General features: G+C 37.6%; 1 protein-coding gene and 2 pseudogenes across 2 annotated transcripts; all 3 read left to right on the top strand.

Annotated features, from left to right (window-relative positions):
• Positions 1–27,530: 27,530 nt before the first annotated feature.
• LOC111149736 lies at positions 27,531–33,885 on the top strand (annotated as a pseudogene).
• Positions 33,886–73,600: 39,715 nt separating this feature from the next.
• On the top strand, positions 73,601–74,593 carry LOC111149714 (annotated as a pseudogene).
• Positions 74,594–78,143: 3,550 nt separating this feature from the next.
• On the top strand, positions 78,144–105,406 carry LOC111151951 (NMD3 ribosome export adaptor). 2 transcript variants are annotated; one of them, XM_022510196.1, is made up of 16 exons: positions 78,144–78,242; positions 78,779–78,835; positions 79,779–79,913; positions 82,327–82,423; positions 85,711–85,791; positions 86,437–86,565; positions 86,844–86,934; positions 92,564–92,642; positions 93,328–93,424; positions 95,625–95,742; positions 97,083–97,228; positions 99,735–99,847; positions 100,641–100,713; positions 102,386–102,492; positions 103,488–103,558; positions 103,997–105,406. In XM_022510196.1, exons 2-16 carry the CDS (start codon positions 78,792–78,794, stop codon positions 104,128–104,130), a joined length of 1,515 nt encoding a protein of 504 aa, XP_022365904.1. In that variant the 5' UTR covers positions 78,144–78,242; positions 78,779–78,791; the 3' UTR covers positions 104,131–105,406. The 2 variants fall into 2 exon arrangements, with proteins under 2 accessions (XP_022365904.1, XP_022365912.1); XM_022510204.1 differs by lacking the exon at positions 78,144–78,242 and having other exon boundaries at positions 78,561–78,835.
• Positions 105,407–144,179: the final 38,773 nt, after the last annotated feature.

The raw sequence follows: 144,179 nt of genomic DNA, 5'->3' as shown, positions 1-144,179 counted from the left end.
TTGTTTCATCTGCCTTCTACCCTCCCCATTAATGACTCATTTTATCTGTTATGCTGGCATTCTTTTCTTCTGTTGAACATATCAAATTCACCCAAAGGATACAAAAATATTGTTTCAAAGGGGCACATGCACCCTGATGTTTATAGCAGCATTATCAACAATAACCAAATTATGGAAAGAGCCCAAATGTCCATCGCCTAATGTATGGATAAAGACGATGTACACACACACACACACACACACACACACACACACGCTGGACTATTATTTGACCATCAGAAAGAATGAAATCTTGCCATTTGCAACAATATTGATGGAGTTAGGCTGTATTACACCCAATGAAGTAAGTCAGTCAGAGAAAGACAAATATGATATGATTTTGCTCATACGTGGAATTTAAGAAAAAGAAAAAAAAACAGGTGAACTTAGGGAAAGGGGGGAAAAGAGAGAGAGAGAGAGAGGGAAGCAAACCATAAAAGACTCTTAACTACAGAGGATAAACTGAAGGTTGATGGAGGAAGGTGGGTGGGAGATGAGCTAACTGGGTGATGGGTATTACGGAGAGCACTTTTGATGAGCTCTGGGTGTTTTATATAGGTGATGAATCATTAAATTCTACACCTGAAACCAATTTTACCATATATGTTAACTAACTAGAATTTAAATAAAAACTTCAAATAAACAAACAAGCCCCCCCCTCCCCACACACACCTAGTTCATCCTACCTCTGGACATTTGCACTTTCTCTTCCTTCTGCTTAGAATGTTTTTCTCCCAGATTTTTGCATGGCTCAGTTCTTTGAGCTCAAATGACCTCTCTCATCAGAGAGGCATATGAAACAATTATGTGGCTTCTAAGCTGCACTTAAAAAAAATTAGCATTTTAACATCTCTGAACCTGAAATGCATTTAACAATTGCTAGTGTCTTATGACTGGGATTATCCAGGCAGCAGGCATGGCTTAGTTGTCATTGCTCATGTGGACAAATGCAAATTTGGATGTTATTCGTGGTGGGCCTACTGGACATTGACCTCATCTTCACAATGTAGTCAACAATCAGGGACACTAGACACCTACATATCTAAGAGAGAAACTCAAATGATATTCTAAAGATCAGGAAGATTTTTTTTCTAAAGATTTTATGTTTTAGGTTCACAGCAAAATTGAAAGGGAAGTACAGAGACTTCCCATAGACTCCCTACCCCCACAGGTGCACAGCCTTTCCCATTACCAGTATCCCTTACCATCACAGTATATTTGCAGGAAGATTCTTTCTGTTTCAAAATGGTGAAGCAATGCCAACTTTCCTCACCAAAAATGAGAAAATACAATTCATTCTCTGGAGGGCTTCTCCTATGATAGAAGCCTACCTCAGGTATAACTGTGTAATTGCATTTTTATACAATGTAAATTCATGTATATATTTTAAACTTCAAATTTGCTTTAAAAATTATGTACCATAGATATTTATGAGTAATATGCATCTTTCCCAAGAAGACTTTATCAAGAGTATGACAGAAAAATTGAGATATTTATCTTCAAAATATTTGCTCTCCAAAGGCTGAGAGGATTTATTATTCTGTTCAACTTAAAAATGAAAAACTAGTAAAACAATAAATATAAAAAAAAAACCTCAGTGACAGCTGACAGTAAATATTTTCTATGATCTGCAACTTGTGTTCTTCTGAAAATGAATCTTTCGGGGACACAAGATATTTTACTATTCACTAACCAAAACTTTCAAAGAGCTCATCTTTTTCAAGTGGAGCCTGTAGCTTAGTTTGTAAAGTATTTACTTCTGAAATATGTATTTTATTTGGTCTGTTTTGCTTTTATTAAGTTCAGTAGCTAACCTCTCCATGTCCATTTAAACAAAATATTTCAGAAGCTCATACTACTACCACATTTTCAGTTTATTGGAGAATCTAAATTTCCTTCTGAAAAAAGTAACAGAACAGTGCTCAGTAAACATATCCCTTTTAAAACTCAGAATTGAGTTTGGGTTTTTGTTTTGTTGTTTTTATTGCTTCTAACCTCCCAGGCAACAATTGTATGTCTCGCAGTCTTGATTTTGTTTCAGAAAATAATATTGAAGATGGAGTAGAAAAGATCTCCTAGTTCTTATTCATTCTTCTAGTTTTTTAACCAGTTTTCTTACTCCTGACTCTTTATAAGCAAATGTCATGTGTAAAATATTTATGCCTAATGTTGATGAGAATAGAAGTATGGATTTCATACCTGCTTTATATATTTGGGTCCATATTTTCCAATAACTGACTCTTCTTTCTCATCCTTAGGCTTTATCCATGCCGAGAGTTGATCACAGTGGGGACACCCCTGTTCTCACAACTTGCCTCCCCTCTCTTGACCCTTTTCACATACTCAGAGCACCTGAATCAAAGCTGGGCCAATCAGAGTCCCTCTGAGGGCATTTGGAATGTAGACTAGAAATTCTAAGCTTATTTTGCCTCATTTTTGGAACAGAGGAGATAGAAACTCAGATATCAATGGGTACTTTCCACCTTGTGAACCAGGATGTAGGCCAAGCCAGTGTGTAGTAAGAGAGAAGGAAAAAAGAAGATACAGAGATTGAAGCAGAGTTGAAGGGAGAGTGGGGTTGGTCCATCTTCCTGGCCTGACTCTGTCCTACCCTTGAGACATTTGAATCAGCTCTGCTTTTTATGATAACTTATCTTTTAAAAATTTCAGCTGGCTAGAAATGGTTCCATAACTTAAAAGTGAAATCTTAACCAGTACGTTGCTTTCTACATGAAACTTTGGGGAATTTCTCTTATTTTCTTAATTATTCTTATTAGAGAGCTGTTGTAATAGCCACAAAAGGACTTTCCTCAGAAAATTTTTCTTCCTTTTTTTTTTTTTAAAGATTTTATTTATTTATTTGACAGACAGGGATCACAAGTAGTCAGAGAGGCAGGCAGAGAGAGAGGGAGGAAGCAGGCTCCCCACTGAGCAGAGAGCCCGATGCGCGGCTCGATCCCAGGACCCTCAGATTGTGACCTGAGCCGAAGGCAGAGGCTTTAACCCACTGAACCACCTAGGCGCCCCTCTTCCTTTTTTTAAATTTTAGATTTACATGTTTAATCTTTCTTCTTTCCTTGATGAAATCCATATTACATGTCTCTCTGTAGGGGGGAATGCAAAGGTCTGCCAAAAAATCTGAAAAGGCTGAAACGACATGGTCCGTATATATTCTCTAAATGTAGCTCCATTCAGGGACAAATCTCCTGAAAGAGGAGAAACATCTGGGGATAGAATCCAAATATAGCAGGACACAGCAAAGGCCAAAGAGAAAGAATATCCAACTTAATAGTGGGATGGAGGTAAGAAGGAACAGTCAAATTTCAGAATATAAGCTTGCCATATTCTTGCCAGTTTTTCATTAGAAAAACATTGAGGGGTGCCTGGGTGGTTCAGTCAGTTAGGTGTCTGCTTTTGGCTCAGGTCATAGTCCTGGTCCTGGGATCAAGTTCTGCTTTGGGCTCCCTGCTTAGCTGGGAGCCTGCTTCTCCCTCTCCTTTTACTGCTCCCCCCTGCTCATGTGCTTGCTCTTTCTTTCTTATAAATAAGTAAATGAAAAACAAAACAAAACAAAACACTGAAACAAGAGAACTCTAGAATTATAATGTTTAATATAAACTTATTAAGGTTTAGATAGAAAGTTTCACTCTAAAGAGTTATCCAAAACAACATTATTTTTTAAAAGCCTACAAAAACTATCACAAAAATTGAGAAACAGAAAAGATGGAGATTAAATTCCATCAAAGTTCAGGAAAAAGAGAATAATATACCGATAGATGATGAAAACTTGCCCAAAAGACATTCTCATAAAGCAGATTAAAAATGAAAATCTAATAATACAAAGAAAATAATATAACAAATGAAAGAACAGATTTTATTTGAAGTGATAGAACTCAGAAAAGAATTAAAATTATTAAGAAATGAACAAAATGAAAAGGAAACCTACTGAATGGGAGAGGATTTTGCAAATGACATATCCAATATGGGGTTAATACCCAAACTATATAAAGAACTGATACAACATCATTAACATAAAAAAAATCTGGTTAAAAAATGGGCAGAGGGGGGCGCCTGGGTGGCTCAGTGGGTTAAGCCGCTGCCTTCAGCTCGGGTCGTGATCTCAGAGTCCTGGGATCGAGCCCCGCATCGGGCTCTCTGCTCGGCAGGGAGCCTGCTTCCTCCTCTCTCTCTGCCTGCCTCTCTCCCTCTGCCTGCCTCTCTCCCTACTTGTGATCTCTCTGTCAAATAAATAAATAAATAAAAATCTTTAAAAAAAAAAAAAAAAATGGGCAGAGGGCCTGAAGAGTCACTTTTCCAAAGAAGACATAGAGAGGGTGAACAGACACATGAAATAATGCCATCACTAGTCATCAGGAAAATGCAATTCAAACCACAATGAGATATTACCTCACACCAGTCAGAATGGCTAATATAAAAGACAAGGACTAGCAAGTATTGGCAAGGATATGGAGGAAAAGGAACCCTTGTGCACCGTTGGTGGGAATGTAAATTGGTGCAGCCACTGTAGAAAACAGCGTGGAATTTCCTCAAAGTGTTAAAAAGAAATACCACATAGCCAAGTAATTTTACTGCTGGGTATTTACTGAAAGAAAACAAAACACTAATTCAAAAGAATATAGGCACTGTTATGTTTATTGATACATCATTTACAATAGCCAGATACAAAAGATTTGGAAACAACGTAAGTGTCCAGATGTGGTATGTTTATACAATGGAATATTATCCAGCCATAAAAAAGAATGAAATCTTTCCATTTGCAACAACATGGATGGACCTAGAGTATATTATTCTAAGAGAAACTAGTCACACAGAGAAAGACAACTACCACATGATTTCACTTACTTGTGAAATCTAAAAAACAAATGAAAAAGCAAAAAACAAAACAGAAACATGTGAGCCAGGTGGTGGGTATTATGGAGGGCACATATTGCATGGAGCACTGGGTGTGGTGCATAAACAATAAATTCTGTTATGCTGAAAAGAAATAAAAAACAAACAAACAAAACAAAAAAACCAGAAACAGATATAGAGAACAAACTGGTGATTGCTGTAGGGAGAGAGGGAGAACAAAATAGGTGAAGGGTATTAAGAGGGACAAACTTCCAGTTATAAAATAAATAAGGAATGAAAAGTATAGCATAGGCAATATAGTCAATAATACTGAAATAACTGTGTGGTGACAAATGGTTAACTACCCTTAATGTGGTGAGCATTACATAATATATAGACTTGTCTAATCACTGAGTTGTACACCTGAAACTAATAGAACGTTATATGTCAGTTAAGCATCTGCCTTCAGCTCATGATCCCAGGATCATGGAATGGAATCAAACCTTGCTTTGGGCTCCCTGTTCAGTGGCAAGCCTGATTCTCCTTCTGCCTGCTGCTCTCTCTGCTTGTGCTCTCTCTCTCTCTCTGTCAAATAAATAAATAGAATCTTAAAAATAAATAAATAAAATTACTCAGTGTAATAAAAAAAATGAATTCTGCCATTAAGGTGACTTAGGTCTAACAAATTATGTTTTGGGTGACTTTTTTTTTTAAGATTTTATTTATTTATTTGAGAGAGAGAGAGAGAAAGAGAGAGCATGAGAGGAGAGAGGTCAGTGGGAGAAGCAGACTCCCTGCGGAGCAGGGAGCCCGATGCGGGACTTGATCCCGGGACTCCAGGATCATGACCTGAGCCGAAGGCAGTTGCTTAACCAACTGAGCCACCCAGGTGCCCAGTTTTGGGTGACTTTTAGTCCAAAATTTCAAATTCCTGAGAAGTTATGATTGATTCAGCTTAGGTTGGATATCAATCCCAGAATCGGCAGTTATACGTATTGTAGATATGATTAATGAATCGTCAACCTTGTATATCAAGGGAAGTTTCCAAAGAAACATAAAGTATTGTGAGCTGAACAGTACTTTGAAAACTGTCTTCTGCACTATGCCCACCAACCCATTTCATACACCTGAAGCTTTCCTCTCTCTGCATGGTACAGTTCTCCCCCACACAATTGCATCCATCCCTTTCCAGTAGAAGATGATACAAACTTGTGTCCCTTTATTCATCTAGAGGAAACACCATAGGAAACATACACCTGTAAGCCAAAGATTTCCTAGAGCATTTTTACTCCAGTTCTGTCAAAATATCCTTATATATTCTACAGCTCATGTTGGCTGGAAAAATTTGTCTATTGTTAAACATTTATTCAGACTGGTGAAAAGAATCATTTTCATTAACTTTAACAAGACTATTGCTTACTCTAGGGGCACCTGGGTGGCTCAGTTGTCTGACTTCAGCTCAGGTCATAATCCCATGCCCCGCCCCGCTCTGGGCTCTGTGCTCAGAGGGGGGTCTGCTTGTCCCTCTCCCTTTACCCCTCACCCCCTACTCATTCATGCATGCACTTGCACTCTTTCTCAAGTCAGTAAATAAAATCTTAAAAAAAAAAAAAGTACTGTTTACTCTAAATCCGTATTTATTTTTGCTTGAAGTTCACTGCTGGTTGTCACTCATTAACCAATTCTCTGCTTATTTATTTATTCCTAAAAGGTACTAGTTAGATATATATTAACAGGAATATATTTATAATTTTAGAAGTAATGCATTCACTGAAATGCTTTCTTTAGATCTGCTTTATAAGTAACCCAACACTTTTCTTTTATTTTGTTAATTTGCACAAAACAGATTAAACTGTGCTCCTAGAAACTGCAATTAGGATAAGTGTTAGCCAAATAGAGTCAGGATGTAATGTCCCAAATTAAATATTTTATTCAACTAAGATTAATTCCTTTTTTTCAAATGATGATTTGCTGTTCTAATTCTGTCAAATACATGATTACCAACTATCATTTTCAGACATTAATTGCAATTGCATTTGGGATGTTTGGCTGGCTCAGTTGGTGGAACATGCAACTCTTGATCTCAAGGTCAGGAGTTCAAGCCCCATGTTAGAGGTGGAGATTAGTTAAAAAAAGGGGGGGGGGAATGAAATTGCTTGCACTGTCTCTCTCTGTATATATAGGAATAGCACTTCTCAGAAATTAAATCTGTAAAGATTTAAAAATTGGAATATAATTGAGGCTGTACCCTGTTTCATTCTACTAATGAGTATTTTTCGTAGATAAATCCATAACTGTATAGTTTATGAGCTCTGTCTAATTCAGTAAGAGATGAATATCTAATAAATCTCGTATTTTTATATCGATTATTTTTCATCAAAATGTTTTTGTGTGTATGTTGTTTTGATCATTTGTATTTACATAATAATTGTAAGGTTGATTCAATGTAGGAGACTTTTTTTTTAACCTTAGATTCTCTGTTTTTAGATCCTCTGTTCCAGAAAATCTAAAAACATTAATTTCAGTGTATGTGTGTATTTTTGTGACACAGAGTAGGAAAGAATGATCAATATAAGACCAAGCATAAAAATATAATACATGAAGATTAAATTTTGTGAGGGGAGTAGAAGACAGATGTGAATTCAAGGAGAAAAAAACACAATGTAGAACTTTTCACTCTTCAAAAAGAACTTGTTCAAAACTGATGGCTACCAGAGAAGTGGGGGAGGGGGAGAGGTGAAATAGGTGAAGGGGATTAAGAGTGTGGTTATCCTCATGAGCACTGAGAAGTGTACAGAATTGTTGAATCACCATATTGTACACTTGAAGCTAATATAATACTGTATGTTAGCTACACTCGAATTAAAAAGAGAAATTATTCATATATGTTTTTTAATGGATGCTAGTAGCTTTCAAATTGCTATACTGTAAGGTTTCTATTGAACTTATTTAAAAGAATGATGTATCTTATTTTTTTAAAAATTTAAATGTATATAATATGTCACAAATTATAACCACTTAAACTTATGCTGAAAAACTTTAGGTTACTTAAAATCATGCAACAATGTTTTTAAAATATTCATTTGAAGAATTATGGCAAAGAAGTTTGAAGGCTACTGCTATAAACAGCAACAGGGAAAAAGAGGAAAGAGATTAAAGACTCTGTTTAAATTATGCTAATACTTAACAAGAATAAGGGGAAGGGGCAATTAGTCAATCCTCTGGCACCACTTTTGGATGCCAAGCAGAAGTCTGAAGTCTGAAGAAGAAGTGAAAGCTATTACCTTCCCTTTAGAGGCAAGACCAGAAGTTGAGTCCATCACTTCTTCTATCTACTAACCCTTAGTTCATAGCCATAGATAGTTGCAAGGGAGTCTGGACAATGTAATCATTATTCTGATGGCCAGCTGCCCAATCAAGAAAATACAGTACAGGCCTTGTCCTCATTTTCATAAGTGGTCATGCAGCTTTAGCTTGATGTTAATGATTTCCCTCCTTTATCCATTCTACTGTTCTGGTCTTCATGGCCAGAGTACATGATAAGAACAGCAGAAGCATTATACTACTGCTTTGCATTTTTTTGCCATTAAATAAATTTTTGTTTAGAGGGAATATTGACTAAGAAAGCATGTTAGTATGGGATATTCAATAAGTGGATAGATGTTAGTACTGGCAGAGGAATGATGGATAGAGGATGCCTATCCAAATGCACATTTAAGCATTTATTCTTGTTATAGTCTACATGATGAAAGGGGCCAAATAAAATCAACCTGACAACAATTAACTAGCTGTCAGGACCCTAGAGGAATGGCATCATCCTGGTGCTAAGGTTTGCTACCCTGCTAGAAAATTAGGTAGTCAACAGCGGCAGGGTTGGCCTCTGTGAGGGAGGATCCCTTATTGAGTTCATGCATATGCTATCCCTGCAAAATCTATTGGTATTAGATAATTATCTCATAGACAAATAGTTCTAGTCTAATAGATAATTGAAGACACATTCAGCAGATTGAGGAAAAAGGATAACTGACATCCACAGAAACAGTACTCCTATTACATATGGTCCTTAAGAGCCTTTTTCTACCCCCATGGTCTCACGTGATAAGTTAAATGGGATATGTATTAGTTAGTGATCTGTTTGCTTTCTAGTAAGATCCAAACTAACAGTGACTTAAGTAAGATAGAAGTTTAAGTCTCCCATAATAGTTTAAACACCAAGAGTCTGGGGTTGCTATGGTATTGGAGATCCAGGTTCATTCTAATTTCTCTGTCATCTCTAGAATATTGCTTGCATGCTTATGGTGTTTCATAGTCATCATTACAGTCACATGTCAGGCAGAAGTCTGAAGTCTGAAGAAGGGAGAGTGAAAACTAACTCTCTTCCCTTTAGAGGCAAGATCTAGAAGTCCCTTCTTCTACCCACTAAACCCTAGATCATAGCTGTAGATAGCTACAAGGCAGGCTGGAAAATTCAGTTCCTTAGTTATTTCAAGGTCTTACTCATCACATGCAGTCATGACTACTCTATTGGACAGCATAGACATAAAAAATTTGCATCCCTTTAGAAAGTAACATTGAATAGTGTTGCCTTGGGTCAATCTGCAGTTTATAGGAAGTATGAAAGCTAGAAGAACAAATTAAATGATGCCATTAGGAAACAACCAGCCAAACTCTAAATTCTAGAGCATTGTATAAGATAAATGGCCCAGTTTTTTAGATTAAATGATATTTTAAAAGGGTTTTAAGAAAGATATCATTCAAATGTGATTAGTAATCTTGAATCTTGATTGGAACAACTAATTATAAAAAAGACAATTTCGAGGTAAGAAAATATGAGTATATATTGTATATTAGATGCTATTAAGGAAATATTGCTTATTTTTAAAGATATAACAATGGCATAGTGGTTATGTTAAAAAATCTTTTTTCAGTTACAAAGGCATACTAAAATGTGTGGAATTTGTTTTAAAAATATTTAAGCAAAAAACAAAATAATGGAGAGGAATAGGTGAAATGAGATTGGAAACATTTTAATAATTGCTAGTTATATGACAAGTACATGAGAATTCATAATAAATTGTATTCATAATATAAACTAGAAAAAGAAATAAAGGTGACAGCTACTAATATGTCCAAGCTGACTATTGCTATACAGGAACAAAGACTTGAATTGCCAAATCTCTACATTTTTCAAAGAAGTGAAAACTCTAGACTTTTTAAAAATAAAATCTCTTGATTTCATAAAACAACAACAATGTGGCCAAACAAAATACATCAGTGGGCTGGAATTTGTCCTTGGCCATCTATTTCTTCTCTAAGAAGAACTTGTTCTGTTAATGAGTGGTTTCCCCAAAATTTAGAGTGTGTTCAAGCTTTTGAATAACTCCTGGAAACCAGTGGTTAACGGTTCCATGTCTGGGGACTCAGAGTTGAGTGACACATTGCTTCTATCCAAATGGAGCTCCGAGTCTTGTCAGGGGGAGGGCATGTAGCCAAAGGCTTAGATCACAACATAGGTGTATGTGGAGAAGAACAGGTAGAGATGCAGTATTAGTCCTGCCATGGTGTTATGAGCTGAATTCTGTCCCCCCACCCCAACACACACACAAATTCATATTTTGAAGTCCTAAAGCCTAGTACCTCAGAATGTAACTTTATTTGGAGATAGGAACTTTAAAGAGTTAATTAAGTTGAAATCGGGTCATTAGGGTGGGTTCTAATCCAATATGACTGATGTCCTTATCAGAATAGATGAATAAGAGAGCCAGGGAAAATGGCAGAGTAGGAGGATCCTGAATTCACATCCTCCCACAGACACCCCGAGGCAACTATGTATAACAAAGCAACTCACTCTAAAAATGACCTAAAGACTGACAGAACAGACTATTCATGGCTAAAGACAGAAGACTATATCAAGAAGGGTGGGAGAGGCAGAGATACTGTTGCCAACCAAACCCCTGGTGTGGCAACCCACAAGTGAGAAGAATATCACAGGCAGAGAGGAGTGAGGAGGTCAAGTCCCACACTGGGCACCCTCGGCCCTAGGTACCTGCAATACGAAGATGAGCTCCCAGAATGTCTGGCTTTGGAAATCAGGAGGGCTTAACTCTGGAAGAACTAGATGGCTAAAACTCTGCTCATAGAAAGCCAGTGCCCTGTATCACTTGGTCTGAGACCTAACACAGAAGCAGCAACTTAAAAAGCACCTGGGTTATATGGGAAAGATTTTTTGAATAATTTTAGGACATATGCCAGAGGGGCAGGATCTGCAGAAGCTTTCTCTGGGACTGGAAGGGCTAGTTGGTACCATTTCTCTTGCCTTCCTTCAGCTTCTAATCAAACACCTGTGGGAGGCAGTTATGACATTCTCCATTTACCTTGCTAACACAGTTTGCCCCACCCCTTTGAAGTTGCTCCACCCAACCTGCCTGCATGGCAGGTGTCCAAAGTAGCTCCTACATTGCCACTCCTAGCAAGCAACTTCAGCTGAGACTGGCATCCTTCCAGAGTGACTGTCACCCACCACACCCAGTGGGCAGCCCCAGTAGAGACTTGCACCTGCCCAGAGTGACTCTTGCCTAGGAAGAGGGGAGCTAACCTCACCGACCTGTGTTTCTGCAGCAGCCAAAACAAGGCCTTTCACCCAGCAGTGTAGGGTTAGGGGGCAAGACTTGGCTATGGGTGTGCACAAGTCAGTCCTAGACAGTTATTGCTAATAGCCAGGCTAGGAGCAGCCCCACCCACGAGTGTGCCCATAGCACTTATAACCCAGCCACAATAGGAGGGCTCATGCAGCCCACACAGGGGACACTACAGGAGCACCAGGTTCTGGTGACCAGGGGGGATTGCACTACTGGGCACCACAAGACTTTTACACAGACCACTATTTTCAAGACCAGAAGATGTAGCTGACCTACCTAATCTATTAAAAACAAACAAAGAGGCAAAATGAAGAGATGGAGGAATATGTTCCAAACGATGGAACAAGACAAAACCCCAGAAAAAGAGCTCAATGAAATAATGTAATCTACCTGGTAAAGTATCTAATGGCCACAAAGATACTCAACAGACTTGAGAGAAGAGTGAATAAACTCAATGAGAACTTCAACAAAGAAATAAAAAATATATTAAAAAAACAGTTGAAGGGGTGCCTGGGTGGCTCAGTGGGTTAAAGCCTCTGCCTTCACCTCAGGTCATGATCCCAGGGTCCTGGGATCGAGCCCCACATCGGGCTCTCTGTTCAGCGGGGAACATGCCTACTCCTCTCTCTCTCTGCCTGCCTCTCTGCTTACTTGTGATCTCTGTCTGTCAAGTAAATAAATAAAATCTTAGAAAAAAAAACAGTTGAAGAAAACAGTAAGTAAGATGAAAAACACACTAGAGTGAATAATAGATTAGAGGATGCAGAACAGATCAGCAATCTGACAGACAAGGTAGTTGAAAGCAAACAACTCCAAACAGCAAAAAGAAGAAGAAGAAGAAGAAGAAGAAGAAGAAGAAGAAGAAGAATTAGTAGTAGTAGTAGTAGTAGTAGTAGTAGTAGTAGTAGTAGTAGTTGTTGTTGTAGTGAAAGGTGGGGATAGTAGGATGGAACAACACCAAGCATGCTAACATTTGGATTACAGAGGTCCCAGAAGGAGAAGACAGAGAGAAGGGGTAGAAAATTTATTTGAAGAAATAATAGCTGAAAACTTTCTAACCTGGGGGCAGAAATAGACATCCAGGTAGTAAGGGCAGTAGATCAATCACTTATAATGTTAATATGAAGGTCAGAAGACAGACAGAATAAAATCAATTATATCTACCAAAATAACTGAAGAGATACATAAAATACAGATGTAAAATATGACATCAAAGGCATAAAATGTAGAGGAGGGGAAATGTAGTATATTTAGAATGAGTTTGAACTTAAGCAGCTATCAACTTAATATAGACTGGTATATACATAAAATGTTACATATATATGTTATATGTGTAACCAAAATGCAAAAACCTATAATAGACAGACTAACACACACACACACGTACACACACACACACACACACACACACACACACACACATGAAATAAAAAGAAAGGAATCCCAGCATAACACTAAAGAAAGTCATTAGACTTCAAGGGAAGAGAGTAAGAGAAGGAACAGGGAACTACAAAAGAAATCAGAAAACAATTAACACAATGGCAATAAGTACATATGTATCAATAATTAGCTTAAATATAAATGGACTAAATACTGCAAAGAAATAGGGTGAATGTAGTGTATTAAAATACAAGACTCATCTATATGTTTCTTACAAGAGACTCACTTTAGACCTAAAGATACATAGAGACTAAAAGTGAAGGGATAGAAAAAGATATTCCATGCAAACGGAAACAAAACAAAACAAAAACAAAAACTGTGGTAGGAATATTTATATCACACAAAATAGACTAAGCAAAGACTGTAACAAGAAACAAAGAAAGGCACTACATAATGATAAAGGGAATGATCTAAGAAGAGTATATAAGAATTGTAAATATCTATGTCCTCAGCGTAGGATCAACTAAATATGTAAAGCAAATACTAACAGACATAAAGGGAGAAAATGAGAGTAGTGCAATAATAGTAGGGAACTTTAACAACCCACTTGCATTAATGGATACATCATTTAGACAGAAAATCAACAAGGAAACAGTGGCTTTGAACAACACATTAGACCAGATGGAATTAATAAATAATGCTGAACATTTCATTCAAACAGCGTAATATACATTCTTTTCAAGGCACACAGAACATTTTCCATGTTAGGCTACATGAACATTAGGCTATAGAACAAGTCTCAATAAATTGAAGAAGGCTGAAATTATATTAAGCATCCTTCCAACCACAATATATCATGAAACCAGAAATCAATTACAAGAAAAAAAAAAACAGGAAAAAATACAAATACATGGAGGCTAAACAGAATGCTACTCAACAATGGGTCAACAAGGAAACCAAAAAAATAAAAAAAATACATGGAGTCAAATGAAAATGGAAACACAAGAGTTCGATATCTTTGGGACATAGCAAAAACAGTTTTAAGAAGGTAGTTTATAGTAATACAGACCTACCTCAAGAAACAAGAAAAGTCTCAAACAATCTAACCTTACACCTAAAGGATCTGGAAAAAGAATAACAAACAAAGCCCAAAATAGACAGAAGGAAGGAAATAATAAAAATCAGAACATGGGGCACCTGGGTGGCTCAATTGGTTGAGCAACTGCCTTTGGCTCAGGTCATGATCCTGCAATCCCGGGATCGAGTCCCACATCGGGCTCCCTGCTTGGCAGGGAGTCTGCTTCTCCCTCTGACCTCTCTCCTCTCTCTCTCTCTCCCAAATAAATAGATAAAATCTTTAAAAAAAAAATCAGAACAGAAATTTTTAATATGAGACTAAAAAAAAAATAGAAAAGATAAATGAAACTAAGAGTTAGTTCTTTAAAAAAATAAAATTGGTAATCTTTTAACCAGACTCATCAAGAAACAAAGAAAAAGCAAGGACTCAGATAAATAAAATAAAAAATGAAAAAGAAGGGGCACCTCAGTGGTTCAGTCAGTTGAGCATCTGACTCTTGGTTTCGGCTCAGGTCATGATCTCAGGGTCATTAGATTGAGCCCTGCATGTGGCTTCACGCTCAGGGCAGAGTCTGCTTGAGATTCTCTCCCTCTCTCTCCCCCTCTACTCTTCCCCTCGCTTGTGCTCTCTCAAATAAATGAATAAAATCATCTAAAAAATAAAAATAAATTAAAAAAATAAAAAATAAATGAAAGAAAAGAAGTTACAACTGACACCATAGACATACAAAGGATTATGAGACTGTTACAAAAACTTACATGCCAACAAATTGGACAACCTAGAGGAAATTGAGAAATTTTTAGAAACATACAATCTTCTGAGACTTAATCAGGAAGTAATAGAACAGACTGATTACTAGTAATGAAACTGAATCGATAATTTAAAAAAAAACTCTCCTAACAAAATAATCTGAGACCAGATGCCTCCACAATTGAATTCTGCTAAACATTTTTCTTCAGTTTTATTTTTTATTTAAATTCAATTAATTAACATATAATGTATTATTGGTTTCAGAGGTAGAGGTGAGTGGTTCATTACATCAATTACCCTCCTTGATTTCCATCATCCAGTTACACCATCCCCCACCCCCCCCAGCAAACCTGTTTGTTTCCTATGATTAAGAGTTTCTTACATTCTGTCTCCCTCTCTGATTTTGTCTTTTATTTTTTTCCTCTCTTCCCCTATGATCCTCTGTTTTCTTTCTTAAATTCCACTTATGAGTGAGATCATATGATTATTGTCTTTCTCTGATTGACTTGTTTCACTTAGCTTAATACCCTCTAATTCCATCCACATCATTGCAAATGACAAGATTTCACTTTTTTGATAGCTGAGTAGTATTCCATTATATATATATACCACATCTTTATCCATTCATCTGTTGGAGGACATCTGGGTTCTTTCCATAGTTTGGCTATTGTGGATGTTGTTACTATAAACATTGGGGTACAGATGCACCTTCAGACTACTACATTTGTATATTTGTGGTAAATCCCTAATAGTATAATTGCTGGGTCATAGGTTAGCTCTATTTTCAACTTTTTGAGGAACCTCCATACTGTTTTCCAGAGTGGCTGCACCAGCTTGCATTCCCACCAATAGTGTAAGAAGGTTCCCCTTGTCTTCATCCTTACCAACATATGTCATTTCCTGAGTGGTTAATTTTAGCCATTCTGACTGATGTGAGGTGATATCTCATTGTGGTTTTTGATTTTTATTTCCCTGATGACAAGTTGTGTTGAGCATTTTTTCATGTGTCTGTTGGCCATTAGTATGTCTTCTTTTGAGAAGTGTCGGTTCATGTGTTCTGCCCATTTCTTGACTGGATTTTTTGGTTCTTTGGTGTTTAGTTTGATAAGTTATTCATAGATTTCAGATACTGGCCCTTTACCTGACAAGGCATTTACAAATATCTTCTCCCATTCTGTCAGTTGTCTTTTAATTTTGTTGACTGTTTCCTTTGGTGTGCAAAAGCTTTTTATCTTGATGACGTCTCAATAGTTCATTTTTGTCTTTGTTTCACTTGTTTTTGGAGATATGTCTAGCAAGAAGTTTTTGTGGCTGAGGTCACAGAGGTTGCAGCCTGTGTTCTCCTCTACAATTTTGATGTATTTCTGTCTCACATTTAGGTCTTTCATCCATTTTGAGTCTATTTTTGTGAATGGTTTAAGGAAATGGTCCAGTTTTATTCTTCTGTATGTGGCTGTCCAGTTTTTCCAGTACCGTTTGTTGAAGAGACTATCCTTTTTCCATTGGATATTCTCTTCTGTTTTGTCGAAGATTAGTTGACCATAGAGTTGAGGTTCTCTATTCTGCCCCATTGATCTGTGTATCTGTTTTTGTGCCAGTACCATACTGTCTTGATGATTACAGCTTTGTAATAGAGCTTGAAGTCCAGGATTGTGATGCCACCAGCTTTGGTTTTCTTTTATCTACTGAACATTTTAAATAATAGTTAATTTAAAAAAAAAGATTTTGTTAATTTATTTTACACAGAGAGACACAGTGAGAGAGGGAACACAAGCAGAGGGAGTAAGAGAGGGAGAAGTAGATTTCCCACTGAGCAGGGAGGGAGCCTGATATGGGGCTCGATCCCAGGACCCTGAGATCATAACATGAGCTGAAGGCAGAAACTTGACTGAGCCACCCAGACACCCTGAGAAGTGTCAATTTATATCCTTCTCAAACTATTCTAAAAAAAAAAAAAAAAAGAGGAAGGAATGTTTATAAACTCATTCTATGAGCCCACTATTACCCTGATAACAAAACCAGACAAAGACACTACAAAAATATATAATTTTTTTATCCCTGATGGACAGAGATGCAAAAATCTTCGACAAAATATTGGCAAACTGAATTCAACAATACCTTAAGAGGATCATTCACCACGATTGAGTAGGATTTAGTCCAGGGTGCAAGGATGGTTCAATATCTACAAATCAATCAACATGATACACTGCATGAATAAAATGAAGGATAAAAATCATACAATCATCTTAATAGATGCAGAAAAAGCATTTAATAAGATTCAATATCATTCATGATAAAAAGCTCTCAACAAAGTAGGTAAATGTACCTCAACATAATAAAGTTCGTATATGGCAAACTCAGAGCTAACATCATACCTCACTGTGAAAAGCTGAAAGATTTTCCTCTAAGATCAGGAACAAGACAAGGATGGCCACTCTCACCACTTTTATTCAACATAGTACTGTAAATCATAGCCACAGCAATCAGACCAAAAAAAGAAGTAAATTATCCACATTGGTAAGAAAAAAGTAAAGCTATCACTATTAGCAGATGATATGAAAACCCTAAAGACTCCACCAAAAAACTACTGGAACTAGTTAATGAATTCAGAAAAATGGCAGGATACAAAATCAATATACAGAAGTCTATGCATTTATATGCCCTAATTACAAAGTAGTAGAAAGAGAAATTAAGAAACCAATCCCATTTACAATTGCATCAAAAAGAATAAAATACTTAGTAATAAATTTAAACAAGAAAGTGAAAGAACTGTACTCTGAAAACTGTAGGACATTGATGAACAAAATTGAAGAGGACATAAATAAATGGAAATATATATCATCTTGGTAGAATTAATATTGTTGGGGGAGCCTGGATGGCTCAATCTGTTAAGCATTCAACTTTTGATTTCAGTTCAGTTCATGGTCTTAGAATCATGAGATCAAGCCCTACATCAGGCTCTGTGCTGGACATGGAGCCTGCTTATGATTCTCTCTCTCCCTCTCCTTTTGTCCTTCCCTCACCTCTCCAAAACAAAACAAAACCCCAAACTCAAATAGATTAAAGCCCTAGACCTGAAACCATAAAACTCCTAAATGAGAACATAGGCAGTAAAAACTTGGACATTGGTGTTCACAATATTTTTCTGGATATGTCTCCTTAGGCAAGGGAAACAAAAGCAAAAATAAACAGTTGGGACTACATCAAACTGAAGAGCTTTTGCACAATGAAGGAAACAATAAGAATAAAAGGAAAAGACAACATACTGAATAGGAGAAGATACCTGAAAAGGGTTTAATATCCAAAATATATGAAGAACTCATAATACCCAACACAGAACCCCCCAAACACACACACACACACACACACACACACATACACAAAACATAAAACTTACAAATAATCCAATTAAAGAAAAGGCAGAGACTGCTCAATTTGGCAGCACATGTACTAAAATGGAAACAATACAGAGAAGATTAGCATGCCCCTGTGCAAGGATGCCAAGCAAATTCACGAAACATTCCATATTTTTTAAAACATGGGCAATAAAAAATATTACAAAAGAAAGAAAGGAAGGGAGGAAGGAAGGAAGGAAATGGTCAGAGAACCTAAATAGACATTTTTCCAAAGACATACAGATAGCCAATGGATACATAAAAAGAGGTTCGACACCACTAATCATCAGGGAAATGCAAATCAAAACCATAATGAGAAAACAAAACAAAACCATAATGAGTTATCATTTTACTCCTGTCAGAGTGGCTGCTATGAAAACCAACAAGAAATAACAAGCATTGGTGAGAATGTGGGGAAAAAGGAACCCTCATGTACTGTTGGTGGGAATATAAATTGGTGCAGCCACATTGGAAAATATCATGAAGTTTCCTCAAAAAATTAAAAAGAAAAATAACATACAACCCAGTAATTCTACTTCTGGGTATTTACCAATGAAAACAAAAATACTAATTCAGAAAGATATATGCATCCCTATATTTATTACAGCATGATTTAACATAGCTAAGATTTGGATTTTAAACAAAGAAATGACATCATCGGATTCACAGTTTTTGGAGAAACTCTAAAGAAGAAAGAAACCATCAATAGATGTATGGATAAAGAAGAAGTGGTATATACACGCAATGGAATATTATCAGCCTTTAAGGAATGAAATCTTGCTATTTGCAACATGGATGGACCTAGAATATATTATACTGAGTGAAATAAGTCCGACAGGGGCGCCTGGGTGGTTCAGTGGGTTAAAGCCTCTGCCTTCGGCTCAGGTCATGGTCCCAGGGTCCTGGGATAGAGCTCCACATCAGGCTCTCTGCTCAGTGGGGAGCCTGCTCCCTCCTCTCTCTGTGCCTGCCTCTCTCTGCCTACTTGTGATCTCTGTCAAATAAATAAATAAAAAATCTTAAAAAAAAAAAAAAGAAAGAAGTCAGACCAAGAAAGACAGATTCTATATGATTGCACTCGTATGTGGAATCTAAAAAATAAACAGAAAGCAGAGACAGACACATAAATACAGAGAACAAACTTGCGGTTTCCAGATGGGAGAGGGTGGTGGATGGGCAAAATAGTTGAAGGTGATTAAGAGGTACAAAGTTCCAGTTATAAAACAAGTTATAGGGATGGAAAGCACAACAGTATATAGTCAATAATATTGTAATAATGTTGGATGGTGACAGATGGTAACTACATTTTTCATGGTGACCATTTTGTAATGTGTATAATTATCAAATCACTATGTTGTATGCTTGAAATATAATCATAATAGTATATGTCAGTTACGGTTCAATTAAAAACAAAGAAGCTGGTCATCCAAATGACTTGTTTAAACAAATTTTTTGAGAAGGAGAGGAGACTAGGATACAGACACACATACACACATGACCATGTGAAGACATAGCCAGTAGACACCATCTGCAAGCCAAGGAGAGAAGCCTTGGAATTGAAGAGTCAATATCTTGTTCTTAGGTTTCTAGTCTCCAGCCTTGTGAGAAAATAAATCTCTGATGTTGAAACCACCCTGTCTTTCATATTTTGTTATGGCAGCCCTTGCAAAATAATGCACATGGGAAGTCTTAATTTTGCTCAGAAAAGTCTGTGAAGGTTTCATAAGGAAATTGCTACCTGGGGTGCCTGCGTGGCTCAGTTGGTTGAATATCTGACTCTTCATTTCAGCCCAGATCGTGATCTCAGATTCATGAGATTGAGCCGTGCATCGGGCACACACTCAAGCGTGGAGTCTGAGATCTTCTCCATCTGCACTTCCTCCCTGCCCTCCGCCCCCCGTTCCCTGCTTGTGCAAACACATTCTCTCTCTCTCTTTCTTTAAAATAAATAAAATAAATCTTTAAAAAAAAACAGAAAATAAATTGCTACCCATATATTTGCAATAAAAGTCCTGATTTCTCCCTGTCATGATGATATTCTTAGGTTCAAGGCATATTCTCTGCATCTCTCTAGGCAAGGTCCAATGACTTTAATTGCTTTCTATACATTTATGCCTTTTAAATCTATTAATCCTCATGTTTTCTCTATACCTGGCCACTCTCCTGGCCACTAGACATGTTCACCTAGATGTCTCATAAACTCTAAATGAAAATATCTTCCTTTTCTACACACCACTCAAACACACACCTTCTCTTGTGCTCTCATTTACTATCCATCCATTGTGAAGCGGAGACTCTGGGACTCAATGAGACTCCCTTTACCTCCACTTACAATTTGTCACTAGTTCTAGTTCACCCATCTCCTGATGATCCTGTCTTCCTTTACTGTCTAGAGACCTACCTCGGTACAGGCCTTTACCATTTCCTCTATTATTATTTGTTGGTCTTTTTGGTTTCTTTCTTCTCCAGAGTTTCTCCAAAAACTATGAATCTGATGATGTCATTTCTTTGTTTAAAATCCTCTGATGGTGTCTCACCACCCATAGCATAAAATGAAAAATCCTAGGCCTGTCAGACGAAGGACTTTCACCACAAGTAAGTGATGACTCCACAGATGAATGCCTACTTTCCTTAGTTTCATCTTCTCTCTTCCCCACGTGTACACAAGATTACCACACCCAGGACTAGCAGTTCTTCAGATAAACCATTATTTTGCAATTCCTTTGCATATTCATGCTCTCTTTTTTCTTCCCTGTTAACCCCGGGGAGCTTCTGGACAATGTTAAAGACTCTGCGCAGATATCACCCCCTTTTACGGAGCCTTTCCCACCTGCACCATCCTAGGCATTCTGTTTTTGAAGACAGTCAATGGACACCATTCAGTACAGGCAACAAATAAATGTCTACAAACAGGTCTAACATTGCTTGAAAGCCACTGGAAGCACCTCTGGAAAGGATGTCGATTCTACCAGGGTGACTGCTTACAGATGAACTGGCAGGCAGTGCTCTTGCTTTGCTACAAAAGCAAAAGCAGGACATCCTGCTGATCTGAAATTTTTCACATGGTCTTTGAATATTTTGGTGCCTCTCCATCCAGTATAACACCTTCAGGCACATAACTAATCTATATACAAGTAACTGGGCCCAGATCACTGGAACACCATCATGAGACAGTCCCAGGCCAGGTCCTGACAGTATCTACTGATACTGAGCATCATCCCAAAATGTGCTGCCTGCCCTGCCCTGCCCTGCCCTGCCCTGCTCCACTCTGGAGCAGTCCCTGTCATTGATCCAGAAAATCATATGTTCCTGAGATATCACAGCTACCTTCTTTCTGCCCACAGCCCCCCTTTTGGTGCTCTGACTCTGGAAGGCGCTATGTCACACCCTCCATGTCACTGCCATTTGTTTACATCCTCGACTTGTAGACACACCAGCAAAGATTCTAGAACAGAGCATTTCTAAGACGACACCTTTGAAACAGATTAATCACTGTAGAAGTATAAGGCCAACACCAGGCAAAGCCCATGTTTGGCTCCATAGGAGAGAAGAAAGTCTTTGGAAGGAAGATCTTGTTATTTGATGCATTATTGGTTTCCTGCATAATCATTTCCTTCTTGTTCTTTTATGATAGTTTGCAAAAACATTTTTAAAGATGGTGACTGTCACAGCAATGCTAAGTTGTACATAAAAATACAGAAATTGAAACCAGTCACAAGTCTTTATGTTTAAATACACATAAACCTAAATTGGGTTAAACAATAAAGAGAAGTAGATGGTTTCTGAATGGTAACAGAAAATTCTGGAAGTAGGACTAACTTCAAGTGAGGCTTGATCAGTCTTCTGGACTATGTGATTAAGAACTGACTGAGTCTGTGAGGGAGAACACTGTCCTAAATGAACTGAGAACAGATCATAGTGCCACCAGCAGTAGACTTTGGCGATAGACAGCTGCAGGATGCGCCAAGGTACCTCTCTGACTGGGAGTCCGTCCAGGAAGTGGTAGAGACCAGATACTGCATCTTAAACCATGGAGAATATAGAGGACACTGTTTTTCCCAGGACACACCTTGTCTCCATTTCTTGCCTATGACCTCGTGTAGCTGCACACCTCACTGGTAGACCCAGAGCCTGCCTTGGAGAGAATCTGGGGAAATGTGTGAAGTTCTGAAAAACAGCATTTATTCTGAGATCATGACCTGAGCTGAAATTGAATGTCGAGCACTTAACCACTAAGTCACCCAGGCGCCCCTCAACTGATCTTTTAATGCCTGTCATATTCTTTTAAAAAAGAGGAAAAAAATTTAAAAATACACACACACACATATATATATCTGGTGAGATGTACATAAAAAAAAGTCAGAATAGTTTTAATTCTTATCCTTTATAGATGTTTTCCCTGAATATATCTTCATTTATAATGAATCAAGCTGAAATATTGGTCCAAAGCACTTATAAGCTCTAAAAGTAAAGTGTCACATATGTTTAGAATGCAGATCTTATCCTTCTGACCAGTTTTGATGCAGTTAGACCAAATGAGGAAGCAAGAGTTAGCTGGTAAATGTGGGCAGTGTCTGTTCCCACCTCACACCACCCTGGATTGTTCTACCCTGGATTTGGCACCTTATGAGTGAGTGGTCTGGGTATCTACTCTGCTTTGGTTGTGCGAACATGGCCAGTTCTGTGCTATAAACTTCCAGATGAACAAGCTTATAGGAAGTGTTTGAGAAGATTCAAGAACACTGGAGCAGTGTTATTTTGTTTTTTTCTTTGTCATTTTAATGTACATGTGATCTACCCAAATTTCTTTCCATTAATGAATTTCATAAGGAGACTTTATATATACATATGATATATATCATATGTATATATACAGTTCTAAACTGTATATATTTCCAATGTGAGTAACATTTCTTAATATCTTACTCAGCAACATGTCCTTCAGTCTGCACTAGCATCAGATTTCTTGGCTGACTCCTTTTCTCCTGCCAGAGGTGAAGCCAAGTGGAAAAAACAGCCAACATTTTCCATTTCTTTGGCCCAAGCGACCACAATCCTGCATTTTGCTCTGCTCTGCCTAAGTAGCCACACAAATGAACATATAAAAAAATAATATCGAATGAGGTAAGTGTAGGAACATATAAAACACCGCCTTTCCTTTTATTCGATGAGGCAATCAAGGTATTCTCTAAATATTTCTCATTGTGGTAAAAAGCACCCATGATTGTATAGACATTGTTTTATACTTCTGGTTATATACATGTATTTAACTGCACACACAAAAGGTAACAGTTACAAGGCAAAATAACATATGAAATCGATTCTTAAAATTTGTTTTAGTAACATAGCCTCTGAGTTGTATGCAAGCTGAATTTCATCTTTAAAGTATTTCTTGTTTTAGCACTGACTAGTATATAATTTATTCCAATTTAGGAAGGGGTCTGAGAATAGAAATGTTTAAATAATGGTTAAATTTTGCCATGGGTCAATTCTGAAGTAGAATGCAGGGTCCAATTACAATGTAGGCTGTACTTTGGCCCTCTTATTAAGGTCAGCAAAGCCAGGATTCTATACGTCTTAATTGTATCTCCTATGACTAATTCAGTCCATAGGATTATACTTATGAATATTTTATACGTAGCTTCCAGTAATAGTGCTCATTCTATCAATCAATATCAAATTAACCTCAAGATTACTGAAATCTGGAATAAAATATAAAATATTGAATCATCCATTTTTAACAGCATAGGTTATAAATGTGTATTGCTCTGGAGAAATGACTCTTGATTTTTTTTTTTTAAAGATTTTATTTTTATTTATTAGAGAGAGAGAGAGAGAGAGAGAGCGAGCATGAGCACAGGCAGACAGAGTGGTAGGCAGAAGCAGAAGGAGAAGCAAACTCCCCGCTGAGCAAGGAGCCCGATGTGGGACTCCATCCCAGGACGCTGGGATCATGACCTGAGCCGAAGGCAGCCGCTCAACCAACTGAGCCACCCAGGCGTCCCGACTCTTGATTTTTTAATGCAAAATTTATGAGACAGTTTGGAACAGTGGAGAAAGTTCTGCATTCTTCCCTCCACGTTGGAGGATCTGCTCAGTGGAAACAACTATAGACGCCATCATGTATAGGACATTGGTCTACCTGTGTCTCGTATTCCTGAAGCTGTCCAGTGTCAATTCAACTTGAGGAAATTCTATTTAATGTAATGTTGTCTAACACTTCAATTTAATAAACATTTCATGATCAAAGTAAATGTTAGGTTGTGTTAAGAAACCATCCCTTAGTTGTAAGGAAAGCAGTTCTAATTCAGGTCTGTTTACGTGAAGGGTATGGGTGCAGGGAAGTCTCATAGAGCCAGTGCTAACAGGACGGGTGGACTCACTGGCACTAGCGAGCTGCCAGACATTTTCCTTCCATTTCCCTGACTTACACACACTTTTCTGTCTTCTGTTTCCTTTTTTTTATTTTTCCCACTGCATGGCATTTTGCCCCTGCCATATTTCTGCTTCATTCTGCCTTCTGTCAGCCTCCTGTCTGCTTATTGACCAGCTTATACATGACCCATAGGAGCTACCCCCAGCTAATAGTTTCAAGCTCTATGTCTACATGACCTTCCACCTAAAGTCTGTGTATGACTTTGTATGTGTTCAGTTTCCAAATTCAGAAGGAGAGAATCTGATTGTCATAGTCCAAGTATCCATTTTGCTCCAATTCACTGTTGCCAAAGGAAGAAGACTTCAAAGGCCGTGTGGTGTTAGTGATGCCCCTTTTATGCTTTTATACCACACAGGTAAATTACCCAAGAAGAAACAGGAGTGAGGAGGATGAATGAAATACAAGTTCTGGTCCCTGGGTTTCAGTCTTACAGAAGAGGCCAAAACACAGGTCGGTTTAGCACAAGTTAGATTGTTAAGAGAAGTACAGAAAGCTCCTGGAGGATGCAGGAGGGTGTAGGAAAACTTCTATGGTTGGTGAACACTCCGTATATCAGGAATACCTTGAACAGTGATTGAGAGGAGTGTGGAATGAAGCCCAAGTCGATGTGGGGTTATGGAGGTAAGCATGACTTGAGAGGCCACTGGTGTTTATCTTCTGCAAGAGGAAATCATGAAAGATTTTTGATCAAAGCGCTCCTGGGTGGCTCAGTGGGTTAAGCTTCTGCCTTCGGCTCGGGTCATGATCTCAGGGTCCTGGGATCGAGCCCCAAATTGGGCTCTCTGCTTAGTGGGGAGCCTGCTTCCCCCCCACCGCCCCACCTGCCTCTCTGCCTACTTGTGATCTCTGTCTGCCAAATGAATAAATAAAATCTTAAAAAAAAAAAGATTTTTGATCAGGAGAGTCACATGATTAAATCTGTGCTTCGTGAAAATGTTTTAGAACATGGTAGCTAGATAAATTGGAGGTAATGTAGGGCCTGGAACTCCTGTCCTCCAGGAAGTAGGCAGCTCCATAAATCTGCATGAGGTGTACTAATGGTCTGAATTAGGAGAAAAGCCATAGAAGAAAATGCTCATGAACAAACATTATATTTAACAAGATGATGTAACTTTCCCGTGGAATGTATAAATAATAACTGGAGTTTGGAGTGATGGCAAGATGTTGAATATTCCTAGTAAAATCTGGCATGATTTCTATGTAGTTAATTTTTCCTCCATTATTATTTTTATTGAAGTATAACTAGCATGCAGTATTATATTAGTTTCAGGTGCACAATATAATGATTCAACAATTCTATGTGTTACTCAGCACTCGCCACAGTAAATGTAGTCACCATCTGTCACCAAACAATGTTATTACAATCTAATTGACTATATTTCCTATGCTATACTTTTCATCTCTGTGATTATTTTGTAACTGGATGTTTGTACCTCTTAATCCCTTTCACCTATTTCACCCATCTCCTCACCCACCTCCCCTCTGGCAGCCATCAGTTCTCTGTACTTAAGGATCTGTTTCTTGGTTTCTTCTATGCTGTTTTTTCATTTGTTTCTTAACTTCCACATATGAGTGAATCATATGGTATTTGTCTTTCTCTGTCTGACTTATTTCACTTAGTATTATACTCTCTAGTTCCATCCATGTTGCTGTAAATGGCAAGATTTCTCTTTTACGGCTGAGTAGTATTCTATTGTGTATATATATCATATCTTCTTTATTTATCTACTGATGGACACTTAGGTTGCTTATCTTGGCTATTATAAATCATGCTGCAACAAACATAAGGATGCATATATCTCTTTGCATTAGTGTTTTCATTTTCTTTGGGTAAATACCCAGTAGTGGAATTACTGGATCGTACGGTGTGTCTATTTTTAATTTTTTGAGGAACCTCCATACTGTTTTCCACTGTGGCTGTACCGGTTTGCACTCCCATCCACAGTGCATGAAGGTTCCTTTTTCTCCACATCATGCCAATACTTGTTATTTCTTGTCCGTTTGATACTAGCCACTCTGACAGGTGTAAGGTGATATCTCATTATGGTTTCAATTTGCATTTCCCTGATAATTAGTGATGTGGAGCTTCTTTTCATGTATCTGTTGGCCATCTGTACATCTTTGGAAAAATGTTTATTCAGATCTTCCGCCCATTTTTTAGTCGGATTATTTCTGGGGTTTTTGGTGTGTGCTGACTTTTGATTTCTTTCTTTCTTCTTAAAGATGTATTTATTTATTTATTTATTTATTTGACACAGAGAGAGAGAGCACAGGCAGGGAAAGCGGCAGGCAGAGGGTGAAGCGGGCTCCCCGCTGAGCAAGGAGCCTGATTCAGGACTCCATCCCAGCACTCTGGGATCATGACCTGAGCCGAAGGCAGGCACTTAACTGACTGAGCCACCCAGGAATCCCTGATTTCTTTATATATTTTGAGTATTAACCTCTTATCACCCATATCATTTGCAAATATCTTCTCCCATTCGTTAAGTTGCCTTTTCATTTTGTTGATGCTTTTTTTCACTGTGCAAAAGCTTTTTATTTTGGTGCAATGCCAACTGTTTATTCGTGCTTTTGTTTCCCTTGTCTGAGGAGGCATACTTAAGAAAATTGTTTCCACAGCTGATATCAGAGACATTTCTGCCTATGTTCTCTTCTAGGAATTTTATGGTTTCAGGTCTCACATTTAGGTCTTCAATCCATTTTAAGTTTATTTTTGTGTATAGTGTAAGGAAGTAGTCCAGTTTCTTCCTTTCTTCCTCCCTTCCTTCCTTCCTTTCTTCCTTCCCTCTTTCCTTCCTTTCTTTTTCTTTCCTTCCTTCTTTCTCACCTTTCTTTTGCATGTAGCCATCTAATTTTTCCAGTGATGCAGGCAGGCCAGGTCTGAGGACCATTTTTGGGGAGGGGGGCAGTCCCATGGGACCAGCCAAGAGGGTCCTTGGCTTAACGGAGGATGGAAATCAAACATGAGCCAGAAGAAAGCGAAAGCAGAGTTTATTAAAGATGTAGAGAGAGCAGATAGAGATGAACCGTCTGGGAGACTCAGAAAGGAATGGAACATGAGTCCCATCTTTGTTTGGGGTCTGGGAGTTTTTACTGAAGATGGTGGTCTGGTGGACATGTCCTCTCAGGTATCCAGGAACCAGTTAGAACGAAGATAGGGCCCAGGTGTTATTCCTTGGAGCCAGGGAGCCTTGGCATCAAGATGCCCATGGTCTGGAATACGCACATGGCAGCTTCTTCCAGTCATTCTCACCTGGTCCTTCCTCAAATGTTATCTATTCTAGAGAAATCATTAACTCCTTGTCCCTCACAGGGAAGACACAAGCTATTTGTATTATAAGTCATGTGGAGAGTGGGTGAGGGTGCAGACCATAGCAAAACGGAAGCCAGAAAAGAAGTAAAGGAAAAAGAACCACCCTTTTTCTCATGAGGTCCCTTTGGTTTCCCTGTCTCACCAGCAGCATTTGTTGAAGAGACCATCTTTTCCCCACTGTATAGAAAGCTTTCTGTCAGCACCAGAGGACTGCTGGCCCACAGGCCAGTGGTTCAGATGGAGTCCTCTGCTTTGTCTGAGCCTGATGTGATGAGGTGCCCTGGCTGGTGTCTCAGTGGGGGACAAGGAGCAGCACAATTAGTGAGAGTGTTGGTGGCAGGTGCTGTGAAACCACCAGCAGGTGACAGACAAATCTTAAGTCCTGGATTAAAATGCTGATATGGAAAGAGAGCCCATAGGCTACAGGTTAGAGAGCTCCATAAAGCAGGCAGGTCCCTGTTCTCTGGAAGATAGTAAAGACAGAGAAATCAGCTTAGAGAATGCTGGGAAAAGATTATGATATCGAAAAAGCCACGATTGCAAATCTGAAAGGCATCTGGTATGAATGTTATCTCCTAGGATGATCAGTCAGTGGCCATCAGTCCAGTCCTCCGTCATGTAATATGTTCTTAGTGAACACTTAACAAACGTAAAACACGCTACAGGCACGAAGGGGCCTACAAAGCCAGTGGGACAGAAGGGCTGACATTTTTGGGGAGGCTTTTGCAAAGCCACTTAATTTAATTTAATTTAACTTTAATTTAATTTAATTTTTACTTCTAGACCTGTAAAAGTTTTATTGCAATCATGGGACCTTTTCCCTGTCCATCTCCTTACTTACTTTGTGCTATTCTCTAGAATTCATTACTTTTCGCCAAACACACAAGGGTCAGAGGGAACTACTTCCCTCCAGAAGTCAAGAGTCGAGATAAGGAACTTGCCTTGTCCCCACATCCTCTGAATTTCCCCTAGCCCAGGCTTCTGACTCATCCTTCATACCCTCAATGCCTCTTAATCCTGTTAGCTCTGGGCTCTGAGGCTCACCCTGAGCTGCTCCTGTTCCTCCTCAGGTAGCTGCTTCCTCCCACCAGAGCACGCAATCTATTTCCAGAGTTTCACCCTCCGCAACCTCCCCTTCCAACGTGTGGGTCGCACTCTTTCTCAAAAAGACAATAGTTTTTAAAAATACAAAAAACCTGTCACCTCTTCTCCCTCCAATTTTAGCATATGTGCTGCTGATTGAGCACCCCTGTCATCTACGCTCAAACACGGAATTTTGGAAAACAAAGTGCAGAGAAGAGAACATATTGCACTATTTACTCGTTTAGACCTCACTTGCTTTGTATCTCTTTATTTGTTTATGCAAATCAGAAAAACGTTTGCATTCATTCTTCTCTGTAATAGTTGGTTTCCAGTTTACAAAGTAGAAAGTCGTTTGAAATTACAGTTAGGTAAAACATGTACACAGAAGGATAAGGAATGGGAGGACAAAAATCTCTTAAATTTAAAAATCGTCATAGGGCACCTGGCTGGTTCGGTTGGAGGAGCCTGTGACTCTTGACCTCGGGGTTGCGAGTTCGAGTCCTACATTTGCTGTAGTGATTACTTAAAATAAATAAATAAGACTTTAAAAATGTTCATTTAAAAAAATACAATAAAAAATAGTTGTAGACTAATTGAGGGTAAGTTTTTGTTGTTTCCATGCTTTGATCTAATATTACTATTTGGATTTACAAATAAATGTTTTTTTTAAGTATTTTGAGTATGAAGTGATGAAATGCAATTATGAATTTTTTTTTCACTTGGACTGCTGCATGGTTCTCTCCAGCTAGCTTCCCAACTGCCTGAGTGTGAATGAATGCCATAATAACAATCAAACCAGTGTTTAACCTAAACGAAGCATTTTCCATGTTCCAGCTTTTAGATTACTCTAAATGTTGCATTTTGAACACAGTGCATTATGTTGCATAAGAAATTCATTATAACAGTTTTGATCATTTTAACAATTCATCTTTTTAATGAAAGTATATACAATCACATACAATTATACTAGAAATATTTTCCACATATTTAGATATTTTAAATCAGATGATTTTCTCTATCTGGAATGCCCTTCCTCCACTCATTGTCTTCATAAATTCTTTATAAATTAACAATCCACACATACCCTCCATAACTAGATTCTTACCATAACAATGGAAATAGTCTAGGAGAATATAGATAAACTATCTTTTCTCCCTTAATGTTAAATGATTCTGTTATGTTTGGGGTATTGATGTGCCCACTGACAAGCTATGTTTTGTAGGTTTCCTGCAGCTGTGTGGTCATAGGGCCCAGTCAATGAGATACAAGCTAACTGGACATGACTTCAGGGAGAGCTGGTTTTTTCCCTGAGAGACATAAAGTCATCTGGCATACATTTTTTTTCTCTTTATCTTCTTCATGACTGGAATTTGGAGTTAATGCCTAAAGGCACAACAACAATCTTGTGACTGTGAATATGGGAGACACACTTGAAAGATGGTAGGACCAAACCGGGAAAGAGCCTAGAGCCAGGATTTCATAACCGAAGTAAACTGCCTTTTTGTTTAGGTTAATGTTCCTGTTCTAGGCAGCTACATATCACATACTTCCAGACCCCAATTCCAGGCCAATTCCAGAGATACTGTGTATTTTTTGAGACCCATTGATATGCATACCACATTAAATTTTTATTCCAGTTTTTTTTTTCCAAAAATGGGATAATACTACACATATTATTCTGAACCCACTTTTTTGACTTAAGAATATGGTCTAGATATCTTTCCATGTCAATACAAAAGGAGTTATCCTTGTAAAAAATATTTAAAGAGAAGACAGGGTGTCTGGCTCACTCAGTCAATAAAGCATGGAACTCTTGATCTCAAGGTAGTGAATTCAAACCTCACACTGGGTGTCAAATTTATTTAAAAATAAAATCTTGAGGCGCCTGTATGGCTCAGTGGGTTAAGTATCCGACGTGATTTTGGCTCAGAACTGATCTCAGGGTTGTGAGATCAAGCCTCACAAAAGGCTCTGTGCTGAGGGTAGAGCCTGCTTAAGAGTCTCTCTCTTTCCCTTTCTATTCTGCCCCTCCCCTGCTTGGGTGCACGTAGTCTCTCTCTCTCTCTTTCTCTAAAAAAGAAAAAGAAAAAGAAATAAAATCTTAAAATTTTTTTTCTTTTTTTCTTTTAAAGGTGACATTTGTTTATTCAAGCAATAGGGAAAAAATTTAAGTAAAAAGCAGCAAATGTCCCTAAATCTGACTATTTTGAAATCGCTGGTATCATTATTATTGGTGAGTATTCTTATCAGCTCTCTCTGAAAATATTGGGAGTCATTCTCTTCCACTACCACCTCCATGTACATGTGTATATACATTCATACACATGCATATGCATACAAATACACACAAATATAGACACAAATACACATACACACAGGAACACACACAAACACACAGGACACACAATCACAAAGACATGCAAATACACACACCTACTCACATGGGAGAGTGAGAGAGGGAAACTTACAAAATCAGAAGCTATTAAAAAATGTTGAATTTGGGAGCACCTGGATGGCTCAGTCAGCCAAGTGTCTGCCTTCAGCCCAGGTCATGATCCCAGGGTCCTGGGATGGAGCCCCACATGGGGATCCCTGCTCAATGGGAAGTCTGCTTCTCACTCTCCCTCTAACCCTTCCCCCAGTCATGCTCTTGCTCAAGCTCTCTCTCTCTAATGAATAATAAAAAATCTTTTTAAAAGAATAATAAAAAATCTTTTTAATAATAAAAAATGTTTAACTTTGGTTGAATTAAACAGAGGACCTAGTAGAATACCTTTAAAAGTTATGACTATAATTGTTATAGAAAGCCGGACAGAAATATCCAAAATTTAAACCAGTTATCATTTTAATACCCATAAGAGTTATAGAATGAATAATAAAAAGAGTTGAGACTGAAATATGTCATATTAATACTTTCTTTTGCTAAGGAATCTGTATTTAGCCTTACAGGTTGTAATATTAACAAGAATTATACTTACTAGATTAACATAGGCATGTGATTCCAATTTAAAATGTAGAATTGAGTAATTAATTTAGATTAATGAATTTAGGTAGAAATTTTACTGTTTATATACAGTATTAGAACATTTAGTGGACCTTAAGTTTCACCATATTTTAAAATTTAATTTAGTTCATAAGAATGATTTAATTACTTGCAAAGTTTTGTCATTTAGACAATTGAAGGACTTAAAAGAAAGTCAATATATTAAATTTATACACCCCGCTTAAAACATTTGAAAGAGTTTAATTAGCTACATTTGAAAATGTAACCAAACATTAATTGAAGGCATTAAAAGTAACAGTTTAAATTTGCTAGACTTATAATGGAATAATGAGATTCGTAAACTGAAGTTAAATGCTTAAGGAAGAATGAAATTAGAATCTGTAAATTAATAAATTGATTATTCAACTTTAAAACCAAAGTAACTTCTAAGTTACCTTTTCTGTGACTATAAGAGAATTAACATTTATGTAAGAAGGAAAAATAAGTGAAATGAAAGAGAATTGTCAACTTTGGATAAACATTTCTTCACCATTTAGACATATTGTGTCTCCTATTTTCTAAGATTAAGACAAAAAATTATTAAAACCATTAAGGATTTGTAGTCATTATATTTTTATTGTTCTTTAAAATTATGTATTGATTTTAGCATTGAAAATGTTTCTGCTATGAAAGATAATAGGATTAACTCTGGGTGATGGGGAAAACAACCATCCCAGTGTGTGTGGGACTGAGGGGTGTACTGGAACTCGGGACTATCTGTGCTAAACCCAATAACCTTGGTCACCCTAGTGGAAGGCATTGGAGCATAGGTGTTAAGACTGTAGATTCTAACACCTACATTCGAAACTTGGCTTTTCAGCTTATTTTCTATTTATCATGAGCAAATGGCTTCTTTTTGTGCCTTTATTTTCTCATCTCTAAAATGGTGATAAACACCTTTTCCCACTACAGGGAGGGAATCAACAGGGCTTGGTTCTGTGCTCCTATTGTAACCGAAAGAGAAACTTTCACAGTGTCCAGAGCCCCGAAATCCTGCAAATGAAAGAAGATGTCCTCAAATTGCTTGCAGCAGGAACCCATTTAGGTGGCACCAACCTTGGCTTCCAAATGGAACAGTATATCTACAAAAGGAAAAGTATGGCGTCTACTCATAAAGCTGAAGAGAACCTGGGAGAAGCTTCTGACAGCAGCTCATGCCATTGTTACCATCAAAAACCCGGCTCATGTCAGTGTCATATCATCCAGGAATAGTGGTCCATGGGCTCTGCTCCCACTGGAGCCACTCTGATTGTGGCCGCCTCATTCCTGGAACCTTCGCTAACCAGGTCCAGGCAGCCTGCAGGGGGGTTGTGTCTCCTGGTGGTTGCGGATCCCAGGGCCGAGCCCCAGCTTCTCACAGAGATGTCTAAGGTAACCTGCCAGCCATCGCTCTGTGTGACCCAGACCCTCCTCTCTGCTGAGTGGACGTGGCCATCCCACACAACAGCAGGGGAGCTGACATAGTGGGTCGGAGGCGGTGGACGGTGGCCTGGGAAGTTCTGTGCATACGTGGCCGAGGCTTCCCTGAACCCCCTCATGGGAGGCCACCCCTGAGCTCTCCTTCTACAGAGAGCCCGAAGAGACTGAAAATGAAGAGCAGACCGTTGCCGCAAAGGCTGTGACCAAGGAGGAATTTCCTGGTGAATGCGCTGCTCCAGGTCCTGAGTTCACTGCTACTCAGTCTGAAGTTGCGGGCTTGTTCAAAGGCATGCCTGTGTCCTCTGTGCCCATTCCGCAGTTCCCTATGAAGAGTGGAGCGCCCAGTCCGCCACTGAAGACTAGTCTGCCATGCCCACTGCTCTCACCACTGAATGAGGAGGAACAACCACTCAGAGGGCTCAAGCTGTTCTTCCACAAAAGGCTAACAAAATGGAAATAAGGTTGAAGGAAAATAAGCAGTTTCAGTAAACAAACAATGGATATCTATCCCAAAGGGTTATTGTGAAAATTAAATGAGTTACTATATGGAAAGCATCTGTAGTAATTACCTACAGTAACACCTAGAGTGTGGTAAGCACTAAATATGTACTAACTGCTATTGCGAGCTCCCCACAGGAGCATCAATTGTTGGACGAGTCTTGTTTGTTCTTCATTTTATTTTGGTTTCCTAAATTGTTTTAATTTCTTTGCCCATCTCCTCTGCATCCACTGTGATCTTTCTTTCATGTCCTCTAGCAGACAATGGCAGTTGCCTGCCTGATACAAGTTTCTCTCTTCTTCCTCAGTAACAGAATTCCATTTTAGTTTTGATGGCAGTAGATACAGCTTAAATATTTGATTTACTGGGCTTTCTTGAAGTGAGGGGTGGATGGGTGACATAGGGCACAGTTCTGGCCAAGGAGATACTGTGTAAGTCTACCATGTGGGATAGTTAGGCAGGCTCTCTGAAAGGAGTCTGACTAAGCTGGTGCATGTCTTTTGTCTTTTTCCTCCTCATTATTTCTTTGTAGAATATAGATGCACGGTGGAAGGAGAAGAGCCCTCTTGGTATGAAAGCTATACCCTACAGTTGCTAGAGCCGAAAGCTAGCTGGATCTTTGATAGCTCCTTTGAAGAATCAAAAAAAGAAAAAAAAAATCACACCATGATTTGTTTAAACATTCTTTAGTTTCCTGTTACACACAAGTGAAAATAACTCCTACTGTTACAAACCATTCATTTAATTTTTGAGCAATGTAAAAATTGTGGAGTACTTTAATAGTTTTCATGTCATTTTGAGTTGGGGTCATGCTAATACCGTTTTCTGAGATTTGGTCCAATTTTGATGCATGTGCTACTGAAAAGACCAGGATACTGTTTCTTTTTGATGATGAAAGAAAGTTTAAGAGAAAAGTCAAGTCACCAAGATCAAGCAAATCTTATCATCTTCAATGATAATTACATCAGCTGGTGGGGCGAACCACAGAAGGGAAGAGAGACTCTGGCAACGGGCTGTTCTCCACTGAGAAATGGGCATTATCTTTTGTCTCTTTCGTCCAGGCATTCAGATTACCATTTTCAAAGTTTTAAGAATGAGATGTGTCTAAAAATTATTGTGTGTCTTCTACAGTTATCCACTGTCTACTGTATAGTAAATGCATAGTGAGATAATAAATTTGATAACAGGTAATTAAAGCCAGAAAGCATAAAATAGTTCAGCTCCAGAAAAAAGGACTATGACCAACGTTTGTCTGAGATTGAGAACAACTCTGTACCTGTTGTTGTTATTACTGAATTAGCGTTGCCTGGCAACTTGGCCCAGCTGTTAATTAAGCACTTAGGCAGCCACAGTCATTAACTCTTTCAGGTCCTCAGGACACTGCTTAGTTATTGCTTCAATTTACTGTACTAAGCTTACTAATAGGCAATGCCTTAAAACATTGAGAATATCTAGCTCATAATATGTTTCATCTTCTTTATGGTTAGATGGAAAAAGCAATTCTAATTTCATTCCTCGTTCATTTTAATTTGGGTTAGCAGATGTTCTATGTCTACTGCAGTCAACTATTTAATTTGCAATATAGAAGAGCCTGTAATAGCAATTTATCAGGGTTTGTGTGTGTGTGTGTGTGTGTGCGTGTTGTTATAGTGTGGTTTTCATTTCCTCCATAATGTGGCTATAAAAATGGGATACATTTTATTTTCTTAATTCACATAGAATATCAATATCCCAAGAGCAAAATTGTGTTCATAAAATTCAAGCAATATTTTAAAATTAGCTTGGTTTGAAGAAGGGATGGGGGAAATAGAGAAAAAAAAGTAAAGCAAGGAAAAGAAGGAAATCAAAGGGAGCAGTGAAGCTCTCATCTACCAGGGAGGTGGATGCATTTGGAGAACAGGTTTGCGGTGGGTGGGGGGCACTCTTCGTTGTGGTGTAATGTTACATTTTGAAAACTTTTCTTACTTGTCTTTTTTTCATGGGTGTGTGTCTCAAGGAGGATGTTTGCACAAGCCACCATCTGAACAAATGGAAGGGAATGTTCATATCCATATTTTAGTTTGGCAACGATAGGTTTTCCCAAGTCTTTTTTTTTTTTTTTAAAGATTTTATTTATTTATTTGACAAACAGAGATCATAAGTAGGCAGAGAGGCAGGCTGAGAGAGGGGGAAGCAGGCTCCCCACTGAGCAGAGAGCCTGATGCAGGGCTCCATCCCAGGACCCTGAGACCATGACCTGAGCCAAAGGCAGAGGCTTAACCCACTGAGCTACCCAGGCGCCCCAGGTTTTCCCAAGTCTTATTTAGAGTTAGCCAAACAGTAAATGTTCGTTGTTTTAAGCTTCTAAGTTTGGGGGTAATTTTTTATGTGGTCATAGATGACAAATACAATCTATATCAGAAGATTGTCTTGATGAGTAAATGAGAGCAAGTGAATAATATAGATGATCCTCATTAAGTTGGTCTGTCAGAACTTTGGTCAGGAATTTGTTTCTTTCAAATAGATTGTACCTATTCTCTTGACAAGGTCAATTTTTTGACATTCTGATAACCTTCTGTTCTTGTTTGAAATTTCTCCAAATTCTTTTACCACTCTTAAATTAGAGGGTACAGACATTTCTACTTTCACTTCCCTTGGAGATGTATAATTGGCAAAAATAGCAAATTCCTGAATCTTACAATAAAAATAAATTACATTTAAAAAGTATTCAACTGTTCTCTAAAAACCTGTATAGATTTTTTTTTTTAATTAGTTTTTGACTGGTATGCTGGAAAGTCACTTTGGCAAAGTATACATATTCTCTGTAGGGGTTTGATTTTTTTTTTTTTTAAAGATTTTTATTAATTTATTTGACAGAAAGAGATCACAGGTAGGCAGAGAGGAAGGCAGAGAGAGAGGGGGAAGCAGGTTCCCTGCTGAGCAGAGAGCCCGATGAGGGGCTTGATGTGGGGCTCATTGTGGGGCTGGATCCCAGGACCCTGAGATCATGACCTGAGTCGAAGGCAGAGGCTTAACCCATTGAGCCACCCAGGCGCCCCTGTAGGGGTTTGATTAAAGAGTGGTGACTCTATAATCTCCTATATTTGGTACTGTTTCTCAGAGACTACTGGGCTTTATCAATAACAACCTCATCTTTACATCCACTGGTGAAGAATGTTTACAAGACAGTATTTTAATTGCTGAAGGCCTAAATCTCAAACTTAATTCCTGTAGGGGCTGAGCAGGTCAGGAAAATGAATGGGGTGAACCAAATGGGGAGCTCAGGTCCTCCAGGAACTGCAAATACTTAGCTCACCTTAGTGTTCTCATGCAGAAATCTGAATGCTGGGTTGCCAGTTTCTTCTAGTTTCAAGAGAAGATGGAAATATGGGTTCGAATTTATGTGTTTTAAAAATTTTTTTCAGAGAAAACTCTCCATATTTTAAAATATGGTTTCATTTATCTTAGACATGTGCAAATTGAATAAAATATATCTGTGAACTACAGTCATTTCCTGAATACCAAAGGATGAGAGAGAAGCTGAGTGTATAGACTGCAAAGTTATTATTTTGTGAACAAAACCTGTACGTACTAGAAGAAAGTCTCTGAAGCTTGTGTTTTGCATATTCCGGATGTTGGATAAATGAGGCGTGATTTCTATGAAGAGGCCAGCTCTGACACTGCATCATCAGACAAATATAGTGTTTAGTCTTCTCATCAAGCATTCTCATTTATATAGACAAACTAGTTTAAATTTCCAAAAAGACATTTCCCCCACACCTATAAGCATTTTCTGTGGATTCACAGTGGCCTATGTTACAACATTGCCGTTGAACCAGCTACAAAAACAATAAAGGGAAGCCAGTGTAGAAAAGGTCACCTGTCAGTTGGTTAGCACTGATTCGTCATCATAAGGGCCAGGAAAGCCGGGGTTCTATCTCCATCACCTCAGGTACGTCAGCAACCTGCAGGATCCAAAATACATGTGCTCTGCTTTTGACCTTTACTCTTTTCACCTTCACAATGTTTGTTACTTTTTTCTGCATGACAGCTCATGTAAAATGTGAATCTATTGTCATAATCTCAGGAATATCATTAATGCATAATTACATGGCAGGAGCTACCTTTTGAAGGGTTGGAAAATGAGAGAAGATGACATCTTTAGTCTCTTCCAGGGTGGTTCCCATTCTGCTATTTCTATGGTGTGTATTGTTCTTCGTATAGCTACTATTTTGGACCTCTTGATTTCTGGCTATTGAAAAGAATAATACAGAACACTTTGTTTTTCTGATAGAACTGTTGGGTAAGATTTATTGCATCCTAAATTTCGATCTGGAAACTAAACTTTCCCAATTAAATCGCAAAGAGAATGGCTCCATTAATGGTAGACATTACTCATTGTATAAAGTTTCTTTTAAGAACTTATTAAGTGGTTATACTTTCCCAGACTGCTATTAATGATAAAATGTTGAGCAAGACCCTAAATTAGTGAAGTCAATACAAGTGGAAGAGAATTGATCACTAACAATGTTTACTTTTATATATAAGAAAAATCAATAGTTTTATCTGTTTTACATGTAGTAGACGATGGACATTTTTTATTAGCCTATCAGTAAAAATGAACACATTTAATATTAACAATTCTTTAAAGAATGGGGATATTTTGTAAAAAGCAAAATTAACCAATTCCTATGCAGATTTTGATCCTCTTTATATTATGTATTCAATAAGGTTGAATACCTAAAAATTATGAGTCATTGTCTTATTTCTTTTGTCTTCTGAGAGACAATTATGAAGTAAGTGTGAATAACTTCTCCTAGTCCAGTTCTCCTGCATGCAACACCTATAAACCCGGAAAAATAAACAACTACCTAGAGACATTGGAGACTTAAAGAAGGTCAAAAATGGGTCAACAGTAGGAAGAGGAAAATTGCACTGGGTGAGTTTCTCCATTTTCAAAGACTTTTATTTTGAGGACAAGACCTAGGAGGGGTACCTAAAACCTCTGTGCACAGAAATCCACAATTTTATTGGCTTGGAGAACGAGAAGACAGAATTCAGAGGGACCACAACAGCAGGAGAATAAAGGGGAACATTCTGCAAAGGAGAGAGCCTGAGAGGGGAATCTCAAATTCTGCATATGAGCTCTGCCCAAATTTCTGGTTGGGCCCTAAACCATGCATATATGGGGAAGTCTCTTAGCAGCCCAGTAATGCTAAAATAACTGAATAATCATTTCAAATGTACACCCACTGTAGGGAAGAGAAAGTTTGAAGTTTGGTTCCACCCAAGTAAGCTGTCCACTAAAATAACAGAAATCAGTACTTTATAGAGGAATGGGAACAGAATGGGGTTACATGCTCCTGTCCTAAGTGCAGCAGACTTAGGCAGCGATAATTTGCCATTTTCAGTTTTTTTTAATAGGAAAAGACTTGCTAGAAAGGATGAAGAGGGTTGAAAAGCAGGTAGATAACCTAGAGGGTCTATACATTGACAAAATTGATAAAGCCTAGTTAGAGCAACAGAAGCAATTCAGTTCTATTGGATTGGAATAGGAAACTTTTTTATTATTTTTTACTTTTTATCTCATTTTTAAAGATTTATTTATTTTAGAAAGAGAGAGAACACACACGAGCAGGGGGAGGGACAGAGGGAGTGAGAGAGGAAGAGAATCCCAAGGAGACTACCTGCTGAGCACAGAGTCCCACAGGGCTCAATCTCTTGACCCTGAGAACATGACCTGAGCTGAAATCAAAAGTCAGTTGCTTAATTGAATGAGCCACTCAGGTGTCCTGGAAACCTTTTTTTTTTCTTTTTGAACAGGAGAAAGGCATACAAATCTATTTAATGTAAGTTTTATGTGCCATGGAAGCCTTCATAAGGAAATAAAGACCAAAAGAAAAAGTTAGACCCTTGTACTTTTGTGTTCGGTTTGTTGTGATAGCCTGAGGAACTAATACAATTCATCTGCATAATTACCTCTTTTCTCTTCAGTATTATAATTGATATCTGAGTCCAGGACTTTCCCACATTTTCACTGTACAGATTTTCTGCAGATCATGGAGATAAGGTAATGTCTGGACCATGTGCTCCTGAATCTCAGGGTTTTGACTCTGTTACCCGTTTGGTTAAACCCACAGGCTTTGTTGCTTTCCTTAACTGCAATTCTATTTTGAAGGAAGATAAATAGCTCTCCTAAAAGTCAGCATGAGGCTTTTGACAGATTGGTGGTCAACATCTTGCCGGGAGTCCTTCATGAAGCATGGATGAGTCACACCAGCCTCCCCTCGCCTTGAAAATTCTATGATCTATTCCCAAACTCTGATAATTTCTCTCATCTTTTGACAGCACTTCCTGGCACGTGACAGGCAGTTATTCTGCACTTGTATTAGTGACGATAAGAAAGACAGCTTTATCTATATGTGGTCATTCCTCAGTGGCTATTACTTACTTTACATGATTTATACTTTTTATAGCTCTATTGCTATGCTCTTTGGATACATGATTTTTGAAGACAATTTAAGAGCATTAGGAGTGCAAACTTAGGTTAAAATTGAGCCTTGAATACAGTTATCAGTCCCATTTATTATTCAGCTAGGCATTGACAACATATTTTTTAACTCCTCTGGTCATACAAAACCAAAAATCTTTGCTAATTTCATATAAAAGTAGTATCTCATCACTTGATGGCAAATAAAAGATAGATCTCAATTCTTAGATAAGACATGATTAAAATAGATATCTGAGAACAAAGAAATACAAAAATCAAAGAAAAATAATAATTTAAAACTAAACCAGGGTATAGACATTTTTGCTTTCTGATGGGGGGTATGGAGGTGAAGGATTGTGTTGGGGAGGAAGGAATTTTCCACTGTTAGGGTTAGGGTTTCTAACCCTTGTTCTACCAAGGGGCACCTGCCTTACTCTGTTGGTGGAACATATGACTTTTGATCTCGGGGTTGTGAGTTTGAGTCCCACATTGGGTGTGGAGATTACTTAAAATAAAATCTTTATAGGGGCGCCTGGGTGGCTCAGTGGGTTAAAGCCTCTGCTTTCGGCTCAGGTCATGATCCCAGGGTCCTGGGATCGAGCCGAATCGGGCTCTCTGCTCAGCAGGGAGCCTGCTTCTTCCTCTCTCTCTGCCTGCCTCTCTGCCTACTTGTGATCTCTGTCTGTCAAATAAATAAAATCTTTAAAAAAAAAAATCTTTATAAAAAAATTCTTCTAAGTGGACTAAGAATTAAATAAACACGAGACAGATTAATAGGAGAAAATCAAATTTCATTGTGTACATGAGGGGAATCCACATAGTTATGAAATTTCAGAGACAGGCAAAATGAGGTATACATGTCATTCTGAACTATGGAGAAGGGGGTAGGAATCTGGGGTTTCAAAGGGAAAGAATGCAATTCACTGGAAGATGAAAAAGCGTAAATGGTAAACAAATGTTTCCGGGGCCATGAAAAAATAATAGGACATCAGGATTTTAACAAGCACACTTTGCTAAACTCCTCTATAATCCCTAATTTATATTATAGCATAGTTATCTGTGGTGATGCCTCTCTTCCTGGAGCATATAAATATATATATATATATATATATATATTAAATATAATGTATATAATATATACACAATATATAATATTATATGATATATAATAAATAGATAAATATTTATTTATTTTTATATATATAAAATGTTTTTAAAAATATAGTCCTCTATATTTTAGATATAGATTAGATATATCTATATCTATAGGTAGTCCTCTATGTATTCTTTCCAGGCAGTTGAAAGGGAGGTCAGAGTTTCTTTTTGAGACTTTTGGGCCTTAATTGTTTTCAATTCAAAATAATCTACATCCAAGGTGTCCTGTCTTGGGACAAACTGCCCTTGGCCCCAATAATAGCATAATTCCTATTAGCAGTTTAACAGTGTATCTTTGCTGCTCTCTTCCTTCAAATACTGGTGAGAAGGGAAGAAGGGAAAAGACTGAAATTGTAAAGCCTCTGTCCATTTTTCTCTGCAGACAAAATGTGGGATCTGGGGTCAATGCTCACTGTTGTTAAAGCATTTAGGAGTAGAAATGTCTTTGACTTTCGAGAGCCTAATTAGTGGTTGGGAAACAAAATTGCTCTGCATAATAATACAAGGGAAATTGAGTTTACTGGGGAAATCTAGGGGAGGAAGGTGTCTAAAGGGGACAAACAGGAAGTGTGGAAAGGGAATATGAAAACATGGCAGGAGGCCAGACCCTTTGGAAATGGAGATGCTCTGGGCAAAATTCCAGGCATTGGTGTGGCCCACAGAATTTAACAAGGACATCTAAATGTCCACTTTCTGTTGTTTGCCAGGTGCCAGTATCTTGTAGTCTCATCCTTCATATTCATCATTCCAGAACTCTCAAAAGCTGCTGCACATGTGTGAGAGTAAATAAAAATGATTTTTCTCTGCTCGTAGAGGGAAAGTAAAAATGTTCCCTGTTCCTTCTTCCTTCCTTTTTTAGAAACAAAACAGTCCTTGATTCCCTACTCTAACGTTTGGGAAGGTAGGTAAATCTCTCCAGGGCTAGATAAGCCCCATCTCCTGTTTCCCTATGCAAAGATGTCTCCAAAGTTTGGGCTTCGTAGACCTTTAAAAGTTCCACACATAGGGCGCCTTGGTGGCTCAGTGGGTTAAAGCCTCTGCCTTTGGCTGGGGTCGTGATCCCAGGGTCCTGGGATGGGGCCCCGAGTTGGCGGGGGGGAGGGGGGGTGTCTCTGCTCAGTGGGAAGCCAGCTTCCTTCTCTCTCTCTCTGTCTGCCTCTCTGCCTACTTGTGATCTCTGTCTGTCAAATAAAGAAATAAATAAATAACGTTCCACACACAACTCTGGAGTTAACCTAGCAGACTATCTTAAGTAACTATTTGTCTCTCAAGTAGGTAAGAGGGTTTAATTATTCTTTCTTCTGCTTAAGGTGGGGGAAAGAGGTTGGGGTTTCCATGCCTTCACCAAGCACGACCCTCTCTCCAATCTCCACATGTTCACCAACCTGGAAACTCTCCAAACCCCAACCTTTTGGGTTTTAATGGAGGCTTTATTAGACAGGCATGATTAATTGAATCATCAGCTATTGGTGACTGATTCAACTTCCAGTCCCTGTCCCCTTTTCCCTCCCTAGAGGAGGTAGTTGGGGTAGGACCTCCGAATCTGTAATCATATCATTGGCTCCACAGGCCACAGGCCCCTATTTTAAGTACTTCCTGAAAGTTACCTCATTAACATAACAAAGATACCTAGATCACTCTTCACACTTACAAAATTCCAAGGGTTTGGGGAGCTGGCCAGGAACAGTGGACAGAAACCAAATGTATATGAGAAATATATAAATATCTTATAATAAATATTTAAATGACCAAATAAATATTTCTTATAAATTACAGTATCACAAGTGCTAAATCAATTTTCTTTCTTTTGTGCATTGATGTGGAGGGGTCTCTCTTTGTCATAAGACTTTATTTCCTTAAAACATGAAAATGTCTTATTTTATGCTTTAAAAGGAAATTTTAAAAAAGGAAATGTCACTTATATTGGGGACCATGCTCAGAGGAGATATGGCACCCATACACAAATAATTTATCAAAAGTAAAAGTTTGGAGCCAAAGAAGACAAGGAGAAAAATAGTAACCCCTCCTCCACACCCACTCCCACCCCAACACAGACACAGTATATTTTTACCTGAGTTGACATTTGGGACAAACACATAACCTAATGTTTGACCTAATTGGGATGATCCTGCATGGATTGTTTTGATTTCTACTTTTTTTTTTTTTTTTTTTAAGTAAGTTCTACACCCAACGTGGGGCTCAAACTCACGACCCCAAGATCAAGAGTTCCATGCTCCACTGATGGATCCAGCAGGCACCCCTGTAGTCTTTTTTAAAAAGGAGCATTTGTGCAACATCTTCCATGTTATGGAACATTTCTTTAAACATCAGCTATGTGATAATATCAAATGGATACATAAAAATTTATTTAATAAATTTACTCTTTTTTGTTATAGATAACATTTCATCGAGTAGCTCTGTTTTTTGTTTATTTTGTGTTTTCTTCATATTTCTGTTTGGATATAATTTCAAACTTCCAGAAATTTGCAAGAATGGTACAAAGAATACCCAGATAGCCTTCACCTAAACTCACTTATTAACATCTTGTCTCATTTGCTCTATCATTTGCTTTATGTTGGGGGGAAAACTTTTTCTCTACCAATTTAGGTCAGATGGGGTGGTGGGGACCTGTGAATTAACTGACAATAGCCAGATTCACAGGAGAAAAGACAAGATTTACTTACATAGAGGTCGGAGCTCTCAGAATAGTTTATCTAGCAGCTTAGTAGGGGGGAAAAGAGTGTGGGTAGTTAAGAGCCACAATGGGAATGTATGCAAGATTCCTGATGTAATAGGCCATCTCCTTCCTGGCTGGAAACTCCCCTGGCAGGCAATTTATGGCAGCTTGATTCTCAATCACTGGTGCTAAGCGTCTGTTTACTCACAAACAGGAAAATTCCTCAAAGGGAGGAGGTTAATGACAGCTGGATATTCTGGGTCCTCTGCTTTAGTTGGGTAAGGAAATTTCAGATAAGATTTGTTTGGGCACCTTTTGTAGCTCAAATGTTTCTCATTTAAAATAATCCTTATGACTTTGTAGTGGACTATTAGTATCTTCATCTCGCTCCGTGTATATGGATGTCCAGTACACACACACACACACGTTTGTTTATTTATTTTTATATTTACACTTATAGAAAGGAAGAAAAATATGCCACTCTAAAATATGTTTCTTTGGCATATTCATTATTTTAAGCTGGTTATTGATTTTTTAAAAGATTTTATTAATTTATTTGAGAGAGAGACAAAGAGTGCACTCAAGCAGAGGGAAGGGCAGAGGGAAAGGAAGAGAGAGAATCTCAAGCAGACTCCCTGTTGAGTTTGAAGATCCGTGTGGGGCTCAACCCCAGGACCCTGAGATCATGACCTGAGCTGAAATCAAGAGTTGGACGCTTAACCCACTGAGCAACCTAGGTGCCCCTAAGTTGGTTATTTTTGACGCTTAACCCATTGAGCCACCTAGGTGCCCCTAAGTTGGTTATTTTTAAGGAACTGCAGACACAAGAAACTCTGGAAACCCAGGGGAAGTAATCTTTTCTTAAGAGACAGGTACATTGGGACGCCTGGGTGGCTCAGTGGGTTAAGCCGCTGCCTTCAGCTCAGGTCATGATCCTAGGGTCCTGGGATCGAGTCCCGTATCGGGCTCCTTGCTCAGCAGGGAGCCTGCCTCTCTCTCCGCCTCTGCCTGCCTCTCTGCCTGCTTGTGTGCTTTCTCTCTCTCTCTTTCTGACAAATAAATAAATAAAATCTTTAAAAAAAAAAAAAGAGACAGGTACATTGATAAGAAAAATCTCCTTTTGTAAAGGAGTCTTCCTGGCTATATCAGGAAAAGGAGGAAACTGTATGGTTTCTTAACCTCCACAAACTGTTACCAAATGAGAAGGTCTGCAGTTAATTCTGCATTACAACCTTACTCTTATTTACTGTGCTTTTCCTGGTAACCTCCCACAACCAACTCCCTATCCCCAACATTTTTTGTCTTTAGCTGAGGATGGTGTTTACAGTGATGACTTTGGCCATTTGGGGGAGTTACTCAGTTTTCCTGGGCCTCTCCCATGTATACAGAAGGTATACATGTTATTGAATTTTACTTGTTTTTGTCCTGTTGATCTGTCTTACATCAACTTAATTATTAGTCCAGCCAAAGAACCCAACAAGAGGAAGGGAAAGCTTTTCCACGCCTGCAGATGGCGACCATGAAGGACAAACTTCACTGACTTGACTTTGCTTGCTCTGAGTTGCCCCAGCTGAGTTCCTGGGATCTTTGACAGGAACCCTTAGAAGGTAGGAATTCTTACCACGTCCGGCTCCCAGCTCTCCACCTGCAGAGTCTGATGAAAGCAAGAGTGGGGAGGGAACATTTCCTTTTCTGAATATAGATTAGCACAAAAAGTATTTGTGAAACCAGTTTCTTTGATTTAGTGACTCTGTTAAAGAATTGATTGTGGGTGACTGGTGAAAGAATTCACCCAACGCAGAACAAAGGAGATCGAAGTTAATTGATACACTGCAAGGGAGCAGTGGGCTGGACAGCAAAGGAGAGACTGTCTGCCAGGAGACAGTGATGGGGGGCAGCAATTAAAGGGGGAAGTGAGGAGGTATGGGAACATTCGGAATTTTCCTCATTTGGTGACTGTACCCGGTTGTAAGTAGCCTATCGGTCAGCTAGGACATACAGATATTTTGAGGTAGGTTGACTAATTAATGAGCCTGTTTGCATTCAGCCTGGTGGTCACTGCGGGCCCTTTTACCTCACTCAGGTTTGTATTACTCAAGCCTATTTCCTTAAAGTGGCCTCTACATTGGTAATGAATACTCTTGTTTTTTTATTGATCCTTTCCATCCCAGGGATAGTCACTATTTTTTTGTCTCTCTCTGTTGTGTCATTTGTTATCTTATTCTGTGTCCTGAGAGTGTGGCTGTGGCTTTGGGGCCACTGAGAGTATTCTGTCTGGTCTCTCAGCCCAAAAGTGAACCCTACTGGGGTGTATTTTGGTGGCCAGTTGAATAGACAGGAATTCTGAGACACAAAGTCACAAGCAGCGTTCTCTTTGTCCAAACGTGCTAGCTCTCAGCTGAGTTCGTGATAGGACATCCTGGTCCATAAGGGGCTTTTGTCATCTCAACCTCTGTTGTCTTTTTAGTGCTGGGAAAAAGTCCCATTATAGTAGCATCTGTCTGCTATTATAGATTAGTGAGTCTGTGTCTGGAGGGATCTCATGCTTTTGTGGGAAATGGGAAATACTACTTTCACCATAACATTCTTAGCATCTGTAAAAATGAAGGCCTTTGCAGTCTTAGATTGTCTTTGGGAGCAAGCTTTCTGGGATCTTGTGAGGTCCACATTTTTTTTTTTTTTTTGTGCACTCTTGTGGAATGACTTTTTCATTTTAGTTAAGCCATGACAGTCTTATTGGTTGGAGGTGCTATTAAGAATAATAGTCCCTACTTATCAAGGGCCAGATGATGCATCCGTTGAATTAAGCAAACTTCTATATTCGAAATTTTTAAAAAAGAGAGCTCTGTTTCTAAATAATAGCTTATTGATACCTATGAAAGGACCAAATTAAAAAGTGGACACAAAGGTATAATAGGCTTAAAGGCTTCCTTCACAAGATGAAGGAACAGAAATTAGACTTAAGACAAAAATTAATATTCACATCCAATGTAAATTCTCTTCCCCCAAACCTGACTCCATCTGCCTGTTTTAACTTCCCCTTCCTTACAAGATTTTTAAGGAGCACTCTGGCCTAATCTCTAGGCCCAAAGTATAGAGGTTACTCATGTAAATGCTGAAAACCAGAAAGTAAAGTTAGCAGAAGCATCTAGGACAGGCAGTAGGACTAACTTTGCTATTTCCTACCGCTTGTACTTTCCAGGGCTCTGAAATCAGCCAGCTTCAGACCTTCCTATGCAATCTCTTTTGTGGGGCTATCCTAAACCCCTGAACAGCTACATATCTTTGAAATTATAAAGCCCTTCTCCCTCCACTTTCAGAATATCTTTCCAAATTTAGAGAGGATTTAGAAAGATTAGTGTCCATTCACAACCCACCTCACAGAGGAAACAGATGGTCAAAATTCCTCCTAGAGCCTCCTGAAAATGAACAGCTGAAAGGTAGCGTTCAGGGGCTGATAAAAGCCAAGGTTGAATTATATACACAGAAAGAAGGCTCTTGTTAAAACACTTTATACAGACTTTTACAAAAGCATAATTTTTCTTAGTAACATATAATGTATTATTGGCCCCAGGGGTACATGTCTATGAATCATCAGGCTTACACAATTCACAGCACTCACCATAGCACATGCCCTCCCCAGTGTCCATCACACAGCCACCCTCTCCCTACTCCCTACTCTCCCCTCCAGCAACCCTCAGTTTGTTCCCTGACATTAAGAGTCTCTTATGGTTTGTTTTCCTCCCCAGTCCCATCTTGTTTCATATTTTCCCTCCTTAACCCCCACAAACCCTCACCCTGCCTCTCAAATTCCTCATATCAGAGAGATCATATGATAATTGTTTTGATTCCCAGCTTAGTTGGAAATGTCCCTGATGTAAAGAAGCAAGTTTACCTGGAAAGATCGGTCAGTCCCTTGATATCCAGGCTGTAATCCTGTTTTTTAGGAGTATTGGAAACAACTGTTTTTGTCTTGCAGCTCTATCCAAAACCAGAAATGTGACTCTTAGAAGCTCTTTACCAATTCCCAGACCTCTTGTATTCATCTCAAAACACTTGCAGATACTGGGACATTGGAAATGGAATTTTCCTGCACTTCAAAAAAAGAAGGAATTATATAAATTACCCTAGACCTCCCATAATATGCAAATGTGCCCCCAAAATTCCACCTCCAGAGAAAACTTGGATGCTTTCTCTGTGCCTTGGGTGATGTAGATTTTCTACACTCTTCTCTAGGACCAGACAGCCACTCTTTGAAATGCAAACTTTAGGGAGAGATTTCTCATTAGTAGGGTTAAAAAAAAGAAAAAGAGAGAGAGATAGTATTTAGAAATTGGGCAAATGAAAAATCTTCTCCACAAATATTGGTTAACTGTGAGATCTATGTTTGTGTCTGTCTGTACATTTATGAGCATCTATAAATATCTGTTGTACATGTGTGGTATTTTCTACCTCCAGATGGTATTGCCAAAATTAATTTGTGAATGACCTTTATTTATTTGGCTTAGACAGGGGTGCCTGGGTGGCCCAGTCTGTTAAACGTCCAACTCTTGGTTTTGGCTTGGGTCAGATCACACGGCACTGAGATTGAGCCCAGAGACGGGCTCTGCACTCAGACTGGAGTCTGCTTAAGATTCTCTTTCCCTCTCCCTCGTCCCTCATGCTGATGATCTCTCTCTCTCTCTTGCTCAAATAAATAAATAAATATTTTTAAAAAATAAACAGTTGGTTTAAACAAACTAGTGCTTATATATTTAATATTCATAGAAATTCTGAAAAAAATGTAACTCAGTAAAGAAACTAACCCAATTGATTTTCAAGTTCACCTGGTCTAGGATAATTTTTGGTAAATAAAAGCTACTTGAAATGTATTGGTTTAATTAAAATAGACATGTTTTCAGAGTTACCAACATTAAGTGCGATGCAGATAGACAACTACATGGGTTTACTGATCAAATTCATACTATCCCTGTTACAAAATTTGTCAGTGACATGAATTTTCATAACTAATCTGAACATAATTATTAAGAACATGTGAATTAAATAGATATAAATAAGATTAAGGTTTATGAATGAACTTTTCAGTAATATTTTTGTCTACCAAAATAGTTTCCCCAGATCTTTCTGGCAACTTAAAACCTTGGAGTTTTATGTTAAATTAGATGATGGAAATTCATGAAATAGATCATTTCCAACTAAGATAAAATACTGAAACATTAATTACTGAGCTTAAGTTTATCTACCTTATCTTCTTATTACAGAGAAACTAAAGATGTTTATTTTGGGTTTGTTAGTAAACATGCCTTGTGCCACACTGAAAGATTGTACTATTAAAAGGGGGTACATGCTTCTAGGAAGTATCAAACGTATTCATAAATTTGCCCATCTAAAGAATGCTGGTATAACCGGCAATTTATAATTTCTTATTTCTTAGTTTTTACTAGAAATTAAAACTTCTAAGGGTTGAGAATTCTAGTATATGTAATTAAAACTGCTAGAAATAAAGAGGGACACATTTCTATATGCAAAGATAATAAGATGTGTACTTTTAGTAAGAAAAAGTATGAGGAATGGAGTTGAATTTTTGTTGAAGGAAAAGAAAGTACTTTTGTCCTAAAGCAAACTGATTATCTCTGAATGGGAAAGAGAACTAGGGACAAACTAGAACAGACATAGAAAGCTGTGGGCTTACAAAAAAGGAATCTTGGAAAAGGAATTTTATGTGTGATCAAGAAGGATAAGACTAAATTAATTTGATATAAGGGCTTTAAAAATAAGCTTTAATATCAACAATATACTTATAATAAAACTGGAACTTAGATTATTGGTTTGCTCCTGATAAGAGATTGTAAAGGGTCTTTCCTTACCTTTTGGATATGGCCTAGAACGAAGAATTTATATTTTATCAAAATGATTTCCTGTGTTCTATGTTGTTTTCATCTGGTTTTTTATTACATTGAAGTAAACCTAGTCTTCTCAATATTAAAAGAGCTAAGTTTTTCTCAGAACTATGTAATCTTCTATCTTCGCCTTTGAAGTTTTTAATTGTCACTTAGTTAAGCAGATAACTAAGTATTTCACAGGGACCTATGATGCTATTTAGTCAATTGTCCAAACATTTTGTTATTTTTGACCAAGTTTCCAAAATCAAATTCTTTCAGAAAAAAGTTAAGTTTTTAATTTTAATTCCAGTATAGTTAACACAAAGTGTTATTAAGTTTCAGGTGTACAATATAGTGATTCAACAATTCTGTACATTACTTGGCGCTTATCATGATAAGTGCACTCTTACTCCCCTTCACCTATTTCACACACCCCCACCCCCACCACTGACCTCCTCTCTGGTAACCACCTATAGTTAAGAGTCTGTTTCTTGTTTTGTCTCTCTTTTCCTTTTCCTTTGCTTATTTTTTGTTTCTTAAATTCTACGTTTGAGTGAAATCATATGGTATTTGTCTTTCTCTGTCTGACTTGGCTTAGCATTATACTCCCTAGCTCCATCCATGTTGCAAATGGTAATATTTCATTTTTTATCGCTGAATAATATTCCATTGCATATGTGTGTGTGTGTGTGTAATATAAGGCCTCTTTTTCATCCATTCCTCTATTGATGGACACTTGGGCTACTTTCATAATTTGGCAATTGTAAATAATGCTGTAATAAACATAGGGGTGCATATACCTTTTCAAATTAGTGTTTTTGTATTCTTTCAGTAAATACCCAGTAGTGTAATTACTAGATAGTGGGGTAGTTCTATTTTAAATTGTTTGAGGAATCTCCGTACTCTTTTCCACAATGGCTGCACCAGATTGCATTCCCTCCAACAGAGCACAAGTGTTCCTTTTCCCCCACATCCTTGCCAAGATTTATTGTTTCTTTAAAATCAAATTCTTAATGAGGTTATTTTTTTGACCCAGAAAAAATTTTGGGATATTTAAGAAGGTTCCAAGAAGATCTTAAAAGATTTGTTAAACTAATTAGGCTTATTTGGTATATTAAATTACACAGTAAGCATTGTCAAATAAGTGATGTTCAACCTTCTTAGATTATATTTGTGAAGATATATGTTATTAAATATAAGTATTCTAGAAAATGTATGAATTTTTTAAAAGTTTCTTTATCTTGGTATAATGTTAGCACTTGTAATTCTAGTTATTATCTTGAAGTATGTGCCACAGAAATAACCAAATTCCCTTGTCAATCGTGCCACAGTGAACTCTGATCTTTAATCATGGGCATTTTTAAGTCTTTTGTCATTTATAGATATTTATTGTTTTACTCTGATAATTTAACAAGTGTGTTTTATCTTCAGAGATTCATGGAAATGACTTTTGACAAATAGAGGGTTCTGATAACCTGAAGTTCACAAAACTGAATTGGGTAAGGATTTCTGGAAGTAGGGGAAAGACTGGATTCAAGCAAAAAAAGAATAACATGGGACTGAATGAACTGAGGAGGATTATAACTTTTATGATTTTTTTGTTTGAAACATTGCTTTTGTTAAACTTTTAAAAGATTTATTTATTTATTTTAGAAAGAGAATGGGGGAGGGGCAGAGGGAGAGGGAGGGAGAATCTTAAGCAAGCTCCATGCTGAGTGTGGAGCCTGGCGTGGGTCTCTGTCTCACAACCCCCAGATCAAGAGTTAGATGCTTAACCATCTGAGCCATCCAGGAGCCCCAGAAATATTACTGATTTTTAAAAATGTTTTGTTTTTCCAGATTTAAGGAAATCTTTTCTCTTAAGCTAATTTTAACTTACATCAATGTGAGAAAATATACCTTTGTGAACAAATTGAAACATTTATATTTTTCTTCCTACCCAATCCCTCCAGAATTCAGAAACTCTCAGTGAGCATTCTTGTATTTTCACGATAATATATTCATTTGCATAAGTTCAATAATAATCTGTTCTCCTTTTAATGGGACACAATTATAAACATTGGTTATATTACCAAGGCTTTGATTAGAATGTCATATTCGAGAGAGACATTCATAGACTCAGACATGAAAAAACAGCTTTAAGAAAATAAGGTTGATTTTATGGAGCTAATAAAGCCCCTTAGAAAAAACAGCCTGGTACCTTGTTTACAGTGTTTCCAGCAGCCTCACCAGGTGAGTAAGGGAGGTCACTTGCTGGCAGATGCAGAAACCTCAGGATATTTTGGGAACCTTGAGAAAGGGAGTTTACCCAAATCTGTAGGTATTGCAGGTGAATCTGATGGCAAATCTTTGGCTTGACTTTCTGGCCTGGAGAGACTTTTAAAAGTTCAATATGAAACTCCTTAAGAAAGGTTCCAACAGAGGAGATTTAAAAAGAGTCCCTATGGTCAAACACTATTCTTGCCACACTTATGTAAATAATCAGGCCAAGTTTATTGAAACTAGATTTATTTTGCAAAAAAATTAGTCCCAATTTGGCTCTCTTTGGTGGACGTGAGGGTGACTTTAGAGAGAAAAAGTATTTTTCAGTATCATACCTTTGTGGATATTAGATGCTGATTGTCTTTGAGGGTTTGTTGTTTGCCTACAAACTGGACTAGATCCTAAATTCTTCTGGTTTCCTCAAATATCTGGCTATGACTCCACAAATTAATGTTTCCAGTTTTCTTGCATCCTTTTGATTTGGAATCATTGAGAACTAAAGCTGCTTTTTCTCCTGAAGTCCTACAAACTGAAGCTAGACAATTTTGATATAAACTTCAAAAAACTGCTAAAATGCCTAATGTTTAGACAATGTTCATACCTGTTGCCATGTGGGCCACTCAGGAAAATCACCAGCGCCATTCAAACTGCAAACCAAGAAAATCATTCAGATTGCCACTGCCTGCCCTCACTTTATCTGAAGATGTTTTGATCTTGACATTTAGAAATCTTGACTGGCTCCCACCTAGGCTCAGAAACTAGTTTATAATCTACTATAATAATTAACTTTTGTTTTTCTTTTATTTCCATAAAAATACCTCTTATTAATTAACTGATTGTTTATACAATTCTGGCCTGAATTTGGGAGTCCACTTGCAAGATCGCCTCCTGAAATGAGACACAGATGTTAACCTGAACTGACATATTCTCAAGACAGAGACTGGTTCAATGAGATATAGAGCAGTCTATCAATTTAGCTTTTGGATTTTGAAACTTTTTTAAAGTTTCAAAGATGAAACTGAAGGGGGACAAAATATACCAACCCAAATATGCCTCTATGGCACACTGATTGATTATCTTAAGCTGGTTATTTTTAAGAAACTGCCAACACAAGAGAAGCTCTGAACACCCAGTGGAGGTTACCTTCTTCTAAGAGATTTTTATATTTACAAGGGAAATTTCCTTCCTAAGGGTGTCTCCCTCTCTGTACCAAGAAGAGGAGGATATCTATATCTAGAAACTCTTATCAGTGCAGAAGGCATGGACTTACATCTACATTACAACCTTACTCTTGTTTACTGTGCTTTTCCTGGTAACCTCCCATAACCGACTCCCCACCCCCAACACTTTCTTTTGCCTTTAGCTGAGGATGGTGTTTAAAGTGATGCCTTTGGCCATTTAGGGGAGTTACTCAGCTTTTCTGGGTCTCTCCCATGTATACAGAAGGTATACATGTTATTAAACCTTTGTCTTTATTTTCTTCTATTAATCTTACATCAATTTGTTAGACCAGCCAAAGAACCTAGAAAGGGAGAAGGTAAAATTTTCTGCCCCTACAATCTATCTGTTCATCTATCTATCTAGATATATGGAAACACAGATTTAAACTCAGAGAATATGTATCTTTTTGTGAACCATTTCTTCCTACTGTATTTAACCCTAATACTCCAGTTTGTTTGAACTGTTAAAAGATAACGAGGCATATCTATAATATTTTTAAGTTTATTTGAGCAAAAATTGATTAGAATCAAGCAGCGCCACACTGGAAGTGGTTAGGGATGCTCCACTGAGAGAAGCAGCAAAAGATCTTCGTAGAGAAAGTGTGGAAGTGAAGTAAGGAAGTTATTTGATTGGCTATAACTTAGGTTTATTTAAGTTTAAATCTTAGATTTAAAATTGCCTTCCTTGGAAAAACCTAGCTGGCTGGGTGTGATTGGTTGTCTTTTGGTTTTGATTTCTTAAGGTTGAAGTATTTACAGTCTCGGGTTTTGGTTCGCTTGTGTAGAATGCTAAGGTATTAAAACCACCTCAATCAATGGCCTCCTTATTTACTCAATATAAGATTACTAAGAACAGTTAGATCTGTTACATAACCACAGTGCAGTTATCCACTTTAGAATATTTAACACTGATATAATTATATTTCCTAATCTACCATCCACAGTAGATGAGAAAATTATTGGGTCGATTTTGTTGATTGACCCAATAATGTATTTTATAGCAATTTTTTCCCCTTCAGCACAGGATTCAGTCTAGGATCAGGTATTATATTTAGTTGTCATATCTTTTTAGTCTCTATTTTTTTAAGATCTCTCCCATGTGTATATGAAGTACACATGTTAATATACATCTGTTTATTTTTCTTGTGTTAATCTATCTTTTATTATAGAGGGATCTTAGCCAAAAACCCTGAAAGGTAAAGGGAAAATTGTTTCCCTCTCTACAGGAAAAGAAACCATAAGACACTGCAAATCCTCTCCTTTTCATCAAAAATTTCCCTCTTGGGGCACCTGGGTAGTACAGGCAGTTAAGCGGTCGACTCTTGGCTTTAACCAGGTTATGATCTCAGGTCATGAGATCAAGCCCCACATCAGGCTCCACACTCAATGTGGGATCAGCTTGGGAATCTCTCTTCCTTTCCCTCTGCTGTTCCTGTTCATGTTCTCTCTCTCACTAAAATAAATAAATAAATCTTAAAAAAAAATTTCCCTCTAGATTTAGCATTTATTAATGACCTGTACCTGCACCAGTCTTTACTGTTTTGGTTGAAAATGAAGATTTTCCCATTCAAGCCTTCTTTTCATATTAATAAGTCAGCACTTTCTCACACCTGCAGTGCATAAAATTGTGCTTCTCTCACCCACCCTCATTAACATTTACTGTTTTTTGCCTAACTTTGTAGGTTAGAAAGTACATCATAATTTTTGTGTTTCTAGATAATTAATAAGGTAATTTTAACTTTGTTCATTAAATTATCTATTCATATTATATTTACTTTTATCAAGAGCTTTGTGTTTTATATATCTGCATGAGGTATATATATTTTAATGCTGTTAATCCATTCTCATATTTGTGACAGTTATTTTTGTATACTTTGTTATTTGCATTTCAATTTTGTTTATACTTTTACCATATATCTAAATATTTTTTATATTGGGGCACCTGGATGGCTCAGTCAATTAAACATCCCATTCTTGATTTTGGCTCGGGTCGTGATCTCAGGGTCATGAGATCCAGCCCTGCATCTGACTCTGCTCTGGGTGTGGAACCTGCTTGGGATTCTCTCTTTCCTTCTCCCTCTGCCCCCTCCCCCCAACTTATGGGTTCCCGCTATAATAAATAAATAAATAAATAAATAAATAAATATTTTTGGTATTGAGTCAAATGTATCCATGTTTTCCTTTATGATTTTTTCCTTTATATAATAATTAGAAAGTCTATTTCATATAGTACATAATAAATTACATAAGCAATTTTTTAGTGTTGATTATATTCATGCTGCTTATATTGAAATGGACTTTGTGTGTCTGTGTGTGTGGAAAAGAAGAGATAAAGAATTATAGTGATTTGTTCCAAAGATAATTTCATAATAGTAACAATTATTAATATTGAAACTGTTAGTGAAAAAGATTGTATGTGTGTTCATAAGAACTCTTTTAACACCAGGATCATTCACAACTTTTTCCTTAAGGTCAGGTGTAGTTAAAAGGTATGTGGAATTTAAGAAACAAACCAGAGGATCCTAGGGGAAGGGAGGGAATAATAAAATAAGATGAAGTCAGAGGAGACAAACCATAAGAGACTCTTAACTATAGGACACAAACTGAGGGTTGCTTGAGGGGAGGTGACTGGGGGGATGGGCATTAAAGATGGCACACGATGTGATGTAATGAACACTGGGCGTTCTATGCAACTGATGAATAACTGAACTTCACATCTGAATCTAATGATATACTATATGTTAACTAACTGAATTTAAGTAAAGTAAGTTTTTTAAAATGGTAATAAGACAACATGAAGCCAAAGATTAGTTGCTGTTATTTATTTTTACAAAAAACCAAATGGGGTAAAGATGCCCTCTAGTGGAAGGTTAGGCCCTCTCTACAATCAAACTGAAAGCATAAAAAAATCTGCTATCCATCATTTTATGAAATGCTCTACACATGTAGTTGAGATGTGGGGTTTTGGCTTTCTTTTTGAACAAAAGAATCAGTAACAGAATTAAGAAATTAGTTCTCTTACATAAGAAATTGTATTCCCATTCATATGTTCTTCCTGGATGGATTTTATTTATCTTAATTACTTCTACAGTGCATTATCCTATAAACAGGAAAAACCAAACTGCCACAGTGTTTTCTTTTTTGAAAAAAGAATTGGTCATTCTTTTTTGACAAGTATATCTACTCTTATAAGTTTATACAAATAAATATTGACCGATTCAGTGGATAATCTGAATTTGCTTTAATTTTATGAAAGAAATTGTTTTAATATTATGAAAGTAAATAGTTTGTAAAGTTATTGAAAGAGCTAATGATAAATATTAGAATAGGAAGATGTTGACAGAAATGCTTATTATATGACTTGCAGTGTTGATGTGGTTGAAAAAGAGGTAAGAGGATAAAGGAACTGGGTGTGTAGACTTAATTTTGTGGTCTTAAAAAAAAACAATTGGATATCCATCTGGACAAAAAAAAAAAAAAAGAGCATCTTAACTTCCCTCTCACACCATCGAGAAAAATGGATTCCAAGTGGACTGCAGATCTAAATGTGAAAAATAGAATAGTAAAGCTAATAGAAGAAAACATAGTTCATCTTCAGCATAGCAAATATTTCTCAGACTGTACACAAATAGCACTAACTATGAAGGAAAATGTTGATAATTGTACTAAATGAAAATTAAGAACTTCTTTAAGTGAAAACCACTACTAAAGGGAGTGAAAAGGCAAATCACACTGGGAGATGACATTTGCTTTACATGAATTCAATAAAGGGGGAATATGTAAGGAATTCTTATAAATCAACAAGAAAAAGAACATAGTAGAAAAATGACAACAACTTAATAGGGACTTTTCAAAAAAATTCTAGTAACTAATAAACTTATGAAAAATGTGTTCAACTTCCTTAGTCATCAGAGAAAGTAAACTTAAATCACAGTGTGATAGATAGCACCATAACCAGAAAGAACTGTGCTGGTAAATGTGGGACAATGGGCTTTCTGAAGGGGGAAAAAAAAGTGTGGTGTGTATATCACAAACTGACAAATAATTTAAAAAAATTCAACATAATAGGTATTCTGTATGCTAAATTCCATATAGTCAACTGATTTTTATTGAACACTTTTATTGATTTTTGCTGAACTCTAGTATCCATATCTGTTTGTAATTCAACCATGCTTTGATAATTTTTTAGCTATTCACAACATATCAGCTACAAATATGACACTTTTGAGTTTAACATGCATTACTAACATTTCCCCATCACTTTCTTATGTCTATATAAATCAACAGTATAATAAATCAAGCCTTGATAAGTAGCATTTCTCAGTTTCTATGGTGTGAACACTCCACCGTAGTCAATTTCATATTACCCACAAAAAACTGCTGAAGACATGCATAGTGGTGCACCATTATATAGGATTTCCACCATGCAAACACAATTGATGTAAATAACCTTAATAGCATTGATGATAGTCAGATGTAGTAAAATAGGAAATAATGAAATCTGAATACTTATTACCTTTGTTTTAATATAACTTACTTAAATTTATATATAATTTAATTTTTAATAATGCTTGTGTTTAACAATGCTTGTGTTTAATAATGCTTGTGTTTAACAACAAAATTATTGAAAATTTAACCACTGGCTAACTGGTTATGAGCCAACTCTAGCATACTCTTCAACCTACCAGAAGAAAAAAGACAGTCAATACCAAGGGAGGCCCTATGACCTGATAATTCAATTCCTAGATATACAACAGGAATGCACACAAATATTCACCAAAGATACGTACAAGAATGTTCACAGCAGCACTGTTCATAATAGCCCTCAGCTAAAAGCAACTCCAAGTCTATCAATAATAGGATAAATAAATCACATTGTATTCCATGAGAATAAACCAACTATTTTTACATGTACCAATATGGATGAATCTCAAAAATGTAAAGTTGAGTGAAAGAAGCCAGACCTAAGGTATAGATACTGTATGTTTACATTTATATAAAGCTTAGAAATAGGCACAATTGATCTACAATTGATCTAACACAAGTAGAGTGAATACCTCTTTGGGTTAGGGTTCAAGGAGGGCACCTAGTGTCCTGGTTATGTTCTTTTTCTTAACCTAATCTTTTTTTTTTTTTTTTTTTTTTTTTTTTTAAGTAATCTCTACCCTTGAACTCACAGTCCCAAGATCAAAAAGCCCTTGTTCTATTAACTGAGCCAGCCAAGCACCCCATGTTCTTTTTCTTATCGGGAATTGTTTATACAGATGTGTCCAGTTTGTGAACATTCATCAAACTATAGAACTTGAGACCTGTGTGCTTTTCCATGGTTGTTGAATTTTAGTAAAGTGTTTACTTTAAAACACTTTTATTTTATTTTTTAAAAGATTTTATTTACTTAATACAGAGAGAGAGAACAAGCAGGGGGAACAGCAGGCAGAGGGAGAGTGAGAAGCAGGCTCCCCACTGAGCAGGGAGTCCGATGTGGGGCTCAATCCTAGGACCCTGGGATCATGACCTGAGCTGAAGGCAGATGCTTAACCGACTGATCCACCCATGTGTCCACTTTAAAACATTTTTAAATGTGATCTCTCAATTTCAAAAAAATACAATTGACCTAATTGGTAATTCCAAGGTAAAAGTAAATTGGTTGATTTAATTATATCTGAAGGAGCAGGGGAGTAGAAACCAAAAGGTTAGGTTAGGTAATGGAGTCCCATTATCTAACCATGAGACCATGTGAAAGGGATTTTATTCCTTTTGTGATTCATCCTTTCTGCTACAAAATAGTAGTATTGGTGAATTACGCAAACCAGAACATGATTGAAAGAAAAAGCTTATCAAATATCTGTATTAACCTTAAAAATATCTAAATACTTTATGAAGCTAAATTATGGCAAAGAGTGCTATATCCAAAAAAGTCTATGTTTTTCCTAAAAATATAGCTTTAATGATAAGAGTGAAGTAGCTATTTAAAAAGTTTTCAAAGACATAATAACCTTATACATCTTTCCCTTTGGCCTGGATCCAGAGAGGGAAAACAGCTGCAGGCCAATAAAATGAAAAGGAGAGGAGTGTCTCTTGGTGAAAGATATGGGTAAATGGTTAAATGAATATTGGAAATGGAGTGAAGTTTCCACCAGCTGTAAACACAGGGGAAGGCAAGCAGCAGCTTTCTGCTGAGTGGAAGTTAATTTAACAGCGTATGTTGCAGATAAAAATATTTTACAGAGATTATTCATTCCTATAGGTTTATACCTACATTTTCAAATTAGTATCACATTACTTTTGAAGGGTTTCTCCTCCCATAGATAGCATATCAAAATATTATATAAAATAAGACATTTGATTCTGTTGTTACCCCAAGACCTGCTAGAAGTTTTACTGCTACAGCACATTTGACATTTCATAAATTTTTATGCCCACTTTGACCTAGACTTGCCTTTTTGTGGGATTTACCTAACACTTGACTAAAATTGCCATTTCAGACCTAGTCTTGCGCACATGGTGCTGAAGCAGTCTGGGACGTGGTCTTGCTTGGGAACCTTGGGTTAAGAATATGTGATATGTATAAAAGAGTATTTGTGGTAGGTGGACGTGATGGAAAGAGATCCTGTCTTAAAGATTCCTGTGAGCCTTACATTTTGGTCCAGGGTGAGCACCACTGAGCACCCGTTTGGCAATAATCGTACACATCTCCTCCGAAAAGATCTTGGGATTTTAATCAACAATCAAAGACCTTGGAATTCTTTCAGACATTTGGCTCTGCACACATAACCAAGTTCATGTGAACAAGAGGCTCAGATCAATGAACAACCAGATGTAGACATCATCTGGGTAAGTCAAACAAGGTTTATGTATTTAGAAGGCAGCATGAAGTCGAAGCAGGTATGGTATACGGTGGAGAGGTTGGCTCTCATTTCCTATGAACAGACAGAAGTGCCTTCAGAAAGGCCACACCAATGGACACACAGTTGAGGATGGTCAGTTTGAGCGAATGAAGTTCACATTCTACCTTTCAAAGCTCAACTGTCATTTCAGACCTAGTCTTGCACACACGGTGCTGAAGCAGTGTGGGACGTGGTCTTGCTTGGGAACCTGCTGGAGACAACTGTACCGTGGCCAGGGATATCTCACTTATCCCAGAGTCCTATGGCACAAACAAGGCTTGCAGGTGTAGAGTACCTGGTACTTGTGCTCCTAGATAAACTTTGCATTCATTACTCTAACCTCTCCAAACTAAAACAGCTTGGGTCAGATAGAATCCTGATTTCCATGCTGGGGAGCAGAGCAAGAATCCATTACCCTGATGGACTGGGCATCATATTAATGCACCATTGGACCAGCCCTAGGGGCCTAGTCTACAAGTCCTGACTTACTTAGGTTGACAAGGAATCGTAAGACTGAAGGAGGAAAAAGAAGACTACAAAATATCTGCCCCAGCCACAGACTGTTGCATTATGTAGTCACTAGCTGTTATAAAACAGCTTTTCTACATCATTATTTTCCACGTGGTTTTATTTAACTTTGTTCATTTGTTTTTGCCTTCTAAACCTCTTCATTGAGCTATGAGGAAAATTCTATCTGGTCATCCTTTCATCAGGTGAAATAACCATTTGGACATGTACTTCCTTTCAACCCAGTCAACCCAGTTTGATTTATTTATTTTTAAAGATTTTATTTATTAATTTGTCAGAGAGAGAGAGAGCAAGCACAAGCAGGGGTAGTGACAGGCAGAGGGAGAAGCAGGCTCCCCCCTGTGCAAGGAACCTGATGCAGGATTTGATCCCAGAACTCCAGGATCATGACCTAAGCCAACTGAGCCACCCAAGAGTGCCTCAAGCCTGTTTTAAATGATAGGATATGAAGTTGCAGTATCTCCATGCAATCCCAGCAATTCGGATTCATCATTGGATTCATCCATAATGTTTAAATTGGGGAAGAATGCTAGATGTTACTCATCTCTGCCTAAAGCTTAGCCTACCTCAACTACTTTTCTGTGCTGAAACTCTTATTTATCTTGGATCATTCTGCTAAGTCAGAGAGGTGATTAGAATCCGGAGCCAGGTTCAAACCCTGCCTTTACCACCTTCTAGCTTTGTAATCTTTGTTAGGTCCCATAGACCTTGAGCTTTGCTTTCCTCTTCAGTAAGGTGGGATTAAATCTACCTCATGGATTTGTGATGACAGTTAAGATAATGTTTGCAATCTTGACTTGAACAGTGCTTGACACATAGTCTATGTTCAGTAAATATAAACGGAGTCTAAATCTGACAGTTTGGTCTTTTGGAATATATAGTGTATGCCAAAATTCTTTATCATCTGCAATTTTTACTGCCAAGGTTGGGTTTTACTGAAAACTTCTACATTTCAGCAATAAATTAATTGCCAGGATTTTAGAGGATGAGTTTGTTATGTTCTGAACAAAAATAAAAATGCTTGCAGCTAAAAGCATTTCCTTGTTTGTGAAACTAGGCTTGTGACTACATGCCAAGCAACTCAAAAATACATATTATATTCTGGGCCACCACTTACTTTCTTGGAAGCTTCTTGAGAAAGTTAATGAATGTATCCAAGAGTTTGTTGAACTCAAGTAAATTTTCACTGAGGTGTTGGCCTGCTCACTTTGTTAGATGGATTAAAGGTTATGGGAGAGGGGCATAGTTGACTGTGTGGCTGATGGACTAGGAAACAGTGAGCCTGCACGATAATGCAGGCAAGGAAAATCACTCCACATAGGGATTAAGATTTTGATTGGTTTCTCAAGGCACTTGCAGACTCTATTCAAGAACTAATTCTGAATTTATAGGAATAGTGGAGGAGTGCAGCCATGACCATTTAGGGCTTTCTATTTTACATTTATAAATATTAATTGAACACATTACCACTGTTCTAAAAATGGACTAATAAATATTTACCAAGATTAGCTGGTTATTAGACTTCTTAACTTAGTGCTTCCAACTGTGTTAATTTTGGCAATGAATGTGCAAATTACTAAGCTCGTTTAAGGATTCTAAACTTGGAAGGGACAGAGATGGGGAAATAGATGTTTGAAAATTAGCAAGAAAGGGACAGGACGGTTGCGGGCCATGGCTCAACTCTCCACATCTAGTTCCGCCCAGTCTCCATGAGGTCATGTAATCAAGGTTCATCTGATTTCGGGCACCAGCCCTGATCTTCTGAGCTAACTGAGGCAAGGAAGCAGGGACTTCGGGAAGTTGTACAGGTGTCACCTAGTTGAGTGCCCAGGGGAGCGGGGACCACAATGCTAGCAGCAATAGATAAGAGAATGATGTCTGTGTGGGCTTGACTGGGCGAGCTGGCTCTGCTGTGTGACGTTGTGTGGTGTTCCTGGCTGCATGGCCCAAGTCTGGTCCTTCACCTTCCTTTGTCTTCTGGGGCCTACCAAGCATGTGTTCACAAATTCCTTTCTGCCAAATAAGCCAGAGTCAGTGTCTCTTGTTTGTAACTAGGAATTTTATGCAATGGAGCAATTAATTCAATTTTTTTTTAAAAGCTATGTTAGGTTGTTGAAATTTTCATGGATTGGATTTGGTGTGGCCAGCTTAAGACTCCTCTGATAAATTATAAGCTCCTTTATAAATGAAGTGGAAAAATAGAAAATATGAAGAGAATCCATACAAGTTAGGTTTCTTCATTTTTTTCTCCTTATTGTCAAAGTAATACATCATTCGAATATTTTAAAACAGTGTTTTTGACAGAGGAATAATTATCTAATAATTATTTTAACACTCTGTTATAGGTTCAAAGAAAATGCAAGGGTCGAGGTGGAATGGCTAATGCAAAGGGTGCACACGACTAGCGTGCTGGATCTCGTGGTACACTATGGTGCTCGTGAGAAGCTGGCTAGAGAGTGCATGTTTCCTAATACCTGGACAAATAGTGTAGCCTGGTGAGAAAGACAAAGGAGACTTTTCCCTTTCTTTCTTCTAAAACTCATGCCAATCAGTAAATGTTTATTTTAAGCAAAACTTTGTCCTAGCAATCTGGAAAAACTCAAAGAGTTATAAGTCACCTGAATGCCCTTGAAGGAAACACATTTATTCATTCATTTTTCAAATGTTTATTACATGCTACTATATTAGATACAATGGATACAAAGGTATACAAGGTGCAGCCCTTATCCCCTGAGGCTTACGGTTTATAAGTACTATGGCTCCCATGACTAGACACCTGTGTGGCTTGACGATACACAGGAGCTTATTAGATATTTATTTACTTAATAGGTTATTTGTTTTTGGCTAACATTTTTTAGACATGTACAACCAATTACCATAGCCTATTTTTTTAAAATTGATATTCATTGCTCCATCTCGAGTTTGCAGATTTACGCAGTATATAATCAGCAAATTACGAATAAATTCAGATTATACATGTATGTTCCCAAAGGTGACATGTATAAATACATTAACTACAAGCATGGATCTAAAATTATGATTAACCTCATGGGGAACCTGGGTGGCTCAGTTGGTTAAGTCTCTGATTCTTGATTTCAGCTCAGGTCATGGCCTCAGGGTTGTGAGGGTGAGACGGGAATGGGGAGGGAGGCTCTCCTTCTCTCTCTGCTCCTCTCCCCACCCACTGCCCCTGCTCACACACATGCATGTTCTCTCTCTCTCTGAAAAAATAAGATTATGACTAACCTCTTTTTAAAATGCAGAAATTTAAAATTATACTTTCTTTTTAAATGAAGACATTATATACTTCAAAAATCAAATTTGGCTTATATCAGGGATGGATGACAGCTACAGGATTGTACTCTTCAATGCCAATTACCTAATTTTTTTTTGTAATAGCAATGACATTAAAAGGAAATTACCCCCGCATTTTAATTGCCAATCTAGCATTGAAGAAAGTTTTGCAAAAAGGTAATGCAACCTTTGAAAGGCTTCAAACTCTAAATTAAAATCTGCTAAGCTCAGATTAAAATGGGAATGTTGCAGATGAAAAAGAAAGATACAGTTGGTTTATTGGATAAAATCAAAAGTTGTTGACATTTCTTTGAATTTGATCTACTAAATTCCGTTTCTCTAAATATTTCTTTCTATTAGTTTTTCTTACTGGTACAAGTTATCTCAAATAGCTTACAAAGTTCTTCTTGGCAAAGCACTTCTATTTGCTGTAGAACAAAAACTGTTCTGTGTTGACTTAACAGTGTAAGTATTTTTGCTATAAAATTGTATCATGGCAGACATCTAATGATTTTTCCACTAAAACAAAATAGTATGGTATTTTTATTCTATCAGCATTGCATTTAAAAAAATGTTAATGTTAAACACAAAGAATTGTTATCTTATTTGGCCATGAGATACTGAGTTGGAAAAACCTACAGTTCTTTTGTGTTTCCCCTTTCCTCTCACACTACTGCCACACTCATAACACTTCTGATACTTCTGGTCATCAAATCTGTGGAGGGTCCCCCATACCAAGCAATTCTTCAGGACACCTGCTGGGTATCCTACAATTTAACTCAATTCTGACACTATCTACCTGGAGGCAATGTCAGAAGATAGTGTCAGATCCCACAGGTTAAAGGCTCAGTCCCACAAGACTGTTTTCACCCCACTTCAGACGTCAATCTTGAGTAGTAGGTCCTCAGCTTAACCACAATTTCTGTCTGACGTGGCTACAAATCAGTGGTTCCCACCACCCACTCCCTGGATTAATAGAACCAAGCAGCTCACAGAACTCAGGGAAATGCTTACTTAAGTTACCAATTTATTAAAGGATATGATTGAGGATACAGGTAAATATCCATATAAAAAGACACATAGGGTGAAGTCTGGCAGGGTTCTGAGCACAGGAGTTTCTGTCCTCATGATATTGGGGTGATTCGCCCTCCCAGTATGTGGATATGTTGACCTACCTGGAAGCTCTCTGAAACCACAACTGCTGGGACTTTATAGAGGCTTCCCTCACATAGGCAGATAAATTATTGACTCCATTTCCAGCCCTCCTCCCCTCTGGAGGATGCGGGTCAGTGAAGCCAAAGAATTCAAGCTTCTAATAATGACTTAGTCTTTCTGATAACCACCCCCATCCAGGAACCAAAGAGAATCCCACCCAGAATCACCTCAATAGGACAAAAATGCTCCTAGTGCTCTTATCATTTAGGAATTTACGAGAGTTTTAGGAGTCCTGTGTCGGGGACTGTGGATGAAGACCAAATATTTCTTCTTACACATCTGAGTGCTACAGATATAATTTAGATCTTGTATTAAGAGCGAAAGCCTAGAAAGAGAATGCAGAATTTGAAGTTTAAAGGTCGAAGAGCCACAAAAGGTGAAATAATCAAGTGTTTTAACAACTTGGAAAAAGATTGAAAGCACTTAAGTATCTTAAGATCTGAGTCAAAATCTGGGCTTTTCCGCTAGCTGGGTATCATACCTTGCTAAGTAACCTCCTTGAGCTTCAGCTCCTCCACTTGTCAGATGGGGATCACTACCCACTTCTCAGAATTGTGAAAATTAAATAGTGAGTGTAAGGTGTCTGGCGTGTCACATGGTAATTTAATAAATATCTGTTCTGTATCTTCCTCTTCTCTAAGAGTTTCAGATCTAGCTGGGACTATAAGCTGTACACCCAGGAGGGGATAAAGAAAAATCTAAGAGTTAAGCGACAACTCACATACACGGAGGTGGCTGGAGAAGATGATCTTTAATGTCCCTTCCAGCTCTAAACATCGATTATTCTATGACAGCTGTATGAGAGGTGTCATGGGGCAATGCATGACAAATCGGCAATTGGAAAGTGCAGACAGTAAGTGCTGTGAGGTCGAAGATGGGAGCATCTGCCCTGGGCTGGAATGGTTTTGGAAGACCATTAAAAAATTCTGAGCCGTCTGAGCTACAACAAAAGCCCAATTCAATTAGGAGAGCAACTGGCTAGAATCTGATTATAATACAAATGCAGGCCTAGCTGAGGAGAATAAGAAACATGAAATACTGTAGAGAAAGAAGAAAGGAAAATGCAGGGTCAGCAATTTGGTTTCTGAAACACACACAGAATATTAAGTAGCTATCATGTTTTTCATCCTTATAATAGTCTTTTAAGGTTGGCAAAGTATATCAGCCCTGTTGAGAATCTCCCAAGAGTGAGGAATTTGTTTGAAATGCGTTTGGTTACAAATAATAAAAAATCTGCCCAGCGTTGGTTAAAAAAAAAAAACCACACACACTTTTTTTTTTTCTTAAATAGAAAGAACTCTAAAGGTGAATAGCCCAAGGTTGGAGCCACCTCATAATGACACAGTCAAGACACAGATTCTTTCTAGCTCTCTGCCTCAGCATCCTTAACGTGATTGTATATACCCTTAGTTGCCTTCTGGTCGGGTAAGGCATCACATTTGCATTCCCGACAGGAAGCAGACAGAAAGGCAAAAGAGCAAAGAGGGAGGGCAAAAGGGCATATCCATTGAGCCTGTGTCTCTTTATTAAGAAAGCTGAAGTTCTCCTGGAAAATTGCCCAATAGACTTCCCCTTCTAACCTGCTGGCCGAAATTGTACCTCATGGTTGTTCTGAGTGGTAAGGATACTGGGGAGATGGGGTTTGTCAGGCAGACAACAGTGTAGACAAAAGTACTGAAGCCTTAGGGAAAAAATGACCACCAAAGATAAAAGCAGGGTGCTGTTTTACTTAAACAGAAAACAGTTTTACTTAAACAGAAAATTTTACCCTATTTTTTAAATAAATCAGACGTTTTAAAACTTTGTAATAATTATAGATTCACATGCATGTGTAAGACAACACAGAGAGATCACCTGGACCCTTTAATCTGTCCCCGCAAAGGGTTACATCTGGCAAAACTGAAAGTACATTATCACAACTAGGATATTGACTTGGATATAATCAAAATATAAATCATTTCCATCACCACAAGGATCCTTCATGTTGTCCTTTTACAGCTGCACCTACTTCCCTCCTGCCCTTTCCTTCATTCTTAATTTCTAGCAACCACTCAACTGTTCTCCAGCTCTCTAATTTTGTCATTTCAAGAATATTACATAAATGGAATCATATGGCATGTAACCTTTTGGAAATGGCTTTTTCACTCAGCATAATTCTCTGGAGACTCTGGAGATTCAGGTTGTTGTTTTGTACAATAGTTTATTTCTGATTATTGCTGAATGGTATTTCATGGAGTGGATGTAACACAGTTTATTCACTTGTTGAAAAATATCTGGGTTGTTTTGGCTATTGCAAAAAGAAATAAAAGCTGCTATCTACATTGGTGTATAGGTCTTTACGTAAACATAAGTTTTGATTTCATCAGGATAACTGCCTAGGAGTACAATAACTAGATGTTTGGTAGTTGCATTTTTAATGCAAAAAAGTTGGTTAAGAAACTTCTAGGTTGTTTCCTAGAGTGGCTATACCATTTTGCATTCTCACCAGCCATGTGTGAGTAATCAGGGTCTTTGCATCCTTGCCAACATATGGTATTATCACTATTTTTTATTTTAGCTATTCTGATAGATGGGTAGTAATATCTCATTGTGTTTTTAATTTGCTTACTCCTGATGTTAAACATCTTCATATCTGCTTGTTTGACTACTGGATATCCTCCTCAGTGAAATGTCTCTTCATGGTTTTTCGTTTTGTTTTGTTTTTTGCCCATTTTCTAATTGGATTGTTTTTTCACTTATAAATTTTGAGAGTTCTTTATTTTATTTTATTATTTTTAAAGGTCTTTTTTTTAAAAGATTTTATTTATTTATTTGACAGACAGAGATCACAAGTAGGCAGAGAGGCAGGCAGAGAGAGGGAGGAGGAAGCAGGCTCCCCGCCGAGCAGAGAACCTGATGTGAGCAGAGAACCTGATGTGAGGCTCGATCCCAGGACCCTGGGATCATGACCTGAGCTGAAGGCAGAGGCTTCAACCCACTGAGCCACCCAGGCATCCCTAAAGTTTATTTTTTATAAACCACATCCAATGTGGGGCTCAAACCCATGACCCTGAGATCAAGAATTGCTGTCTTCCAACTGAGCCAACCAGGAGCTCTAAGAGTTCTTTATATGTTGAAGATCCTGGTCTTTGGTTGGATATGCTTTGAACATATTTTCTCCTTACTACGTTGAGTCTTTGAGTTCATGAAAAGAGTATGTCTCTTCACTGATTTAGATCTTTGTTTTCTTTCTTTAGCATTTTGTACTTCTCAGCATACAAGTTTTGTGTACATTTTGTTAGATTTACCTATGTTTTCGTTTTTCATTTTTTTTTAGCAATTGTAAACAGTATTTTATTTTTAATTTTGGTGTCACATTTTCATTGTTAATATATATAAATACAGCTTTTTTTATTGTTTAACACTGTACAATACACTCATTAGTTTTTGATGTAGTGTTCCACAATTCATTGTTTGCATATAACCCCCAGTGCTCATTGCAATACATGACCACCTTAATACCCATCACAGGGCTAACCCATCCCCCCACACCCTTCCCCTCTGAAACCCTCAGTTTGTTTTCCGGAGTCCATCGTCTCTCATGGTTTGTCTAACCCTCTGATTTCCCCAAATATAGCTGCTTTTTTAAAAAGATTTTTTTTAAAGATTTATTTATCTATTTTTGAGAGAGAGAGAAAGCACACATGTGTGTGCACACACATGTACTCACAAGTGTTAGTGGGGGGGGAGTGGTAGGGGGAGAGGGAGAGAGAATCCTCAAGCAGATTCCTTGCTGAATGTGGACCCCGAGATCATGATCTAAGCCAAAACCAAGAGTTGGACGCTTAACTGATTGAGCCACCCAGGACCCTCAGATACAGTTGATTTTTAATGTTTACCTGTGACCTGATGAACTCACTTCCTAGTTCTAGGAGGGATTTTTCCGTTTTGTTTTTTGTTTTCTAGATTCCTTGGGATTTTTCTATTTACGCAATCATGTCATTTGCATTTAAGGGCACTTTTATTTCTTTCTTTCCGGTATGTTTACTTATTTCCTTTTCTTGCCTTATTGCACTAAACAGACCTTTCAGCACTATATTGTACAGGAGTGGAAAGTGTGAACATGCTTGCCTTTTTTCCAGTCTTAGGGGAGGAAGCATTCAATCTTTTACCATTGAGTATAAAGTTACCTATTGGGTTTTTGTTGGTACTCTTTATCAAGTTGAACAAGTTCTGCTCTATTTTTATTTTACTAAGAATTTTTACCCTGAATGGTTGTTGAATTTTATTAAATGCTTCTTCTGCATCAGTTGATATGTTCATGTGATTTTATTTTTTTAGCGTGTCAATATGGTGGATTACATTGACTTTCTAGTATTGAACCAGGCTTGTATCCATGGAATGAAGTCCACTTAGTCATGGTGTATAATTCTTTGTATGTATTGCTGAATTCTACTTGCTAATATTTTGTTAAAGATTTTTGCGTCTATATTTATGAGGGTATTGTTCTGTAGTTTTAGTTTTCTTTTCCTTCCTTCCTTCCTTCTTACTTTCCTTCCTTTCTTTTTTTGTATTGTCTTTGTATGGTTTTGGTATAAAGGTAATAAAATTTCAAAAAAAAACTTTCAGAAAATGAATTGGAAAATGTCACCTTCTATTTTCTGAAAGAGATTTTGTAGAATTAATACTAGTTCTTTTTTAAACATCTAGTAGAATTCTCTAGTGAATTACCTGGAAGGTTTTTTGGGGGGGAGGTGGGATTTTTTAATTACAAATTCAATTTCCTTACTAATTATTGGGTTATTCAGATCATCTACTAAATTTGGGATAAGTTGTGGTGGTTGTTGCTTTTTGAGGAATTGCACTATTTCATCTAAGTTTCAAATTTGGTGTGTGGATTTGTTCATAGTGTTCCCTTATCAGTCTCTGACACTGCCAGTTATCTAAATCTTCAAGATATTAAAAAACATTATATATATCATCAATTTTTAATTCCTTATAGAAAACACTCTCAGAGCCGTCTTTTTGGTCCAGTCTAGAGCCATATTATTTGTTTGTTTGTTGTATATTTATTTATTTTTAAGAAAGAGAGCATGAGGAGGGAAGGGATAGAGGGAGAGGGAGAGACAGAATCCCAAGCAGGCTCCACACTAGGTGCCCAACTCCACGACGCTTAGATCATGACTCAAGCAGAAATCAAGAGTTGGATGCCCAACTGACTGAGTCACCCAGGCGTGCCTGGAGCCATTTTCCTGCACCCTCTGTGTAGCACAAAACTGTCACCTTGGGATTTTGCTAAACTTCTCTCCTGTTTCTTATGTCTTGTGCCTTCTTTTTTCTTGGTCTATACCTATCAGTAACTTCCTCAGAAAGGTACAACTGAAAATATCTTTATTATACACTTACATTTTATTGATAATTTTGGCTGAGAATACAATTCAAGTTTGGAAATAATTTTACTTCAGAGTTTTCAAAATATTTCTCCATTGCTTTTTTGTTTCTGGCATTGCTGTTGCAGGTTTGAAGCTATTCTGATCTAGATCCCCAGTATGTGACTTGTTTTTTCCCTTTATGAGTTTCCAGGATCTTCCTTTGATCACCAGTATTCTAAACCTCATGACAATGATATCTGGTATATACCTATTTATATCCATTTTGCTAAGAATATGTTAGATCCTTTTTTTAAAAAAATTTATTTATTTATTTGACAGACAGAGATCACAAGTAGGCCGAGAGTCAGGCAGAGAGAGGGAGAAGCAGGCTCCCCGCTGAGCAGAGAGCCCGATGTGGGGCTTGATCCCAGGACCGCAAGATCATGACCTGAGCTGAAGGCAGAAGCTTAACCCACTGAGCCACCCAGGTGCCCCTAGATCCTTTTAACTTGTAAATTCATGTTGTTACATTTTGGAAAATATTTCTTGGATTAGTTTTTCAATAATAATTTTTATAGTAATTTGGGAGAATAATTGGGAGACCATAATCAACTAACTGAAAATTGTCCCAAAACAAATCAGCTACAGATACAGACATTTTAGAAAGTACTTTTTCCGACATCCAAATTTGGTTACATATACTCCCTGAACATCCTTAGAATCTGCCCTGAAACTCAACTTTAGATGCTAAAGGATGCCCACATAATAAAAGCAAGTTCATTTCTAAACAGTTTTGAAAGGCACATTTTCCCCATCATCTCCAGACTGGCTGGGCACTGCAAGTAGAGTTTTGATGTCTTCTCTGTTCTTGTTATTGGAGTGAAATGAGAAAACAGCATCAGCAATCTTTGAGATCACCTGAGAGGAAAAGGTGAGGAGGATTTCATGATGAAAGGGACAATGACATGGTAGCAATTACTGAAAAGAAGAATTAGAGGAAAAATGTCAGCTTCATATCTTCAGATTCTTAGTTCTTTTGGACCCGGCACATATAAAGTTTTTTGTTGTTGTTGAAATTTTGGTGTTTCTAAATTTGTTCATTTCTGTCTTTTACTTTGTTCATCTTCTCTTTTATGGAACCTGGAAAATATAGCACTATAAAATATTTCTTCATCTATTACTGTAGTAGTAGTTCTCTTCCATCATTAACACCTTGAAGCTACATGTCATTCAGTGATTACATCTCTCTCTCTCTTCTTTAAAGATTTTATTTATTTACTTGACACAGAAAGAAAGCACAACTAGGCAAGCAGCAGGCAGAGGGAAAGGGAGAAGCAGGCCCCCCGTTGAGCATGGAGCCTGATGTGGGGCTTGATCCCAGGATCCCGGACCCTGGGATCATGACCTGAGCCAAAGGCAGATGTTTAACTGACTGAGCCACCCAGGTGACCCACATCTTTTTAAAACTACAATAGGGGCACCTAGGTGGCTCAGTCAGTTGAGCATCTGCTCTTGATTTTGGCTGGGGTTGTGATCTCAGAGTCATGGGATTGCCCTACATAGGGCTCCTCACTCAGCACGGAATCTACTCCTATCCCTCTACCCTCCCCCAAACTCCCCCCCCCCACTCTCTCATTCTCAAATAAATAAATCTTAAAAAAATAAAACTACAGTAAAACATTGCAAATTCAATCAATACCAATTTTGGAATCTGTAAAAGTGATTTCTTGAGTATTATTGTAATTTTATTATTTTTTCTGTTTTATTTATTGTGATTCAATGTGAGTTTTTTTGTATTTTTAAAACTTTTGTTGAAGTAAAATATATATACATGGATCATATTATAGCTAAATGAATTTCACAATGAACACTCAATTTCAGTGTTTATAATTTCTTTCTTTCTTTTTTTTTTTTTTTTGAGACAGAGAGCATGAGTGGAGGGGCAGGGGCAGAGAGAGTAGGAGAGAGAATCTTAAGTAGACTCCACACAAATTGTGGAGCCCAGTGATCATGACTTGAGCTGAAATCAAGAGTCAGATGCTTAACTGACTGAGCCACCCAGGCGCTCCAGGAAATCCATTTTAATGCCAAGGTCAAACACACAGAATTTAAGTTTGTAAACACACACTAAAGCAAAGATTTGAATAAGGACAGAGATCCTGAATATAAGGACTATGGGACAATAGAACTCATTTTTCTAAGATGAGATTTGAGGGTTAAGTAAGAAGTGCAAAACAAACTTCTCTCTGGTGTAATTTGCCCGTGTTACCTATTCTGAGGCCAATCTTAGCAAGCTCATCCTAGGTTTGCAGCAGAGACATTTGACACCAAGCACTTACTTCTGACATCTGGAGATCTTATCAGGAGGGGAGAGAACTGTGAGGAGAGATGTAGGTACTTTCTGCCACATAAGTATTTCACTTGTCAAAAGCCTGTGGCCTTGGGGCGCCTGGGTGGCTCAGTGGGTTAAATCCTCTGCTTTCGGCTCAAGTCATGGTCCCAGGGTCCTGGGATTGAGCCCCGCATCAGGATCCCTGCTCAGCGGGAAGCCTGCTTCCTCCTCTCTCTCTCTGCCTGCCTCTCCACCTACTTGAGATCTTTCTCTGTCAAATAAATAAATAAAATCTTAAAAAAAAAAAAAAAAAGCCTGTGGCCTTTCTGTGCTAACAAGAGAGGGGTCCATATGAGGGTCCATATTGTTCTGGATTCCCATAGAACTTAAAGGAAACTTTCACAATGTCTGGAGCCCTGGACATCCTCCTGCAAAGGGAGGAGTATGTCCTATAATTCCTTCCAGCAGGAACCCACTTAGGTGGCACCAACACCGACTTCTAATTGAAACAGTACATCAGGACACCTGGGTGGCTCAGTCGGTTAAATATTTGTGTTCAGCTCAGGTCATGATCCCAGGGTCCCAAATTGAGTCCCGCATCAGGCTCCCTGCTCAGTAGAGACCCTGCTTCTCCCTCTCCTGCTCCCCTGCTTGTGTGCTGTTTCCCTCTCTCTCTGACGGATAAATAAATAAAATCTTAAAAAAAGAAAGAAAGAAAGAAACAGTACATCTACAAAAGAGAAAGCGATGGCATATCTCAAACCTGGAGAGATCCTATGAGGAGCTTCTGACAGCAACCATGCCATCGTTGCCATCAAAAACCTGGCTCATGTCAGTGTCATATCGTCCAGGAACATGGGCTCTGCTGACTGCTGCCGCTGGAGCCACTCCGGTTGTGGCCGCCTTACTCCTGAAACCTTTGCTGACCAGGTCCAGGCGGCCTGCAGGGGGGCTGTGTCTCCTGGTGGTTATTATGGATCCCAGAGCTGAGGACCATCCTCTCACAGAGGGTAACCCGCCGGCCATCGCTCTGTGACCCAGACTCTCCTCTGTGCTGTGTGGATGGCGCCATCCCACACAACAGCATGGGGGGCTGACGCAGCGGGTCAGAGGCAGTGGATGCTGGCCCTGGGAAGTTCTGCACATGCATAGCCCTGTCTCCCGTGAACCCCCATGGGAAGCCACCCCTGATCTCTCCTCCTAACAGAGAGCCTGAAGAGACTGAAAAGGAAGAGTAGGCCGTTGCTGCAAAGGCCATGACCAAGGAGGAATTTCCTGGTGAATGGGCTGCCCCAGGTCCCAGATTTACTGCTACTCAGCCCAACATCTCAGATTATTCGAAGGTGTACAGGGAGTCCCTGACCCTGTCCCGCACGCAGTTCCCAGCCAGGGCTTAGGACAGCTTTGCACTCCCACTGCTCGGGCCACTCAGTGCAGAAGAACAACCCCTGAGTTATCCTAAGCTGCTCTACCACAGACCCTTTTTTTTTTTTTTAAGATACTTGTTTGTCCATAAAAGACTCAATCTCAAAAAAGAGACTGAGGGTGGTGGGGATATGGACATTGGGAAGGGTATGTGCTATGATGAGTGCTATGAAATGTGTAAACCTGGCGATTCACAGACCTGTACCCCTGGGGATAAAAATACATTATATGTTTATTAAAAAAATAAATTAATAAAAAAAGATACTTGTTTATTTATTTTGACGAGAGAGAGCAGGTAGAGTGAGCACTCAAGTGGGGGAGGGGCAAAGAGAGAGGAGAATCTCAAGCAGACCCCATGCTAAGGGCAGAGCCCAATGTAGGGCTCCATCTTACAACCCTGAGATCATGATCAGAGCCAAAGTCAAGAGTCTGATGCTTAACCAACTGAGCCATCCAGGCACCCCTCTTTCATAGACTCTTAAACAGGAAGTGAAACTCTCCTGAAAAGGAAATAAGGTTAATGGAAAATAAACAGTCTATTTAAAAAAAAAAAGAAAAAAAAAAAAACCTGTGGATAATAGATGTCCTGAGCCTCAGAAAGGCATGCAGCCCGGTGAAGCATGGATACAGTTAGGTTAACTGTAGTTCAGGTTCCAGTTCTGCCACTTAACTTGCTATAGAACTCTCAGCAAATTACCTAAGCTTCTGGAAAATCACCCTGTCTGTAAAACGTAAGCTCCACAAGGGATGTCTGTGTTGTTCACTGTTGTATATCCAGTGCCTAACAAGCCTGGCACTGTGGCACCTGGTGCCAAATCAAATACGGTATTAAGGGACTATGTTGAGAAAAAAAAAGAACAGCCCCTGACATTCAGAAGCTGGCCTGTACTCACAGGTACCCCACATTATTCTCCTGTTAGACAAAAACAACTTCACAAAATAGCCACCTCTGCCAAGGTTATTCCAACACCATATTAAAACGAGATAAAGCAAGGCCACTGCATAATTTTGTATAACCATAGATAAATACAAGGTTACTGTGCCACCCACAAAATACCAAATACTCCCTCTCTTGGCCAAAACGAGTAATTGCTACTTCTTTACTAACAGCAGTCTGATCTTTTGCCTCTCTTCCTGTACATAAGATTTCTTGAGCTAGCCGCCCATAGAATTACCCCTACTTTCTGACAGCATCCAATCTAAAACAGACCCCTGCTTTCTTAAAGCCTCTCTCAAGTTACCCAAGAAGCCCAAATTCTGATGTTTTCTTTTTTTACAGATTTTATTTATTTTTTTATTTTAAGGTTTTTATTTATTTATTTGAGAGAGAGAATGAGCAAGCAAGAGAGAGCTCAAGTGTAAAGGGGGTGGCAGGGGAGGCGCAGACGGAAAAACAGATCTCCCTGCTGAGCAGGGAGCCTGATGGGGATGGTGGTCTCCAACGGAAGACCCTGGGATCATGACCTTAGATGAAGGCAGATGCTTAACTGACTGAACCGCCCAGGTGCCCCTACTTATTTATTAGAGAGAGAGAGAGAGAGAGAGAGCGAGAGAGCGCGCACCCGCACAGAAGCATGAGTGGGAAGAGGGGCAGAAGGAGAGGGAGAGAATCTCAAGCAGATTTCCTGTTGAGCATGAAGCCTAATACTGGGCTTGATCTCATGACCCTGAGATCATGATCTGAGCCAAAATCAAGAGTTAAATGCTTAACCAACTGAGCCACCCAGGCGCCTCTGTGATAAGTTTTTCCTAACACCCTCCTAATGAGACACTCCATGATTCCTCACAATATGTTTGCATTCACTTCAGTGAATAATAAACACAATCTGTTTAGCTACAGTTGTGTTCCTAGTAGTATTTGGCTTAAGGGAAATGACAATATGAATGGAAAAAAATGGGAAGATAAGCTGTTTCTTCAGAGTTGTATCAAATGGATAATTAACTCACCAAAATATATTGAGAATCTGTTTTGCACCAGGCACTGTGCTAGCTGCAGGGAATATGGAGAAGAACGAGACTCAGACTGCTCTCCAGCAGTTGAACCTGTGGAGGAACATGCATAGTAGAAAATTTATGATCCAGGGGTGCCTGGGTGGCTCGGTGGGTTAAGCCGCTGCCTTCGGCTCGGGTCATGATCTCAGGGTCCTGGGATCGAGTCCCGAATCGGGCTCTCTGCTCAGCAGGGAGCCTGCTTCTCTCTCTCTCTCTCTCTCTCTCTCTCTCTGCCTGCCTCTCTGTCTACTTGTGATCTCTCTCTGTCAAATAAACAAATAAAATCTTAAAAAAAAAAGAAAATTTATGATCCAATTTAATGTTGTTGGCACCATTATAGAGGCATACACCTTCTATAAAGATGTTGTAGGACAACACAAAAAGGAAGAACATCTTTTTAGACTTACCACCTCCAGAAGTGTAAGATAATAAATTTGTGTTATTTTAAGCCATAAAATTTGTAATTTGCTGCAGAAGCAATACGAAACGAATATATGATACTAGAGCTTAATCTTTAAGGCAGGCTGTCCCAGGCATAGACTAGCTCCTGTAGGACCTGCCCGCTGGCTTATATGGCTGCCTACTTGGGAATGTGACGGGGTATGTCAAGATTAGATCCTGAAGGGTCTTCCTTCCATGCAGAGAAATTGGAAAGAATCCAAAGGTTGTCCGAGAACACTGAAGGATGAATAGCAGTAGAGTGTGACAAAATCGGATTTGTCTTTAGAGGGGTAGATTGGAGTCTGGAAGTAAGGAGAAGGAATGGGAGATTACTTTAGTACTCGAGGCAAGAAATGAGAAGCCTACTTTGATCACCTTCCATAAGATAACCTTGCTTATTCCTTGAAATTTAAGTGAGAAGACAGAAAGCAATGATTGTGTTCTTCAGATATTTGAAGTTCTGTCATGAGAATGAGTGGTTAGACATGGTCTGTGCTGTACTAAGATCAAGGTATAAAGTCATAAGGAAATATTAAATGTACTAAGTAGCATACTTAAATGGACTAGAAACAACAGACTTCACAAATAATTGGGTCTTACCTTTCTTTCATCTCTTCAACAAATATGCACTTGAGTAGTTAGAATGTAGCAGACATTAGGCATATGATGGGAACAAAAGAGATAAAGACACTGCCCTTGATGGAGCTTAATTTCTTTGTGTACTGTGTGTGGTGCTGTTTTCAGATAACTTTTATATAATCATTTAACCAAGAAGCAAGCAAGCTCCCAATCAGGATATCTGAGAAGTGATTTATACACAGGGGAGAGGTTAGCTTGGAATGAACTCTGACCAGGGAAAACTGGAAAGGAAGATAACCCAAGAGCAGTTGGGAAGCCTGTGCAAGTCTCAGGCACCAAGGCCTGAAGCAGGAACACCTTCTCTCCCCACAGCTTCCCATTTGCCCCGCCTCTAAGCCCCACCTCCACCCCAACGGCTCGCCAATGCCTTCCCTTCCTCCCCGCCCTAGCCGCCCCTTTAACTCCCAGCTCTCGGCCCGCGGGATTTCGAGCTCTTCTCTCGCGAGATCTTCGCAGTATTGGAGCCGGCTGTGGTCAGCACTGAGGGGGCTGTGGGGCTTGTTGTGTCGCAGTTTTGCCGCAAATCTGGGTCTGTTCCAGACTAGCTAGGTATGTTCTGGGCCGAGCTCCGGCCTGGTGTCGCGCGGGGGTGTCTGAGGAGAGAGTGGGGCGGATTCCCCTTGCTCTGGCAGGCCTCCGGCCGCGTGCGTACCGCGTGTGCGCCGCGGTCCGGGAGCCCGCGTGAGGTCCCACCGGCTGGGTGCGGGGATCGGGGTGGCGCGCGGCGCCGTGACGCCCACGGCGATTTCTGCAGCACGGGTCCGAGGCCCGGTCGCTGCCGGCGTGAGGGTGAGGATGGCGGCCCCGGCCCTTTCAAAACCCCCGCTTGGGCCGGTAGGAGTTGGCGCCGAAGTGATGCCTTCGGTCAGCGGCTGAGTTTAATGGCCCGAGTGTCTTACGTATGGGAAACTCCAGAATTCCCTGGGTTCTGATATTGAAGTTACTTTTTGGAGTTGCCACGTGGAATTGGTTGTTAACCGCTTTACGAGGCTTGGCTGCCTTCCTTACTCAGAGGAGAAGGAAGATTTGTATGGAGCTGAATGGACAAATGACTTAAGACCCACAATTCATTCTCTTAAAATCAGAGCATACAGAAAAATGGAGTATATGGCAGAATCCACCGACCGCACCCCTGGACACATGTGAGTCGTATCCCTTTCCCACGTTCCCTTTAAGTTTAAAGATACTAAAATGACTCTTTGAAACTTACTGCCTGTGAGGAAAGCTTGTTTTTTTTTTGTTTTTTTGTTTTTTTTTTCCCCGGAAGGAATCCTTTGTCTTCAGTGGGAAAAGTGGAAAGCTTTATTTCCTGAGACAGTCAGACTCATCTTTAGTTGGAAAGTTGTAGTAAATACTTCAAGAGTGTTAAAAAATACTTCAGGAGTGTTCAAGAGTTCCATATATGTTCTTGATTGGCTCTGTCCATGTGATAACCATTAGCCATACGCGGCTTTGTAGATTTAAAGACATTAAAATGAAATAAAACTAAATGTTAAGTTCTGTATTCATACTAGTCACGTTTCAAATTCTGAGTAGCCACATGTGCCTGGTGGCTAGCTACCTTATTGAACATCCATAAATTATAGAACATTTCTTTGGGACAACATCAGTGATTGCTAAACATTTCCTGTCCCCAGTACACATAGAATTATGACATCAGTCCATTATACTGAATCACGAGACATGATATGTTTTCCATCCTTTGAAAAATTTTCTGCTCTGGTTAAATGTTTGCATTTTGGCAGTCCTCTACTGGCATCTTAAAAAAAAATGTCTTTGTACTATGAAACTGTCTGATAATTACTATTAGAAATCGTTAGACTCTCTCAACCCTTTGGACATCCCCATACTTAAAGGATTTTTGGAGTTCTAGCCATGCTTGTTTTTTTGCCTTAGTATTCCAAGGTGACACTTTATGTATAGCATCTTTGAAGATTACTTTGCCAGGGTTTTGTATTGTTTTTGTTTTGTTTCCTTATGTTTTTAAAGCAGAGATGCTATAGCCTAACTTGAAGGCTTTCGTTGTCTGTTTGATAACCAGTGCATTTATGAAACTTAACTTGAAAAATTTATGCTTTATTGAAGCTTATGCTGTGAGTGTGGTGTCCCGATTAGTCCAAATCCTGCCAATATTTGCGTGGCCTGTTTACGAAGTAAAGTTGACATCAGCCAAGGCATTCCGAAACAGGTCTCTGTATCTTTCTGCAAGCAATGTCAAAGGTATAGTGCAGCACTATTTTATTCTACTTAAAGTTGAGATTTATATATGGGAAAGCCACTAGGATATGCTGAGATGACACTCAAGGTACGTAGAATAAAGCATATGTAATTGAGATAAAATTGTTATTTATGTTGGTGTCGCCAAAGATTTTAGGATTTGCAATTTTGTAGTGTACTTTTCTAGTTTGCCCTTTTAATCTGGTAAAGTTACTGTAAAGCTGTTTGACTTTGCTTTTTCTTATAAGGGTTTAATAGGTTTGGTTTATACAGTTAATATAAGTCGGTGTTTGTAAGGGTAAGTGAAAGCAGATTTAGTTACTAAGGACATAATATTGTTATTATCATGAGGATTTTTTTTTTTTCACCAGAAGCTATGTATGATAAAAAGCCTCTTAAGTTTGAATGTTTAAAGTAATTTAGCAAGGTGTTTTAAAAATCTATTAAAATGCCAGAGCACCTGTGTAGGTCAGTCTGTTAAGCATCTGCCTTCTGCTCAGGTCATGATTCCTAGGTCCTGGGATTCAGTTCCTGCATTGGGCTACCTGCTCGTGAGGAAACCTGCTTCTCCCTAGCCCTCTGCACCCCCCCACCCCCAACTCATGCTCTTACACGTGCATGCGCATGCTCTCTCTCTCAAATAAATAAATAAAAATCTTTATTAAAAAAATCTATTAAAATGCCATTGTAACAAAGTGATTGTAGTTAGCTGTTGGTAACAAAACTCCCTAATGATACTGCCCACATAAAGTTAATTGCCTGTAATTTCCTAAGTGGGTTAGGACTCTAGTGGTTCTTAACTTTTTGAGAGGGAGGGGGTTGATTCATGAAACCCTTTGGGAATTTGAACACTGTCTTTCCAGAAAAATATTTAAAATATACATATATACAAACACATGAAACTTTCCTGTACTGTTTCAGGGAGATTACAGTTTGCAAGTTTGGCAAGTATAAGGCTTGATCAGTTACAGATATTTGCTATTCTTAAAAGCATGGTAGACTGAAAAAAGCACTGGACAAATAATCTGGAGACCTAGTTTGTCTTGGATTTCTCACAGACTAGCTTTTTGAAACTCTGCAGTTAACCTCTCTAAAACTTAATCTCATCAGAATGAAAGGGCTTTATTAGATAGATGAAGCCCTTTCTAACTCTAAAAGCATGCTTATAATAAAGGAACCTGTATAAGGTTTTTGAATAAACCTTTACAAATGAAAATCAGGAGCCTAGCTGGTTCAGTAGGTAGAGCTTGTGACTGTATCTTGGGGTTATAGGTTCAATCCCCACGTTGGGTGTAGAGATTACTTAAAAATAAAATCTTAAGTAAATAAAAGTGAAAATCAGAACATTCACTTAACAAACATAGTGAAAACAAGCACCCCTATAACATATTTAGAAGTGTTAGGTATTTAGTATTTATTGAGCACTTACTATGTGCACCGTCCTAAGTCTTATTTATTTATTTATTTATTTATTTTTCAAAGATTTTATTTAGGGCACCTGGGTGGCTCAGTTGGTTAAGCAGCTGCCTTTGGCTCAGGACGTAATTCCAGAATTTTGGGATTGCGCCCTTTGTCTGGCTCCCTGCTCAGTAGGGCGTCTGCATCTCCCTCTGCCCGGCCCCTTGTGCTCACTCCCTCTTTCTCTTGTCAAATAAATAAATAAAAAAAAAAATAAAGATTTTATTTATTTGACAGGGAGAGTGAAAGCACAAGCAGGGGGAGCAGCGGTAGGAGAGGGAGAAGCAAGCTTCCCGCTGAGCAGGGAGCCCCATGTGGGGCATGGTCCTGGGATCATGACCTGACCTGAAGACAGCGCTTAACTGACTGAGCCACTCAGGCACCCCAGTACTGTCCTAAATCTTGAGCAGGCTGGATTAAAAAATCTTAAGGCATATGCCCAGGGATTGAAATTTTAATTTAATTAGGTTTTATGTAAGATTTAAAAACATGTTTTGCAATGTAAAATTTGAGAAAGGACTTTAAATAGATGAATAGTCTGAGGTACTAATTTATCTTTTCTGTGTGTGAGAAGTCGGTTCTCAACCATTTGGTTTATTATAACCATTTTAAAGCTATTTTCAGGTAATTTCTTACTTGTTTTTCAAGGTATAGCTTCAAGAAACTCTTAGGCATTTTGTCAGACCTCCCTGGAATTCTTTACTGGTGTTTGAAGTAATATGACCTCTTTAATATCAAAGTAGCTTTTTCAAATATACTTGGGATTTCACTTTTTAAACTGAAGCTACTGATCTAATTGAAAGTTTTCTGAAACTTTTAAATATATTTGAAATGCTTCAAACCAGTCTTGGGAATTATTATGTCTGATTAATAATCACTGTTACATCTGCAGAGTCACATTGAAATTTTTTGTTTTTCCTGAGAGATGCTGGGTTTCAGTATTTTCTTTCCCCCTCAGGTATTTCCAGCCACCTGGAACTTGGATACAGTGTGCATTAGAATCCAGGGAACTTCTTGCATTGTGTTTGAAAAAAATCAAAGCCCCCCTGAGTAAGGTAGGTCAGTCTGTTAAAATCTGTTTTTATAGGTATGTGTTTTTGTTTCTATGTTTTAAAGTTACATGTATTTTTATGGAAATGAAAATAATTTTGCTTTGAAAGATTTAATGTAGAATCATTTTTTTTCATTATTTACTGAGAACCTCTATGTGTAGTAAATTTTTTTCTGAAAAAATACATAAAACCATTGCTAAACATAATTTAGAAGGCTATAGTATTAAGGCTATGGTATTTAGTTTCTTTTTATTTACAGTGTTGCTCTAGAAAGAAAATATTTGTGCCTATTACTTAAAATCAGTGCATTAATGTCTCCAAAAAAAAACAAATTTAAGCCCAGTTTATCTCTCTGCATAATAGTTTCAGTTGTCTGTGTTAAACTTTATGACTTCTACTTACATCAGCTATGTTTTTAACTGAAATGGACTCTTGGTTTGAAAGTCCAGATTCTCTTTTAAGCTCTGATAAAATTTCCTGTAATAGTTCTTTGGGATTTTCCCCTCCATTTCTTTTTTTTTTTTCCCTCCCTGGAATTTCTGTTAGTCTATGTTGTCCCTACTGGCTTAAAACTTTGTTTTTTCCCCCTTATATTGTTTGTTTTTAATCTTTTTGTCTTTTTTTCTGTGTTCTTGGTGGTTTACTTTATGCTCTGGTCTCTGTATTGATTTTGTTTTGGTTCCAGCAGTGATATTTTTATGTTCCAGAGTTTTTACCATAGTCTTAATGTTTTTGATGCATTCTGTTCTTTTTAAAACATTTTTTTTCTTTTTAAATTTTTTTTAAAATTCTTTGGATATAGTTGACAGAATATTAGTTTCAGGCATACAACATAGTGATTTCACATCTTTATAGTTTATGCTGTACGTACAAGTATAGCTACCATCTTTTACCATGCAATGCTATTACAATATCATTGACTATATTAACCTGTGCTGTACCTTTTATCCCTGTGACTTTTTCATTTCATAACTGGAAGCTGTATTTCCTACTCCCTTTACCCCTTTTGCTTATCCTCATAGCCCCCTTCCCTCTGGCAGTCATCAGTTTGTTCTCTGTATTTATAGTTCTTAATCTGTCTATTGTTTATTCATTTGATTTTTAGATTCCATGTATGAGTGGTATCATACGGTATTTCTCAATCTGACTTACTTCACTTAGCTTAATATCCTCTGTGTTCACCTGTGTTGTTGCAAATGGCAAGCTCTCATCCTTTTTACGGCTATATAATATTTCATTTTCTATATATACCATATCTTCTTTATCCATGCATCTATCAGTTAACGTTTAGGTTGCTTCCATATCTTGGTTATGATAAATCATGCTGCAGTGAACATACAGGTGCATATATCTTTTCAAGTTAGTGTTTTTGTTTTCTGTGCGTAGATATCTAGTAATGGTATTTTTGGATCATACAGTATTTCTGTTTCTAACTTTTTGAGGAACCTTCGTACTATTTTCCACAGTGGCTATACCAATTTACATCGCTTCCAACAGCATTGTATTCCATTGAATTTTTCTGAAGGTTATGATAGTAGGTTTGTAAAAAATTTCCTTCTGTTCCCTAATTTGTCTCTGGAGTCAGTTTTTTGTGTAATTTTGTCTCACTTTCGTACTTCTGGCTTTCATGCTTTTGTCAAATGTCTGATAAGTCTTAATAATTCATTAGTTCATTCGGCAACATTGATTAAGTGTCAGCCCTGTCAGTCTGCTTTTGGTGTTGGGGATATAGCAGTGAATGGCAGAGACAAAAATGTCTGTCTTAGGTAACTTTTATTCTAGTTGGAGGGGAGGGTGTGGGGTAGGTGTATTCATTTGTTAAAAGGGTCTAAATTCTGTGGAAGGAAAAACCAGGAAGGGGATAAAAACTGCATAGGGGAAGAGTTGCATTTTAAAATGGAGTGGTTAGTATTTTATGTCAACTATACTCAAACAAAATAAGTGAAACAGACTGGGTAAGGCCTCACTAATAAGGTGATATTTGAGTAAACATTAAAGGCAGTATGGGAGGAAGCTGTGCAGAAGTCTGGAGAAGAGAATTATGGGTAGAGAAAATGTGTTTGGCTAGAGGCAGGAGCATAGCTGTGTAGTTAGCATGAAGTGGGAAGGGGAAAACTAGGTGGGGATGAAAACAGCAGTCATGGAAAGTCACAGAAGGTTAGGTTTTTACTCTGAGTGTAATGGGTATAGAGGGTATAGGGTAGAGTAGTAAGATGAATGATTTATCATTTATCAGGATCCCTTACTGCTGTGTTTAGAATACATATGAGGGAGGTAGGAGTGAGGGACCTTTAGGAAGTGATTGTAGAAATCATGAGTAATGGTGATATTTGGGTCAGTAGTGAAGGTGGTGAGAAGTGGACAGTCTGGATCTAAGAGGAAATCTGTTATTTACATTTCTGGTTTCTCCATAGAACTCTAAACCGAATGTGTATCTTAATATCCACTGAACAACTTTGTATAGGTACATCATAGATAGATCCTCTTAAATTCAGGTGTCTGAAACCAAATGCAGCATCTTCTCTCCATCAAATCTGTCCTTGATTTATTTCAGAAAAGTAGTTATTACCTAGATGCCCAAACTGGATACTTAAGCCTCATTCTAGAATCTGTTCTTTTCCTCCTTCACATACCCAGATGTCATTCAGTCCTGTAGATCTCATTTCCTAAATAACTCTTGGGTCTTTCTGCTTCTTTTATTTCCAGTACCTCTCAGTTCAGATCACCTACAATTCCTGCCCAAATTATTGAAACAACCTCCATTTTGTTCCTCTTCCCTCTTCCTCAAAACACCTATTTTAGCCATATTGAGAGCTACGTTGAGTTCCTGATATAGCAGTGAGTTACACTGTGGATTCAGCATGAGATGCCCCCTAATGCATTTTTTTTTTAAAACCGTGTACTTAATATAGCTAGAATAATCCAAGTAGAAACTTTATGAGATTTCTAGTAGATGATGAGTCATCAGATCTTTGCTTTCTTCTAAAAAGTATAATTTCCATTTTAAAACACATATTATTTTAGGGAAAAGGTTTATTTCTGTGCAAATACTTTAATTTTTGCTTGAATTATACCGGTTGCATTAATGTAGTCCTTAGATGGTCCTTTTACTACTTTTTGTTGCCATACCTCTGATGATTTTTTTTTTTTTTTAAACTGGTGATGTTGAGTAGTGATGCTAATCATAGATTCCTTAAACATCTTAGGAAATCTGTTTGTTAATGAGTTGTTCTTTTATCTTTTTTCTTAGGTAGGAACTTACGTTTCTTTTTATTTGTGTCCTTTTGAAGGTCCGGCTTGTAGATGCAGGTTTTGTTTGGACTGAGCCCCATTCTAAGAGACTTAAAGTTAAACTGACTATTCAGAAAGAGGTGAGCTGTATACAGTTTTCTCAGCATTTCTGAAGTGTAGGTAGTAAAAATGAGGGGATATATTGGCAAGTTATTTTATTGTTTGAATAGCTTAAAAGGAGAAGATTATACTCTTAATTTTAAGCTTTCTGGGTTTTGGGGGACAGGGGTCATCTGGCAGATGATCAGGTCATTAGTAAGAGCAGCACTTGCTCTTGATTAGTGGCTAAGGTTATTTTTATTAGGAAAAAGATTGAGATAAAAGCACGAGCTAAGACAGTGTTTCTCAGACTTTCTTTTTTTTTTAATACATACACATGTATATAGATATTTAAATTTTTTTTTAAAGATTTTGTTTTTTTATTTAGATATTTAAATTCTTCAAAGACTATTTTTAAACCACTTTAAAGATAAATGTGAAATGTTAATTTAATCCTACAAATTAAACTTGGTTTTTTTTTTGAAAATAGGATTATTTTTATGATGTTTAATTGATTTATTGTGGATGTCCTCAAAGCATTCGTGAAAAAAGACTTAAGTTAAATATTAACTTTAAATATTAAAGTTACTAAACATTATTTTCTTTTAGGAAAAAATACTTGTTATTAAGCAGAAAGGAAAGAAGGAGGAGTTTGATTTGTTTTTTTTTTCCCCCACTCCCATCAGGTGATGAATGGTGCTATCCTTCAGCAAGTGTTTGTGGTAGATTATGTTGTTCAGCCTCAGATGTGTGGAGATTGCCACAGAGTGGAAGCTAAGGATTTCTGGAAGGCTGTGGTTCAAGTGCGGCAAAAGGTACTAAGAGAAAGATGATGATTGAATCCTGCATCTTGTATTCATCTTTGTCAGTTAGGAGTACTTAGTAAGACCTCCTCCTTTCCCTTCTTTTCAAATTCTTTAGGCACCAGGGATAGGCTAGGTTTCTGGAACAATCACTTTTAAAAATAGGTCACTATCATGTTTTAGATAATCTTTAAAGATCATTTTTGTTTTAAAAATCAGTGTGCTAGATATATAGATGCCTTTTTTTTTTTAACATTTCACTATTAATCTAACAATGCATTTGTATTTAGACTTTGCACAAAAAAACTTTCTACTATCTGGAACAGTTGATTTTGAAATATGGAATGCATCAGAATACACTTCGTATCAAAGAGATTCATGGTGAGTTAAAATTTAAAAGCATTTCAATTGATGTCAGAGTTATTTCAACTAACATAGGTCTTATCTTTATTGATAATATCTAGAATAGTACTGTACAAAGGAACAGTTTCTTCTCTTAGGAAGAAAAAAATCTTGGTTCTTTATCTGCACTGTCCAATATGGTAGTCACTAACCGTATATGGCAGTGGAGTACTTGAAATGTGTCTAGTGTAACTGAAGAACTGAATTCTTGATTTTTTGATGTTTTAATTTAAATTTACGCTAAGTAGCTACCAGATGAGTAAACCAGTAACTGCATTAATATAATGTAAAGTGCTCTGATGGAAAATTCATTGAAAACTTGTTGTATGCAAAGATCAGTTACTGATTGGAAGAAAATTAGTTTTGAGATCTGTAAGTTCTTTTGTAATATTTTTGGTTTTGATATGCAAGTGATATAGTTAGATTTCTTAAAGGTGGAATTCAAAATTTTTTGCATGATTTCATAATGGTTCCTTAGAGTATGTTCTGTCTAGAATATTTCTCTGATTTATAGTAGAAAACACAAATATTCTTAAGCAGACTCTTAAAGGTTAATATTTTTAAATGGTGCTTGCTACTGGTGAACATCTGTATTCATTTGTTTTCCTAGTCTCTATTGACTTAGAGATAGCTGTTCTTGAAGGAATGACCAAATTCTTATATCATACTCCTCATCTTAAAGCTCGAGTTCCATTGTTACTAACTGATCTGTTACTCATATCTTGTATGTCTTGGGAAAGTAGAGAAGTGTGCTCTTGGGTCCTTAAATGAGGGGAGATGTATGTAGCGCTGTCACCTGGAGAAAATCTTTTAAGCTTTGTATCTGACCTAAATGTTTTACCACTAGACATAAGGTTAATAGTCTACATCTGAGAGACACAATTTACTTTATTTATTTTTTTAAAAAATTACTTACTTATTAGAGGGATAGAGAGACAGAGAGAGGAGTATGAGCTGGGTGGGGGAGGGGGACAGGGAGGAGCAGAGGGAGAAGGAGAAGCAGATTCCCCTCTGAACAGGGAGTCCTATGGCACTCCATCCCAGGACCCTAAGATCATGACCTGAGCCAAAGGCAGATGCCCAACTGACTGAGCCACCCAGGTGCCCCTATATTGGTGAAACACAATTCAGCGAATACTTACTGTGGGTAAGGTACTTTGCTGCCTATTTAACATAGTGCCTGGCAACTTGTGGTTAGCCACCAGGGAAAAAGACATCTTTGTTCTGCATAACTCTCCTTTGAGTAACTCTTTCGGGGATAAGTAGATCCAAATATTCTAGCTAAGAAAGCAAACCACTATTATTCTTTTTCATCATCATGGCAGAAATATACTCAAAGAATTTTTTTGTAGCAAAAGACTTGGATACATCTTGGGACATACTTTTGCAGTCATTTTCAAAACCAAAAATATTGCAAGTTCATCAGCCCTTTTTTCATCAAGAGGAGTTAATCTGTCCTCCCCCACGCCCCTGCCCTGACTAGTTCTTTGTTTGATTTAATGAATTTTTTGTTTGTGGTTTATTTGTAACCTTGTTTTTTAAAATCATAGTAATAGTAAAAATAGTAAAAGTTCACACATATGTGAATAAAAAACCTCTACATCACTTTTATCAGTTTGTGATCCCAGAGGTAGTCCTTTAACGCAATGTAGTATAATATGTACTCTTTGGGGGAGAGGGAGCAGAGGGAGAGGAAGAGGGAGAATCTTGAGGAGACTCCCATGTCCAATGTGGAGCTCGACAAGGGGCTCAGTCTCACAACCCTGAGATCATGACCTGAGCCAAAATCAAGAGTTTAGACACTTAAATATACTGAAGTTTGTAAATTTTCATGAGTACATGTTGGTTTTGTAGCTGGTATTTATAGCTACCTTTTCCACTATACATTGCATATTTCTTTTATTTCAACAAGTGTCTCAGTTGTTTTATTATTTTGGGTATATATCTAGGTGTAGACTTGCTGAATCATATGATAAATTTATGTTTATCATCTTTTTTTATATTTATTTTAAAAAAACTGGCAGACTGTTTCTACAGTGGGTGTATCATTTTACGTTCCCATCAGCAGTGTTTGAGGGTTCCAGTTTCTATGTGTCCTCACCAACATTTATTGTCTCTTTTTCTTCATAGTCCTTCTAGAGGGTGATGAAGTGGTATCTCATTTTGTGGTTTTAATTTGCATTTCCTAATGACTAATGTTGATCAACTTTTCATAAGGTTATTAGCCATTCCTGTATCTTTTTTGGTGACGTAACTTTTCAGATCTTTTGCCCATTTTTTAATTGGATTGTTTGTCTTAATAAATTTTAAGAGTTTAAAAAAAAAAATATTTCCTGGATACTAGTTCCTCATCATGTATATGATTTGCAGGTATTTTCTTGTAGCTTGTAGCCTGTGTTTTCTTTGTCTTAATGTTGTCTTTTTTTTTATTGTGATGTGAACACTTAACATGAAATCTTCCTTCTTAACAAAATTTTAAGTATATAATGTATTATTGTTGACTCTAAGTGCAATGTACAGCAGCTCACTAGAGCCTTTTCATTTTGCTTAACTGAAATGTTATGCTCATTAATTGGTAATTCCCTGTTTCCCCCTCCTCTCAGCCCCTGGCAGCCATCATTCCACTCTTTGAGTCTGTGAATTTGAGTATTTTAGGTACCTCGTATAAGTGGAGTCATGTAGTATTGGTCTTTCTGTGACTGGCTTATTTCACTCAGTATAAGATCCTCAAGGGTCACTCATGTTGTTGCATAATGCAGAATTTCCTCCCTTTTTAAAGCTGAATAAAATCCCATGGTAGGTATATACCACATTTTATCTATTCCTCTTTTGTGGAAACAACTCAAACGTCCATCATCTTGGCTACCGTGTGCAGTGCTGCAGTATACATGAGAGTGCTAATATCTCTGAGATTCTGATTTCAGTTCTTCTGGATAAATACTTAGAAGTGGGATTAATGGAACGTATGGTAGTTCTGTTTTTTAATTTCTTTGAAGAACCTCCATGCTGTTTTTCATAGTGACCACACTATTTCACATTTCCACTGGTGTACAAGAGCCAGTTTTCCTGTATCCTCATCAGTACTTGTTTTGTATTGTTGTTGCTTAAATAATAGCCATCCTAATGAGTATGAAGTGATACCTCATTGTAGTTTTTGATTTGCATTTGCCTGATAGTTTTGACCTTGAGCATTTTTCATATACTTATTGGCCATTTATATGTCTTATTTGGAGAAATGTCTATATAGTTCTTCTGCCCATTTTTAAAATTTAAAATTTTAACTAATCAGGTTATTAGTTTTTTTCTTGTTGAGTTTTAGGAGTTCCTAATATATTTTGGAGATTAACTCCTTATCAGATACATATGGTTCACAGATAATTTTTTCCCTTTTTGTAGGCTTCCTTTTCACTGTGTTGATGTTTCTTTTGCTGTGCAAAAACTTTTGAGTTTGATGTAGTCCTAGTTGTTTTCTTTTGTTGTTGCCTATGCTTTTGGTGTCATATTCATGAATTCGTTTCCAAGACCAGTGCCGTGAAGCTTTTCCCCCTGTTTTCTTCTAGAGCTCTTATAGTTTCAGGTCTTATATTTGACTCTTTAACCCATTTTGAGTTGATTACTGTGAATGGTGTAAAACAAAGGTCCAGTTTCATTCTTTTGCATGTGGATATCCAGTTTTCCCAATACCATTTGTTGAAGAGACTATCCAAGAGTGTATTTTTAGCACTTGGAGATCAGTCAACCCTAGATGTGTGGATTGGTTTCTGGGTTCTCTTATCTGTTCCATTGTTTATTAGGACTGTGTTTTTGTCATTACCAAGCTGTTTTGATTATGGTAGCTTTGTATTTTGAGGTCAGGAAGTGTGATGTCATTTGAATTGGAAAAGTTTAAAATTTTTAAGTCCAGTGTGTAAATTTTTTTCTTTCATCCATTATGCTTTCATTGTCATGTGTAAGAACTCCTGTTTAATCAGTGTCACAAAGATTTTCTCCTGTGTTTCTTCACATGTTTTATAATTATAGCTCTTAAATTTGGGTCTAATCCTTTTTGTGTTTTTTTTTTTTTTTTTTTTTTTTGCATGATGTGAGATGAGTGTCTAAATTCATCTTTTTCCATGTGGATATCCTGTTTTCCCAATGAAAAGTCTATCCTTACCTCAGTGAATTCTTTGGATGCTCTGTCAAAGATCTATTGACTGTAAATGTCAGTTTACTTCTGGATTCTCATTTGTTCCATAGATCTGTATATCTATGCTATGCTAGTACCATGCTATCTTGACTAAAGTTACCAGTTTTGAAATTGGGAAGTATAATTTCCTAACAACTTTGTTCATCTTGGGAATTGTTTTGGCGCTTCTGAGTTATTTAGTTTCCTAGTTAGCTGAATTGTTTGGAAGAGTATTTCTATAAGCATTTCCCAGCAGGTAGGTAGGTATGTTTTTAATTATCCATTTGTTGCTGATTTTTAATGTTACTGCATTATGATCAGATAATACTGTCTAGTAATTCATACTGTTTAGAATTTATTGAAATTAAAGAAAAACTTTTTATATAATTGTTTTATAAATGTTCTGTGGATTTTTAAAAATAATATATATTCTTGGGACCATGTTCTATAATCTCAGTTAAATCAACAAGTTATTCAAATTCTGTGTATCCTTCCTATTTTTAGTCAGTTTGGTCATTTTGTTTTTGTTTTCTTTTTTCTTTTATTTAAATTCAATGAATTAACATTATATCATGTATCATTAGTTTCAGTGGTAGAGTTCAGTGATTCATCAGTTGCATATAACACCCAGTGCTCATTACATCAAGTGCTCTCCTTAATGCCCATCACCCAGGTACCCCATCCCCTACCCCCCACCCCTCTAGCAGCCCTCAGTTTGTTTCCTGTAGGTAAAAGTCTCTTATGATTTCTCCTTTCTGATTTCAACGTATGTTATTTTTCCCTCCCTTCCCCATTAGCCTCTGTTTTGTTTCTTAAATTCCATATATGAGTGAAATCATATGATAATTGTCTTTCTTTGATTAACTTATTTTGCTTAGTGTAATACCCTCTTGGTCATTTTGTTTTTGATAGTCTCATAGTAGCCTCCCACGGTGATTGTGCATGTGCTAACATTTATTAATTTTTCTTTTTTTAATAGTTTTGTTTTCTACATCTCAGTGTTATGTTATTAGATGCATTCCTTTTATCTTGGGAGATTGTTATATAAAATACACTTCTGTGTAGTTTTTCCTCCCCTCCCCCTTTAAGTAGGCTCCATGCCCAGTGTGAAGCCCAGTGTGGGGCTTGAACCCACAGCCCCAAAATCAAGACTTGAGCTGAGATGAAGAGTCGGATGTGACTGAACCACCCAGGCGCCCCGTTTCTTTCCTCCTTTGACCTTGAGTTTTATTTTGTCTGAAATTAAAATTGTGAATCTTGTTTTCTTTTGTTATTATGTCTGATTTGTCTGTTTTTGTTAAGTCTTAATTGATACTTTTTTTTTGTGTTTTCTAATAATTTGATTGTTTACTACACTTTTAATTTGTGACATAGTCATATTATTAGAGGAAAACCTTATTTTGAAGAATTATTTTCATGTGGCTTTTCTTTTTCTTTTTAAAGATGGTCTGGATTTCTACTATTCCTCAAAACAGCATGCTCAGAAAATGGTAGAATTTCTTCAGTGTACAGTTCCCTGTAGGTATGTTCTGAACCTAAATGTGATTAAGTCCAAGGAGCTGGGAATGAATGTGGATCATATCTGTTCTTCAGGCTTAGGCATCTCTTATGTTAAAAAAATTTTGAATTATAGTGGGAATAATTACGTAATTAGTAAGCTTCTGTTAGGTTAGCCACTTTTAGGGAATTATAACCAAAGAGTATGTAAGAATCTCTTTGGTGAGCCAGACATCACCCTGTGATAAATACTATAGTGCTAAAGCTTTGATTGAATGTATTTGAATAAGATAAAAGATGGGGGTAGAGGGCTTTGGGGAGAGACTTCATGGAAGAGAGGAGATCTCTTAAAATGGGAAATTTTTGAAGGTAGACTTTATAGTGAAAGGTGAGTTTAGTGTGAACAAAGACTTTTTTTTGGTGGACATTATTGTGGCTTTTAATGGATGCTATCTATAGACTACATTGGTCTGAGCCAAGTGCATGTTTTAGAGATGTTGAGTAAATAAAATTGAAAAGAGGTAGGGTGCAGTTGGATTGGTGAAGGTTTTGAAATGTAAGTGGTTGAAATTAGGCTTTTCCAAAGCAGGCATCAGAAAGCTGTTTCCGACTTTGGGGAGTGATCATTTGATGTGATAAAAGTTGATACTCCCTAGACTATAATAAGGAACCTTTGTCTTTTTATTACTATAAACTTTTTTTCTTGGCAGAAACAAAACCTCACAGAGATTGATCTCTCAGGATATCCATAGTAACACATACAATTACAAAAGCACTTTTTCTGTGGAAATTGTTCCAATATGCAAGGTACTTTTTTTTCATTTAATTAATCCATGTCTATAAAAGAGTTCAAGTAATTAATTGGCTTATATGTAATTATTAGCTCCTGATTTCCTTCTGGGATTGGTTAAAAATTTAGAATAACTTCCCTCTTAAAGGATTCCTTTCTGACATACTCAGCCATATTAAAAAGATGTTAAAAAATAATCATGCTTAAAATTATAAATTGGCATGCCTTTTACTGTGGTAGACTAACTCAAGGCCTGGTTGCAGTTTTTTAATGTTCATATTCTTTAAAATTTGTGATTCTGGTGGACATATGAAAAGTTTGAATACAGGAAATGACATTAAAATAAATTTCAGTAGTGTGGAAATGAAATTGTAGAATCATTTTTGTGATTTAAAGTGATCTAACAAATTGTAGATTATCATTTCATTTCATTGTATTAAGGTAAAATCCTGCTTCAAAAATATAAATGAATTAAAATGCAATAGTTACTGAGGATCTACTGTATAGAAGGCAGTGTATTAAGGATTATTATTTAGAGGTCTCTACCATACAGGAACTTACATGTCAATATCTACTAATAATGATAGGTACCATAATTTATTGTGAGCATTCCATATAAATTTGTATCTAAGTACTCGAATATATTTCACTTTTTCATCTTGTTATACCTGGGGTAAAGCATTTCATCATTTTGAACATGGTGAAATTGAAGCGTGGGGCGTTTAGATGACTTGCCCAAAGTTACATAACTACAAAATGAAGCCAAAATGTGTGCCTAGGTCTGTGACTCTAAAGCTTTAAAAATAACTATACAAATTCATGGTGCAGTGTATAGTAACAGGATGAAATGATAGCTTAGAGCGGTCAGCAGGAACACCTGGCTGGCTCAATTAGGAGAACATGTGACTCTTGATCTCAGGGTCATGAGTTCAAACCCCACATTGGGCATGGAGCCTACTTAAAAAAAAAAAAAAAATGTCAGCAAAATTTTTCTGGAAAGGGCAAGATAGTCAATGTTTTTGCTTTCAGGCCATATAGTCTATTTTATAACTAGTGGGCAGCTCTGCTGTTGTTTTATAGCCATAAATAATAGGTAAATGAATAGTGAAGAAACTTTATTTACAGAAATGGTGTTGGGCCAAATTTAACTTGAGGGTCATATTTTGCTGACCCCTGGTTTAAAACAGTAAACATTTTCCTGGTACAAAGCCTGGGAAATGTGAATCTAGGTGTAATGACAACTTTAGGCTATAGGTTAAGTGCTTTCAGTGATTCAGGCAAGTAACAGAATAAATGCACAATGTAAGAGTATTTTCATTAATCCATTGAGACTTACTAAATGAAAAACACAGTGCTGGACTAGGTATTCTTAAGAGATGCACAAGATGCCCCTGCAGTGGAGGAGCCTGTGATTGTGAATACACACAGCTTAAAATACAACTCGGATTTTTTTTCGTATTTTAATACAGTTTAAAAACAGGTAGCTGCAGGGCTGCCTGGGTCGCTCAGTGGGTTAAAAGCCTCTGCCTTCAGCTCAGGTCATGATCTCAGGGTCCCGGGATCGAGTCCCACATCGGGCTCTCTGCTAGGCAGGGAGCCTGCTTCCTCCTCTCTCTCTCTCTCTCTCTCTCTCTCTCTGCTTGTGATCTCTCTCTGTCAAATAAATAAAAACAAAAAACAAAAAGAAAACCAGGTAGCTGCATTACTGCTAATATCTCCTAATGTACATGTGGACACATGTGCTTTTTGGCCATTAAATTTTTGATTACGTATTGATGCATGTAGCCATAAAAGAGAAACATGTGGCTTCTCTGAAATTTGTTTTTTGTGGAAATTACAAGAAGTCACAGGTAGATTTAGAAAATCACTCTCCTTCTGATGTTTATAATACTTTGTTTAGAATGTATGCTGTATTACTATAGAGCAATAAGCATTCACACTTCAGTAAAATTGAAATAAACTTAATACTTTGAATAAGACCTGGAAAAATACTTTCAAAGCATTTTTATTAAGACAGATATTCCCATCTTTAGAAGGAATAGCTTATTTTCTGTTTCTCTAAGATTTGATTGTTTTCCTTAGGCCCTTCGTTAATAGAATTTACAGTAATGTTTTGGTTTGGGCACATACACTTGGGTCAGGTTTATATTGATGAGTATTTATTGGAGACAGTTATTTAGGACTTGCTTCACTCTAATTGTTAGTTCTTATGCCTAGGATAATGTTGTTTGTCTGTCTCCAAAACTGGCACAAAGCCTGGGAAATATGAACCAGATTTGTGTGTGTATTCGAGTAACCAGTGCCATCCATCTCATAGATCCAAATACCCTGCAAGGTAAGTTTTAGGAAATATTTGCCTTGACAGTTTTGTCCAGCAAGCTGTAATAATTTATATTGCTAATTTTATCAAATATTCTTGGTAATATTGTTATGAAAAACTAGGTAATATTGTTATGAAAAACTAGTTAAGATTTTTACTGCTGTTTAATTCTTACAAAACACTGGCATTTTTAAAGCTTTTGATGAGTAACACCTGTATTTTTTATTTGAAGAAATAAGTCTGTGAACTTTTAAAAAATGTACTAGTGGGCGCCTGGGTGGCTCAGTGGGTTGGGCCGCTGCCTTGGGCTCAGGTCGTGATCTCGGGGTCCTGGGATCGAGTCCCGCGTCGGGCTCTCTGCTCGGCGGGGAGCCTGCTTCCCTCTCTCTCTCTCTCTCTCTGCCTGCCTCTCCATCTACTTGTGATCTCTCTCTGTCAAATAAATAAATAAAATCTTTAAAAAAATAAATAAATAAAAAATGTACTAGTTTTAGTCCACTTATTTTTACTGGAATTGACTTATTTACCTCATTTAATTTTTGTGAATAATTATTTAAGTTCATTGACAAGTTTAGTAAAGTTTGGAACATTTCACTTATAATGCAGTAAAACATTTAGTTTAAATATGAGTTTTAACTAGTTTTATCATTATTACACATGATTTTTAACATTCCCTTTATAAAACTTTTTTAAAGAAGATTTCATATTGATGAATCTCCTGCTTCTTGATCTTTTTAATGGACTTCCTGTAATTTTTCTGTTGTAAAAAATCAAACTTTTTTTTTAAGGAAGTCATTTAGTATCCTTGTCAATCAGAATTCATAAGTTAGAGGTCTTTTTGCAGTTTTGGGATGAGTATCTGTCAGGTAGAACTTTATTTCCTGTTAAGTGGCTGAGATGACTGATAATGTTTCTTAAGTGCCAGCACATGAAACAACTATATAACTGAGTGGATCTGATCTCATTTACTTTTTGTTATTTTTTTTAAGTAGGCTTTTTTTCAAATCCAAACGTAGGACTTGAACTCACTACCCTGAGATCAAGACCTAAGCTGAGATCAAGAGTTGGTCACTTAACTGACTGAGCCACCCAAGCACCCTGATCTTACTTTGAAGACCCTTAGCTCTGTGGGGTTCTGATGATAGTAACTACTTACATTATTGACACCTGAAAGTTTTCTTGTGCTATGAGAAATTTGGGGCTGATTTACAGGAATAAATGATGATTCTAGAGAGTTGCCACTGTGGTCTCTTGCCCTCACGCTTCTCAGTTCATATATATCAACTTTTTTCTAATTGATACATTTGATGGCTTTTCAAATACTTCATTTTTTCATGTTCTCTGTTTCTACTTAGTTGCAGATATTGATGGAAGCACTTTCTGGAGTCATCCTTTCAATAGTTTATGCCATCCCAAACAGCTAGAGGAGTTTATTGTGATGGAATGCAGCATAGTCCGAGATCTAAAACGCAGTGCAGGTGCTGGAATGATATCAAAAAAGGTAAGTTCCATCCCGCCCATCTTTGTTCCCCCCCGAATTAACTGTTTTGGTCCCTCTTTTGTATTTTTAGGTTTTTTAGTTTGTGAATAATTCCAAAATGTGGTTCCACATAAAGCTAGTACTCCATTAGGTTACAAATGCATTCCATGTTTGTATGTTACTTAACACGTGGTCATTTATTAGACTTAATACTATCTGGTAAATTCATTTTTCTTTTTAATGTTAGAAATGTTTTTAAAAAATGTTTATTGTAAAAAAGCATTTCTTAGCTTTACTTTTGTATAGGAGGACCAAATGACAAGCAAACCTTTTTTGACTTTAAAAATTTTCAGACATTTTGAATTTAAGTATATGTTATATTAGCACTAATTACTGAATACTTCAGTATGCATTTCTAAAACATAGGAACATTTTTCTACAGAATCCAAGTATTATCGTTCAGATTTCCTCATTTGTCCCCAAATGCCTTTTATGGTTTATTCAAACTAGTACCTGGTTGGGGACCATATATATATTCAAACTAGTATCTGCTTGGGGACCATACACACACACACACACACACACACACACACATTTTTTAAAAGATTTTATTTATTTGACGAGAGAGACACCGAGAGAGAGAGGGAACACAAGCAGGGGGAGTTGGAGAGGGATGAGCAGGCTTCCTGCTGAAGAGGGAGCCCCAATGTGATGTGGGGCTGGATCCCAGGACCCTAGGATCATGACCTTGGCCAAAGGCAGACACTTAAGGACTAAGCCACACAGTTGCCCATATTGAATGTGAATGTTATACCTCTTAAATCTTTTATGTAATAATGGCCCCCTTCACTCCTTTTTTTTTTTTTCCTTTATGATACCAACTTTCTAAGGCAGTTAGGGCATTAATCCATTAATCTTATGGATTTCTTATTGTTTCTCATGATGCTTTTTTAAATCTTTCTTAATTTCTTGTATTTCTTTTAAATGAAAAGTGGATCTAAAAGACTTAATTACACTTAGGTTATATTTGGCCAGAACATTTCAGAAGTGTCACTCTGCTTTTTATATGCCAAGTGATAGTAATGTTTGGCTGTTCCACTGATAGTCAGATCCCTTCATTGTAATGTTACGATTTTTTTCCCCTTTGTTATTAGTTTGCTTGTCTTCCTTTTTTCCTTTGGGACATTCAGATTGTCTCAAATTTAGCCAGTGGGAGCTCCTGTGCCTTTAAAAAAAAATTTTATTTTTAACAACTTGTACTTTTTTAGAGCAGTTTTCAGTTAATAGCAAAATTAAGAGGAGGTAAGAGATTTCCTATATACCATCTGCCTCCACACATGCCACAGCCAACCCCTCTATCAATACCCGCCCATCAGAGTGGTACATTTGTTAAAATTGATGAATCTACATGCATACCTGATAATCGTATTTGATAATGAATAAACTTGCTATAAACCACCTTGTGTTTTCAGGTTTTGTAGAGAGATAAGCTCTCATCTCTTTTGGATAAGTATGTATCAAGGAGCATGTTTGTAATATCATTTGGTGAGATAGGTTTAGTTTTGAAGAAACTGGTAATTCACTTTCTTTTCCCCAGTTCTTTTCTAAACCTGGGAACTATCGTATATTTCAATTTCTCCCTTTATCTCTTCTTTCATCTCTTTGAGATTCTCTAATAGCCTAGTCTATAACTCTTAGTATTTTGCTCTTGATCCCATTTTACTTGCATCTCTTTTTGTTAGTAAAAAGTATTGGCAAGTGCTATATTTAATTCAGCCTGAAGTTACAGTTGCTTGTAAAATCCTGTGTTGGAAAGGTACTTTAATGGTTTTCTAATTTAAAATTTCAAACTTGGGGAGCACCTGGGTGGCTCAGTTGGTTAAGTGTCTAACTCTTGATCTCATCTCAGGTTTTGATCTCAGGGTCATGGGTTCAAGCCCTGTGTTCAAGCCCTCCATGCTATGCGTGGAGCCTACTTTAAAAAAAAAATACTCAAACTTGGGATGTTTCTGCAACAGATATTAAGCACAAAAAGGAATATACTTCAAATAGCAGACATCCAGTTTCTCTAGTAGTGGTAGTAGTGCCACTGGGTTGCTAGATTGCTTTGTCTGAACCTTGGTTTTTTTGAATGTTATGTGTAAAACAAGGGGTTGTTACGATGTTTTCTGGAGTTAAGATTTTTCACTTATTCTTTTTGCTCAATCTGTATTGCCTGTTACCCTGTGAAAACATTAGTTTTGAAAATTCTATATATGTCGGTATTTAGATGATATTATTAATGTTTTCTAAAGTCTTAAATCTTAATAAAGATATTTATTTTATGTATTTCTTATTGAGTCCTTTTTTGTACTAAATACAGTAATTAGTTAATTTTGACAGTATTTCAGAGATCTGAAAAAATAAAACAATTGCCGTCTTTAAAATGAAAATTCGAAAACCAAAATCAACATTGTATATAGTTTCTGTGAGATGCATTTTGAGTTATGCTTGGGTTATTGAAGAGTGCGTTTTCTTTCCTGTCAAGCATACCCTCGGGGAAGTCTGGGTACAGAAAACTTCTGAAATGAATACAGATAAACAGTATTTTTGTCGCACTCATTTGGGACATCTTCTAAATCCTGGAGACCTGGTATTGGGGTTTGTATTATTTTACAGTATTTTAAACTGGCAGTTAGCATTGCAAATTTTCTTTGGGAGCCAGCAAGCGATCTTAAATACTACTAAAAATGTGTATTCCAGTAAGAGTTTAAGAGTTCTTAAGAACTTTACAGTTCATTTTATTGATAGCTAAATTAAACTAGATTGGACAAAAACCCATAGTCACTCTATTTGGCCATCATTGTAAAGAATTATTTAATCCAAGATTTTGAGTAATTGAACCCTGAAGTTGTATGGTTAGATCATATTTATAGCTTTTTTGGGGAGTGGATAGTTTTTTTTTATTATGCATATGCTGTTGCTCAAATATTTCACTTTTTAAATATAGAAGCCATAGTGTAAAGCTCCTTTATAGGCACAGGACAGTCTGTTTTAATACAGAGCTTATCAGCATGCTTTAAGCATTACTTTTGCTCTTGGGGATTTTTTTTTTTTTAACTAGAGAGGAAGGTTTTTTGTTTTGTTTTTTTTTTTTTAATTAAATGGAACCATCTAACTGAATTCTAATGTTATACTGAAATGCCTGTCTTGATTCCTCTACAAATATATGATAAGATGGACAGTGATGGATAATATGTGAAACTTGGAGGTAAAAGTATGTTGTTATCTTTACCAGGACATGTGGAGGCATGTTCATTGTATAGTAAACTGCAAAACTTTTAATGTGGGAAAGGATATTAGATGTGCTTTCAGGAGAACATACATTAAATAAAAAGTAATGTGGGAAGAATAAATGTTTTTGTCATTAAGTGTTTAATTATTTTTATTTCAGGTTTGATTTGGCCAACTGTAACTTAAATGATGAGCATGTCAACAAAATGAACTCGGATAGAGTCCCAGATGTGGTAAGGCTTTAGATTTTTTCCTCTGTTAAAGAGGATTGATACAATAACTCTTATGGGTAAGATGTGTGAGTTCACATTTATGAAAATAACAAATCAATTTAGAGATTCTTTTGAAATTGCAGTTAAGGTTTAAAGGCAGAAGCCTTCATATAGCATCATGTGTCTTTGTGGGGAAGATCCAAGATTTATTGAGTTTTTTGTCGCTCTTATAATTGAATTTCCATTCCCTGTCAAAATGCTTGATACCATCTGTAGAGCAAAAATAAATATGCAGCTAAAAATGATGACCATTAGGACTTAATTTAGGTTCATTCTTCTAGGCTCAGCTTATTTCATATATTGTTCAGTTAAAGCATTTAGAATTAAAACCATTATTCAGATTTTTCAGGTTTGACTATAATTGCAGTTGAAAATAATCTTTACAGTGTTGAGTTTTGGAGAAAGAATGTTTCTTCTGAAAAAAGCCTGTTAAATTCTGACATGAGTTTATTAGAATCATAAGCAAGGGTGAACCTCGTGAAAGTCCGTAATTCTTGCTTGCTTAATCTTCACTGATTTCTTTAGATGTGGGCAAAAATGAAGTCATGGTATAAGAAGGACTCCCCTTCTCACCACCCAGTTATGCTTTTATTAATTAATTAGTAAGTTAGGAAATAGAAGCATAGTTTAGATAAAGTCCTAACAGTCATAAGAGGAGATCAAGATGGTCATACAAGATTTTGTATTGTATAAAATTATTTATTACATAATTTTTTAAACTGTCCTAGGACATATTTTTGTAAAAGACATATGTAGTTCTATAACTGCTTATTAGTAGTAATAAAAGCGGGGAATGTCTGCCTGTGGTAATATTTCAGGATGATTATGTGAATGGTAGCTGAGAACTGAACTTTGGTATAAAGAAGGACACCAGAGGGGTGCATTGGTGGCTTAGTCTGTTAAGTGGCTGCCTTTGGCTCAGGCCATGATCTTCCAGTCCTGGGATTGAGTCCTAGGAGCCTCAGGAGCCCCAGGTTGTTGTTGTTGTTGTTGTTCTTCTTCTTCCTCCTCTTCTTTCTTTAAAGATTTTTATTAAGTAATCTCTGCACCCAATGTGGGGCTTGAACTCACAACCCCGAGATGAAGAGTCGCATGTTCTACCGACTGAGCCAGCCAGGTGCCCCTATTTATACGGGTTCTTATATCCAAAGAGGAGTTAATACAGGTGCAGCAAGTGGAGTTAACTATCATAGACTCTGCCTCATTCGGGCTCTGCAGTCAGTGGGGAGTCTGCTGCTCCCTCGCCTTCTGCCCCTCCCCCCACTTGAGCTTGCACGCTCACATTCTCTCTCTTGCTCTCTCAAATAAATAAATAAAATCTTTTAAAAAAAGGGCACTAGAAATGTGAAGTTTTTGGTGTAAAAAAACAGCAATTGTCAATCACTGGAAATTTTCAGTTATTAAATTTTAACAGTTATGAAACTAATGGCAAATTGCATTTTCATAAAATACTAAGTACATGGAAAAAATATTGAAACTTCTCTTGATACTGCTCCTTGATCCCTGCTGTCATCAGTCTGTTGACTTTTCTGGCTTTCTCACAATCTTTCAGTTTTTAACTTTATTGGATTTTGAGGCCCCTTTACTTTGTTCCCATTTTTTGTAACTTTGCAAATATTTCTGTTACTTTTAGGTATTAATCAAGAAGAATTATGACCGTACCAAACGTCAGCGTCGCAGAAACTGGAAACTGAAAGAACTTGCAAGAGATAGAGAAAACATGGATACAGATGATGAAAGGTCCTACTTTTCTTCAAATCTTCTGTATTGTCTCAAAGGAAATCCTTATAAGTCTGTAGAGTTTTTATATGTAATCATCTCATGATTGTTGCATTCAATATTAGTTTTGTATTCTTACTGTGTTACTTGAAACAGTGTAAGAGGATATAATGATATTTAACATTTAATTATTATTTCCTGGGTTTTGGCCTGAGAATTGCAGTGTTAATGTGAACAGTGCATTTGAAAAGCTAAAATAAGTACCTGTGGGTATCACAAATAGCAAGTGAGTAACTGTGACTTGGGATAAAAAGAAAATAGTCCATTAATATGAAATATGCTGTTTTTCAAACAACTTAAGGAGAAATGAAGATGTTGTCTTCTAGAAAAGTATATTGGGCGATTCAAAAGTGGCCTTAATGCTGGTGAAGACACTGATATCTAAAAAAATGAAGAGTTTAAATAAAATTGTATCATGAAATGGGAGTGGGAAATAGTAGTATTTCCAAAGTACAATCTCATAAAGTAATTTAAAATAAATATTTATAAATATATAATGTTAAATTAATTGGATATTGTAAGTACATATTTTATTTCATCTGTAGTCTTAAAAGTATATGTATTTTTTTAATTTGGTCATAAGACTTTGCGGTGGGATGGTAAAGTAAGAGGACGTTTTCTTACTTTCGTATTCAATATCACCTTATATCAAAGTGTGTATTTTTTTAATCATATAACTTTGAAAGAAAATATTTTTTTAACTTATCAGAGTATTTAATTAACATCCATATTTGACTTTCAGATATTATTTTTAAAGATTTTAATACTTGGAACACATTTATCTTATAGTGCCGAAAATGAAGAAAACATCATACTCATTGGTAAAGATGAAATATTTGAATATTTCCTTTTGTTTTTTGGTCTCGGGTATAGGTCTGTGAATCATCAGGCTTACACACTTCACAGCACTCACCATAGCATATGAAATATTTAAATATTTCTTTATCCTTCTGTAGGCAATACCAAGATTTCCTTGAAGATCTTGAAGAAGATGAGGCAATTAGAAAAAATGTAAACATTTATAGAGGTTAGTGTTTTAGGGATGTTTGATTTAAATTGTATCTTTTGTTTTTGTGTAGATATATTACCCCAGTGTAAGTATTTTGGTATCTTAAACTTTCATTCCATAAATGACTTCTTTTGTTTTTACAACTTGCTAAACATTTATAAAAAATAAAAATACTTGCAGAACAGTAAGAATTACTAAAATATCGTTTTACCACATTTGATATCATTTGTATCCTACCGTGATCCCTCAGCTTCCTGATTCCCATACTAATGGATATTTATTCATATATTTATGTAGTTCATTTAGTGACTATAAATACCTGCTCTAGATATGATACAAGAACTTCAGATATAATGTGGTTAAATAATAGTAATGATGATGGGGGCAGACATTTTGCATATTTCCATATTTGTATTGATTTGAAATCCTTGGGGTTTTTTTTTTTTTTTTTTTTAGATTCAACCATTCCTGTGGAAAGTGACACAGATGATGAAGGAGCCCCTCGAATTAGTCTGGCTGAGATGCTTGAAGACCTCCACATTTCCCAAGATGCTACTGGTGAAGAAGGTGAATCGATGATGACACAATGAGATTGTGCTGTAGATGATTTTCATATCTCTACGCTCAGGATTTTGGACGAAATAACTCTTATTGTCTGTCTATTCAGTCTATGCTTCCATATTAAAGGAGAAATTTAGTTTTAAAACTTGAATACAACAGGACTATTTTGATTGCTCGTTCAAAACACTGAAAGAGATAGCTTCGAAGTTTTTGGATAAAAGATTATGGAGAATGTATTATTAATGATATTCAAGCCATTTTATGTGTGGAATTTTTTAAGTTTGCCTTTTTTAGGAGACCCTAGTATTTTTGCATACTGTAGCGCTGGATTTGAAATCTCAAAAGTTGTGATGTCTTGGAGGTTACCTTAATCTTCAAGTATAAAACAAGTTTTTACATTCATTTTGCTTTGATTGCTTTAGTAAAAGAGCATATGAAGAATCATTAATATGAACTTGTTATGCACTTTGATCCACTTTAGGTCATTTTTATGTTGGGGTAGGTAAGTCGGGGTTCAGTTTATTACCGGACATTGGGGGGAAGTTAATCTATTTTATTCATAATATTAACATCTTCAAAAGCTTTTAATTTGGGGTTATTTTAATTTTTATTGCAGAAGAAAATATATTTAAAGTATTTGTGAATTTGTAATAAACATAGACTATTTAAAGGTTAAAAAACAATTTGTTCTTTTGTGATTTTTGCTCATGCCAGTGGCTTAGAGCAGTAGCTTGCTTGTGTCATAAGAATGTCTTCCTATCACTTAAAGCATTTTTGCTTTTGAAATTTTGGTTTACAAATTGAGAAGGAATTTTCTTTATATAAGTTTCTGTCATTGAATATATCACCATCAAAAAGAATATTAGGACCCAGAATATAGATGATGAAATGATAAAAATGATCTTTTTGCTTCATAAAACCATGAATCAGGCTTGAAAAAGGAATGCCTTCCACATCCTTGAATGAAAAGCATTTACTTGAGTTTTAAAGTGTTTGAGAATGAAGTTTTAAGATCCTATTTCTATAAGCAAGATCAGACTTAATAAGTGTGCCAGAACTAAAAGCTAATTCATAAACTCTAGGTATACCACTACATAAGGAAATTGAGTTCAAGTGCTGAATGGAGCATTTTCCTTTTTTTAAGATTAGACTTCCCAATTCTGAAGTTATGGATAAAGTCCTGAACTTTATATAGTGGCTCCTGTTCTGTTTGCCTATTTAGTTAAAATTTTCACTTGTGGTTTTTGTTTACCTCTTCTATGTCAAGATTTTAAAAAGCATGAAAATAAAAACATTCTCCCCTTTTTTGTGTGTCTTTGAAGTGATTGTATTGTCATATTAAAAGATAGTATCTTATGCAGTATTCCTAGGTGGAATTATTTAAGTACTTGTCATATGATTTTCTCACTGAGTAATATAATTTCCCACTAAATTTATCTAGTCTTACTCTTTTTTTTTTTTTTTTTGAAGATTTTATTTATTTATTTGACAGAAATCACAAGTAGGCAGAGAGGCAGACAGAGAGAGGGGGGGAGGCAGGCTCCCTGCCAAGCAGAGAGCCCAATGCGAGGCTCGATCCCAGGACCCTGGGATCATGACCTGAGCCGAGGGCAGAGCCTTAACCCACTGAGCCACCCAGGTGCCCCTACCTAGTCTTACTTACTCTTTGATGTTGTCTTTATGAGTAATGAAACCTGTTGGTTGAAAGAAGGCTGTGTCAAGGTGAAGGAATGTAAGTAGTAGAAAAACTAATAAGCCAAGAGTTCTCAGAGTTACACAGCCTTGATAAACCTGCCATTTTAGAGTATAGTTCCCAGGCTACAGGTGCCCAGATAACCCTTGTTGATGTCCCAGAGTTGATACAGTTTGGGAAGGCTGGTATTCAAATTCTCAAGAAGCTGATTTATAATCCAATTTACAAATAGGAGTAATTTCTAAGCCAGTATGATCAGTTAGTTTTTTTTGTAATCAGTTCTTCACTTGAAGGTGTTTTATAGGTGAAGGTCATTTTATGAGCAAGCAAACAGTTTAGGGAGAGAGTTACTTGTATAATTCAGATATTTAACAGCATCAAGCTAACCCTTGCCACAGTAGAATCTAGAACTCCAGGCTGAGTGCCAGGACTAGACACTCCTCTGTAGTCAATACTAAGTGCCAGAGTTTTCCCTAGACTATTTTAGTAAATGTGTTCATATTGATTCTATCCTTTAAATTACTTACCTGTTATTTTTAGCCCAAGGGATGTTGCTTTTTTTTAAATAATTGAATTTTTATATAATTTCAGACTAAGTTATAATAGTACAAAGAATTCCTGGATACCCTTCACTCAGATTTGCTAAATGCAAACACTTACTTCATTTGCTTTCTTTCTCGTTAATTTTTCCTGAACCATTTAAAGTAATCCCTCCAAATATTTCAGTATCCTCCCCCACCCCATGCCAAGAACAAGGAATTTTCTTACATAACCATAGTGCGATGATCAAAATCATAAAATTAATAATGACACAATACTGACATTTAATCAGTGGTCTGTGTTGAAATTTATCAGTTTGTCCCAACTGTAAAGCTTTTCATAGAAAAAAAAATCTAGGATTATGCATTGCACTGGGTTCTCATATCTCTTTAAACTTCTTTCATCTGGACCAGTTCTTAAATTTTTACATTTTTTACAAAATTTTGTAGGGTCCAAGCCAGTTATTCCTCAATTTGGGTTTGTTTGGTATTTTCTCATGATTAGATTTAGGTAAACCCTTTTAGCAGGACTAGAAATGATACCAAATTCCCAGAAGTAATACCAAATTCTCAGTGCATTTGTAGTGGGGAGGCTCATGCTGTTGATTAGTCCTGATGTCCCTAAGCTTCCTTGGGTTATTAGTTGGTTTTTGCTTTTAAGGAACTAGAGGATTTATTCCTTTATAATCTTTTTGTTTGATTTTTCCTGACAGTGAAATTCAGCCTTGTGATTTACAGTTCCATAAATTTCAAAAGACCTAGATTCACGCCGTTACCACCACAACCAAAATACAGAACAATTTTATCATTTCCCCTAATATTCCCTTTGCTACCCCTTTGTTTTCAAGCCTTTTCCTCATCCTTAACCACCCACCGCATAACTTCTGAGATGCTCTCTGATCTTGTGGTTTGTTTTTTTCAAAATATGTAAATGAAATCATATAGTATATGGTCTTTGAGTCTGTTCTCACGGTGTGGTGCACTTGAGATTCATCCAAGGTGTTGTATATATCAAGTTTGTTTCTTTTTGTTTTGAGTAATGAGATGTTCCAGAGCTATCCATTCCCCAGTTGCACATTTGAATGTCTGGGTTTTGATGATTAGGGGTAAAGCTGCTGTGAATATTTCTCTACAAGTTTTCATTTTACTTAGGTAAAAAAGTAGGGATGGGGTTGTTGGGTTGTTGAATCCTATAGTAAATGTATATTTAACTTCATAAAAATTTGCCAAACTGGTTTTCTGAAGTGGTTTGTGCCATTTTACCTTTCCACCGTGTGATGTTGCCATGTTTTTTAAAGTCATAATAATAGGTGGATGGCGGTATCTACTTGTAGTTTTAATTTGTGTCTCCCTAATGGTTAATTATGTTGAGCATCTTTTCATGTACTTATTTGTTACTCGTATATCTTCACTGGTGTAGAATGGCGTTCAAATCTTTTGTCTCTACTTGGAAATTGGGTTCTTATCGGTTGAATTTTTAATTTTTTTAAAAAGTATTACTTGACAGAGAGAGTGAGAGAGAGCGAGAGTGAGTGTAAAAGCGGGGGGAGCAGCAGAGGAAGAAGGAGAAGCAGACTCCTTGCTCAGCAGAGAGCCTGACATGGGGCTCGATCCCAGGACCCTGGGATCATGAGCCAAGCTGAAGTCAGACGCCCAACTGACTGAGCCACCCAGACACCCCTGAATTTTTAGTTTTGATGCTCATGTTGTTCCAGATGCTCATGTTGTACCCCATCAATCTGGCTTCTGTGTCCTTTTGATAGGCTCTTACCTGATGTGGAAATGTTGGGGTTCAGGAGTGAACAGTCAAGAAAGAATTCTTGAGGTGTCTTCAGTGCAAACAGAGTGGTTTTACTAAAGCATGGGGACAGGATTGGTGGGCAGAAAGGGCTGTGTTGAGGTTGTGCAGAGTGACTGATTATATGTACACTTAAGTTGGGAGGTGGTTAGGGATAGCCTACGTCTCTAAGGAATTTTGGAAGCGAGGTTTCCAGGACCTTGAGGGGCTAGCTAGCTGCTGTTAGAAAAAGTGTAGTTTACTACTCTATAGTAAAACCTTAGTCATGAGACCCTTAAGATGTGTATCAGTGGGCCATGTGCTTGGAGATTGTTTGGTGTGGGTAGAGATAAATGAAGTTTCTAATTATATGTTAAGGGGCACTTAAAAGATCCTGGAGGTCAGGTTAATGTCAGGCCAAGATCGCCTTTTGCCCTTAGCAAAGTGTAAACACTGAGGCACTTGAGTTCCTAGGGGAAGGTCTCTCTGCCTGTCTCAAGGACTTGTCAATGCTGTAAGTTGTAAGGGAGTTTAATTTTTTTCTTTTGCCTTGTTCTCCACATTATTTTACCCATGAATTTGATCTTGTTTGTGGATACTGATGTTTTAATATAACTCTGGGCAAGTTTGGGTTTCCCTTGTTCACGCCCAACTCTGCACTTGGCTTTTTTTGCATGATGTGGACCAATTTACCTAAAAATAGAGGAGCCTCAGTCGAGTCACCCTGTGAGTTAAGGAATCATGAAATGGAATCATAAAAAGCACAGATGTAGGCTATTCTTTCTGTTTTTCAGTTCTGTCACATGTGGAAATAACTTGAGCAGGAGGATGGTAAGCCTTGATGAAGGCAAGAAGTCAGTCTCAATATCTCTTTGAAGTTCAAGGTAGTATGAGGAGAATGTTTAATTTTAGTTCTTTGACTTGACACATTTTGAAAGAACTGCTTTATTACTTAGGGAAGAGGTATGATTCATGATACCTTCTGGTAAAACAAGTTCTCTGTAATACTTAGAAGTTATTAGGTGTAGGATTGGCAGCCACTGTGTTTCTTCTAGAGCCGTGCAGCTTGTATTGTTATCTATGGAGATTTTGTTTTCTTTTTTGGTGGAGTTAGCACTGCAGTGGTTCCTGTTACACATTTTTCTTGTGACACAGTTTCACATTAATCTGGCTTTTTATAATTTGCCTTGTATCTCAGTTGTGAAGTAATTTAAGATAGTATATATACTAGCATTAGTTTATGAAGTGCTGTACCAGTAATTCTGGGGGAGCTGTATTATATAGAAATAAAAGGATATTTTGGGGTCATTTTACCTGCACCTATTAGCTGTAGGACTTAAACTTTCTAATGTTATATTTCTTCACATTTTAAAAAGGAGTAAGACTGTTCACTACACAGAATATTGCTAAAATTCTTAGCATATGATTCATAGCAAATTTTAATTCAATAAATACTAGTGTCTGCTTTTAAAATTTATAATCACAGTTCTAGTGTTCACTATTTAAACAAGTTGAACACTAGTTTATAAGTTTATACTTTTTAGACTAGCATAGAGCTTATCCTAGAAAATGTGTGTGGCCCAGAGAACTATTAAGGACAAAAGCATAAATTATCCATATTTCCAATGTAAGGAGATTATCACTGTTGAAGTTTTGGTTTGTTTTTTTTTTTAAATAGACTTCATTTTTTATAATTTTAGATCTTCAGAAAAATTGAGAAGGTACAAAGTGTTTCCATATATGACACACCCAGCTTCTCCTTTTATTACTTAATGAGCCAATGTTGTTACATTATTATTAACTGAAGTCTAGTTTATTTAGATTTCTTTAGTTCATATTTAATGTATGTTTTCTTTTCCCCCCAAGATCCCATTCAGGATACTGTGTTACATTTAGTTGTCATGTTTCCTTAGTCTTCTCTTGGTAGTGGCAGTTTTTCTGACTTCGTTGTTCTTGATGACCTTCACAGTTTTGAGGAGTGCTTGTCGAATATTTTGTAGGATACCCCACTATTGGAGTTATAATGTTTTTCTCATAGGACTGCGGTTATGGGTTACTGGGAGGAAGACCACAGGCAAAGTGCTATTTCATGACATTGTATCAAAGCACATAATATCAACATGATTTATCACTGTTGATGTTGGCCTTCATCACCTAACTGAGGTAATATTTGTTAGGTTTCTCCACCGTAAAGTTACTCTTTTACCCCCTTTCCATAATGTACACTTTAGAAGGAAGTCATTATGCACAGACTATACCTAAGAGGTAGTGAGTCATACTGTCCCTCCTTGAGGGTGGGATATCTATATAAATTATTTGGTATTTTTCTTTATGGAAAATTTATTTCTTTTCTCCATGTACTAATTTGTTCAGTCATATATTTATAACAATACGGATTCATGAATACTTTATATTTTGGGTGATTATCTAATGCTACTTTATTTTTGGATTGTTCTAACTTTGGCCATTGTTCTCATCATCTGCCATCCATTTATTTAATTGTTGAGTTCTAGTGTACAGAATTATTAACCTATATCCTGTGAAAAACAACTTAGGCTTGTGAGTGGTTCCTTTTGCTTTAGTCTTGTAGACTGCACTCATTTCTAATTACTAGATCAGCACCTTCAGGGTGATCAGATCGCCTTCAGCGACCTTGTTTCATATATTTGTAACACAGCTAGAATCTCGTCATAGTCTGCATTCAATCCCCTGACCTTAATGTTTTTTTAAATTTGCACACATGAAGGTTCATTATTTGTACTATGAAGTTTTATGGGCTTTGACAAATTCATGTTTTGCATCCACCATTACAGTATCATACCGAATAGTTTTACTGTCCAAAAAATCCTCTATACTTCACCAATTCATCCTGAACCCAAACCCTTGGCAACCATTAATCATTTACCATCTCTTTAGTTTTGCCTTTTCCAGAGTGTCATATAATTGGAATTCTACAATATGTGTAGCCTTTCATACTGGCTTCTTTCACTTCACTTAGCAATATGCCTTTAATGTTCTTCGTTTTGTGGCTTACTAGATTGCATCTTTTTACTGCTGAAGAATATCCCATGCTTTGTTTATCCACCAATTCATTGTTTATCCACCTATTATTCATTCATCTTGGTTAGTTCCAGCTTTTGATGATTATGAATAAAGCTGCAGTGCACTTCCATGTGCAGGTTTTTGTGTGAACATAGGTTTTAAAATCATTTGGATAATACCTAGGAGCATGATTGCTGGGTCTTGTGGTAACAGTATGTTTGGTTTTGGAAGAGGCTGCCGGCTGTCTTTCATAATGGCTGTACCATTCTTCATTCCCACCAACAGTGTATAAGAGTTCCTGTTTCTCTGCATCCTTATCAGTATTTGGTATTGTCAGTTTTGGGGATTTCAACTATTCTAATAGCTGTGTAGTGGTATCTCATTGTTATTTTTATTTATAGTTCCCTGATGACAAATGTGGTGAGCATCTTTTTATATGCTTATTTGCTATTTGTGTATCTTATTTGATGAGGTATCTATTCAGATCTTTGGCCCATTTTTAAACTTGGGTTTGTTTTCTTATTGCTGAGTTTTAAGAGTTCTTTTTACATTTTGGATACAAGTCCTTTTTATCCGCTATGTATCTTGCAAATATTTTCTGGTCTGTGGCTTGCCTTTAAAAATATATATGAAAATAATATATGTATATGAATTATTTATAAGTAATACATGTGGAGGTGGGATTGTACTACCTGTATAGTTTTTTTTTTTTTTACCTTCTTTTACTTTTTTTTAGCATTATTTTATGAGTCTTTTCTAAGCCATTAAAAAGTCTTACAATGATGAACCAACACTCCAGTGGTAGATTGTAGAAGTAGCCCTAATTCTATACTTTTTCTTGTGTTTCATTCCCTGTACCCTACAGCCTAGGACCAAATAATAAACATTTAAGACTTAGCAGGTCATATGGTCTCTGTCATAATTGCTTTGCTTTTGTAGCATGAATGAGCCACAGCCCATATGTAAATGAAAGGGGGAGGCTAAATTTTAATAAAACTTAAAAAAAAAAAATAGGCAGTAGGCTAGGTTATGCCTGAGGCCTGTAGTTTGCTGACCCCTGATGTAACTTTGTAGTGTCCTTTTACTCTTACTCTGGGCTTTGGTGATTAGAAGGAGGAAGAAATTCTAAGTTTAGGTCTCCAGACAGCTTGGGCCTCTATCATAGCTGTGAGAACTTGCCGGGTTGAGTGTTGGCAGAAGAGATATGGATCACACAGACCAAGTGGCCCCAGTTGCTCTAGAATGAAGCCAGTGTGAGTAAGCCTAAGATCAGCAGAGCCTTCGAGCCAATCCCCCAACTGACTGCAGACATATGAGCAATAAACTTGAACACGATTGTGGGTTTGTGGGCATTGTACAGCATTGTTGTTGAAGCCAGTGTGAGTAAGCCTAAGATCAGCAGAGCCTTCGAGCCAATCCCCCAGCTGACTGCAGACATATGAGCAATAAACTTGAACACCATTGTGGGTTTGTGGGCATTGTACAGCATTGTTGTGGCATTAGACAATTGATAGACTGATACACCAACATCTTATCAGCTAATCTCTGAAGTTGAGCATTTCCAGGTTGGTTTCCATCCCTCCTCCTGCCTGTAAGAAATCCATCCATTTTGCTCATTATTTTCTTAGGAAGGAAATAACTGTGTCAAAGAGTTTTAAGAATCTCAGGACATTACCAAAACCTTTCTAGATAGATAACTACCATGTGGCACAGTGTATGGGAGTGTCTCTTTTTATTTTATTTACTATTCTTGATGTTTGACATATTTTCTCTCTTCACTTAATGTTTTCTAGTTTAACTCAGGTGAGGCCGAGTCCACACCGATCTGTTTGTTGAACTTCTGTAGCAGTTACTATCTGTCCTACTTTGTTAGTTTTTATATGCCTCCTGAGTTATTATTACTATTTTTATATGTTTTTGTCTTTCTAACTGAACTATACATTTCTCTAGGGCAGTGCAGGTATAGCACAATGCCTAGGTCCTCAAATATGTAGTTAGTGGTACTATCTGATTCATGTGAATAGTTAGAAAAATGCATAGGGACTTTTGTTGAGTATAGTTTAGCTTTAACTAATTCCTTATTAGTCTATCCATAAAATGAGAAACCAAGCAGATCTCAATGACATTAGAGAGATGGTAAGTGGGATTTGTAGGAAGAGTTGTTTGTGATGTTCAAAACCTCATTTTATTTATAGAAATAGAATTTGCATCTAACTCTAAACTTTAGGAAATTTTATGTGAGTGGTGCTAATAGTTAACCACAGAAGTTTGATGTTACAGTGTTAACACAGACTGTTCAGTTTAACAGAGTAAATTGTTTTCTTTCTCCAAGGTACTTTATTGTATATAATGGCAAAAATGTATTTGTAAATAATCACATGGACAGAGGACCTATATAGAGAAGGTATTCTCTAATCAGAAAGGAATTTATTGGATGGTATTCCACAAGTATAAAATACATATTTTCTGTGTTTTCCTGTATCTCTGCATTTGGATCAGAATGATGTTGAGGGGCTGACTACTTGAGAAAGGCTGAGGTAGATCAATGTTCATCTGGATTCAAGAGTGACAGTGTAAACAATTGTTGTAGAAGTCCCCATGGAATGTTACCAGGCAGATTTCTGGGATGGTAATAACTCTGAATGGTCTGGAATGTGGAATTCTGTCTTCAAAGAGGATCTTTAAAAAATTGTATTTTGATTGCAGAGTTCTGTTGTGGTATTTTGTCTCTTATTTTGTGAGAATAGATAATCTCTGATCCTAAGTAAATTTGTAAGATAGCAAGAAGTTTGTTTTGGGTGGTTCCTCCAATCTCTTACTCTGCCTTCTGTAGTCAAGCTTGTCCTTTCTTTCTTTTCATAGGAAATACTTTGATACTAAGGGATAAATAAAGCTATCGAATAAAGTGTTACCCCTGACAGTATTTTCATTTTTGTCAGGGACCAAAGGCTTAAGCAAAGGCATATTCAGATGGAGGAAACATTTGGGGCAATAGTAAGTCTTCTGTGTGTGTGTTGGTCGTGATTCTTAACTACTCCGTAGTAACATATTATAGCTTTATATTTACTGTATAATTATATTTATAATTGTTGGTCACAGTTCTTAACTACTGTGTAGTAACATATTATAGCTTTATATTTGCCCTATCTTCATGGTTGTAGAATGTATTTCTTCGCCCCTTAACTTTGGATTTGGCTGTGTGACTTGGTTTGGCAATGGGGTGTTAGCAGATATGGTAAGAGGGAAGGATTAAAATGCTTTTGCTTATTTGCACTTGTTTCCTTGTCATTCTGTCATCACGGTGAGAAGAATATCCTTGGGTAGTAGTCACTGCCCTCCCCAACTTGGCTCCGAATGCAACATTTAAAGTAGTGTCATCTAAACAGCTGATGAACCCATGGATGTGAGAATAAGTGGTTATTGTTAAGCTGTTGAGTTTTGGGTGGTTTCTTATGTGGCATTATTGTCAATAACTGATAGTTTTTGCATCTTTAAAATTTGTTTCATTAAGCAGTTAATGGATAAACTTTTTCTTCTTATAGAAATAGGCAGCATCCTTTTTTCCTACTTGCTTAAGTTAAAGTTCAGGTGACAGTAGATGTACTCCTATAGATTCCCTTACAGCAGCCTGACTTTTATTCCCATTTTCGCTGTTACTCTGAGTAGGCATGCAGGTGGGGGGAGGTTAAGATGACCTACCTCCAATTTTTCCTGACTCTTATATTAGACTGATTAGCTTTCTTTTTATTTAGATATTTGGTTTTCTTGTAAGATTTTGTTGGAAGTATTTTTTAGAAAATTAAATACTGTTGCTATAAACATACTTGTACATTTGTACCATGGGATATTATTCATCAATATAAAAGAATGAACTATTGATAGAACAACCTGGGTGGATCTCAAGGGAATTATGCTGAGTGAAAAAAACTAGTCTTAAAAGGTTACATACTGTATGGTTCTGTTTAAATAACATTTTGGAAACAACAATCTTAAAGAGATTAACAACAGCTTAGTGATGGCCAGGGTTTAGGTTTAGGGTATACATGGAGATTGGGTCTGACTATAACAGGGTAGTCTAAGGGAGCTTCTTGGTGATGAAACATTTCTTTCTTTCTTTCTTTCTTTCTTTCTTTCTTTCTTTCTTTTTTTTTTAAATTTTTAGAAGATTTTATTCATTTGAGAGAGAGAAAGAGCATAACCCAGGGGAGGGGCAAAGGGAGAGGGAGAGGTGATCTCCAGCAAACACCACACTGAGCACAGAGCCTGATTTGGGACTCAGTCTCATGATGCTGAAATCGTGACCTGAGCTGAAATGGAGAGTCCGACACTTAACCGACTGAACCACCCAGATGCCCTGGTGATGAACTAGTTCTTGATTACGATGATGATCATAGGAAACTATCCAGGTGATAAAATTGTACAGACATGTGAATGCATGTGTGTGCACATGTATGCACACACACACACATACACAAATGCTTATAAAACTTATAAAATCTGAATAAGAAGTTCTGTGGATTGTGTCAGTATCCATTTCTTGGTTTTGATCCTATACTGTAATTATGTAAGATTACTGTGGTAGGAGGCTGGCTGAAAAATGCACAGGATCTCCCTGTACTTTTTTTGTTTTTTGTTTTGTTTTGTTTTTTGCTACTTCATGTGAGTATATAATTATTTCAGAATTAAAAATTAAGGATCAAAAGCAGTGCCATTTATCAGAGCTAACATTAGAGGAGAAAGAGTTCTTTGCTGTTAACAAATGATTTATTTGAAAGCAGTGAGTGAATATTGACATAGTTTATTACGCAAATTATGCATCTTTGATAATCTGAGATGTTCCTTGGAGAAAAGTGAAAGTGACTAAAGAGTGTGTGTGTGTGTGTATTCAGTTCCATCTAATGAAATTCATTTGGAAGAGTCTCACAAAAGAGCCCATTTATTCTTTTAATGTTGTTATTGCTGATATGAGCAAAAGGAAAGAAGAGGATATGAAATAGGGAAAAGAGAAGAGAGGGTCCTCAATTTATGGGAGGCTATTATTAGGGAGAAGGCAACTAACAGAACTAATAAATTTCAGTTTTGGTAATCCAAAGGAACTTCTGTGTCAGGAAATTACAAGCACTTTCTAATAGTGCTTGTAGTGCAGAACTATGAATGTAGTGCAGAACTATGAATATGCTTACATTCACAGTAACATTTTCTTTTGCTGTTAGGTATTTGGAAATAAATGAAGCTCGTAGTAGTTGGGTGGGGTCTTAACTGGTTTGAGAAATAAAATCATCTCCTAGCCCCTGGCTTTGGACTCTAACCTTAAGTGATGGTAACATCATCCTATACGTCCTGTACGTCCCCTATTGTCTGTGGTTTTAGAATTTCCAGTGCAAGCAAGAATACTAGAAATGGTTTTATTTTATTTTATTTTATTTTTTTAAGCTATTGGAGGTGCCTGAGTGGGTCAGTCATTGATCGTCTGCTTCAGGTCATGATCCCGGAGTCCTGGGATCAGGCCCCACGTTGGGCTCCCTACTCAGTGGGAAGCCTGCTTCTCCCTTTCCCACTCTCCCTCTTGTGTTCCCTCTCTCACTGTCTCTCTGTCAAATAAAATAAAATCTTTAAAAAAATTTTTTTGAAGATTGTGATACAACTTGTCTTAGTCCTTCTTTTAATTGTTTTTTAAAAGATTTATTTATGTATTAAAGAGTGTGTGCTCGGTGGGGTGGGGCGTGTGTGCAGAGGGAGAGTCCCAAGCAGACTCACCACTGAGTGTAGAGCCCAACACAGGGCTTTATCTCTCAACCCTGAGATCATGACCTGAGCCCAAACCAAAAGTCAGATGCTTAACTGACTGAGCCACCCAGGCTCTTTTAATTATTAAAACAACAACAACAACAACAACAACAAAACAGTTTGAATTAAAACTATCTAACATGGGTTGCAGGTTCATTACTGTCTTTGCCTGATCTGGCACTTGCCACCGAATCAACCCTGAAGGGTTGAGCATTCAGTCTGTAGTATGGCATATGGAACCATATTCAGTTTTTCTCCAAGCATATGAATGGATCTATCAAGAAGGAAGGAAGGTCAGTTATGTCCTTTATTGTGTGACTTTTTATTGTACTTTTTTCTCCCTAAGGCATGAGGATACAAAATAAATATTTTTACTTAAATATTTTTAAGTAAATTTTTACTTAAATATTAAAAAAAACTTAAATATGTTTACTGAAAAGGCCCATAGGCATCATTGAGCTATCTTTACCAGTCTCCTTTCTTTCATGTGGCATCATGTGGAAATCCAGTTTCACTCTACTTAGATGTGTGTGAAAGGAAGTATAGAATATAATTAAGTATATAGGCTCAGGAGCTAGAAATCCTAGGTTCATATCCCAGCTGTGGCTTTCAGACAAGTAGGTACATTCTCTGATGCAGTCTTACTTGTAAAATGGGAATTGAGCTGTTTAAAACTGTGGAGTCCTATTATGAGGTCGGTAGAAAAGCAGTATTTTTTCAGATTGTAGTGTGTACTGACATGAAGGGGCCACAAGTGCAAAAAGGAAGACAAGTGGGCCTGGAGTAACAAAAAGAAAGATGAGAAGCAAGAAGCCGCAGATGCTGAAGCCCTTTGTGTTGACCTGTTGCTGTACTTAAGGCAGGCCTGGATCTACTGAACAAGTGTCACTTAACCAAAGGGGACTGCCTCTGCCCCAGCTGCTCGACTGGAATCACACCATTGCCGTAGCAGCACGTGTGCCTGCCAGCAGCTGTCACACGTTCGAGCCTGAGCCTTTCTTTTTCTTCAGCTTCCTCAGTTCCCTTCACTATCTAACAGGAAGCCACCTGGCAAGAGAGCTTAGAAATACAGTTTGACATCTCCCTGCCCCAAGATGTTCAGAATAGCATACAGAGGGGTAGGTAAAGTGAATTTATAATCAATAACTGGCTATCTCTAGGAAGAACTCAGAGGCTTGAGCACCGCCATGGAGGGATGTGTTAGTTTTACTCCTGTCTTTTGGGCTTTGTTTTTAATGCTTTTAGAAACACAGAATTGAATTGATTATACTCATTTTGTGGCCTGTTGATTTTGGTCCATGGAAATCATTATGCCTATTTTTTTTTCTCCCTTTGTCACCCTTGTCATATATGTCTACCTTCCATACTTACATGTAGCTACACTGAAATTCTTGAGAGATACATAATGTTATTCATGGGTTAAATTTAAATAAAGCCTGTTGTACATTACTTTATTACACTCAGTCTGTGTTTTTAAAGTGGATCCATGTTGCTGCATATAAATTTGGTTGACTGTTTTCTCATTGCATAGTATTTTTCCATATGCTTATATATCACATTTTCTCTTCTCATCTGTTTTCCTGTTGATGGGTATCTAAGTTGCCCACAACTATCTTTCACACAATAGTGCGATAATGAATAGCTTCATCCCTGTTTTATTACTGATCTGTTGGAAATTTTGGGGATATATACCCAGTGTGGTAGGCATCCTTTAAAATGGTTCCCAATGGTTCTTACCTCCCCATAGTCATGTCTTTGTTTAAATTCCTCTCCTTTAATATGGGCTGGACCAAGTGATTCTTTTCTAATTAATAAAGTAGGGCAGATGTGATGAGATGTGACTTCTGAATAGTTTACCAAAGATCTATGACTTTTTTGCTTGCCATTTCTCATTCTTCTTTGGGGAAACAAGCTGCCATGTTGTGAACTGACCTATGGAGAGGTCTGTGTGGTAGAGAACTTCTATATCTCTAACAGCTATGTGAGTAAACTTGGAAGCAGATACTTCCCCACTTACCCTTGAGAAGCTGACCCTTGACTGCAGCCTTTTGAGAAACCTGAACTTAGAGGAGCCTAACCAAACCACATCTGGATTCCTCCCCCACAGAAACTTTGAGATAATAAATGTTTGTGATTTTAAGCCTCTAAATCTTGGTTGGGTAATTTGTTACACAGTGATGAGTAACTAATACATCCAGGAACAGAATTGTAGCATTATAAGATATATGCATACTTAACTAAGTACTGCCAGATTTCTTTTCCTACAGAAATACTTGAGAGCTCATTTCCTCCCATGTTCATTAGCACTTGCTAATATCCTTTATATTTTGCCAAGCTGATAGGTGTATATCATTTTAACTTTACTCATTTGATGTATACTGAGTATATCCTTTCATTTTACTTTTAGCCAGTGCTTATTCATATTCTTTCCTCTTCTTTCTTTGATTTTTCTGTCTTGTGTTGATTCGAAGAAATGTCTTGTGTAAATGGCCCTTGTTGGTTTCAGACATTACAAATTTCTTCACTCATTTTATTACTTGTTAAATTTGCAAATAATGTCCTCCATTAAACAAATATTTAACTCTGATGTAGTTATGATCATAATTTATTTCTCCTTAAGGTTTGTGCTTCTCTGGTTGTTTAAGTAGGACCATTGATATCCATAATTTAGATTTTTAAGTAAGTCTTTCTTCTAAAAACTCTTGGATGAATTGAAGTGCGTTTAAACCTATGGGAAAAAAAATCTGTTCTTTTGTTGCCCATTTCATTGGGATTTCCTTTACAATACTTACTTTAGATATAATGTAGTAACTTAACCCATTTACAAATCGAAGATGAGGTGTTGATAGGTTTATAGGTAAACCTAGAAGTGAATTGATACATTGGTCCCCAAGTTACAGAAACTATAAGATAAACTATATTGCAAAATAATGAAAAATGTTTTTCTGCTTGCTTTATAAAAAATGTCCACCAGATGGCACCAGTACACACTAGGTATTTATAAAATCAGATGTACTGTTCTCATGCTTCTCTTAAAAAAAAAATCTTAAAAATGTATTGACCATGTAATTAAGGAGATAATTCTGCCTCCCTACTAATTAGTCTTCAAGAAACTTTTTCTGAGTCTCCAGGTTGGGTGAGGTGTTTTCCTTTAGGGCTCTGTAGCTAATAGCATTCACTTGATTGCACTGTAATTATTTACTGGAGTCTATTTCTTCCACTTTATTTATTTTTAAAGATTTTATTTATTTATTTGAGCAAGAGAGAGCACGAGCAGGGGGAAGGGGCAGAGGTAAAGGGTGAAGCGGACTCCCCGCTGAGCAGGGAGTCCCACAAAGTAGGCCACAAAGTAGGCCTCCATCCTAGGACCCTGAGTTCATGACCTGAGTCGAAGGCAGATGCTTAACTGACTAAGCCACACAGGCACCCCTATTTCTTCCACTTAAGTAGAGATTGGGATATTTTTAGCCTCACTAGGGCCTTAATAGGCTGTCATTTTTTCTAGTAGTTTTTAGGTTATGAGTTAAAGCCAGGTTTGGGAGAAGTAAAATCTAAAGTGTAGGTTTTACGATTTAAATGTATCTTTCAATGCTTATAAAATTTGTAGGTTTGGAGAAATGAAATAAATATTTCATTGTTTTATTTTTATATATTAAATTGGATACTGAAAAAATAGTTAACATTATCTGCCTCGTTCACGGGACTGATCTAGAAATCCCATTTACTTTCGGGAAATGAACATAAGAGAAATCTATAGGCCTTGAAAAATAAATTTATGGATTAATATGTCTTGAGAGCCATAAAAGTGACTTGTAAGCAGCAGTCTGGACTCCAGATCAAACTTTCATACCATTTATCTTGAATGGCACTAATGGAACTCAGGCTCTGTCTGTGATGTCCTAAAAAAAGTTTCTATGAGCTCCTTCTTTCTTGTGTTTGGAGAAATTGTGGGAGGCCACGGTAAGGCTTGAGACGAGAACCAAACCAGGCCCTGACTTGTGCCTCCTTTAAAGGCTGAATAGCCGAACAAAAGGCTTAGGTCGATAAAGTCGAGTAGCACTGAGAAAGGGTCTGTGCTATGTGTTGTGCACTCGCCTACGTGACTTCCCACACGTTTGCTAGTCAGAAAGACATGATTTGGCCAGGTTCAGAAATTCTTGGCTGGTCCTTGCTGTCCTTGCACGGGCTATAGACTACACCACTGTAAGACTGTGCTGTGCTTACACAAACTATGTCTTGAGTGGCCTTTGAAGCCAGTGTGAGTAAGCCTAAGATCAGCAGAGCCTTCGAGCCAATCCCCCAACTGACTGCAGACATATGAGCAATAAACTTGAACACGATTGTGGGTTTGTGGGCATTGTACAGCATTGTTGTTGAAGCCAGTGTGAGTAAGCCTAAGATCAGCAGAGCCTTCGAGCCAATCCCCCAGCTGACTGCAGACATATGAGCAATAAACTTGAACACCATTGTGGGTTTGTGGGCATTGTACAGCATTGTTGTGGCATTAGACAATTGATAGACTGATACACCAACATCTTATCAGCTAATCTCTGAAGTTGAGCATTTCCAGGTTGGTTTCCATCCCTCCTCCTGCCTGTAAGAAATCCATCCATTTTGCTCATTATTTTCTTAGGAAGGAAATAACTGTGTCAAAGAGTTTTAAGAATCTCAGGACATTACCAAAACCTTTCTAGATAGATAACTACCATGTGGCACAGTGTATGGGAGTGTCTCTTTTTATTTTATTTACTATTCTTGATGTTTGACATATTTTCTCTCTTCACTTAATGTTTTCTAGTTTAACTCAGGTGAGGCCGAGTCCACACCGATCTGTTTGTTGAACTTCTGTAGCAGTTACTATCTGTCCTACTTTGTTAGTTTTTATATGCCTCCTGAGTTATTATTACTATTTTTATATGTTTTTGTCTTTCTAACTGAACTATACATTTCTCTAGGGCAGTGCAGGTATAGCACAATGCCTAGGTCCTCAAATATGTAGTTAGTGGTACTATCTGATTCATGTGAATAGTTAGAAAAATGCATAGGGACTTTTGTTGAGTATAGTTTAGCTTTAACTAATTCCTTATTAGTCTATCCATAAAATGAGAAACCAAGCAGATCTCAATGACATTAGAGAGATGGTAAGTGGGATTTGTAGGAAGAGTTGTTTGTGATGTTCAAAACCTCATTTTATTTATAGAAATAGAATTTGCATCTAACTCTAAACTTTAGGAAATTTTATGTGAGTGGTGCTAATAGTTAACCACAGAAGTTTGATGTTACAGTGTTAACACAGACTGTTCAGTTTAACAGAGTAAATTGTTTTCTTTCTCCAAGGTACTTTATTGTATATAATGGCAAAAATGTATTTGTAAATAATCACATGGACAGAGGACCTATATAGAGAAGGTATTCTCTAATCAGAAAGGAATTTATTGGATGGTATTCCACAAGTATAAAATACATATTTTCTGTGTTTTCCTGTATCTCTGCATTTGGATCAGAATGATGTTGAGGGGCTGACTACTTGAGAAAGGCTGAGGTAGATCAATGTTCATCTGGATTCAAGAGTGACAGTGTAAACAATTGTTGTAGAAGTCCCCATGGAATGTTACCAGGCAGATTTCTGGGATGGTAATAACTCTGAATGGTCTGGAATGTGGAATTCTGTCTTCAAAGAGGATCTTTAAAAAATTGTATTTTGATTGCAGAGTTCTGTTGTGGTATTTTGTCTCTTATTTTGTGAGAATAGATAATCTCTGATCCTAAGTAAATTTGTAAGATAGCAAGAAGTTTGTTTTGGGTGGTTCCTCCAATCTCTTACTCTGCCTTCTGTAGTCAAGCTTGTCCTTTCTTTCTTTTCATAGGAAATACTTTGATACTAAGGGATAAATAAAGCTATCGAATAAAGTGTTACCCCTGACAGTATTTTCATTTTTGTCAGGGACCAAAGGCTTAAGCAAAGGCATATTCAGATGGAGGAAACATTTGGGGCAATAGTAAGTCTTCTGTGTGTGTGTTGGTCGTGATTCTTAACTACTCCGTAGTAACATATTATAGCTTTATATTTACTGTATAATTATATTTATAATTGTTGGTCACAGTTCTTAACTACTGTGTAGTAACATATTATAGCTTTATATTTGCCCTATCTTCATGGTTGTAGAATGTATTTCTTCGCCCCTTAACTTTGGATTTGGCTGTGTGACTTGGTTTGGCAATGGGGTGTTAGCAGATATGGTAAGAGGGAAGGATTAAAATGCTTTTGCTTATTTGCACTTGTTTCCTTGTCATTCTGTCATCACGGTGAGAAGAATATCCTTGGGTAGTAGTCACTGCCCTCCCCAACTTGGCTCCGAATGCAACATTTAAAGTAGTGTCATCTAAACAGCTGATGAACCCATGGATGTGAGAATAAGTGGTTATTGTTAAGCTGTTGAGTTTTGGGTGGTTTCTTATGTGGCATTATTGTCAATAACTGATAGTTTTTGCATCTTTAAAATTTGTTTCATTAAGCAGTTAATGGATAAACTTTTTCTTCTTATAGAAATAGGCAGCATCCTTTTTTCCTACTTGCTTAAGTTAAAGTTCAGGTGACAGTAGATGTACTCCTATAGATTCCCTTACAGCAGCCTGACTTTTATTCCCATTTTCGCTGTTACTCTGAGTAGGCATGCAGGTGGGGGGAGGTTAAGATGACCTACCTCCAATTTTTCCTGACTCTTATATTAGACTGATTAGCTTTCTTTTTATTTAGATATTTGGTTTTCTTGTAAGATTTTGTTGGAAGTATTTTTTAGAAAATTAAATACTGTTGCTATAAACATACTTGTACATTTGTACCATGGGATATTATTCATCAATATAAAAGAATGAACTATTGATAGAACAACCTGGGTGGATCTCAAGGGAATTATGCTGAGTGAAAAAAACTAGTCTTAAAAGGTTACATACTGTATGGTTCTGTTTAAATAACATTTTGGAAACAACAATCTTAAAGAGATTAACAACAGCTTAGTGATGGCCAGGGTTTAGGTTTAGGGTATACATGGAGATTGGGTCTGACTATAACAGGGTAGTCTAAGGGAGCTTCTTGGTGATGAAACATTTCTTTCTTTCTTTCTTTCTTTCTTTCTTTCTTTCTTTCTTTCTTTCTTTTTTTTTTAAATTTTTAGAAGATTTTATTCATTTGAGAGAGAGAAAGAGCATAACCCAGGGGAGGGGCAAAGGGAGAGGGAGAGGTGATCTCCAGCAAACACCACACTGAGCACAGAGCCTGATTTGGGACTCAGTCTCATGATGCTGAAATCGTGACCTGAGCTGAAATGGAGAGTCCGACACTTAACCGACTGAACCACCCAGATGCCCTGGTGATGAACTAGTTCTTGATTACGATGATGATCATAGGAAACTATCCAGGTGATAAAATTGTACAGACATGTGAATGCATGTGTGTGCACATGTATGCACACACACACACATACACAAATGCTTATAAAACTTATAAAATCTGAATAAGAAGTTCTGTGGATTGTGTCAGTATCCATTTCTTGGTTTTGATCCTATACTGTAATTATGTAAGATTACTGTGGTAGGAGGCTGGCTGAAAAATGCACAGGATCTCCCTGTACTTTTTTTGTTTTTTGTTTTGTTTTGTTTTTTGCTACTTCATGTGAGTATATAATTATTTCAGAATTAAAAATTAAGGATCAAAAGCAGTGCCATTTATCAGAGCTAACATTAGAGGAGAAAGAGTTCTTTGCTGTTAACAAATGATTTATTTGAAAGCAGTGAGTGAATATTGACATAGTTTATTACGCAAATTATGCATCTTTGATAATCTGAGATGTTCCTTGGAGAAAAGTGAAAGTGACTAAAGAGTGTGTGTGTGTGTGTATTCAGTTCCATCTAATGAAATTCATTTGGAAGAGTCTCACAAAAGAGCCCATTTATTCTTTTAATGTTGTTATTGCTGATATGAGCAAAAGGAAAGAAGAGGATATGAAATAGGGAAAAGAGAAGAGAGGGTCCTCAATTTATGGGAGGCTATTATTAGGGAGAAGGCAACTAACAGAACTAATAAATTTCAGTTTTGGTAATCCAAAGGAACTTCTGTGTCAGGAAATTACAAGCACTTTCTAATAGTGCTTGTAGTGCAGAACTATGAATGTAGTGCAGAACTATGAATATGCTTACATTCACAGTAACATTTTCTTTTGCTGTTAGGTATTTGGAAATAAATGAAGCTCGTAGTAGTTGGGTGGGGTCTTAACTGGTTTGAGAAATAAAATCATCTCCTAGCCCCTGGCTTTGGACTCTAACCTTAAGTGATGGTAACATCATCCTATACGTCCTGTACGTCCCCTATTGTCTGTGGTTTTAGAATTTCCAGTGCAAGCAAGAATACTAGAAATGGTTTTATTTTATTTTATTTTATTTTTTTAAGCTATTGGAGGTGCCTGAGTGGGTCAGTCATTGATCGTCTGCTTCAGGTCATGATCCCGGAGTCCTGGGATCAGGCCCCACGTTGGGCTCCCTACTCAGTGGGAAGCCTGCTTCTCCCTTTCCCACTCTCCCTCTTGTGTTCCCTCTCTCACTGTCTCTCTGTCAAATAAAATAAAATCTTTAAAAAAATTTTTTTGAAGATTGTGATACAACTTGTCTTAGTCCTTCTTTTAATTGTTTTTTAAAAGATTTATTTATGTATTAAAGAGTGTGTGCTCGGTGGGGTGGGGCGTGTGTGCAGAGGGAGAGTCCCAAGCAGACTCACCACTGAGTGTAGAGCCCAACACAGGGCTTTATCTCTCAACCCTGAGATCATGACCTGAGCCCAAACCAAAAGTCAGATGCTTAACTGACTGAGCCACCCAGGCTCTTTTAATTATTAAAACAACAACAACAACAACAACAACAAAACAGTTTGAATTAAAACTATCTAACATGGGTTGCAGGTTCATTACTGTCTTTGCCTGATCTGGCACTTGCCACCGAATCAACCCTGAAGGGTTGAGCATTCAGTCTGTAGTATGGCATATGGAACCATATTCAGTTTTTCTCCAAGCATATGAATGGATCTATCAAGAAGGAAGGAAGGTCAGTTATGTCCTTTATTGTGTGACTTTTTATTGTACTTTTTTCTCCCTAAGGCATGAGGATACAAAATAAATATTTTTACTTAAATATTTTTAAGTAAATTTTTACTTAAATATTAAAAAAAACTTAAATATGTTTACTGAAAAGGCCCATAGGCATCATTGAGCTATCTTTACCAGTCTCCTTTCTTTCATGTGGCATCATGTGGAAATCCAGTTTCACTCTACTTAGATGTGTGTGAAAGGAAGTATAGAATATAATTAAGTATATAGGCTCAGGAGCTAGAAATCCTAGGTTCATATCCCAGCTGTGGCTTTCAGACAAGTAGGTACATTCTCTGATGCAGTCTTACTTGTAAAATGGGAATTGAGCTGTTTAAAACTGTGGAGTCCTATTATGAGGTCGGTAGAAAAGCAGTATTTTTTCAGATTGTAGTGTGTACTGACATGAAGGGGCCACAAGTGCAAAAAGGAAGACAAGTGGGCCTGGAGTAACAAAAAGAAAGATGAGAAGCAAGAAGCCGCAGATGCTGAAGCCCTTTGTGTTGACCTGTTGCTGTACTTAAGGCAGGCCTGGATCTACTGAACAAGTGTCACTTAACCAAAGGGGACTGCCTCTGCCCCAGCTGCTCGACTGGAATCACACCATTGCCGTAGCAGCACGTGTGCCTGCCAGCAGCTGTCACACGTTCGAGCCTGAGCCTTTCTTTTTCTTCAGCTTCCTCAGTTCCCTTCACTATCTAACAGGAAGCCACCTGGCAAGAGAGCTTAGAAATACAGTTTGACATCTCCCTGCCCCAAGATGTTCAGAATAGCATACAGAGGGGTAGGTAAAGTGAATTTATAATCAATAACTGGCTATCTCTAGGAAGAACTCAGAGGCTTGAGCACCGCCATGGAGGGATGTGTTAGTTTTACTCCTGTCTTTTGGGCTTTGTTTTTAATGCTTTTAGAAACACAGAATTGAATTGATTATACTCATTTTGTGGCCTGTTGATTTTGGTCCATGGAAATCATTATGCCTATTTTTTTTTCTCCCTTTGTCACCCTTGTCATATATGTCTACCTTCCATACTTACATGTAGCTACACTGAAATTCTTGAGAGATACATAATGTTATTCATGGGTTAAATTTAAATAAAGCCTGTTGTACATTACTTTATTACACTCAGTCTGTGTTTTTAAAGTGGATCCATGTTGCTGCATATAAATTTGGTTGACTGTTTTCTCATTGCATAGTATTTTTCCATATGCTTATATATCACATTTTCTCTTCTCATCTGTTTTCCTGTTGATGGGTATCTAAGTTGCCCACAACTATCTTTCACACAATAGTGCGATAATGAATAGCTTCATCCCTGTTTTATTACTGATCTGTTGGAAATTTTGGGGATATATACCCAGTGTGGTAGGCATCCTTTAAAATGGTTCCCAATGGTTCTTACCTCCCCATAGTCATGTCTTTGTTTAAATTCCTCTCCTTTAATATGGGCTGGACCAAGTGATTCTTTTCTAATTAATAAAGTAGGGCAGATGTGATGAGATGTGACTTCTGAATAGTTTACCAAAGATCTATGACTTTTTTGCTTGCCATTTCTCATTCTTCTTTGGGGAAACAAGCTGCCATGTTGTGAACTGACCTATGGAGAGGTCTGTGTGGTAGAGAACTTCTATATCTCTAACAGCTATGTGAGTAAACTTGGAAGCAGATACTTCCCCACTTACCCTTGAGAAGCTGACCCTTGACTGCAGCCTTTTGAGAAACCTGAACTTAGAGGAGCCTAACCAAACCACATCTGGATTCCTCCCCCACAGAAACTTTGAGATAATAAATGTTTGTGATTTTAAGCCTCTAAATCTTGGTTGGGTAATTTGTTACACAGTGATGAGTAACTAATACATCCAGGAACAGAATTGTAGCATTATAAGATATATGCATACTTAACTAAGTACTGCCAGATTTCTTTTCCTACAGAAATACTTGAGAGCTCATTTCCTCCCATGTTCATTAGCACTTGCTAATATCCTTTATATTTTGCCAAGCTGATAGGTGTATATCATTTTAACTTTACTCATTTGATGTATACTGAGTATATCCTTTCATTTTACTTTTAGCCAGTGCTTATTCATATTCTTTCCTCTTCTTTCTTTGATTTTTCTGTCTTGTGTTGATTCGAAGAAATGTCTTGTGTAAATGGCCCTTGTTGGTTTCAGACATTACAAATTTCTTCACTCATTTTATTACTTGTTAAATTTGCAAATAATGTCCTCCATTAAACAAATATTTAACTCTGATGTAGTTATGATCATAATTTATTTCTCCTTAAGGTTTGTGCTTCTCTGGTTGTTTAAGTAGGACCATTGATATCCATAATTTAGATTTTTAAGTAAGTCTTTCTTCTAAAAACTCTTGGATGAATTGAAGTGCGTTTAAACCTATGGGAAAAAAAATCTGTTCTTTTGTTGCCCATTTCATTGGGATTTCCTTTACAATACTTACTTTAGATATAATGTAGTAACTTAACCCATTTACAAATCGAAGATGAGGTGTTGATAGGTTTATAGGTAAACCTAGAAGTGAATTGATACATTGGTCCCCAAGTTACAGAAACTATAAGATAAACTATATTGCAAAATAATGAAAAATGTTTTTCTGCTTGCTTTATAAAAAATGTCCACCAGATGGCACCAGTACACACTAGGTATTTATAAAATCAGATGTACTGTTCTCATGCTTCTCTTAAAAAAAAAATCTTAAAAATGTATTGACCATGTAATTAAGGAGATAATTCTGCCTCCCTACTAATTAGTCTTCAAGAAACTTTTTCTGAGTCTCCAGGTTGGGTGAGGTGTTTTCCTTTAGGGCTCTGTAGCTAATAGCATTCACTTGATTGCACTGTAATTATTTACTGGAGTCTATTTCTTCCACTTTATTTATTTTTAAAGATTTTATTTATTTATTTGAGCAAGAGAGAGCACGAGCAGGGGGAAGGGGCAGAGGTAAAGGGTGAAGCGGACTCCCCGCTGAGCAGGGAGTCCCACAAAGTAGGCCACAAAGTAGGCCTCCATCCTAGGACCCTGAGTTCATGACCTGAGTCGAAGGCAGATGCTTAACTGACTAAGCCACACAGGCACCCCTATTTCTTCCACTTAAGTAGAGATTGGGATATTTTTAGCCTCACTAGGGCCTTAATAGGCTGTCATTTTTTCTAGTAGTTTTTAGGTTATGAGTTAAAGCCAGGTTTGGGAGAAGTAAAATCTAAAGTGTAGGTTTTACGATTTAAATGTATCTTTCAATGCTTATAAAATTTGTAGGTTTGGAGAAATGAAATAAATATTTCATTGTTTTATTTTTATATATTAAATTGGATACTGAAAAAATAGTTAACATTATCTGCCTCGTTCACGGGACTGATCTAGAAATCCCATTTACTTTCGGGAAATGAACATAAGAGAAATCTATAGGCCTTGAAAAATAAATTTATGGATTAATATGTCTTGAGAGCCATAAAAGTGACTTGTAAGCAGCAGTCTGGACTCCAGATCAAACTTTCATACCATTTATCTTGAATGGCACTAATGGAACTCAGGCTCTGTCTGTGATGTCCTAAAAAAAGTTTCTATGAGCTCCTTCTTTCTTGTGTTTGGAGAAATTGTGGGAGGCCACGGTAAGGCTTGAGACGAGAACCAAACCAGGCCCTGACTTGTGCCTCCTTTAAAGGCTGAATAGCCGAACAAAAGGCTTAGGTCGATAAAGTCGAGTAGCACTGAGAAAGGGTCTGTGCTATGTGTTGTGCACTCGCCTACGTGACTTCCCACACGTTTGCTAGTCAGAAAGACATGATTTGGCCAGGTTCAGAAATTCTTGGCTGGTCCTTGCTGTCCTTGCACGGGCTATAGACTACACCACTGTAAGACTGTGCTGTGCTTACACAAACTATGTCTTGAGTGGCCTTGAAGTCAGTACATCTGGCGCTAGAAGATCTGCTATTGATGTTTAGGAAATAGATAATGGGAAAGCTTGAAGGATTTTCTGTGCTTGTTGCAAACTCTTTAGTAATCAGCTAAAAATAGACACTTTTCTTATGATTGTTTCTGTTAGTTATAAAATGCCTCACAGCCTTGAATAAAATCGGCACTATTGGACATCCTTGGTGCTCCTCCTGCCCCCATCTCTTTGTCTCTTAATTTCTTTTCAGCATCCTCTTACCCTCTCGACCCTGGTCGATTTGTCGTGCCAGCCGCGACAAGAAATGATACTTTCTGTGTTATTGATGCATTTGAGACAGAGCAGGGACTGGAGTCTGGTCGCCTCAATCCTAACTGCAAAACCCAGCTTCCGCAATAGCAGAAACACTATGACCCTTTGAGTAGCATGTCTTCTAGGAATGTGGAAGCAGTATACTTATGAAAGGGGGAGAATTGACTAGGAAAACTGGTGAAGACCAAACCTGTTTGTCCCAAGGTGGACCACCCTAGTGCTGATCTTTCACCAACTTTTTCCTTCATTATAGTACTAAAAATCACGCCGAGGAGTAGAGATTTAGCATGCTAATGAGACCTGAGATGCATGAGGAAGCATGTGCTGTCCACTGCGCCAGAGCACCCAACTTTTCTATCTCTCCCCACCGCTTTGTGCTTAGCTGGCACTCCTTTCCTGTCTTAGTCTCTAAAAACTTTCCCTGGCCTTTGTTTGGAGAGTCAACCTGAAGGACCCTTTCCTTTGTGCTATCTCCCTTGTGCTTGAGCATAAACCCCAATAAAATCTTGCCTGAAATTCCTACTTGGTCTCAGTCAATGTTGATTGCTTGGAGAGCACAAGGATCCAAGATGGTAACACATTGAGAGGTCCAGCCAAGCATCAGACTTTCCTGGAAAACATAACTCCAGAACCTTCTTATTGCTGTTCACCTGTGGCAAGTTACTTAGTATGCTTTCTCTATTAAATCTTCTTTTTAAAAAAAACGATCAATACCAATATTTCCCAAAGTGTTATTAGTAAAACCATAGTCTTCTTAGAAGCTGTTTGGGAAAGAAAAATGTTCTGTTGTAAAGTGTTCTAATATTTTCCTCTTCATGGGTGACATCGTTGTGTTAGACTCCTGAAGCCTTATACCAGTGATTCTCAGTGGAGTGGTACTGTTCCTTAGGGAATGTTTTATAAATTATAAATTTGTGGGAGTGTTTTATTGTCATACTGATTGGCCTAGAGATTATGGAGACTAGCTAGCCTGCAGTTCACAGACAGTCCCACAAAAGAGTTGCCTTTGGCCTTCCTGGACTTACTCTTGTCCTTATGGTCATGTAGCTGAAAAATCTGCTTATAATTAGGCTTAGGACCTAACGCTATTTTACATATAAATACAAAGTAATTGTGATTTTATAATAGACACTGAATGTCTTAGGAGTACAAAGACCATGTAAATCAAGGGAGGATTGTATTTCATTTGGAGCTTTGCCAAGAATTAATTTACTGTCAGAAAACACATCATGAGCAAACACCAATGGTTGTATCGAGTCACTGATACAGCACAATTTTGTAGCCTTGTTGGAGCTGTCATGTTCATGATTCTCTATACAAGTGTCTCACTGTTTATGTCTTTTGGTTTAGTTATTCCCAAGCATTTATGTACTAAAATATATTTTATTGGTTGTGTTCCTTTTGGAAATTGTTTATGTAGGATATATCTGTGAATTTTGTTTCAGAGTAGTATGGGAGGGATTATGAAGATAATTTGTTTGCAGCAAAGGCACATTGGATCTAATAGGGTTAGGGATCACTATCCTAAGTAGAGAAACCTGTGGAGGATTTTCTTAACCAGCATTTGCTAAATTAAGTTGATAATAGAACCTTTTTTGTGCATAACATCTGTTAATGTTAAGGGAAAGCTATACTAATGCAAACCCTATCATTAATATAAATTTTTATAGTACTTTATATTTTCCAAAATGCTTTCACATGCCTTATTGCATCTTATTTTCACATTTTATGAGGTATATAACATAGGTCTTCTCATTCTGTAGCTGAAATAGATGAGAATTCAGGTGATGACTCACCCGAGGACACTCAAAGGTGGGTGACAGAGCCACAGACGAGAGGCCAGAGTCCCTGAGTCATGCCCTTTTTTCTGCATCTTATGGCTCTAAAAATGTGCCAGTCCTAGCTTCTCTCCATTCCCCCAAGCTTCCGTAGCCAAGAAGGAGGCAGGGAAGAGATGGAACCGCATCAGAGCCGCACTGGGGCAGGTGAGGCATTCCACACTAAGCGGGGGACACTGTCCGGTCTGAAGCCCACCAGCTTATTTCCTGATTCCTACTTCTTGGCTGTTTTCCTTTCAAGTTCATCACCTTTCTTGTATCTCTAGATCAAAAGGGTGATCAGAGAAAAGGAGAGAAAGTGAAACTCCAGCTCCCTGGTGAAAGCTAGCAGATGGAATGTGGAACTTGTGATTCAGCATTCCTTTGTATTTGTTTTCTCACCTTCTTCTGTACTTCCTGGGGCTTCTGGTTGGTATTTGCATAACCAATGCTAGTTGAGATCACAGGCCCATAGGATGTCTATTCTTAAGAGGAAATAAAGCAAACAGCTTGGACTGCATGTCAGACGTCATTCTAGGTACCTCACATGAATTAATTCTTGTAAGCCTTACAAAAACTTTATGAGGTGGGTAGTGGTATTATCTCCATTCAGATGAGGAAACTGAGGTGAAAGAGGGTTAAATCACGTAATTCGAGGTTGTACAGCTAGCTGGTAAGGGGTGAAAAAGTTTTCAGTACTTGGCCCAAGTCATTCAGCTAGTAAATGGCAGAACTGACATGGGAATCTGCGCTGTCCCAGAGAAAAGCTTGCGGATTACCAAAGAGGAATGGACTGTGGTGTTATCAGAACATGACAGGTAGAATCTTGTGGTTTTCTTTTAGGATGAGGGTTGCAAGGGGCACCTGGCGGCTCAGCTGGTAGAGCATATGACTCTTGAACTTGGGTCATGAGTTCAAGCCCCATTAGGAATAGAGTTTACTTAAAAACAAAAGTAATAGATCCATAAGTAGGATAAGTGTTGTGAGAACTTTTATTGAAAACATAATCAAGTTTGAGCTTTGTTTTTATTTTATTTTTAAGATTTTATTTATTTGAAAGAGAGAGAGCACGAGAAGGAGGGTGAGGGGCAGAGGGAGAAGCAGGCTCCCCACCAGGCACGGAGCCTGATGCAAGGGCTCGATCCTAGAACTCTGGGATCATGACCTGAGCTGAAGGCAGATGCTTAACTGACTGAGCCACCCAGGTGCCCAAGCTTTGTTTTTAAATCTAAGAGTGTCACGGTATAAGAGGTCTTACAAGAAACTTCCTACTTCTAAGTCTCTCTCTCTCTCTCTTTTTTTTTTAAGATTTTATTTTTTAGAGAGAGAGAGAGAGGGAGAGAGGGAACACAGGCCAGGGGAGAGGAAGAGGGAGAAGCAGGCTTCCTGCTAAGCAGGGAGCCTGATGTGGGGGCTCGATCCCAGGACTCTGGGATCATGACCTGAACTGAAGGCAGACACCAAGCTACTGAGCCATCCAGGCACCCACTAAATCTCTTTATTTAGATGTCACAGTCTGTTAAATTCTGTCCATTAACATATCAAAGCTTTGAGTTTTCTTTGGGTTCAACTGTTACATATATTCTTAAAAGACTAATGTATTAAAGTGAGTGACAGACGAGACTTAAATCATTTTGAGCAAAACTAACAGAGTGAGACTAGAGCCTCCAGGCCAGCTAACGTCTTTCTTTCCTTCCCTATTCCTTTCCTCTGCTCTTCTTTGGCGTTGCTATGGCTGCACTCCAAATAATACCAGCAGCAAGGTCCATGAGAAATAGATTTAAAAAGAGAAGTAGGACGTTTTTATTTGATGCTTGCTGCCAAGTTTCATTCAGCTGTTTTGGTGGGTTTCCCATTTATCCCTCTGTGATTTTGGTGTAAGATTATTACCCATTCACCATGTGGGCCAATGCTTCTTTTCAAGCTCTTGCTAATTGATTACTGAGACCTGAGCTGGAACTTAGGCAAGACAAAGCTGCAAGTGGAACCCCAGGTGGGGAAGGGGGCCCATATCCTATCTTCAGATGATGGTGAGCATGCTGGTGACCAGAAGTGAGGTGTGTCGTGGACGGGACCAGCCCCCAAAACATTGGAGACCAGTGGGCATGCGCTGAGGAAGTGCCTGCTTGTTCAGGGGTGGGCACTGGGCACTTTCCATAGAATGGCGAACAGTTAAAGACTTCGCTGGCATCCTTCCTGATTCCTGAATTCAGATTTTAAAATATGGTAATATATGGAATTTTTTTAAAGTCTGAATTGTGATGAATTGTTCCTCAGAACTCCCTAAACAAGCATGCCTTATCTACCCTTAACATACACTTACCCAAATTGTGATTTCAGACAAGGCTGATTTAAAGATCACTTGTTTTACATTCCTCTTACCACATATAAAAGGGAACACACAGAATAAAGGCATTGTTTCAGACGCTACCACAAAACATTTTTATAAAGTATATAGAAGGTATTAAGAAATTAGGTATTTTGAATGCTGAGCATAGGAATTTGTCACCAGAGAAATGTCAGAGGGAAAGCAACTCACAGATGATATCGGGAAATAGCTAAGTAAAATAAGTGGATGACAGTGCTTTTCCTGGTGACCACACAGCCAGGATTGAGAAACCACAGAATTGGGAATTCTTGGGCTTGACTCCTGATTTTCTGTGAAACAATGGGAGGTCCAGGTAGCCTCTTCTCCATTAGTGTCTTACTTGCCCAACTTACCAGGGATAATGAGCATTATATACAACGATGAATGGGAAAGTATCTTGAAAACTGAAACTTATGTACAATTAAAGAGGCTGTTGTTACTCCTTAATTCTAGTTCGTAGTAGAGATAATTTAAATGAACCTTGTTTTTCCCTGGCGAATGGATTCTTTTCTCTATTATGATAACACTATTGATAATATTTGTTTATTTATTTTAAAGATTTTTTTTTTAAAGTAACTTCTATACTCAACATGGGGCTTGAACTCACAACCCCGAAATCAAGAGTTGCACGCTCCAACTGAGTCAGCCAGGCACCCCCCCAACTTTTCCTTTTTTAAAAGATTTTATCCTTTTAAGTAGATAATACTTCTTTAATTAATAAAAACTTGATTTGTCCATAGGCAGACAGTAAGTAGCAATGCTGCCGCTGGGGAGCCCTGTTGAAGTTTGGGGAGATACCCAAGTATCCTGATACCTAGCTTGAGGTGCTTTCCTAGGGTCTCCAGGTCATCTGCATTCAGTGCTGCTTGGGGTCTCCCTTCCTTTTAATTATGTATAACTCACTTCTTGCTCTGTGGAGTTGGTATTTTCTAGTCCAGAGAGAGAAACTTCTGGCTTTAATATATCCCCATCACATTCTTACTGGTCGTAGACTTTTTCCTCCCATACGGGAATCGGTATCTGGGTCCCAGCCTATATCCTGTTGATTGTTTAAGTGCTGTAGGTAAGAGGGTATCTCCTAGTTTATGTCTACATCCATATGTGCAGACCAGCCTGGGGCTCCAGGGAAGCTCTTTCTCTGGTGGTCTCCAGTGCTGAGGAAGCGCTACAGGAGATCCCTTCCTGGAATGACCACAACCAGCTAGCCGGGCTCTAAAGCCTCAGATGGTTCCAGGTACTCCCTGAGGAACCAGACTTGTCCTCATCTGACTTAGATCCCCAAGACCTGTTCAGAATAGCCCAGAAACCCCTGAGAGAGCCTTAGAACTGATGTGTGTCTGAGACATTTTCCAGGCTGAGCTGCGTGGATCATTAGTCAGCCTTGGGGGAGAGTTGCAATTGTCATAAACCTTGTTCTCCCCAGGGTTCTGATAGGACATCTGAAGTGTATCCTGGACTCTGTGATAGAGACTGCTGTCAGCAGTTAGCTCTGCCTGCCAGAGGGGCCCTAGCCCCCCGAACCTCACTCTGCTGTTGGGCTGCGGCTGTTGCTCATAGAGTCCTAATGTGGTCAGTTTCATTCTCGTCATTATAAGTTCCCTTGAAATACTGCTTCATATTTCAAGACCCAGCTCAAATGTCACTTTTTTTTCCAGCAGCCTCCCAATTTGAGAATAAATTACTATACATACATATACATATTATACTGCACAGTGCCATCTGTGTGCCTGTAGTATTTTATCCATACCTCTAGTGAAACTCTTATCACAGCGTCAAAATGGGTGTGCCTTTGTGCTTAATGGGAGCTGCAAACTTCTGGAGAGGAAAGACCACATGGAACTCATTTGATCTACATTTATATTTGCAGGGCTTCTCATCATGATTAGAATGTATATGTTTATTGACTTAAATTATTTTAAAGGACAATGAGATGGTGATCAAAGATAGTACTACTCTTTTCCTGATTAATTATTTCTACAGATTTATCAGGAACCTACTGACATGTTAGACATTGGCATGTGGTGAAGAAGCAGTTATGCATAGGACACATGGAGCTTTTGTACTCTTATAGTCTTCTCTGTTTTCACACCTTGTTGCCCCGGTGGTGAGGAACTCAGCCCCACTGTTCCTTCTCAGTCACCCAGGATGTGGCAAGGTGCTGCTGATGCTGGTGGTAGGAGCAGCAGACAGCAAGCAAAATTGTACCCTCCCCTTCTGACTGTGTTCATGATATTTGTAGCATGTCCAACTGTCATCTGCTCTTTCTAGCTCTCCCCATGGGAACTCTAGATGAGCTCAGTAGCAGTGGAGAATGACAGATTGGGTCCTAGGAGCCTAGGCTTGACATCCTAGAGGAAATACTCAGGATGAATGGATCCAGAGAATAAGGAGGGGATCAAATCCAAGAAGCCAAGTCCATTTCAAATCCAAAGGGATAGAAAACAGGGGACAAATTTCAAAGTTTGAAAGGGATGAATCTGAAAGTTGAAGAAATGGAGCTGGAGGCTAAGAGTTAGGTAGTTGATGGATCTAAGAGTTTTGTGGTAAAGAGAGCTGGGATGGCTATGGTTTTCTGTTCTTGAATTGCTCAGCTTGCTGAGATATATGGCTACTCTGTTTGGGGAGTGATGTCATCTTTATGGCTGAATAAGATCCCTCTCATTTGTGTCTCTCTCCCAACGACAGTTTAGCCTCCCATCAGATTGCCTTTGTAGGAGCTCTGGGACCCAGTACCATATGCCACAGGATCTGGGAACAGTCTTACCCATCCATGCACAGGTAATAGGCATATGGACGTTTGTCCCAGCTGTGGACTCGGCAGTGGCCTGTGAACTGGCTCTAGCCCCTTTTCGCTGCAGTCCAGGAGCCCCTGAAAAACATAGCCTTTGATGATCATCCACAAACAAAAGGGCCAAGTTTCCAGTGGAGAAGTTCCAGCATGCCATTGAAACAAACAAATAAAATATGAGTTTGTAAGCATTGGAAGGGGTAAGAAGAACAATTTGACTTTACCTCTATCACTCCTACTCCAAGGTAACCCAGCTTGGGGCCAAGAGATGTTCTTGGCCTGTGATCTCTCCTCTAGAGGAGAAGAAATGTGTGAGGGAGCATCTGGTTTCCCCACCTGTGTGGGACCCGGCCAGAGAGGCTCCTTTCTCTCTCACCCCATCCAGAGTACTAAGTCTTGAGCTCCATGACTTGGGCAGTGGGAGCAGGAAAAAGCTGGGAGAGCAGCAAATTGAACTCTTGGAGGGTGTTAAAGAAACATGAATGCTAGTGGATCCTTTCAATTGGCCCATAGGCACCCCTAGTGCTCTGCATGCCTCACTACCCCTCACTGTGAGTGCATTTCTTAGCATAAACCTTACAGACCTGGAGTGAGCAACATGATAGATTCAAAATGCTGAAAGGAGAAACCTGTCAATCAAGAATATTGTATCTGACAAAGTTACCCGTCAGCAAAGAAGAAGCAATAGAGACTTTAACAGACAAAAGCTGAAGGAGCTCATTACCACTAGACCTGCCTTATAAGAAATGCTGAAAGGAGTTCTTCCAGTGAAGCCAAAGGATGTTAATTAGTAATATGAAAATAGACAACACAGTGGTAAACTAAGTATATAGTCAAATTCAGACTACTAATACTGTAGAATGGTGGTGTATTAACCACTTTAAGGTCCAAGGACAAGAGAACTAAAAATAACTATGGCCACTATAATTTGTTAATGAATACACAATATAGAAAGGTAAATTATAACATCAAAAACAAGAGGAGAGAGGTAAACTTTTGTATGCAATTGAAGTTGCTATCAACTTAAAATGGACGGTTTTAGTTATAAGATATTTTATGTAAGCCTCATGGTAACCACAAAGCAAAAACCTGTAGTAGATTCACAAAAGATAAAGAGGGGGGAATCAGCAGAGTACCATGGAAAATCGATTCACAAAGGTAGGCAGAAAGAAAGAAGAAAGGAACATCGGAGCTATAAAACAGCTAGAAAGCAATAAATAAGGTGGCACTAGTAAGTTCTTTCCTACCAATAATTACTCTAAATGTAAATAGATTGAATTCAGTAATCAAAAGATAGAGAGTGGCTGAGTGGGTAAAAAGACAGGACCCAACAGTATTCTACATACAAGAGACTCACTTCAGCTTTAAGGACGTACATAGGCTCAAAGTGAAGAGACAGAAGAAGATACTTAATGCCAGTGGAAACCAAAAGAGAATAGGAGTAGCTATACTTATATCAGACAAAATAGACTGTAAGCTGTAAATGATAACAAGAGACAAAAAGGTCATTATGTAATTATAAAGGGGTCAGTTCATCAACATGATATTACAATTACATGAATCCTCTTCATTGGAGCCCCTAAATATATTAAGCAAATCCTACTGAAGGGAGAAATAGACAATAATACAATGATAATAGGGGACTTCCATACTGCATCTTCAACAGTGGATACAGACAGAAAATCAGTAAGGAAATTGAACTTGAACTATATATTCTTTAGACCAGATAGACCTAACAGACATATACAGAATGTTTCACCCAACAGAAGCACAATACACATTATTGTCAAGTGCACAGGAAACATTCTCCAGGATAGATTGCGGGAAAACTCACAAAACAAATCTTAGCAAATTTAAGAATATTGAAATCTTAGTGTGTTTTCTGACCACAATGGTATGAAACTAGAAATCAGTAACAACAGGAGAAAAGATGGAAAATGAACAAATATGTGGAAATTAACATGCTTGTGAATAACCAATGGATCCAAGAAAGCAAAAGCAAAATAAAAAATCTTCAAACAAGCAAAAATGGCAACAATATACCAAAACCTATGGGATGTGGTAAAAAGCAGTTCTAAGAGGGAAGTTTATTATAATAAGGACCTACATTAAGAAAAAGAAATATCTTTGTCTAATTTTACACCTCAAGCAACTACAAAAAGAAGAACAAACCAAGCCCAAAGTTAGGAGAAGGCAGGGAATAACAACAGCGCAGAAATAAATGAAGTAGAGATTGGAAAAACAATAGAAAAAGTCAATGAAACTGAAGGGTTTTTTTGAAAAGATAAAAGTGATGGAGATATTAACTAATGGTACTGTAGTATAATCATGTCACAGTGCGGAAGTGTATCCAATCAACATGTATACCTTAAACGTGTTATATGTTATGAAACATGTGTGTTAATTCAATGGTTGAATGTTATATGTTAATGTTATTGTTATATGACATATTTGTTATGTTATATGTTAATTCACAATGTTATATGCGAATTCAACGGTGCCCAGTTTTTTGGGTGCAAGATTAGAATTGTGAAGTGTAGTCCTTGTCCCTTAAGGAAACTATAGCTTAGTTGTGAGAAAAGAATCACACCTAAAAAAAAAAGACTGGAGTAAGATGAAGTTGCATTTAAGTAAGGATCTGAAGGCTAGCGTAGAGGCCCAAGTGGAAAGAGATTAAGCCGATGTGAGCTGAGAATATGGATGGCTTCATGGTCCTCAAAGCACAGGCACATTCACATTCAGGCCACACAGTTCTCTCTCGTGTTGGGAAGCTCGGTGAGGTCTGTGCTCAGGCCACAATTTACATGAACAAAGATAAGGACAACAGCAGAATGCTCCGAATGCAGCCGTAGTCAATCTGACTTTCTTTTCCTGAATACCTTATAAAGAAATCTCACTGATCATGGAAATATTCTTAGCTCTCATACTGCAGCTGTGGGAAAGCCAACCTAATTGTTTGGCTAAAAAGTGGTGTACAGAAATGGCAACTGCTTGAGTTTGGCATATCACCACAAGTGGAGGACACGGGTCAGTCGGCCTTTGGACTGGGAAGTTTCCCAGCTCCACCTGGAGCTTGACTCACCTCGTCGATCTGTTGCCTGCTGTTACTCTTTCTGTGGCACATTTTCTGTTCTGCTAGATCGCCTTCTACTGTTTGAAGAGCTGGCTGCTCACCACTGAGGCCTGTGTAGGCACGTACTGTTAGTTCTAAGCGAGAGCCCCCCCCCCCAAGTCCTGGTGTCTGTCTCCAAGTTCTGCACATTTAACACTTGCCTTTGTGATAGGAAGCATGGAATTTTGAGTTGATGCATGAAATAAGATGTTCTCATTAGTAACTGGCTTTCCTGTCCTTGCTTTGCTGTCAGGAGAGAACTGGATCATAAAACCTGTGATTTATTTGGACTGGCTCCATTAAGAACTGACAGAGTGATGGTTTGATTCCAATAATGCTTTATTCTTACTCTGCATTTTGACTATTCCATCTAGCTGTGCCCCTGCTGAAAGTGACTCTTAATCGCTAATTCTGAACTCACCCTAAGAGTATAAAACAGTACATGTCACCTAAAATCTGCATGGAATTACCTTTGTTAACAAAAAGTTTCATAAGGCTTTCAAAGTCTTTCTCAAATTATTACCAGATGATTGCAAAGTCCAGACAACGTACAGTTTCACTTTTTGACTGACTTACCCTTACAGGTGTTTCAAAGGGACCTTTGCAATCAACTATACCGTGATAAATGTGTTCATTGATTCATTCAACACATGTTTATTGGGACTTTACACGTCATGGCCTGTTCTAGGTGTTGGGACTAGAGCAGTGAATAAAACGGAAACCTGCCTTCATTTAGTGGAGGAAAATAGACAAAAAACAAAGGAAATAATGTGATTGGTTATTTGAGCTTGAGAAATGCTCATGAAAAGGAGAAAAATGAATTGGGGCAGAAGACCTTAGGCTGCTAGTTTGCAAGCGATGAGTAGGGAAAGCAGCGCAGTTTATTTTAGTTTTTTCCGCTTCTTTTAAATAGTGCTTGGAAACTCACTGAGAAAGTGCTGTTAAGAGCAAAGGCTTGAAGGAGGGTTAGGAGTGAGCCCCATGTATGATGGTGGGAAGAGTGTGCCAGGCAGAGGAAGCAGTGGGTACAGGGGCCCTCTGATAGGAAGTATCTGCTGTGTTTCAAACCGGGCTCATGACATTAGCACACAGTGCCAGACACTGTTCTAAAGGTTTTGCATCCATTATCTCATTTCCTCCTCCATGTTTCCCCAGTCCACATTTCTAAATGAAGAAACTGAGGCACAGACAGAAAACGTGCCCAAGATCCCCCAGTGGGAAAGTGGCGGAACCCAGGCAGTCTGCCTCTAGAGTCTGCGTGTGTAATATTTAACCCTTTGCAGATGTGAGGGCCCTGCTCTTCACATTTGCACGGTGCCACTTTAGTGCTTTCAGGAGAGAATATTTTCCTGATCTTAATGTTGGCATTAGTTGTGCTGGCCTTGAGCTGCGGGTTATTTTCAGTCTAATGAACACGGTGATCTGGGACAATTCCTGGTTATGATTTTTTTTTTAAGATTTTTATTTATTTATTTGACAGATCACAAGTAGGCAGAGAGGCAGGCAGAGAGAGAGAGGAGGAAGCAGGCTCCCTGCTGAGCAGAGAGCCCGATGCGGAACTCGATCCCAGGACCCTGAGATCATGACCTGAGCCAAAGGCAGAGGCTTTACCCCACTGAGCCACCCAGGCACCCCCTGGTCATGATTTTATACTGGCCATTGAATATTTAAAGGTCCACTCATTTGTCTTGCTTCATGATATATTTTGTCTATCATTATGAACTACCTTATATTCTTTCAGATATAGGGAACGGTGAATGAATAGAAATACAACTTAAAACAAGGCTCAAGGTACTTAGCACTTTGGTACTGGGAAGCAAGCAGCCCTGGGTCTGGGAACGGCCACCTTCCAGCTGGGCCTTGCACCACCGGGGCTCCCATTTCTCTGTTCTTCCAGCCATGGCCTTTCTCCCATTGCTTATACTCAGGGTTTCCTCTGGAGGTCATGAAAAGAAAAAGAAGCAGGCTTCTCTCTGAAACCCTGGCCCTGATTAATACTGTCCCTGTGGCAGTTAGAAGCAGAGAGCAAGACCAGACACAGTTCATACCTTGACCACCACCTATCTGATGTCTGGGTCCTCGGCATCTTCATCTGTAAAACGAAAATCAAAATGAGAGTTGTGAGGCTGAAATAGGATAACATTCACACACAAAGTGCATAATACAGACTGATGCCTATAAGCACTAGGGAACTCTTGCCAGTTATTACTATGTTAGTCTTCCTTAAAAACAAACAAACAAACAAACAAAAAACAGGGGCTCAGTCAGCTAAGTATCTGATTCTTGATTTCAGTTCAGGTGATGATCTTAGATCAGGATCTCAGGGACACGAGATGGAGCCCTGAATTGGGCTCAGTGCTCCAGAGTTGGGGAGAGGGGACCTGCCTAAGATTCTCTCTCCCTCTGCTTCTGCCACCCAACCCCATGCTCCCTTGTTCTCTCTCTTAAAAAAAAAAAAAAAGAAAAAGAAAGAAAGAAAAAGAAAAAGAAAAGAAAGAAAGAAGGAAACACTGGGCTTGGTTAATACCTGTCTCCATTTTATCCTATCAAATGCCCTGTGGGGCCTCTCTCTGGTTACTGATTCCTCACACCTTGGATCCCAAAATGAATATGGCCTATTGGAAACAAAATAAAACAGATATGAATAGCAAATAAAACCAACAAGCATGGCCAGGTTCCAGCTTACTGAAAGCCTCAGCCATGCTAAAGATAGGGCTTTGAAGAGCTGCCATAGGAGAAAGGAGAGAGGACAAGGAGCTGTGAGGTAATTACCTCTGCTTTGTAAGCGGGTCCTCCCCCAAACCCTTCTCGATTGCTCAAGAAAAGTCTAGGCTTCTCACAAAATTGGCTTTGACTTTTTTAGGATTGCTTCAAGTTCTGCAAGAAGTAATCCCATCAAAGAGGCTTAAAAAGTCCAATTAAATATTTCATTAATTGTGTTAGAATAAAAGAAAGGCTTTTTCAAATCTCCTCGCATGCTTAATTTTTTTTCTTTTTTTTTTTTTGTCCCATAAAATTGTTGAACCCTGACCTTTGTGGAGTGTTGTGGTGCTGTGGGAAGAACATACACACTGAGCCTGACTCTCGGCTGGGCAGTTGCAGGCTGTAAGAACTTCTGTCGAGGCCACAGGGCCCCCATCTGTAAAATGGGGACAATCCTTACCACGCGAGGCTGTTGACAGGATGAAGTGGCATGGCTGTGGGAAAGCTCCTGGCAGGACACAGACTTCCAGTGATGTTAGTCTGATTTTTCTGAGGCCTTTCCTTCATTATTATACTTTCTGCCACATCATTAGGACTGCGTAATTATTCAAGATTTTTACATCTAGTTTATGGATTATCAAAGCCCTTTGTAATAGGTCTGTTTCCTGCTGACTTTTACAAAATTACAATGTAACTGTCTGTTGGCTTGTCAATGATGAGAAATAGCAGTTGATTCAACATCGATATTGCTGAATGCCTTGATAAAATGGTGATGAAAAACTTTGAAACTGTAGATAATGGAACTTTATTTTTTGAAACATTTCATCTATGGACAGATTTTGCAAGTTGATAGTTTTCTGTTTTTAAAGTTTATTTTTTCTGATGATGCAGTTATCACAAAAATATAAAATTAGAATAAGATCACTCATAATTCTTTTGCTCAGAAAAAAAAACACCATTAACTTTTTTTTTTTTTTAAAGATTTTTTTTTTATTTATTTGACAGACAGATCACGAGTAGGCAGAGAGGCAGGCAGAGAGAGAGGAGGAGGCAGGCTCCCTGCTGAGCAGAGAGCCCGATGCGGGACTCGATCCCAGGA

The sequence above is a fragment of the Enhydra lutris genome, unplaced genomic scaffold (assembly GCF_002288905.1).
Source record: "Enhydra lutris kenyoni isolate GAN:26980312 unplaced genomic scaffold, ASM228890v2 scaffoldscaffold2, whole genome shotgun sequence".
In the NCBI taxonomy this organism is placed as follows: domain Eukaryota; kingdom Metazoa; phylum Chordata; class Mammalia; order Carnivora; family Mustelidae; genus Enhydra; species Enhydra lutris.
This window is presented reverse-complemented; position numbering and strand designations above follow the sequence as displayed.

Excerpts from the sequence above, each read along its gene's own strand:
- LOC111151951 (XM_022510196.1), top strand. The coding sequence starts at position 78,792 with ATGGAGTATATGGCAGAATCCACCGACCGCACCCCTGGACACAT. Across the intron at positions 79,914-82,326 it reads TTCTGCAAGCAATGTCAAAG|GTATTTCCAGCCACCTGGAA; the intron begins GTATAGTGCAGC and ends TTTCCCCCTCAG. Across the intron at positions 86,566-86,843 it reads TGGTTCAAGTGCGGCAAAAG|ACTTTGCACAAAAAAACTTT; the intron begins GTACTAAGAGAA and ends ATTTGTATTTAG.